General features: G+C 56.5%; 2 protein-coding genes and 2 long non-coding RNA genes across 4 annotated transcripts in view; 2 read left to right on the forward strand and 2 right to left on the reverse strand.

Annotated features, from left to right (window-relative positions):
• The window catches only part of FOXL3 (forkhead box L3), a 4,225-nt gene extending 4,018 nt beyond the window's left edge, over positions 1 to 207 (reverse strand). Inside the window, exon 1 of the mRNA XM_055260883.1 lies at positions 101 to 207. Within this exon, the coding sequence (XP_055116858.1) occupies positions 101 to 207 (107 nt within the window). The remainder of the gene's footprint in view (positions 1 to 100) is intronic.
• A 23,259-nt stretch (positions 208 to 23,466) lies between these two features.
• FAM20C (FAM20C golgi associated secretory pathway kinase) lies at positions 23,467 to 85,825 on the reverse strand. The gene is made up of 10 exons (XM_055260850.1): positions 84,364 to 85,825; positions 82,438 to 82,616; positions 70,562 to 70,640; positions 36,703 to 36,795; positions 34,930 to 35,045; positions 27,399 to 27,579; positions 26,641 to 26,750; positions 26,318 to 26,399; positions 25,458 to 25,517; positions 23,467 to 24,463 (listed from the first exon to the last, which is right to left on the reverse strand). The coding sequence occupies exons 1-10, from the start codon at positions 84,963 to 84,965 to the stop codon at positions 24,214 to 24,216; spliced, it is 1,752 nt and encodes a 583-aa protein (XP_055116825.1). The 5' UTR covers positions 84,966 to 85,825; the 3' UTR covers positions 23,467 to 24,213.
• On the forward strand, positions 27,490 to 34,284 carry LOC134735609 (uncharacterized). The gene is made up of 2 exons (XR_010118871.1): positions 27,490 to 30,226; positions 30,511 to 34,284. It is a non-coding gene; the product is annotated as an uncharacterized lncRNA (long non-coding RNA).
• Positions 85,826 to 129,602: 43,777 nt separating the features above from the next.
• Positions 129,603 to 134,055, forward strand: LOC134735610 (uncharacterized). The gene is made up of 3 exons (XR_010118872.1): positions 129,603 to 129,760; positions 130,426 to 130,512; positions 131,201 to 134,055. It is a non-coding gene; the product is annotated as an uncharacterized lncRNA (long non-coding RNA).
• Positions 134,056 to 141,272: the final 7,217 nt, after the last annotated feature.

Consider the following 141,272-nt stretch of genomic DNA (forward strand, 5'->3'; position numbering starts at 1 on the left):
TCCCCCGCCCTTCCTTCGTCCCAGGCAGGTCCCGGCCACCTGGGACCCCTGCAGGGGGAGTCACTGTCCCCCAAACCCCCACCGCCACCCCCGGAGTCACCTGTAGGCGGGCCGCGTGAGCCTCTTGTCTTCGTCGGAGCTGCCGGCGGGGTAGTCGTCGGCGTCGTAATTGAAGCAGTTGTAGGGATACTGCGAGCTGTCAAACATCCTGGCGCGCCGGGCGCTTGCTGGGGACCCCAGCTGCAGCTGCCGCCTCCTCCGCGCCGCCCGCCGGCTTCGCGCAGAGCCCTCTCCACGCGGCCCAGCAGCGACTGCACTGCGGGCTTCTCTCCGCCGGAGCGGGAACCTGGGCTCCTGGGGTCCCCCGCCTGCCCCCACCCCGTCCTCTCGCATCCAATCCCGGCGCGGGGGAGGCCCCAGCCACCGGTAAAGCGGCCGAGGGGAGCGGTGCGGGGCGTCTGGGTGACCCTCTGACCCCCGGGGGAGGGAGGAGGAGGCGGCGCGCTGGGTGGTCCGACGGGTGGGGCGGCCCCCCGTACCCCGCTCCCTTCCCGGGGCGCTTAGGGCAGGGCTCGCTCCGTCCCCGTCCCTGGAGGCAGCTTGGGGTGTCCTCGCAGGCTCCCTGCACTGGCGGAAGTCTCCTCGGTGCGTCCCGGTCTCGTGCGCCCCGGTCCCGTGCGCCCTGGGCGCGCCTGAGACTCGGTGGTGCTTTCCTGGCGCCGGGATCCCCGGGTGGACACTTGGGTCTCAGCAGAGAGCACAGCCCGGAGTCGGCGTCGGAGACCAGGACTGTGGCCCCCTCCGCCACCTGCACTGTCCGCCGCTCTCCACCCCAGAGCGGCCGGGGGGTCCAGGCCAAATCCGTGGGGCCCCGGCGGGCGTCTCCCGGCCTTGGTCGGCGGGTCAGCTGAGCCAGAGACCCAGGTCCCAGCGCTTTCTGCAGCGCCCTGTGCTCCCGCCCAGCGGCCTCTCAGTGCCTGGAAGTGAGTCTCCGCCAGGGCCCGGAGGGAGGGGGACTTCCCATCCCCAGAGTCGCCGCTTCACGGGTCCCCTCTGGGTCGAAGCTCCGTTTTAGGCGCACGCAGAGGGAAGAGAAGGGAAGCCATCCGGGTTGGGAAATTCTGGAGAAAAGTAGAGAGGTGGGATCTCACGGGAGAAGGGGGGCTTTGTTTCACAGTAGACATGAGACCGAATAGTACTTCCAGGAATAATCTGCAGAATTCTGACCGACAGTCGTGTCTGTGAGTCGGCCTGAGGCCAGAAAGCCCGGGATAGACACGGTCTTCACCCGGAAATGTCGCCTTCGCAGCAGCACCTTCAGCTCTGAAACGGCCCAGACGGCGGGGCGTGGCGGCTCACACCTGAAACCCCAGCGCTCACTTGAAACCAGGAGTTACAGACCAGCCTCAGCAACAGTGAGACCCCTGTCTCTACAAAAAATAAACGAATGAATGAACTTGTTAAAATACGAGGTGACTCACGCTGCTTGCACCCCGCTGGCCCCAGGGGTGCCTGGAGCTGTCGCTGCCCTTGGTAAAATCGCATCTGCAGGGGGGCTCAGCGCCCCTGGGGTCCCCCTTGGAGGAGAAGCCTGGCACACGGGGATGGGCACATGCAACTCCTCCTTCTGCGGTGGGCACTGTGGCTGCCTGGCCTCACTCGGGATCCGAGTCACACTCAGGCTCAAACACACTCAGTGACTCCGTATTGTCCCCTTAATCGGATATCAAAACGAAAAACGCGGCCAGTGCAGTGGCTCACGCCTGTAATCCCAGCACTTTGGGAGGCCAAGGCAGGTGGATCACGAGGTCAGGAGATCGAGACCATCCTGGCTAACATGGTGAAACCCCATCTCTACTAAAAATACAAAAAAAATTAGCCAGGCGTGGTGGCGGGCGCCTGTAGTCCCAACTACTCAGGAGGCTGAGGCAGGAGAATCACTTGATTCCCACACGTGCAAGGGAAATAGAGAGCAGGCGATCAGCCAGTCGGGAGCTGCGGCCTGTTTTGGGGACTTTCACGAAGACCAGCAGTGAATCTCACGAATCCAGCGGCTCTCAGGCACATCCAGCGAAATGCGTGAGTTCTAGACAACACGAGCAATAAGACACCATTAATCAACCCTGAAAATAGAACAGTGACTTAGGTTGTTTCTGACGCATATCTACGTGGCAAAAATATAAAATTGTAATCTTGATAAACACCAAATCTATGCTTGTATTTGGCCTAGAGGGGATAGAGGAGGATGGAACTGGTGGGGAACATGGGGGACTTCAGGGTTATCTCTGTGATATCTGGTTATGTGGTTTTTTTTGTTTTCTTTTTGTTTGTTTTTTTTAGACGGAGTTTTGCTCTTGTCACCCGGGCTGGAGTGCAGTGGCGCAATCTCTGCTCACTGCAGCCTTCGCCTCCCGAGTTCAAGCGATTCTCCTGCCTCAGCCTCCAGAGTAGCTGGGACTACAGGCGTCCACCACCATGCCCAGCTAATTTTTGTATTTTTAGTAGACACAGGGTTTCACCATGTTGGCCAGGCTGATCCTTGAACCCTTGAGTTCAAGCAATCCACCTGCCTTGGCCTCCCAAAGTGCTGGGATTACAGGCGTGAGCCACTGCACCTGGCCAGGTTTATATCTTACTTGTACGTTTTTAATTAAAAGCAGTTTTCGCTGCAGAAAGCTTATAAAATGGAAGAAGGTATAAAACATCTCCTAGAACTCCGTCATTCCGAGCTGGCCGCTGCTCACACTGTGATGTTTGCATCTCTAATTCTGGCGTGGCAGTGCTGTTTGTAAACTGCTGTCATAGAATGTGCTTCAAAAACTTGATTTCTGATGTCTACGGACTGTTGAATGTGTCAGAATTCATTTATCAAACATAATGAAATGTATCTGGGGAGCACGTAACATCAGGAACCTCATGATATGAATAATCACCTGCCAATTTCTAACTATAGATTTATTAGTGCTGAATTTCCTTAGACATCAGACACATTTTGTTTTTTTTTTTGAGACAGAGTCTCGCTCTGTCGCCCAGGCTGGAGTGCAATGTCACGACCTTGGCTCACTGCAAGCTCCACCTCCTGGGTTCACACCATTCTCCTGCTTCAGCCTCCCCAGTAACTGGGACTACAGGTGCCCGCCACCATGCCCGGCTAATTTTTTGTATTTTTAGTACAGACGGGGTTTCACCGTGTTAGCCGGGATGGTCTCGATCTCTTGACCTCGTGATCTGCCCGCCTCGGCCTCCCAAAGTGCTGGGATTACAGGTGTGAGCCACTGTGTCTGGCCATCCACACAATTTTTAAAAAGAATATTAGGAAAATACTTATGAAAAGTACCTGCTTTGCTGGGGTGCTTGATCTTTCTTTAGTATTTTTTGGCCATTGTCTGAACTAGACAGCTACTAGGGAGGCATAAATTCTCAAAAATAAAATCAGCTGATGCTCTGAACCACATAATTCAAAGTGAGGAACTATTTTCTAGGAATTGATTTTTTATTTTATTTTTTCAAGAATAGAAGCCTGGGACACGTATGGTGGCAAATGGCTGTAGTCCCAACTTTTGGGAGGCTGAGGCAGGAGGATGGGGTGAGCCTAGGAAGTCGAGGCTGCAGTGAGCCGTGATCGGGACCCTGCGCTCCAGCCTGGGCAACAGAGCAGGACCCTATCGCTTAAAAAAAAGGTTTTAATGGAAACAATAGAAGCCTTTGGGTTTGCTCATCTGAGTGCCCACCAGCCTCTGACCCTGTGAGCTGCCCTTCTGACCTGACAGCCACACAGCCACCTGGACCTTGGGTCAACCTGGTCTTCTCCCATCGGTTCTGCTGGAACTCCTCATAGCGAGGAAGGAGCATGGTCCTTCTGCTTTTGCCTCACTCGTGTCTGATGCGTGGAGAGTCTCAGGGAGAAACAGAGAAATGAGACACACGTCGCTTTTGCAGCCCTCCTAGCCGGCATCGGAACACGTCCTGCGTCCCCGCCTTAGGAGGGAAAGGGAGCATTATCGTCCTGCGTCTCACAAGGAAGAGGCTTCCATAATGGTTTGGCTTTTGATGATTTCTTTTATTCCATTGCTGCAATCCTGAATTTGGAGGAGAAGGTGTGTGGTCAGGGGAGAGGGCCTGTTCTTGACTCTGACAATGGTGGGACTGTGTCAGGATGTGACGAACAAATTCAACAGCAATAGCTATAGAATAAGAACTGAATTGCTACCTGTCAAATTGGTACAGGAAATAAGTACAAATAGAAATTATTATGTAAAGCAAAGAGACAAAAAGAAAAAAAACTACAAAGAAACACAAAATGTGAAACTATGAAACAATACATATATAAAGGCAAATCTCAGTTTTGATAATAAATAGAAATGTTTTAGATTCCTCATGAAAATGAGAAGAGAAAAGTTATACACATGCACGAAAGACTGAAGTGTTTTTTTTTTGTTTTTTAAGACTGAAGTGTTATTAGGCAAATGTAAAGAAGGAAAAATCAAAGTGCGGATCTTAACATCAGCATAAAATGAAAGTAAAAAATTAAAGGAGTCATTTTATATTCATAAAGTAGATACTCTTCAGTGAAAATATCGCACACATTTTCCTGAATTACTTAGTTCTCAAAAATATAAAGCAAAAATGATTAGAAATAAAGGGAGACATCAACAGAAGGCACGTATGGTGAAGAAATCTTAACGTCTTTCTCAGCCTTTCAGGGATCCACTAAATTAAGACAGGTGGGCTCTATTGTTGAATTATTTGAATAATTAATAAAGTTGAATAAATAAGTATATAGAAAACTTTGTCATCTACAAATAGCACATCTCTTATATAATATTAAATGATGTACTAGGCTAAAATAACCGAAAACAGCAAAACCAAGCAAACCTTGGTTGTCTCAAATGCAAACACAACGCACTCTACCTCTTAAAAGTAGAGTGCAATCAGAGTGGACTTGGTGTGAAAATGCCTCATCCACTAGAAACTAAGAAGCACTTGGCTAAACAACAGTTGGATTAAGGAGCTAATTAAGATGTAACTTTAGGCTTTTTAATGAATATTCTAAGTGTAGCAAAGGTCAATGCAGATTCTTAAATGTTTTCATTATTAAATAAAAATATTACTTTGAATTAATTAAACATGGAACTAACATAAGTGCACAAGCATAGATACATGTTTTTATTTATAATTCAAACACCAACCTTTAGGAAAACAGAAAGGAAGAAAAAAAGGCCAAAGCAAAAACGAATACTTTTTAAAATCCAGAGAACCAATAAATGAATCAAATATCTAATTTGGGGATGAAAAGAAAATCACAACACATAAAATAAAATAAGAGAATTTTGGCAGTGGGGTGGGAGAAGGAACAACACCCATAAAACAATTAATTGATAAATTGAATTTTGTTAAAATTTAAAACTTCTGCTTTCGAAAGACACTGTGAAACGAATGAAAAGACAAGCCGTAAACTGGGATAAAATCTTTGTGAGCATATATCTGATAAGGGACTTGTATGTAGAATGCATAAAGAACTTTCCAAACCCAGCCATAGAGACATCAGTGAAAAAGCTAGAGTAGGGAACCCCACATCCGTCTGTCTACAGAAGCAACGAACAAACCAGCAAAAACGATCAGAACCAACTTTCTTAGAACTCTGCACACTAATCAAAGCTTGCAGCCACCAGAGGAGTGTGCAATCAGGAAAACACAGCTGAATCTCGGTAAGGAAGCTTTGTGGCCTTTTCACTTACCCTGGACCCATCCACCACTCACCAGCTTGAGGCCTTGAAGACAACGGCACACATTCCCAGCACAGGAGTCTAGCACCGGCAGAGGAGGGGACAGACTTTAGGATATGGTTGTGTTGCAGGAAAGGGGTCCCGATCCAGACCCCCACAGAAGGTTCTTGGATCTCATGCAAGAAAGAATTCAGGGCAGGCCCATAGAGTAAACTGAAAACAAGTTTATTAGGAAAGTAAAGTTTATTAAGAAAATAATGGCTACTCCATAGACAGAGCAGGCCCAAGGGCCTCTGGTTGCCCATTTTTATGGTTATTTCTTGGTGGTATGCTGAACAAGGGGTGGATTATTCATGCCTTCCCTTTTTAGACCCTTTAGGGGAACTTCCTGACATTGGCCATGGTATTTATAAACTGTCATAGCGCTGGTAGGAGTGTAGCCATGAGGACGACCAGTCTCTCTCATCGCCATCTTGGTTTTGGTGGGTTTTGGCCAGCTCCTCCACTGCAACTTGTTTTATCAGCAAGGTCTTTATGACCTGTATCTTGTGCCCACCTCCCATGTCTCATCCTGTGACTTAGAATGGCTTAACCATCTAGGAATGCAGCCCAGTAGCTCTCAGCCTCATTTTAGCCAGCTCCTGTTCAAGATGGAGTTGCCCTGGCTCAAATGCCTCTGACAATTGTTGTGGCTCCCAGATGGACAGCCTCAAATGGCTTGCATTTCTTTCACGTAACTTGGAGCTCTTAAGTGTCTCCTTAGGGCATTTGTTGAAACATTTAAAGTCAAATGTATTGGTCACTGCTGCCTGGGGCAAGGGATAACAGTTGGGGCAAACAATAGATTAACCATAAAGCTTGGGAGGAAAGACTGGGGATTGAGATGCTTTGGAGGATACAGATTTTGAGGGTTTTTGCATATTCTTTGGAATCTAGAAGTCCAGGCACATACCCAGGAGTGTGTACAAGTTTAGAAAAGACCTGAGAAGGCTCTACGCACTCACCTCTGTCTGACCTTCAGCTTCTGTGCAAGCAGGAAAATGAAGCCTAAGGTAGAGTTGAAAAATTGCCTCAGTGTTGAAGGGGTCCCCTGAACACACACACAGAGCCCCACCTTCAGAGACTGGGAGGTATTTTGCCCATGTGTGTGCTGTGTTTCAAGTGTTTAAGGAAACCTCTTGTCAACGAAATTTTACAGAAACCTCTGTAAAATATTTGAAGAAATTTATTCTGAGCCAAATATGAGTGACAGTGGCCCATGACACAGTCCTCTGGAGGTCCTGAGAACAGGTACCCAAGGTGATCATGTGCCCAAGGTGAGTGGCTGCTCCATCACACTGGCTGCAGCAGGGAGGCACAGCTGGGCCGCACACCCCACGTAGCTGGTGGCAGCCCTGCCCTCTTGGGTGGGCTACAGCCACCCAAACTGCAGCTGTGATTCCGAGCCTCCCTGTCCTCTTGGAAGGGCCAGGAGCAGGCAGGATCTGCCTGCCTGGGTGCAGTGGGAGGGAGGGAGCCTTCTTGGGCCCCTGAGGATACAGGCTGCAGAGATGCCCAGGGCCTGTGCCTTGGAGGGTGGCTGCAGCTGCACCTGCGGAGCTCCTGCCCCACCCACTCAGAAGGGGCAGGGACCCTGCTAGTCCCTGGCTCCTGCCTGCTCTGTAGAGTGGGAGGCCCAGGTCTGCAGTCATGGTCCCTGCAGGCTCCGGTATCTGCTTCCAGTTCCTGGCCTCTCTCTGCTCTGGGTGCCTGTTCTGATCTTGGAGTGGAGTTGGGGCTGAGTCCCAGGGGCCATGAATGGCAGCAGGAGGCAGATTGATTCCTGGGTGGAAGGGGTGGGTCCCCAGTAAGGCCCCACCTTTAGCCAGGGAGACTCTGAAGGCTGGAGGCTGGGCTGTCAGCCCCCTGGACTGGAGTGGGGACCCATAGTCCTTCCAGGCCCACCCATGGCCACCTGTGGACCAATAAGCATACACTTCCTCCCCTCTGAGGTCCATGAAAGCCCTGGGTTCAGCCAGAGCAGGGCAGAGGATGACCAGAGGACAAAGAGGGCAGAGAGACTATGGAACAACCAGCTGCAGAGAGGAGTTACTGTCTCTCCTGAGGGCTGCAGAGATGACCTGCTGGCAGAGAGGAGTTACTGTCTCTCCTGAGGGCTGCAGAGATGACCTGCTGGCAGAGAGGAGTTACTGTCTCTCCTGAGGGCTGCAGAGATGACCTGCTGGCAGAGAGGAGCCATCCTCTCCAGGGCCTCTTCTCCGCTGAGAGATGCAGACATCGAGATGACCAGCTGCAGAGAGAAACTACCCCAGGGCCTCCTCTCTGCTGAGAACTGAACACTCCATAGATGACCTGCCTACAGAGAGGAGCTACCCTCTCCAGGGCCTTGTCTCTGCTGAGAACTGAACACTCCATGGATGACCTGCCTACAGAGGGGAGCTACCCTCTCCAGGGCCTCGTCTCTGATGAGAGCTGAGCACTTGAGGGGATGACCTGCCTGTGGAGAGGAACTACCCACTGAGGGTCTCCTCTGAGCTGATGTAACACTCAGTAAACCTCCTCTTCATCTTGCTCACCCTCCACTTGTCTGCATACCTCATTCTTCCTGGATGCAGGACAAGACCTCGGGCAAAGGTGCCACCAGCCACAGAGGTTTCTGGGAAGAAAACTGCCACCCCAAAGATTCCCTAACACTCGGTTTTATACATTTTAGGGAGGCATGAGACATCAATTGAATACAGTTGAGAAATACATTGGCCAGAAAGTCAGGACAATTCAAAGGGGGCCCACGGGGGCTTCCAGGCTATAGGTAAATTTAAACATTTTCTGGTTGACAGTTGATTGAGTTTGTCTAAAGACCTGGGATCCATAGAAACGAAATATTCAGGTTAAGATAAAAGATTGTGGAGACTACGGTTCTTTTGGAGTCTCATAATGACTGCCCTTAGAGACAGTCAATGACAAATGTTTCCTGTTCAGACATTTACAAGGTTCTAGACTCTCAGTTAATCTCTTCAGGATTGGGAGGGCCTGGAAGAAAAAGATCTAGCTATGCTACTAGAGATTCTTTACAGATGCAAGTTTTTCTCCCACAAAGGATGGCTTTGCATGGCCATTTCAGAATATGGCAAAGAAACATGTTTTGGGGTAAACTATTTTTATTTTCTTCTTTGTCACGTATCGTTATGCCAGAGTCAGATTGGAAAATAAGTCATGATACACAGGGTTAAATAAAACTCATCTGATGAGAATTTGTGGTTTATAGGGCATGACCTCCCCAGACCCCTTAGATAGAAATACGGGCAAGATAAGAACAAGCCAGAGCTTAGTCCTCGCTCTGTGGAATCATTAGCTGAGAGTGAACTCACAGAACAGAGACTTCACTGACCACAAACAGCATAGAACACAGACTTCATAAAATTCTCTCAGAAAAGTCACTAAATAAACAGACAAATACTAAAAATAAGCATCAACAAAATAAACTGAAACAAAAAAAAAACTACATAAGCAGCAATCAGTTGGTTCCAATTGTTTTTGCCAGTTAATTCATTGCTTTTGTGAACAGATGGATTTTGGAGTTCCCTACTCCAAATCTGGGGAGAGAGGAGATTTTCATAGCTGCTACATTATAATATTCCAAATGTCTACTTTTCAGCAAAAAATTACAAGGCATGCAAAGAAACAAGAAAATATGGCCCATAGATGCTAAAGGAAAAAAAAAAGATCAACTGAACCTCTCTCTGAAGAAGCAGAGACATTAGACAAAGACTTTAATCAACTATTTAAAGTATGTTTAGGAGCTAAAGGAAACAGTGGGTGATAAAAGAAAAACTTCAGCTGAATTAAATTTAAAGAGTTTACTTGAACAATGAATGATTCGCACATCGGGCAGCCCCCAGAATCACAGCAGATTCAAAGAGGTTCCAGTGCAGCCACGTGGTGGAAGAAGATTTATAGACAAAGAAAGGGAAGTGAGGTACAGAAATCAGAGGTGAGGTACAGAATGGCTGGATTAGTTGCAGCTTGGCGTTTGCCTTATTTGAGCACAGTTTGAACTCTCAGCACTGTGTGAGTGGTTGGACTGTGGCTGCTGGGATTGGCCAAGGCTCAGCTATTGTTACAAGTGCAGATTCCTAAATTGGGTTTTCAGTCTTGTCTACCTGTTAAGCTGGGTTCCAGTTCATCCACAAGGACTCAAATATAGAAGTATGGAGTCCTTCTCAGGCACATTTAATTGGGTTTAACATGGGCAACAAAAGAAAACCAGGAGAGTTATGTTTGAACAAACAGAGAATTTCAATAAAGAGATAGAAATTATGAAAATTACCTGGCCGGGTGCAGTGGCTCAACCCTGTAATCCCAGCACTTTGGGAGGCCGAGTTGGGCAGATCACAGAGTCAAGAGATTGAGACCATCCTGGTTAACATGGTGAAACTGTGTCTCTACTAAAAATACAAAAATTAGCTGGGTGTGGTGCTGGCTGCCTGTAGTCCCAGCTACTTGGGAGGCTGAGGCGGGAGAATGGTGTGAACCTGGGAGGCGGAGCTTGCAGTGAGCCCAGATCACACCACTGCACTCCAGCCTGGGTGACAGAGTGAGACTCCATCTCAAAAAAAAAAAAAAAAAAAAGAGAAAGAAAGAAAGAAAGAAAGAAATTATGAAAATTACCCAAACAGAACTTTTAGAGATGAAAACTAAAATAACTGAGATGAAAGTTTCACTAGAGAGGTTCAATGGCAGATTTGAGAAGGCAGAAAAAGAAAATCAGTGACTTGAAGACAAGTCAATTTAGATTATCCAGTTTGAGGATCAGAAAGAAAAATGAAGAAAGAAAAATGAGCAAAGCCGGAGAGATCCGTGGGCCCTGATGAGCCCCTAACTGTGCATAATAGGAGACCCAGAAGGAGAGGAGAGTGAGGAAGAGACAGAGGATACCTGAAGAAATAATGGCCAAAAAGTCACAACTGTGATGAAATACATAACTCTACACATCCGAGAAGCTCAGTGAATTCCAAGTAAGGTCAACTCAGAGATCCTCACGAAGTTGTCAAAGGCCATCGAGTCCTGAAAGCAGAGAGAGAAATGTCGCATGGCCTGAGTGGGTCTGTGGTTTGGTCCCTTCTGACCACATGGTGGCTCTTTCTGTCGTGTTGAGTCATTTTTAGTTTTTATCAAGAGCTTACAATGTGGTTGACGTGGTTGGGCTATGCCAGTGAACAATAATGGTAGTAAAAGACCTGCTCTGTCTTCATCTTCATGAGCTTAGGTTCTATTGGAAGAGACAAATTATTGACCAAAAGGTGACTAAAATGTTAATCTAGGTGAGAAAAGTACTACAGGGAAAGAAAGATAGCAGGGTCAGGGGTCCAGGTTGTGTGTACCTGGGTGTGTGTGTGCATGAGTGTTTGGGTGGTCATGGGCTGGTCACAGTAGGCTCCCTCTGTGCCTGGGTGTGTCTGTGCACCCATGAGTGTGTGGGTGGTCATGAGTTGGTCACAGTAGGCTCCCTCTGTGCCTGGGTGTGTCTGTGCACCCATGAGTGTGTGGATGGTCATGAGTTGGTCACAGTAGGCTCCCTGTGTACCTGGGTGTGTGTGCACCCATGAGTGTGTGGGTGGTCATGGGCTGGTCACAGTAGGCTCCCTCTGTGCCTGGGTGTGTCTGTGCACCCATGAGTGTGTGGGTGGTCATGAGTTGGTCACAGTAGGCTCCCTCTGTGCCTGGGTGTGTGTGTGCACCCATGAGTGTGTGGATGGTCATGAGCTGGTCACAGCAGGCTCCCTCTGTGCCTGGGTGTGTGTGCATGCATGAGTGTGTGGGTGGTCATGAGCTGGTCACAGCAGGCTCCACCGTGAGATGACATCTGTGCACAGACCTGAGAGAGGTGATGCACCAGCCATGCGAGGCTGAGGGAGGTGTCAGGGCAGCGGGGCTGTGCGGGTGAATGCCCACTGACCGAGAAGCACCCAGGCCTGGGCTGAAGGAGAACCGGTGAGAGGAGGAGAAGCATGATGATCTTAGCAAGTGGACCAAGGCCACCTGCAGAGGACCCCCAAGGCCTTTGTGAGGACTCCACCTCGCCCTCGTGTGGGATGGGGATGGTGCCTGAAGCAGAGGGAGGGTGTGATCGGATTGCGAACTGAGAGGGGGCTCTTGTGAGGGTCACTGTGCAGGCCACTGGGATTCAGAACCAGGAGGCGACTTCTGTGTCTGGGAACATGTAGGGTTGGGGCGTGGAGGGAGGGGCTGTTCTTCCATCTCCAGAAGTGGAGCTGAGCACATGAAGGGTGTTGGGGGAGGAGAAGAGTCAGGGGAGTTGTTCCTGGTGACGTGGGGAGGCTGTGTGGGGAGAACTTACTGTGGGGGAAGAGTGCGGGATCAGCTTCGGTGGAATTTGGGATGTCCGGCAGCCATCCCAGGGAGAGGAAATCTGGAATGCAGGCATGTGGACTTGGGAAGTGTTTCTGGAGTGCTCCCTCCCCCCTCCTCGCCGCAGGGGCCTCAGATGCTGCCCCTCCTCCACATCCTCAGCCTCTGCCTGGGAGGAGGGGGGAATGGGTGGGCAGGAGCTGACCCCGTCCCTAAGCAGGGCCCTGAGTTGTGCGTACACATCTTTTCCTCCAGACAATTCATGAAGATGGTGCACACTCTCTTATAACCACCCAAAAGCATAAAGAACAGTGCAGTGAACACCCGCAAATGCTTCAGCTCCTAAATCCACCAGTCGTGAACATCTTGACTCACTTACTTGACAGAAGAGTGGAGTTTGCATAAAATGTATTTTTTTCTAATTATACTCTGTGGGTGAAATTTCATCCCCGAGCCAAATTTAGACATCTTCTTGAACTCCTGGTGAGTATTTTTTGCTGAAACATTTCAAAGTGAGTTGCAGATGCCATTACACTTCATCGTGAAGACCTCAGCCTGCCTCTCCCAAGGACAAGCACACTCTCCTCCATGGACACAGTGCCAAGCCCAGGAAATGGGATGTCAACACAGTCATATCACTGACATAGAGCCCATAGGCAAATCTGTCCAGTTATTTCCAAAATACCCTTTGAAATATCCTTCTGTTTTTATTTTTATTTATTTATTTTTGAGACAGGGTCACCCAGGCTGGAGTGCAGTGGTGCAATCATAGCTCACAGCAGCCTCCAAGTCCCAGGCTCCGGGGCTCCTCCTGCCTCAGCCTCCTGAGTAGCTGGGACCACAGGTGTGCAGTACCATGCATGGCTAATTTTCTAATATTTTGAGGAGATGGGGGTCTTGCTATATTGCCCAGGCTGGTCTCCAAGTCCTGGTCTCAAGCAATCCTCCTGCCTCTGCCTATGGAAGTTATTAGCATATTTTTAGATCCAAGTATTCACAGATCACATATTATACTGATGGTTCTATCAGTTTGTTCTCCTCTAATCTAAACTACTCCTCTAATCTAAAACACTCCTCTAATCTAAAACCCCAAATTTGTGTGTGTGTGTTTTGTTGTAGTTCTTTGTTCTTTAGGCAGGAAACTCAATTTGCAGACTTTCAAACTTTCACTGAGAGGAATTAAAGAATGAATGAATTTCCCCCGGGCTGAGCTAAACTTGAGGAACGGTGGCACAGGTCCCTGGGAATGAGAGTGGCAGCTGACCAGCCTGGGCGGATGTGGGAGGTTCTGCCTCTGGGCCAGAGGGCAGGAGAGGCCGCTGGGGTTGGGGAGGCTGGAGGTGGGGGAAGACGTCCTCGTCCACTCTGCCAGCAACTCGGGGAAGGCAGAGGTGGGCTTGCCTCCTTACAGAAACTCCTGACAGGCCCCAAATTACACAGTGGGAACTTCCTGAGTGCCTGGGAGGCAGACGCCCCAGCCCCACCCCATGCGGAACTCACAGAGGGTATTTAGAAGCAGCTGGAGCTGGAGCTGGCAGGTCTGAGAGAGAGATGGCCTGGGTACCACCGTGGGTGTCCTCGTCCTCACTTCTGGTCCCTGTGGGGATCAGGCCCAGAGGCCCTGACTTACAGCTAAGAAAGGTGGAGGAAGCCGGGCGCAGTGGCTCATGTCTATAATCCCAGCACTTTGGGAGGCTGAGGCAGGTGGATCTCAAGGTCAGGAGTTCGAGACCAGCCTGACCAGCATGATGAAACCCCATCTGTACTAAAGATACAAAAAATTGGCCAGGTGTGGTGGTGGGTGCCTGTAATCCCAGCTACTCGGGAGGCTGAGGCAGGAGAATTGTTTGAACCTGGGAGGTGGAGGTTGCAGTGAGCTGAGATCGTGCCACTGGACTCCAGCCTGGGCGACAGAGTGAGACTCTGTCTTAAAAAAAAATAAAAAATAAAAAAATAAGAAAGAAAGAAAGAAAGAAAAAAAGAAAGAAAGAAAGAAAGACAGAAAAAGGTGGGCGAGGAGAGGGTGGCTTCGCCATGGCTTCCCCTCACAGGCTCCCCGGACAGCTGCTGGACGAGTGTTTCCCCTGGACGTCATGTGGGAGACGAAGGACAGGAGAGGGTCATGAAAGTGACCAGCAGTGGGAGGCCAAGGGTGAGCTCTGGGCTCCCTGGGCTACGACGGGGCTGCCGCGGCCACCAGGAATGGAGGGGGTCTCTGCGAGCCCTTGGGCAGAGGAGAGGTGCAAAGAGCTAGAACATGACCCCAGGAGAAAGGAGGGTCTCCAGAAACCTCCAGAACCAGACCACAGAGGTGATGACCCCAGATGAGAGGAGGGTCACCAAACCCCTCCGGGACCAGACCGAGGAGGAGGTGACCCCATATGAGAGGAGGGGCTTCACGCACTGCTGACCGGACAGTGAAGGCAGCTTCAAGGTTCTACTCAGCGCCCCTGGCCCCCTCCCTGCCTTTCCCACCGGCGAAGCAAGCAGGGGCCAGGGAAGGAGGGCGGAGAATGGAGAAATCTCCTGCAGCCTAAGGCTCGGGAGGGAACCACTGAGTCCAGGGTCAAGGGCAGAGCTTTGAGTCATGTGAGTCACGTCTTGGACTCAGCAGTCTCATGAATTGAGGCCGCGACACGGAAGTCAGTGACCTGCTCTGACTGCGGGGATTCAGGGCCCACTGAGCTGTCCTCCAGCGGCCAGGAAAGTGAAAGGAGACAGGAGGAGAACCTCGGTTTTGTGCACTCCAGAGACTTGCTGAATGTCCCCCAGCGGTCCCAGTTGTCGCCGACAAAGTCTGAAGCCTACGGCCTTTGTGCACTTGCCCTGACCTGCTGGCGTGTCCCAGGATGGCGTCCTCCTAGGACAGAGCCTGTCTTGCTCCCCATTCCATCCCCAGCATCAAGGGCATTTGTAACGTAGTAGGTGCTCAGTAAACACGCGTTGAGTTTATAGACACTCAATGTATCTCTCATTCATCGCAGGATTTCCGCAACGTGGCCAATACATAAACACAGGGTCAGGCGGAACATGCAGGGCCTCAGGACTGTGCAGGTTTCAGCTGCGGCCTTCGGCCTGGGATGTAGGGAGTGAGGCTCTGTTTATGTTCATATTCTTTGAGGTGTGGCTGAGGGAAAGTTGGATGTGTTCTTCAGGACAGGATTCTCAGCCGCCCTGGCTGGTGTGCAGCTTTTCCTCAGAAATAAGGATTTCTGTGCCTCGGAGGACACCAATCATGGCCTTTTACTTCCTGAAAATCTGGAAGGCACCATAGCCATGAGTTATAATAAATGTTTTTTGCCGTTTAGACAGGGCGCGTCTCTTCAGGAAATCTGCCCTGGATGATAGCTGCAATTCGCAGTTAATTTGTGTCTCTGCGACATTCACATCTAAACATCTTTGAGTTTTTGTATCTAATGCACGCGTCTCTTCTAAATGAGATGATGGTTTACTCTGAATGGGGAGTGGCACTTGCTACCCTCCTTAAGACTCACAGCACGCTTAAAAATAAAATGGACTGAGCTATGAAAGAGAGAGAAAATTCATCTGGATTGGAAGGCAGTAGTGAGTTAAATGTGTGCCGCCAACACTCATGTCCTCCCGGAACCTCAGAACGTGATCTTATTTATAAAATGGGGTTGGACACGGTGGCTCACGCTTGTAATCCCAGCACTTTGGGAGGCCGAGGCGGGCGGATCACGAGGTCAGGAGATCGAGACCACGGTGAAACCCCGTCTCTACTAAAAATACAAAAAAAATTAGCCGGGCGTGGTGGCGGGCGCCTGTAGTCCCAGCTACTTGGAGAGGCTGAGGCAGGAGAATGGTGTGAACCCGGGAGGCAGAGCTTGCAGTGAGACGAGATTGCACCACTGCACTCCAGCCTAGGCGACAGAGCGAAACTCCGTCTCAAAAAATAAAAAATAAATAAAAAATAAAATGGACTGAGCTATGAAAGAGAGAGAAAATTCATCTGGATTGGAAGGCAGTAGTGAGTTAAATGTGTGCCGCCAACATTCATGTCCTCCCGGAACCTCAGAACGTGATCTTATTTATAAAACGGGGTTGGACACGGTGGCTTATGTCTGGAATCCCAGCATTTTGGGGAGGCTGAGGCAGGAGGATCGCTTGAAGCCAGGAGTTTGAGACGACCAGCCTGAGCAGCATAGAAAGACCCCATCTCTATAAAAAATTGAAAAGTTGGCTGGGCCTGGTGGTGTGCACCTGAAACCATCCTCCCGGATGAAACGTCTGAGCCGCATCAGGATAGGAATTAACGAAGCAAAGGGGTCGGGCAGGTGCAGAGCTCCAGGGGGCGGCCGTGCAAAGGCCCCAAGGCGCCATGCATGCGGGGGGCTTCGGAGGCTCCGGAAGGCCCGTGAGGGGCCGCAACAGCTCCCGCTGCCCTCCAGGGTAATTCCAGGCTTCCGGTTCCTCGTTTAAGGGAGGGTGTCGTAGGCGTGTTGGTGTGCAGGGTACTGAATTTGCCCAGTGCTCATTCAGAATGGATGTACTGGAGAAGAACCCGGTTACCTGGCAGGAAGTTATGGAGTTGCCAGGGCTGAGCTGGTCCTGGGGAGGCAGGAGGGGGAGACACGCAGGCTCCACGCGGCCTGTGCTCTGGGCCGGGCTGAGGGAGGCGGCGGGGCCACGCTGACCCTGGGCGCTGAGGACAAGGCACCTGCTTCTGGGCTGGGGCCGCCCGTCACGTGGACGCTGGTTCTTGCTTCCCCGGCTGTCCTCTAGATGGAGCACGCGGACCACACATGAGCAGGTGTCCCGGGAGCCTGCGCTCACCTGCGGACCTGCGGGTCCCTCCAGCTCACAGGACGGCCGAGCCCTGGGACCCACAGAGAGGGGCGGGGCAGGCGCTGTGGGAAGGGGCCGGCTGGCCGGAGCCCCCCACGGTAGCCTAGCTGGGTGGCCGACCTGGGCAACCTAGGCTAGGGGCATGGCTGGTATGGGCCCAGCAGGCACCACCACGCCCAGACCCCACACAGCAGCAGCCCTGGGGCTCTCCTAATTCCTCTCCCACTTTTCCCAGGGGCTACTTCAGGGCAAGCTGCGAGGGCAGAGCAAATGCCTCCCCTTCTGGAGGACGCCCTCCCAGCCAGCAGCTGGCTACAAGCCCCTTCTTCCAAATGCAGGCGACCTTCCCCCGTCACTGAAAGGGTCAGCAGAGTCCTCAGTACACAGGAAGATGTCCGCATCCCCACACACTGGGAGCTGGAACTCTGCTCCTCAGACAATCGCTTGGTCTGGGCCCATCCATCTTCCTCGCCCCTCTCAGGCAGAGGCTTCTGGAGCCTTCTCTTGTTGTCTGCCCTGGTGAAGGCCCTCCTGGGGGACAGTGGCTTGGGGGTTCTGTGGAACGGACTGGCTGCAGGCCAGGTGTGCCGAGGGTGTCTGTGCAGTCAGGGTACTCCGGGGAGGTCCCCCCAGGAGGTGGGGAAGCGCTGAGGCGTGAGTCCCAAAAGGACAGCCTGGGAGCCCCTACATCCAGGCCCCCTGGGTAGCTGAAGGCCTCTGCACCCGACCTCTGTACCTGGGTTTGGGGGCCTGGCCGGGGAATCTGCATATGGAACTCACTCCCAGGTGAGGACGGTGCAGGTGCCTCCAGGGAGCTCCCTGGGAGGGCCGGGAACCCTGCCCTTCTGTGACGTGGCCTCGGGCCAGGCAGTGTCCTCTGTGTCCAGAGCAGGCTTCTGCATCCCGGCTGGGCTGTGGGCTGTGGGCTGGGGTGGGTAATGTCCTCTGTGTCCAGAGCAGGCTTCTGCATCCCGGCTGGGCTGTGTCCACCACCTGCATTCCCCAGCAGCCTGTTCTTCAGATCTTGTCCCGTGGCCCTGGAGGGCCAGGCCACACATGAGTCCCCATTCATATATTTATTTCTTCATTCATTTACTTTAATTCAGAGAAAAGTGGTGCCCACCTTCAGCCCCGTGTCTCTGCCAGGTGCAGCCCCGACGGCTCAGAGGGGGGGCTCCCTGCATCAGGCAGGAGCCCCCTTGTGAGCCACTCCCTTCCTGACTCAATTCTATGAAGTGAAATCCCAGGTTTTCCCCTGGTTTGTCAAAAATCATGTTTGAATTTCAACCCCCACGCTTCTCGTCGGCCCCTCTGGCAAGACGCTGTCCTACTTGCGGACAAAGTGGCAGCTTAGTGCTCCGTGGGAAGCAGTCCGCACCAAGGGAAAGAACTTAATTGAAAGCCCTTTTTCTTCATTTTGTTCCTCAGCCCTCTGTCTCATCCCCCCGCCCCCTCTCTGCACCAGCTGATTCTGCGGGTGTGTGGCTCTGCATGTGGAATGGGTGTTACGGGTAGGTGGGAAGAGGGTGGCTGTCAGGGCGGGGTCCACAGGCAGGCACTGTCCGTATTGAGCTCCAGAAAGTCGTCTCACCATCTGAGCCCCGGTTTACACGGCTGTGACGTGGGCACACGGGGCCATGATTCCTACCCTGAGTTAACTGTGATGAGCAAAGATGAACTCAGGTCTCACTGTGGCTGTGCACCCGGGCTGCTGTGGGGCTGGGCTGACCCCTCCCCGGGCTGCCGTGGGGCCCGGCTGGTGGGTGTCAAACTGCATTCTGACTTTGTATCAAACCAGTGAATAGTGCTTAAAAAGTCTGAAATAGCACCAAGCCTGTGGATAATGTTTAAAAAGTCTGAAATGGCACTGCAATCATGAAACCCAGCAGGCCCTGCCCCCCTTGACCCTGGCAAAGACCCAGAGAAAATCACCTTCTTTGTTTTGCCGGGAGTGTTTGGTTTTTGTATTTACCTCCGTGTTTCCAAATAACAGGCTTACGTCACAGCTCAACATCTCCCCACTCAAACACTCCCTTCCCCAATACGGTGATACCGCCTTCTTCTCCTTGATGGAAAAATGACGCCGGGTGCTCCTGTTATGATGTGTCTGTGGCCACGCTCAGCCACATAACACCTGTTATGAGGTGTCCTGGCCGTGCCAGGAGCCTCACCTCTTCCCCTGGCCTGTTCTTCTGGGCTGGTGCCTGCCCCTCTCTGCAGGGTCCTCTTGCTCCTGCCTCCATGTCCCCCTCAGAGGTCCTCTCGTCAGCACCCCGGGGCCTCCACTGCCCTACTATGCCCCATTCCTCCTTCTCCCTGACGCACATCCTGGTTTCGGGTGCATGGGCCATGAGCTCTGTCTAAATCCTGTGCGTGGAAAGTGACTTCATCCCCTCACCCCTGTGCTTCTGCGGGGAGGTCCGTTCGCCCGGCCCTGGAAGGGATGAATCCACCCCGCAGCCCCAGCCCTGCCGTGGGGGAGGCAGAGGTGCTCCAGTTCTGGAGCCGGAACCACGCTCTCCTCACCTGGGAACTCCCACCTCAGAGCACTGAAGTTCCTTCGGGCCATCCTGGCCTTTCTGGGGACCTTCCTTTTATCCTGCTGGAAACCGGGACTATTTATTTACTTTTAACTATCAGCTTTTTCTTTTTTCTTCTTTTGAGACACAGTCTAACCCTGTCGCCCAGGCTGGAGTGCAGTGGTGCAATCGGAGCTCACGGCAGCCTCGACCTCCTGTGCTCCAGTGATCCTCCTGCTTTAGCCTCTGGGGCAGCTGGGACTCCAGGTGTGAGCCACTGTGTCTGGCTAATTTTTGTATTTTTTGTAGAGATGGAGGGGGTGGGTCTCACTGTGTTGCCCAGGCTGGTCTCGAACTCCTGGGCTCAAGGAATCCTCCTGCCTCAGCCTCCCAAAGTGCTGGGATTACATGCGTGCGCCACCGTGCCTGGCCCTGGGACTATTGCACCTGGACGTTCCTGTCCTTCAGCTCAGGACAACCCTCTTCTTCCATTTCCTCACTTCCCCTTCTCTGTCGTGTGCCCCCTGCTGGTCGGCACTGGGGCTGCAGCCACTTCCCCTTCTCTACGTGTGCCCCCTGCTGGTCGGCACTGGGGCTGCAGCCACTTCCTCTTCTCTGCGTGTGCCCCCTGCTGGTCGGCACTGGGGCTGCAGCCACTTCCTCTTCTCTACGTGTGCCCCCTGCTGGTCGGCACTGGGGCTGCAGCCACTTCCTCTTCTCTACGTGTGCCCCCTGCTGGTCGGCACTGGACCTGCTGCCGGGGACTCCGTGGCTTTGTTCTCTCATTTTCCAGCCACTGGTCTCCCTCGCTGGGAGCTTCCTCAGTCTCGTCTCCTGTTTCTTCTGTCGAGGCTTCATCCTGTTTGATTTCTCCACCCACGCTGGTGCACGAGAGCCCCTCCTGTTCCCTGGACCTCAGGCCATCCCCAGCCACTCCATGCCCTCCTCGTTCGTCCACTCTCTGCTGTCTCTGCATCTCTGCGTCTCTGCATCTCTGCTGTCTCTGCTGTCTCCGCATCTCTGCTGTCTCTACATCTCTGCATCTCTGCTGTCTCTGCATCTCTGCATCTCTGTTGTCTCTGCATCTCTGCGTCTCTGCATCTCTGCTGTCTCTGCATCTCTGCTGTCTCTGCATCTCTGCATCTCTGCTGTCTCTGCATCTCTGCTGTCTCTGCATCTCTGCTGTCTCTGCATCTCTGCTGTCTCTGCATCTCTGCGTCTCTGCATCTCTGCATCTCTGCTGTCTCTGCATCTCTGCTGTCTCTGCATCTCTGCGTCTCTGCATCTCTGCTGTCTCTGCATCTCTGCTGTCTCCACATCTCTGCTCTCAGCACAGTCTCCACACCATGTGTTTCCCTGTGGCTTTGTGTCTCTCATGCAAAAGGCTCTCACACGCATGATGGTTCTTGTGTGTCCTTCCATAGTGGACAGCAAGGGCTGTCCGCTTTGTCTGGACCATCAGCCCCACCCTTGCTGCCCCTCCGCTTACCCAGACTCCAGCCGTGCATGAGCTGTCATGGGCCCCGTGTGCACCCTCCTCCCCTTGCTGTGGCTCCACGTTCCAGCTCCTTGCTGGCAGCACCACGTTTTATACCCAGCCCCACTGTCATCTGGTGCCTGCGGGGACACTGCACGCCTCCTCCCTGCCCCTCTGGGTCTTCCTCCAACACCCCACAGTGAAGGGCGCCCCATGCCCTGGCTGAAGTCAGATCCTGAAGGTCAACTTTCTCCTTCTCTTCTCCCCACCTCCAGCCCCGCAGCAGGTCCTGCTGGTCTCTCCCGGGCCCTGGAATCTGCACACTTTCTCTCCCCTGTGGTTGCTACCCTGGCAGCGGTGGCCGGATGATGGCGACAGCTGCTTCTGCACGGAGCACTCCCCTCTATCAGTCCAGACTCCGGGGCAGTTAGTTTAAACACTAACTTAATTCTATCATGGCCGTGGGTCCCAACATTGGCACTGCTGGGCCAGCCCCAAGCGGCAGGGTGGGCACGGCCGCTGCGTTTCTCCACCCGCGCCCCTGGCCCTGCTCCTGGCATCACTGCCTCCCGTCCTTCAGGCCCCTTGAAGCCCCTCCTGGAGGCCGTCTGCGTGAGTCCACACAGGACGCCGTGACAGCACCACGGATGGACGGGGCGGCTTCAACCACAGACAGTCCCGGAGGCTGGAGTCCGAGGTCACTGCGCAGCAGGGCTGGTTCCCCCGGGCCTCTCTGTGGCTCATGGACGTCATCCTCTCCGTGTCCTCATGGGGCCGTCCCTCTGTGTGTGTCCTGGTCTCCTCTCCTCATAAGGGCTCTTGTCAGATTGGACCGGGACCACCCGGACCCTCATGCCACTTAATCACCTCTTTTGGTTCAGTCCCAGAGACACGGTGGGGCCGGCTCCAGCCAGTGGATGATGGGGCCACAGCACCTCCCTGGCTGCCCCACGCGCGATGTCTGCCCGGCTCATCTTCTGCCCTCGCCGACTTCCTTGCCGTGTGCAGGGCCCTGTTTGTGACCCATCTGTGCGTTTACTGTGCGTTGCTCTGCAAGGTGGCAGTGATGAGGACAGAGCCGAGGCTCTCAGGCCTTGCTGCACCCAGCCTGGCACAGCTCGAATGGGTGTCAGGAATGGACAGGTGAGTGGATGCAGAGGCTCTCAGAAGAGGGGGCCACAGTGACCGGCCCCACGGCTGATTTCTTAGGGCTCCTGGGCCGTGTGACCCTGGGCAGGTGGCAGCCAGGATGCTGGCTCCTGCCTCTGCCCCTCACATGGTGCCAGCAGGGGAGACGCTGACCCGGGAGCCCAGCCCCATCTCTGCAGCCCCCATCTCACTCCTCTCAGCTTCTGGGGGTCCTCAGGGCAGGGAGAAGAAGAGGCGAGGGCCGGCTGAGTCCCTCGGCTGGGAGAAAACGGCGAGAGGCCAGAGCTGAGTGTGTGGCGAGGGGAGCTGTGAAGCCTGGGCCAGGTGACGTGTGGGACGAATGTGGAAGTGAGGCCGAGCCCAGGGGAGCGCCGGGCCCTGCACTGAGGCAGGGAGGCCGGGGAGCCTGAGGTGGGGCTTCCTCACCTCGCCCGCTCGTTTCCTTTGAGGAGTCCCCGTGGTCTGCAGTCCTCCGCGAGTCTGGCCATCGAGGGAGCCTGCCCTGCCCTCAGCTCAGCCCCGGGGCGCCCAGGGGTCCAGGTGGGGCCTCTGTACCTCTTCGCAGCTCATGGGGTTTCCAGCACTGGGTGGACTGTTCCAGGAACCTAAATTGACTGAGGGGCTGAGGGACTTTCCCTGTCTGAGCCTCAGTTTCCCCATCTGTAAAACCAGAAAAATAAAACCAACCTTGCAGTTTTGCTTTAGAGACGAATAAGGATTGACCTTGATGGCTTGGTGGGTGAGCAGCACAGAAGACAGTCGCCACGGGGCGAGGAGCGGCCACGAGGAAGCGGCTCGGGAGTGACCGCGAGGAGACGGCTCGGGGGCGGTGGGCCTGTCCCCAGGAGCTGTGACTCCCACACTCTCAGCTCCGGGACTCCCAGTGTTCAGTCTGCGCCGAGCCCTTGGCCCACACGCTCTCCTTGCTCCCTCCAGGGCTGGGCCTTCCCGGGGCTCATTGGAAGGAGCCCGGAGTCTCCCAAGGGGGCTCCCAGGGGCAGGTTTGAGGCCTGAGGCCGGCAGTGGGGAGGGGCTGGCACCCTTCACGTTGCCCCTCACTCGCCGCAGCCCCGAGGCAGCTGCCCCACGCATGGCCGCCCAGTCCTGCTGGGACACCAGGAGCCGCACCATGCCAGGGCTACGGACAGGGGCCGCCCTCAGGGCCGCCACAGCTTCGGGTCGCGCCCCAGCCTCTGAGAGCACCCAGGACGGGCCGCCCTGCCTTGGAGGCGGGGACTCACCTGGCCTGTTTGCACCAGGGCTTGGCAGGCAGCCCCCTCTGGCCCCAGCAGGCCTCAGGTCCAGGCCACCTTGAATGCCGACTCTTGGCCACGCCTGGTTCCAGGACTGGCTTTTTTTTGGAGAGGGGTGGACAGGCAGCCACACAGGGTGTGAGGGACCCACCCCCGTGAGGCCGACACACATCTGCTGTACCTTTATTGCACATTTATCACATTGCAAACTATTCCACAAAACTCTGCAAAGGTCAGCCCACGGCTGCGCACAGCCAGCCCCGCAGGGCACACTTGCGCCAGCCATCCACAGTCAAGTCCGAGATGGGAGCTGCGGGCCGGCGGGCGGACTCGCAGGACGCCTGATCATCGGGTCCTCCAAAACCACGTGGGCACCCGTCCACCAGCGCACAGGCCAGACGTCCAGCGAGAGCCTCCTCCCGTCCTCAGACGTGACCCTCCAGCCCTCCAGGAGCAGAGGCCCCAGGAAGGAGAGTTTTTACTTGAAGTAGGTCCCGAGCGTGAGAGCACTTGAGGGGTGAGCTTGGCCTTGAGGGGCCCCCAGAACCGGGGAGGGCGGTCCTCGTGTTTGGTTTGGTAGGTGATTGGCGTCTGTATACACGTCTCTGTTTATATACTTATTCATCAGCTATAAATACAAAATAGTAAATAAAGGCTCCTTTCCCTACAGAAAGGATGGAATGCCTCTGGCGCCGGCCGCCTCTGTCCGTGAGCACAGACAGCGCTTCCTTCCCAACCTCTTCTGGTCAAACACTGACAAAACGTGTCCTATTAGGCCTGGGGAGCCTCACCTCCCGTGGCAGCAGCTCCCGACTCCGGATGATCCCGTCCTGCCTCTGAATTCACTGAATTCACGACGGGCGCATGCGCTTGCTGGGAGTCCGGCCCCTCTGGCTCCGTCCGGCCGGCGGACACTACCTCGCCGAGGCGGCTGTGTGCTCAGTGTCCAGGTCGTCTTCCACCACGCTGTGGGGCCCGTCCCTCTCCACGCAGTCCCGGACGGCCTTTAGCACCACGCGGAGCCGCCGGTCCAGGGCCTCCAGGTGCGGCTGGTACAGCACAGGCGCCACCTGGTCCCCCCGCAGAGACTCGGCCATCAGCAGGCTCAGCTTGTACTCCTCCTTGGCCAGGAGCTGCAGACGCAGGTAGGTGGACTTCCGGATCCTGGGGAGGAGAGGGGCGTCAGGCCTGGCACGGGACGGGGGAGATGCCTGCCCACAGGAAAGCGAGAGAAAGTGAGAGGGAGATGGAGAGAGTGGGGAGAGACAGAGAGAGAGAAAAAGAGACATACACAGAGAGAGAGAGACACAGAGAGAAAGAGACAGAGAGAGAAAGGGAGAGAGACAGAGACAGACAGACGGAAAGAGACACAGATAAAGAGAGACAGGCAGACCGAGACAGACAGAGAGATAGACAGAGACAGAGAGAGACAGACAGAGAGAGACAGACACACACAGAGACGGCACAGACGAGAGAGACCGCGAGAGAGGGGCCTGTGATCCGACGCCTCGTCAGCCGCTGGGCTGTGTGATCTGCTCCGGTGCAGTCTGCCGCCTCTCATCTGCACAAGGGATGAGGGTGCCCTTGCAGGATGCGGTGGCCGGTGTATTTCCCAGAGGGGCACGGCAGGAGGATGGGGAGGTGAGGAGGGCGGCCCATTCACCCAGGAGACCGACCCCAACTCAGCACATCCGCACAACACGGGCGCTGCGATGCCTCCTTAGAGAAGTACAAAGCGTTTGCCCTGCAAACCTGCATCCCCAGCCGTGAAAGGGGGAAAAGGGGGTCTGAACCCCCACAGAAGGTGGCAGTGGCAGTGGCAGAGACCGGCAGCCGCGCGGGGGAGCAGGGTCTCTGTGTCTCAGCTGGCGTCTGCCCTGGCCTCGAGTTCTCTCTGTAACTGGGGTGGCAGGACGGACACAGAGAGGGGGGCCCAAGAGGGCTCGAGCTGGATGGGCCTGGGGTGGTGGGCAGGTGAGGTCTGCGCCTCCAAGCTGTAGAGTGAGGGTGTGGGTCGAATTTGGGGCTGTGGTTGAATTCGGGGCCTTTCCTCTCCCATGTGATGGCCGGGGTGGGGTAGGGAAGGCTGTGGCCGCCTCTGTCTCCTGCGTAGTAGGGAGGAGGGTGGAGCTGGAGCCGGCTCTGGCAGGGGCTGTACCTGCAGCACTGCTGTAGCGGCACCAGGATGGAGAGCTCGTCGTGTGAATATTTCCCAAACCTTCCAGAAGAAAAGCAGAATTGTCAAGGGCCCCTGTACAAGGTTCCTAACAGGCTGCTGGGCTGGGAGCTGGGCCATGGGTCCACCTGCTGGTCCCCGACACCCCAGGCAGTGGGTCCACCCCCGCCTGTCCCCAGCCGGGTATGTGCGGTCCTGGCCTCTGGCCTGGGGAAGGGTCCTGGGCAGCCGAGTTGAGACGGCTCCAGGGAGCGTCAGCCCACAGTTTAGCTGTGGAGCCATCTTTACAGCCACACACACAAGCTATTGAGGTGCCCAAAGTCCATCTCTCTGAGGCCTCCGAGCCTGGGAATGGACGTCCTCCTGCCCGAGTTAACTCGCCTCCGTGCTTTGCTTATTAGGGGTCACCCTCCCTGGTCACCAGGGTCTCACAGCACCGCCCAAGACCACCCGTGGCAGGCCAGCAGCGGCCGCAGAGGCCGTCTATCCCCGGCAGGCTGGCTCCGGGTCCCCCGTGCGGGCAGAGGCCCATCTATTCTGCACGGTCCTGCTCTTCCTACCAGCAGCCTCTCCCGGCCTCCATTTCCCAGGTAACACCAGCTCTGCCAGGACTTGGTCTGCAGCGTTCCTGTGCCTCGGAGGTCCCGCTCCCGGGGTGGCCCTCCCTCCTGGTTGGGGCCTGGGGCCGCCCCCTGCATCTGGCTCTGAGATGGGCCTTTGTGACATTCCCATCCCTCCACTGGAGGGTCTGCTACCCCCGTCCCCAGGGTCTCAGGTGGGCTGCAGGTAGCTGGGAGGTGGCTGGCCCTTCCCTGGCTGTGCAGGGGCGGGGACAGGCTTACCCTCTTCCATTGTCTAAGTGGATGATGAACGTTTCATTCCCAAACTTCTCAAAAGTCTCGTAGTGGTGACGGTCCATGTTTCCTGCGGAGAGAAGCAGAAAGTGTCCCAGCTCGTGGGCAGCCGAGCCGTGTAGCTCAGAGGCCTCTGTGCTCTGCAGAGCCGCGTCTCCTCCTGCCAGCGTGACCTCTAAGCAATCTGGCCTCTCCCCAGGCCACCGGACTGCAGCTGGGCCATGCCATGGACCATGCCCCGCAGAGCCCTCGGTGCATCTGCTCCACACAAGGCGGGTGACACGGGGACCCCGTGCCCCTGTGGGACGTACCCATGAGGAAGTCGAAGATCGTCATGTCCATGACGTCCAGGATGCGGTGGCTGCTGTCATAGGGCGGCGTCTGCTTCACGTCCTCACAGTAGTCGGGGTCCACTTCCCACCTGCGGGGAGCCAGCATGAGACGGCCGGGCTCTGCTGTACAGACAGGGGGGCCCAGGCCGGATTCTGGGGAGCACGGTGCGCGCCGTGAGGAGCGGAGGAGAAACACCGCAGCAGGGACCTTGGCGTCTGCAGATGGATCCGCCTCAGCCGCGGTGCTGAGGCTGCATCAGCAGGAGCATGGGTGTGGGAGGGGACGGAGTCGCTCTGCCCTGCCCTGGGGTGACCCCACCTGGAGCTGCCTTCAGCTCTGGGTCCCGTGTTTTTTTGCAGAGTCTCTGTGTGGAAACAGGACCTGGACTCCACACTCACGAGGACAATGTGGGGTGGAAAGAACAGGGGCCGTTTCTCCCGCAGGAGTGAGGAGAGGGACGGGGCGAGAGGAGAGCTCAAATGCTGAGAGGCCCCGATTCGAGGGACCTGGGGGGCAGGCCGGCCTAGGTCAGGGAAGCGCATGGGATTACTGGAGTAAGGAAGCCCTTTGCCACCGTCTCGTCAGGAAGCAGTTGTCTCACACAGGCCAGCATCGCACAGCAGGCTCTGCACCCATCTCTGCCACCCCCGTGGGCGCTGACCCTCCCACGCCCGCCCAGGCCCAGCTCCCTCCGCCGTAGGGTGGCCGGACGCCAGCCCCCCGGCCCCGCACTCACTCGGCCTTCTTGCGCTTGTGGTAGGAGCGCCGCCAAGGGTTCCGCCAGGTCTTCCTCTTGGCCAGGGACAGGTCGGGCAGGAAGGCCGCCAGCGAGCCCTCGATCTGGTCTGGCTTCCCGCACAGGGCATGCTCTGTGGAGCAGTAGTAGGAGCACTCGCCGTAGAAGCAGATGTTGTTGGCTGGGGAGGGACAGGCTGCGGGTTACCCGGGCCACATGGGGCTGCGTCGTCACCTGTGGTCTCACGGCCCCCAAGGCCGGGCCGGGCTCTGCTTGGTGCTTCTCATGGGCAGGACTCACCCACAGCTCCCCCATCAATCCCAGCAAACACCTCCACCCCATGGTACAGAAAAGTGAACCCACAGAGCTGACTTCCCGAGGCCACACAGCTCCCCAGAGGCAGAGCCTGGCCTGAATCCTCGAAAATGAGAGGCTGGTCTATGGAAACCCTAGGGCCAATGTTTAGTCGTTTAAAAAATGCATTCGTATTGTCAAGAAAGTGACAAGAAAGTGACAATGCATTCGTATTGTCAAGAAAGACATAAGGCCAGGCACAGTGGCTCACACCTGTAATCCCAGCACTTTAGGAGGCCGAGGCGGGCGGATCACAAGGTCAGGAGATCGAGACCATCCTGGCTAACACGGTGAAACCCCATCTCTACTAAAAATACAAAAAAAAAATTAGCCAGGCGTGGTGGCGGGCGCCTGTAATCCCAGCTACTCAGGAGGCTGAGGCAGGAGAATGGTGTGAACCTGGGAGGCGGAGCTTGCAGTGAGCCGAGATTGCGCCACTGCACTCCAGCCTGGGCGAAAGAGTGAGACTCCGTCTCAAAAAAAAAAAAAAAAAAAAAAAGTGAAGAAAGTGAAGATATAATCCACAGCATGGTAGAAATGTTTGCAAAGCACACAGCTGAGGATCTAGCATTTAGAGTGTGTGAAGGACTCTCATCACTCAGTCACAAAAAGGCAAAAAACCAACTAATAAATGGGCAGAGGGCTTGAACAGATGATTCTCCAAAGACGACACTGATGGCCGACAAGCATGAGAAGAGACAGGCGCCATCGTGAGTCAGTGGGAAGTTGCAAATCAAAGCCACAGTGAGGCACCACCTCCTGTCTGCTGGGATGGCTTCCATCGAAAGAGCAGAGAACAGCAGCTGCCAGCTGGGACGAGGAACCACCACCTCTGTGCGCTGCTGGTGGGGGGTGCGCACGGCGCAGCCGCAGCGGAAACGGTCTGCAACCCCTGATTAAACACAGCGTCTCCATGTGACCCGGGATCTCCCCTCCCACGTAAACCCCTCAGGGAAGAAAAAATACAAAAACTCAGACACGAATGCTCACAGCAGCACTGCTCACCGCAGCCGAAAAAGACAGAATCCACCCAAATGTCCATCAAGAGAGGAGTGGACAGGCCGGGTGAACGTGGTCCATCCGCACGATGACACGAAACGAAATGAAACAAGAAAAGGAATGAAGCCCTCACTGAACCCGAGAACCCTGTGCTCCGCGAAGGAGGCCAGACAGGAGGCCATAGGTCGTACGACCCTCTTAATACGAAACGCCCGGAACAGGCAAATCCAGACAGACTGGGGGTGGGATGCTGGTCGCCGAGGGCTGCGGGGCGAGGAATGGTGACCGCCTGCTCACGGTACGGGGTTCCTTTTTGGGGTCAAGAAGACGTTCTGGATTTAGACAGTGGTGATGGTTGCACACCATTGTGAACATACTAAAAACCACGGAACTGTACGCTTTTAAATGGTAAATTTTGTGGTACATGAATTATACCTTAATAAAGAAAGAATAACTAGAAAAATGCAAGAGCTGTCCAGGCCTGCTAGCAGTGGGGGTTCACAGCTCTGATGCTGGAGGCCCGGCTGATGGTGCTATTCCTGTATTTATTTGCTGATTAAATCCAATTTTTCTGCTTTATTTGTTTGTGGAGAAACTCTGGAAAGCCTGGGGCTGCAGAACTGGTGAGAATGTGGTTTTGTTGGGGCCAGAGCCCCGAACCTCACTCACAGCCCCCTCAGTCACAGCATTTCTGCTATCTGAGCACACGGCTGACATCTCAGCCAAAGGGGCCCCTCCTTGAGCCACGCAGCCAGGCTGAGTGATTCCAAGGGTCTCTCCAGGTGTTCCTGAGCCTCCAGGCTGCAGGGCAGGCTCCCCGTGGGATCAGAAGGCAGGTTCTGAAGGGCGCTTCCCAGTGGAGTGAACAGGAGGGCGGCCGGTCCGGGCTGCCCTTTCTTAGATGAACAAGCTGAGGTTCGGAGAGGAAATGGGGTGGGTGCCAGGCCGACCTGGCCCCCACCACACCCCACGCACCCGGCAGGTCCCGGCTGGTCTGGCTCCAACGCCCCGATCACCTGCCTGCCCCCTCCTTCCCGTGCCCCCTCACCCCAGTGCCAATGCTGGGTCATTATTGTAAGAACAATCAAGGAAAGACCAGCTGCAATCCTGTCTCGTGTTGATACAGATTAATCGGCAGCCCACAGTTGGACAAGGCAGCCCACTCTGTTTCAGGAGGAAAATCTTCATCCGAGTGCTCATTGGCTGGAGGCTTAAAATTCGTCTGCTGTAACAGCCTCCCGTCCTTGCCTAAGCCGGTTTCAGATGGTGTCGTGTTAAAAGAGAAACAGCCTTTCCTCTTTGCAGATCCAAATCGGGTATTAAAGGGGCCTCCCGAGCGGGGTTAGGAGGGCTCTGAGCTGTGTGACCTCAGCTGCTCTGTGCCCAGCCCCTCGCCCGGGAAGCGGGGCCGCCAGCAACGCCCGCATCACGGGCTGGGAATTACACAAGGAAGCCGCGGGAAAGCAGCTGTCAAGGTAACGAAGGCTGCCCTGCACTTGGGGGAGGGGCTTTCTGGGAGGAAGGAGCGTGAGTCCTTTTCCATTTTAGTAATAAGAAAAGACACAAACAGCAAGGAGAAAGCCAGGGTCCCAGAGAAACCCAGGAGAGATCCTGCCTCCTCCAGTCACCGGGAAATGGTCACAGTTGGCCTCCCGGAGAGCGCAGACAGGCAAGAGTGTGGCTCCTGGCAAGGACCAAGATGACTCCTTCACCCTGCGGCTCGCGCGTCTCTGACCATTGCTTTCTCTGACGGTGTCAGGGCTGACCCGGCAGGAGGAGAGTTTTGCAAGGTGGACGTCTGCCATCTGCCACCCTGGACAGCTGTGCCCTGGACAGCTGTGGGCCTGGCGGACACTGTTGTTTAGGGCAGCGGCTCTGGCTGCCTGAAGTGGGTCCATAGCTGGAAACATGTCTCCTTCAATGTGCATTTAAGCTGGACACAGCACTGGAGAGTCCTGAGGACCGCCCTGCCCTGCCCAGGCCACCGTGGCAGGAAAAAAGGCGAAGCGGATGACAGCAAAGCCCTTCTGTCCGGGCTGTGTCGGGCTAAGTGGCTTCTGGAGCTGCTGGGGACCTCGGCCTGGTCCTGGGGGCGCTCACCCTGCGGAAACGCAAAGCTGTGCACGGACGACCTGTGCACCTCTGGGATGTTTGCAACGTGCAGATGGAAACTTGCATAAGAAGTAGGGGGCTGTGTTCCGTGAGCTTTTGGGGCTTAGAAGATGTGGGCTCTGACTGCGGCCCAGCCCCTACACAGCTGTGCGGTGCTGGGGTCCTAATTGCCTTCTCTGAACCTGAACTCCACAATCCCTACGTGGTGCAGGGGGCTGCCTGGGCTCAGCCTCTGCTTCCCCCTCCCAGAGCCCACCTTCCCCAAGCACCGGCCCTGGCCGCCTCTTGCCCCTCACTTTGCTCCCGGCTGGTAGGTTTTTCCCTTTTCTGATCGACCCTACAGGAGGGTCATTCAGGCCATGGGAGGCCGAGGGGGTGTCTGCAGTGGGCTCAGCCCTCTGATGTGCCCTGGGCTCCGGCAGGGCCTCTGATGTCACCTGGCATCTGTGGTCAGGAGACACATGCAAAGCAAAGTGGAGCAGATGAATCTGAACAGATTTTGTTCTCTAGGAGAGGAATCCAGGCTCCTGCACCCCTGCTGCTCTAGAGAAAGTCAAGTGCTCACAGAGGCTTCTGGAAGAAATTGAGCTGACAGGGCAGAGCGGCCGGAGCGGCAGCAGTGGGGTTCTGGGGCTGCGTTCAGGGGCACCTGGCAATGCTGGGCCCGGCTGCTCTGGGAGATTTGATGACTCGCCTGTCCGGGCAGGGAGGTGGAACTGCTGGGTCCTCCGGCGGCCGAGGAAGTCTGGGATTTCAGGGGAGAAACTTGCGCTGCCCTGGAAAACGCAACTAATATCTGGAAACCAGGAGTGGCCAGGGAAGCTGCCAGAATGCTTAATCAAAGTGCTGGCTCCAGGGAGATGTGAGAAGGGATTCCAGCAATGGCACCAAAGGTGGTCGATGGCCGCCTTGCAGCACAGAGCTCGGGGCGCTCCGGTGACCACCGTCCCTGGCCTGCTGAGGACCTACCTGGGGATTCCAAATGTCAGCCAACATGGGACGTAGAGGTGACTTAATTCACCTGCTTGAACTAATAATCAACTCAGTCTTTTTTTTTTGAGACAGGGTCTCACTCTGTCACCCAGGCTGGAGAGCAGTGGTGCGTGATCATAGCTCACTGCAGCTTTGACCTCCTGGGCTCAAGCCATCCTCCTGCCTCAGCCTCCTGAGTTGCTGGACTCACAGTTGCACGCCATCAGACCTGGCTAATTTTTCATTTTTTGTAGAGATGGAGTCTCGCTATGTTGTCCAGGCTGATCTTGAACTCCTGGGCTCAAGTGATCCTCCCAGTGCTGGGATTGCAGGCGTGAGCCACTGTGCCCGGCCACTCAGTAAGACCTTAGAAACGGGGAGGAAAGAACTTGCCCCCACAGGCTCATTTTACAGTGAAATGGGGAGTTCCGGAGATGCTGCTCGGAGCAGAGCCAGGCAGGGCATGTTCTCAGCATGAGTGGGCGTCTTTGACCCCTCCCTGCGTGACCCTGTGACCTTCTCTTTCAATTGGTCCTGAACCGAGAGCCTGGTCTGCAATGCAGAGAATCGAGTCTAAGCTGGAGGAATTCCCGCAGTCGCTGCAGGGGGCGCTGGCACCTGAGGATGGGGAATGTCAGTCTTTGCAACCTTTGAAATACATCACCGTAAAAGTTGCAATAAAAATTGTAAAAAGACGTGGATAAGAAGCAGCCGGGCATCCAGGCATCACCGGGGCGAAGCCCAGCCTCCGTGGGCACCAGGGTGTGCATGGCGGGCTGCAGGGCGGTCAGTCCTGTGGACGGTGGGGCAGGAGGCGGTGGCTGGATGGTGCGTTCAGGGTCGGCCCAAGGGCTGACAGCAGCCAGAGCTCAGGCGTGCTTAGGAAGCCCTGGACTCCCAGTGTGGGCAGGTGAGTTTCAGCCCCTTAAAAAAGATGGACAGCTCAAGCCATCCAAACAGGGACTGAATTGTTTGTGAGCCAATGCGTTCCCCATCACTGGAGGTGTGCCTGGCTCAGGCACAGCGGACCGGGGAGCCCTCAAAGACCCCCACGCTCAGGTTCTGCCCGATTCCCGGTGTGTAGGGCCAGGCACCAGTGGGCCAGGGAAGGGAGCCCTTCTTCCTGCCTCTGTGGAGCTTTCTGTCCTATTTTTCTCTTATTAATGGGCTTTGAGAGGAAGAGAGCAAATGAGGATCTCGGTGAGCCCTGGCTGACGGAACGGAGCTTAATTAAATCACGGATTCGGGGACCTGGTTCTGACAAATTCATGAACGCGGTTAGGAGAAAGCACAGAGTCTGTACATTGATGTGAAACATCTGCAGGAAATGAGCTTTCAGGTCAAAGTTGTATGTGCCAGCAAATCTGAAGACGCAGCTAATCAGGGGCCCTAACTGGATTTTATCTGCATGAATTAAACAGACGGGCCAGGAGAGTGGCTGAGGCCCCCTACAGCGAGAGCCTCCAATCTGGACGGCCCCTCCCCAGTGGGGTCCTTGCTCTGCAGGGTTTCCTGGGGTGACCACCGGGTCCCTTCATTCTGTGGTGCCCACCATCGCTGGGACCACTCTTGACCTTCAAGATGGAAATGTAGGGGACCAGGTCCAGGACAGGTAGGAGAGCATCCCCAGAGCTCAGCCAGGTGAGCAGCGGAAATGGGAACAGCCTGTGCAGCAGGGGCCTGGCGAAAGGGAGAGGAGGACTGAACCCTCGGCAGAGCGACGAATACCAGTTTCTTTTCTTTTCTTTTCTTTTTTTTTTTTTTGAGACAGGGTCTCACTCTGTTGCCCAGGCTGGAGTGCAGTGGTGCAATTCCCCACTCACTGCAGCCTCCTGGGCTCAAGCAATCCTCCTGCCTCAGCCTCCTGAGCAGCTGGGACCACAGATAAGCACCACTATGGCTGGCTAATTTTTTTATTTTCTGTAGACAGGGGTCTCACCACGTTGCCCAGTCTGGTCTCAAACTCCTGAAATCAAGTGATCCTCCCGCCTTGGCTTCCCAAAATGCTGAGATTACAGGCGTGAGCCACCACGCCCAGCCCAAATGTCAGGTTTAAAGCAACCTGGGTAGATAATTAAGTAGAAAATCATGTGTTTATGTGTGCACTGTACTTACCACGTAGAGTCTTGAAGGTTTTATAAACCTCAGCACCAACAGAGACATCTATTCCCGCCTAACATTCAGGCCATCCTGTATCCCCTCAAGGGCACCAGGGACTGGGGCCCGGGGCCAGCCCTGCTCACAGTGCAGCCACTTCGCTGAGGCGGGGGAGGCCGCCCGCCCTGTTGCTATACAACGGGGGTCCTGCTGGGTGTGTTTGAATCTGGGTGGGGAGGTCCCACGGAGGTCTGCTGGCTGGGCCACCTGGAGAAGGCTTCCTGGAGAGGCTAGGACCTCTCAAAAGTGAATCGCTTCACCAGTTAAAATAAAGAAACAGATGGAAGAAACAGCCTCTCTGTGCACGGTAGGACATCGGTTAAACGCTGATGGTGGCACCTTGAAGCTGTCTGTGGGTCGGCACTCTGGGTGTGGAAGGGGGCACAGGGCACCCTATGTGGGAGGTGGGTTTTGGGAACAGCACTGCACGTGATTTCTTTTTGTTAGAGGTACTCAAGCCCCGTCACTGTGGGATCAGTGCGGGCCCCCCATGCCAGGCTACCTGGAGAGATGAATGTGGGCCCCCATGCCAGGCTACCTGGAGAGATGAATGTGGGCCCCCGTGCCAGGCTACCTGGGGAGGTGAATGTGGGCTCCCCATGCCAGGCTACCTGGAGAGATGAATGCGGGCCCCCATGCCAGGCTACCTGGGGAGGTGAATGTGGGCCCCTGTGCCAGGCTACCTGGGGAGGTGAACGTGGGCTCCCCATGCCAGGCTACCTGGAGAGATGAATGTGGGCCCCCGTGCCAGGCTACCTGGAGAGATGAATGCGGGCCCCCATGCCAGGCTACCTGGGGAGGTGAATGTGGGCCCCTGTGCCAGGCTACCTGGGGAGGTGAACGTGGGCTCCCCATGCCAGGCTACCTGGAGAGATGAATGCGGGCCCCCATGCCAGGCTACCTGGAGAGATGAATGCGGGCCCCCGTGCCAGGCTACCTGGAGAGATGAAGAAGGTCCTCCAGAGCTTCTTGTCCCTTGTGACGTCCCGGATCTCCTTGGTCATGTTGACCATCCTGCCAGCCACGGGAGGAACCCGGCGGAAGTCCAGGATCCTGGCAAGAAACAGGCAGGGGAGGGTCTGTGCTCTGTGGGGCTGAGCGGGCCTCTGTCTCCCTGCCTCTGAATAAACCCAGCCCTGGATCCTGTGGCTCTGCCTGGCCCCGCGGTGATGGGGGCGGGAGAGGCCCCTGAGGGAGTGGGGCTGGCGACGCCTCGCTGATGGGCACACAGCACCAACTGCCTGCATAGCTAAAGCCTGCCCTCATTCCAGGGCTAAATTTAAAACAAAATTAAATTAAAGGAACCACTTTTAATGGAACTCTTTCTGAACCACACCGCAGGCTCCCACTCGCTTAATTAAATGGAGAATGCAGGGTGAGAGCTTTTCTTGCTGACGGAGGACATGGTGATTGTCCTGTGAGGTGAGGTGACCAGGTGTGGAGGGATGTGGGCCGTCTGCCGGGGCCGACCCGGGACCCAAGGCCCAACCACGCCTCTGCGTGGAGCACCCGCCCCTCCACCTGTCAGACGGCTCGCCTGGGTGCCCGGCTCTGTGTCCTGTTTTATAAACAGGTAGACACGAGGGGTCTGTTTCCGAATGACCCTCCCCGGCTTTCCTTTCATCGAAAAGCCCTTTTTTGGGTTCAGGCTGTTCTAGAAATGGTGGAAAATCTGGCTTCTGGCGATTTCTGTAGGTCACCACAGAAGACTTTGATCTTAAAAAAGCCCTTTAAACTCCAATGTACGCCTGCGTCACTAGGGATCTTGTTAAAATGCGGATTCTGTCCCAGGTCTGGGTGGAGCCCAGGACTCTGCATTCCAACTAGCCCAGGGCAACGCCAATGCTGCCGGCCCTGGGGCCGCACCCCGGGCTGGGACGTGTCAGGGCCCTGCAGGGCAGGCAGGGAGGCTCCAGGGGGCTGAGGGTGGCGCCTCCTCCCTCCACTGCACCAGGGCAAGGTCCTTCAATCCACTGGGCCCCTCTGGACCCAGGGCCAGGCCCGTGAACTGCCCCTGGAGGGCACTGAACACGGACCCCCCACTTTCCCAGCAGCAGGGCCAAGCTGACCCTCACAACGGGTTCACTTTCTCCTGGGCTGGGGCGGCCCCTCTGGAGACAGGCGACTGCAGGGCCTCCCAGGGCCCCTTATCGCGAACTTCGCTTCCTCCTCCTTAGGAAGCTGCTTTGGTCTCCCAGGGAAGTCTGTGCCCCGTAAGTCTCTGTGTTAAGACTTGCGGCACTTAATGCTCCCCCTTCCCTCCCTGCCTCCTTCCCTCTTTCCTTTTCCTCTATTACCGACCGCACAGCAGCTTCTGTGCCTCCCGTCTGCCCGAACTGTGGGGGTGCAGGAGGGGTCCATCCAGATTAAGGTGCCCCGAGGGCAGGCACCCTCTCCCTTGGTGACAGAGGCATGGTTAGGAGCGTGGGAACCTGGGAACCTGGGCAAATCACCGCTCACAGTGCCTCAGTTTCTCATCTGTAAGAGGGGGATATGAAAGGCTCTCCCTACCGCGTGTTGTGTGGGCTACGATGACACAGAGGGCCCTGGTCAGGGCAGCACTCGGGGTGGGGGGAGAGCAGGCACCGGCGCTGCCTGACGGTGACGAAGGTGACGATGACGTCCTGCTGTGTCCAGCGCAGGACGGCCCGGCGCACCGGTGGCTCTGAGCACACGGGAGCACGGACGGAGGGAGGAAGGAAGGGCTCACCTGTCCAGGTGGAAGGCGGCAATCTCCGCGTTGTGCCTCTCGTAGTCAGAGAAATAAAAAAAGTCAGGGGGCGTCTCCTGCTCCCTCGTTTGTCTGAGAAAACAAGACAGAAACAGAAACAGTTTGTCACTGAGAAACCCTCCAGGGGCCGCAGGCAGGCGGGACGTGCTGGGCCCGGCTCTCCAGAGCCGACTGTTCCCTTTCCAAGGGTTTCGCTAACTCAAGAAACACAATCATCATTAAAATTAAATGATATCAACCTACAGTTAAATACGTTCATCTCGGAAGCAACAGGCACTAGGTCTCATCCCTTCCTGTTTAGGGGTTTCCGTCTCTTCCAACCTAGGGTGAAAGTCCCCTCGAGCAGTGAATCCACGCGTGCTCCCAACTCCACGCTGGTGACTCAAAATCAGCCCGGGGGGCAGTTTTCATACCACGGAAACGGGCAAACTCTGCAAATCAGGCTGCTTCTGCCTGGGGAGCTGGTTATTAAATATTTACAGCCCACCCCAGGTCCACGCCGCCAGCCAAATGGATTCTCCAGAGAAGCTGCTCTTGTCTGGAGCCCAGAGATTCAGGCAGAGCGTGGGCCACGAGGGCACACACATGGGGAGGGGGCAGGCCCTGGTGCCAGAGGAGCCCCCTCAACGAACAAGACGGAATTCTCCAGGTGTGGGCCTGGAGGCCAGGGTCAGGTTGGACCAGCTGCCCCTCACACCTGCCCTCAGCTGCCCGCCAGCTCCCTGGAGGAGCCTTCCCCGGAAGGGACGTGAGGGAGGCTGCCCATGGGTCCTCTTTCTGAAGCCTAGGAGAGGCGACCTGACCCATTTTCCAATGCCTCCCTCCTTCCCGCCCAGCAGGGCACCCTGGCCTGCAGGACCCGCCGGTCGGCCTCAGTTCCCGCTAAGCTGCTTCTCGTCTCTCGAGCTGGGGTCACGGCTGTCCACTGCTTCCCACATGTCTCCTGGCCCTCCACACTCCTGTCTTTGTGCACGCTGTTCCACCCTCCTGGAACGACCTTCCCTTCACATCTGCAGATGGCTGTCAGCATTTCCTAATGTGTGTCTTACAGAAGGCCTGGCCTCAACTTCTCAGCACTCAAGAAGTCACCAGTCAGAGAAGTCTGGAGTTTGAGCAGTAGTTCCTCCCGGGCCCCTCCTAACGGTTCCTCCTGGGTCCCCCACAACGGTTCCTCCCGGGCCCCCTCCCAATAGTTCCTCCCGGGCCCCTCCCAACGGTTCCTCCCGGGTCCCCTCCCAACGGGTCCTCCCGGGCCCCCTCCTAGGTCTTTGCTGTCCACACTTGCGTCATAAAGGCTCTGACAAGGCCCGCAGACAGGCGGTTGGACACATGGTTTCCGGCCCTGCACCGACTGTGGAATTCATTCTGTGTGTACACAGCATGTTCCCATGCCCAGCACTTTTGAGATCTGTTGGTTGAAGCTTCAAATGCAAGTCATTTTCAAGCCCCGGCTCAAAGGCAAACTCTACAAACCTTCCCAGATGCTGCAGCAAAGATGAGCCTCTGCCCCCTGCAAACCCCCAGCCCAGTGAGCAGAGGCAAACGCTGCTGGAACATCAGGTGCTCCACCTGTGACACCTGACACAAAGCCCCAGCTGGGCCACCAGCCGCCGCCAGCCACCTCGTCTGCAGTGGACGCTGGTCGGCAGCTGCCCCCTCGCTGTTCCCGTTTCTCTGCATGGAAAGTGAGGGGCTGGTGGACGCTGACTTTGGGGGTTTAATGCTGCCTGGGTGCCCCAGGACAGGATGCTCTGAGCCCGCCCCTAAAGCTCAGAGGAGCAGGGTGGGTAAAGAACGCCTGGGCGGCCCAGCACCAGGTCCACCCACCTCCCAGCCTGGCTTCTCCAGGACCCAGTGGACGTCGGGGCTGTCAGGGGCCCTCCCAGCAGCACGAGGCCTGGGTCTAGGTGTCCCTAAGTTGAGGGGCAGGCAGACGCCCTGAGGGGAACAGGGACCCCGTTAGCTGCTCTCAGGGGTGCTGGCTCCCCACGGGACCTGGCTGCCGCTCGGCCACCTGCTGCTCAGTGGGACTCCCTTGCTGCTGTCACCGAGGCCTGAAATCCACGGGGCTCTCCTGTGATGAGGGAGACCTGGAGGTCACACGCTCACCCACTTACGGATGGGCACACGGAGGCCAGAGAGGGGGTGACTTCCTTAGGGGCCCCAGCGTCAGTGGCTCAGCCCAGGGCTCCTGGGTCCTGTCCATTTGCTTGTTGACTCATTCATTAATTCATGCAGCAGAGCGAGCACACTTACTACGCGAAAGCACTGTCCTGGCCTTGGGGAGAGAGAGGGCCCAGGCCGGGGGCAGGAGGTCCACTCTCCATGTGAACAGCCCCGGTCGAAAGAGCCACCTGGGCTCCATGAACTCCCCATTCCTGTCCCAGTGCCAGGGGCTCTGCTCTGCGCTTGGTGGGAGGCTGGGGCTGGGGGAGCCAGGACACCTGAGACCAAGCTTGGGGCTGGGCCCCTGACCACTGCCCAGCCCTCCCTGGCCCCTGGGAGAACCAGGGCAGAGGCTCCAGAGCACAGCAGGACGCAGGCTGGGGGTGTTGAGGCGGCCCGTGGCTGTCCGTGAGGGTGAGCAGGGCGGCGGCCGGCCCAGCACCCAGGGAGCGCGATACCAGTTTTTAAGCAGGAAACGAGGTCAGCGGGGGCAGTCTCAGGGCGCGCTTCCTCACCAAATGCCTCAGGACACTCACGTGCCCATCCACAGACTTGGGTCCAGTCGGCCCCAGGTGGACTCTTATTTGGGTCTTACTCAGATTCACAGGCCGCTCTTCAACCTACTGCCGTGACCCGAGACTGCGTGCGCCTCCCCTACAGCGATGCAAACGCCGTCTGCTGCAGGTTCCTCATATGAAAAATGCGGTGAAGCTCCAGCCTCCTCAGGGCCACCCTGAGCCTTCAGGACCCTGGGGACCCAGCCGCAGACGGGCCCGCAGAGCAGTGCAGGCCTGTGTGATGGAGGCCGGGGGTCCCAGTTCCCTGTGGCCCTGACCCAGCCGCAGACGGGCCCGCAGAGCAGTGCAGGCCTGTGCGACAGAGGCCGGGGATCCCAGCTCCCCGTGGCCCCTTCTCAGGTAAGCAGCTCAAAGGCCTCTCCTGCACTGGCTGGGGGCCCCGGCACGTCCACCCTGAGACCCACAGTCACACTGCAGGGGAGAGGCTGGGCTTGGTGTCCCAGGCCTGGCTCAGCCCCGGTTTGCTGTGTGCACCCTGGCACCGCCCACCCTCTGGTTTCCAAGTCTCCCCCACGGCCTCCAGGACCCCTTGGCTCTGCCGTCGACGCCTCCCACAGTAAGAGCCCAAGAAGGGCAACGCGGGCACCACCCTGTCCCTCCACCCTGGCCAAGGGACATGAGGCCACAGGTGGGGCTGTTTATGAAAGGTCAGTGCCATTCTATAAACACCACAGGGTTCCTGTATCTCAGGCCAACACTCCAGAGGAAGGGCTCCCTAGCCGCAGGGCCCTGGGCAGTGCCGGTCCACGCAAGTGCTTGACCGATGTGGTCATGGTGGAAATGTGGACAAATTGTCAAGGTCATGTCTGAGCATAAGCGTGTAAGGGTGTAAGCGTGTGAGCGTGTGAGCGTGTAAGCGTGTGAGCGTGTGAGGGTGTGAGCGTGTAAGCGTGTAAGCGTGCTTCCCCCACCAAGGCCGGCCCCTGCCATGCTTCCCCCACCAAGGCCGGCCCCTGCCTCCACTGGAGGGACAGCCTGTCCCAGGGCGTCTTCCCAGGCCAGGCCCAGGGAGGGAACTCAGCCCCCAGCCCAGGAAGAATTTACCAGAATCAAACGCTGGTGACCTTTCCAGGTGCTGGAAACAGAGCTGGCAGGAATCCCCAGCTCGCACGCCCTGCAGCCCACACCTCCCACTCAGTGCAGACAGTGTTCCGTCTGGGCTCCAACACTCCAGCAATGCAAACTCCAGACGCCGCCCTGGTCACCTTCCCAGCCCTCGGCTTCCCCGGCCAGGTCCTTCCTTCCATATACGCAGCGGAGGTCCGCCCGACTCCTGGGAGCATCCTGGCCCTGCCGCGGGCCGACATCATTGCCACGCGAACAGCGGGGCGGGGCACAGGTCCTGCGTGGCATGTCCACGTCCCTTCGGGGGGACCACGTCTGGGTCACAGGCCGTCAATTACACACCAGCGCGTGGCTCCCGTCCTCCCACACTGTTCTGAGAAAGCTGTGGCCACAATTCTCCGTGTTCCCTGAACGTTTCTTGCTGGGGGTGAAAGATGTGTACCACCCACGGCCGTTTTAAGAACTAGTCTCGGCTGCTAGAAACTCTGGGAACAGACCACTTTCCATGATCCCACATAACATTCTTCTTGACAGGGCCTTGGGTAGGCGCGAGGCCAGATGAGGATTCCAGGAGCTAATTAAAAATAAAATGCGGATGGTGGGCTGGTGCCTGCAGGTCACAGTTGCTTCATGACCCCACTGGGTCTGTGGCTGTCGCCGTCTCTGTGCACTTTTGAAACCAGCAGCAAAGGAGGGTCGGGGTGCAGGGCACGGCAGTGGCAGGTGCGGCGGCAAACTGAATGTGCTGCCCGCCAGGGTCGCCCTGCAGAGCTGAGGCCCAGACAGGCTGGGATCCTGAGGTTCAAGAGAAAGAGTCTAGACCTTGTGGAATCCCCCAGTTTTTAAGTGCTGGCAAATGGATTTCATTTTTCTAAAACACTGAAGGTCAAACCAAACGGTCCGCTGCTGTCAGCCCGCAGTTCCAGGGGTGGTAAATTCTGGAGTGTTGGATATTTTTGAGGTTAAAAAGCCATCATTGTTTTCAACTGGGAAGGGCTGGCTTTGAGCAAAACTCATTCCACACAACACTAGTTCTACCAGATTTTAGTAACTTTTAGCTGGAAAAAGGGAACTCCAGACGGAGGCAAGCTTTCTTTTCTGTAAACTTCGAGCCTTACGTCTGCACAGTGACTCCCCAGAACGGCCCAGCATGAGTCCAGGGGTTCAAGGCCAGCCTGGGCAGCATAGTCAGATGCCGGCTCTACGAAAAATAAAAAACTTAGCTGGGTGTGGTGGCACACAGCTGTGGCCCCAGCTACGCCAGAGGCTGAGATGGAAGGATCACTTAAGCCCAGGAGGCCAAGGCTGCAGTGACCACTGCAATCCAGCCTGGATGACACAGTGAGACTCTGTCTCCAAATAATAATAATAATTATTATTATTATTATTTTCTTTAGAAAATCCTCAGCCACTCATTAGTTGGGCAGTCAGAATTCACTGTAGGCCCCTGGGGCAAAGCTCTGCACCACTGGGTGCCCGATAAAGCCGTTAGGAAACTGTGAGCTCCCGGAATATCCACTGAAGAGGTGGCACAGGTCTCCCGGATGGCACAGGTCTCCCAGGTGGCACAGGTCTCCCAGATGGCACAGGTCTCCCAGTGGCACAGGTCTCCTAGGTGGCACAGGTCTCCCGGATGGCACAGGTCTCCCAGTGGCACAGGTTTCTTGTAGGTACTGTCTTGGGGGGCAGCTGTTCTCACCCTGGCCAGGTCCTCTGGACACACAGCCACTCCACGTCCCTCTGAGCCTGCCCCTTGGTGTGGGCACCTGGGGTCACCTCACCCCCAGCCCGGCCTGTCCATTGGTGCTTCCTCCGTGATGGACATGACTTTCTGCACTGTCCAACTCGGCAGCCACTGGCCACACGTGGCTGTGGGACACTCGAAATGTGACGAGAGCCTCCAGAAGCTGAGTTTTAAATCTGATTTTATCTTAAATCTAATGGGCACACCTGGCTAGCGGTGTGCAGTGCAGCTCTGAGAATGGGGCCTTCTGAGGCCTCTGGTGTCTGCCCACTGTCTGTCCCGCCCCCCGGCCAGGATGGAGGGGGCCGAGTCCACCCCCTCCCCCAGCTCACTGGCCCTGCCCCCAGTGCACTGAACAGCGCTGTCTCTCCGGCCCACGGCCCCGCCTGCCCTCCTTTCCCACCCTCCTCCTTCTGCTTCCTCAGTCAGGACTGTCCTGGCCACCACCTCCAGGAAGACCCTCTGGAATCGTTCCGTCCTGCGGACGCCCCTTGCCCTGTACACACAAAGCCTGCAGAAGGGCATTTGTCAGATCGGCATCCCCAGACCCACAGACAGCATATCTCCAGGTCTGGGTGTTCATCTTGCTGCTGCCACTGACCCTCGCCAGCCCGGGTTCCAAACCCCAGAGGGAGAAAAAGAGCAGCTGCCTCCCAGAGCTGTTGCAGGACAGGCACATGCAGGGCACTGCAGGAGCTCACTGCGTGGTGATGTGGACGTCTCAGTAGCAGATGAAGTACAATGGGCCGTCCACGCAGAGCTTTCCAGGCCCCCCAGAGCTCAGGGGGCCTCTGGGGAAACGGAGGCCCAGGGAGGGGCAGGCCAGGCAATGTCCACTGAGCGTCAGCATGGGGCTGGGCCTGGATGCTGGCTGGTTTAGTTCTGATCACCCACTACAGTATGCACACACATGCACACACACAGATGCACATTAACACGTGTGCACATGCACACACAAACATGCACACACACACCTGCACACTCACACATGGGCACTCACAGTGGATGCACATTAACACGTGTGCACACACACATGTGCACAGATACATGTGCGTACACACATTCATGCACACATGCATCCATACACTCACACACTCACAAATGCACACATGTGCACTCACATATATGCACACTCACTGGAGTGCACACACACACACACACAACCCCCACAGAACAGCGCTGTCGGAGGCCTCTTGGTGAGAAGGGGATTAAGACCTGGCTCCATCGATCTTTCCCTGGCACAGCCTTTCAGAGGGGCTGGGAAAGCGCATTTAGTGGCCCTGAAAAGGCAGAGTCTGATTTCCTCACTGCAAAGAGACTCAGAGCTCATGCAGAAGATGAATGACTTGCTGACTTGAGTCACCTGCACAAATCCGGTCATTAAAGCACATCCCATCTGGCAGCTCCCACCTGACCCTGTGTTCTGCTCCCAGGCAGAGGGCAGCGGGCAGTGAATTCTACTCTGGGCTCTGCTCCCGAGGACCTCGGGCCACTTCCTGCCACAGCTGGGCTGGAAGCCCCAGGGAAGGGGCCAGACCCAGGTGCCCCCAGCAGGAGGAAGCAGGGAGGGGGCAGCTGCAGGGGCAAGGAAGAAAGCAGCTTCCAACAAACCACCCCTTCAGGACAATTCACCCCTGAAGCTCACCCCAGCCCGTAAGCCCTGGCCCCACTTGGGGCTCTTCGAATCAGTGGAGAAACCTCACCAGTTCCCTCCAGAATACGAGTCAGCTCTCCAGCACCTGCCCCTCTTCTACCTCACCCCCGCCCCCTGCTCAGGGAGGACGTGCTCAGGAAGCCAGACTCAAGCCCACAGCCCCCTGCCCGCTGCCTTTACACGTGCCCCCTGCCAGCCCTGCCATGGTCTGTCTCAGCCCCTCTGTGGGGCTTTCCTGGAGCCTGAGGCAGAATGTGGCTCTTCCCTAAGGAGCGCTTGGCCTGGGCCACAATGGGTGGCATTGTTCACTGGACTCAAGGGGGGAGGGCCCCAGGGCAAGAGTGTTCAGTTTTCTGGATCACATGCCCGGCCAAGGGCTTGCTTCCGAACAGGTGTTTCATCAACAAATGAATGAAGGAGGACTCAGTCAAAGAATTGTCCAGAGAAGTCTAGATCTGTCTGCAGCCTTGAGCTCTTGCCACCTCATTCCTTCCATTTCTATCAATGTCACCTCTACCACCATCACCATCACCACCATCACCTCTATCATCATCATCACCACCATGGTCATCACCTCCATCACCATCATCATCCTTATCGTCATCATCACCATCATCATTATCACCACCATCATCATCACCATCATCATCATCACCATCATCATCCTTATCGTCATCATCACCATCATCATCACCACCATGGTCATCACCTCCATCACCATCATCATCCTTATCGTCATCATCACCATCATCATTATCATCACCACCATCATCATCATCCTTATCATCATCACCACCATCATCATCACCACCATCATCATCATCATCACCATCATCATCATCACCATCATCATCACCATCATCATCACCATCATCATCATCACCATCATCATCATCACCATCATCATCACCATCATCATCATCACCATCATCATCATCACCATCATCATCATCACCATCATCATCACCATCATCATCATCACCATCACCATCATCACCACCATCATCATCATCATCACCATCATCATCATCACCACCATCATCATCATTATCATCATCATCACCATCACCACCATCATCATCATTATCATCATCATCTACCATCATTACCATCCTTCATCACCATCACCATCATCACCTCCACCATCATCATCACTATCACCCTCAGTATCACCTCCACCATCATTACCATCATTACTACCATCATCAGCACCATCACCGTTACCTCCATCATCATCACTATCACCACCACTTCTACCGTGTCATCACCACCATCATAACCGTCATCATTTTTACCACCGTTATCATCAGCACCATCACCATTACCTCCATCATCACCATCATTATCATCCTTATCACCGTCAGCACCGTCATCACCATCATCTCCACCGCTGTTGCTGTGAATGCATCCTGAGCTATTATCACCTGAGGTACAGTGACAACGTGTGTGATGCTAAAATGTGAGCTTTCCTATCTGCCAATGACTTTGTCCCTTTCTCCTTCCCCTGCCTACTCCTCTGAGCAGTTCATGCACATGGAATCCAGGTGGCTCCAAGACCTGCTGCACTGAGAAGGGACCAGGCCCTGCCTCGAGGCCAATCTGGTTCTAGCACAGTTCCTGATCCCTGCATTTCATACCTGGGGCTTTCCAATGACTCTGGCTGTTCACAGAACAAGCAGCTCTATTCCCAGCCCCGAGGCAGCCTGCTCTGGGATCCTCACAGCTTTGACATCCAGGCCAAGCCAATCTGCCTCACAGGCCACCTGCGGGCTGTCCCTGGCTTCTGGATGCCCCTTTTCCTAAAACAGTCCAGGAAGTTCAGAGACGTGGTGATGACACGCTTTCTGTCCATGTCCCACTCCTGGAAGAGGCTCTGAAATGCTTCTGGAGTCTTCTGCCCTCTGGCCACACATTCAGATGAGCCCGACAGCCACTGGGACCCCAGATTCCAGGGCACCCCGCCTCACCTCCATATGAAACTCCGACCGTCAACCATCCTCATCATCATCATCACCACCATCAAGTGCTCTGCTGTGCCCTGGGTGAGACGTCCCCTGACCCATGAGGGGAGCAGAAAGAGTGCTCGCTGGGTGGCCCTAGGCCTCAGTTTCCCTTTCTGCAGAGTAAGAAGTGGGAGCAAGATGATCCCGGGGGTCCCCAGGTGAGCGCGAGGGGAAGGGGGGATGTTTTTGCAGCCAATAAACGCCTGAGAAGATCGGGTCTACTGGTGACAGCAGGAGGCATCTGTGGCTTCAATCCCCTGGCCTCGCCACGCAGGCTTCTCAGAGCCAGGTGGCTCACAGGGGCTGCAAGGGACCCCTCAAGGGTTGCCAGAAGCCAGCAGTGCTGGGCAGCCTGGGAAGACTAGGATTTTTCTCCCCACACCTGCAAGGTTGAGAGGAGAGGGGCGTCCTCCGCGGAGACCAGCAGGCCAGGTCTCACCTCGGCCAGAGCCGCTCAGCCTCCCTTCTGCACAGGGATCAGGAGGAGATGCTGCTAATTCAGCCCCCGGGAAAAAGGCTTTGGAAAAGTACTGAACCCTCTGCACGGAAGGGGACGAACTCGGCCGAAGCGGTCACCTGGCAGCCTCTCCTTCCTGGGCGCCCGGACAGAAGGTGTGCCAGGCGAGGAGGGCAGGTGACAGGCATGGTCTCCTTTTCCAGAAGTCAGGGTTTGAAATGTGGAAAGATGTTATCAGATCCCGCGGGGTTGGCCGAGCAGCAGAGCATGCCGTGGCTGGGGGAGACGGGGCAGTCGCCCGAATGTTTCCTGGAACAGGAATGGTCAGTCCAAAGCATGCTGGGAGCCCTGGACCCAGGCCCAGAAGCCCTCACCAGCATGGTCAGCCTGCCAGGAGATTACCAGCGAGTGGGACAGGTGGGCAGCCCCGTCCGCCACTGACCCTCCATGCAACCTAGGCCAGACAGAGTGTCCCTCCCAGCAGCAAGCTGAGCTGACCGGCTGCTCCAGCAACTCCAATGCTCTGGCCCCACCCGAGCCGGAGGAGGCGGGGATGCCACTCAGGGAAGGGCCAGCTACCCAGGACCTCCTCGGCAGGGCTCAGGGAGGGGGTCTGGTTTTGCTTTTTACGTGACGATAAACAAAACATCACATTCGAAGAAGGAAATTATTAAAACAAACAAGCCGACTATGTGCAGGGTGGAACAGAACTTCCCCTGCCCGGCGGCTGGGGGAGGTGCGTCTGTCCTGAGACTCACACCCGCAGCCCCTCACATGGACGTAGGTCCGGTTACCGCAGCCCACACTCACGTCACGGGCTCCACTGGGCTGCAGGGCTGAGCTCACAGATCGGCAGTCCACGTGTGTCTGGCATTTGAGAAGGCGCCGGATACCCTGGACCGTGGGGACAGAAGACGCCAGCATGCTCAGTGTAAACAGTTTGAAAATGCCGCAGCCTGGGCTCAGTGTAAACAGTTTGAAAATGCCACAGCCTGGGCTAACGTGATGTGACATTTCTCTCATTTTCAACACACAGGGAACTTCCGAGAAGCAAGTGGCCCGTGGCCCATTCCTGGCATGACTGTGGCCCATTCCCTGCCTAGCCCCACCCTGTCTGCCTAGCCGCAGCGTTGCAATGCAGCTGAGAGGGGTGCTGGTGTGGGGGCTCCTGGAAAGGGGGTGCCGAGGTCCCCGTGAGACATGCAGCGCTGTGGGCTTCTCGGAACTCATCTCGGAGAAACGGCAGGGACGGGAGTTGCTGGGCCACAGAGGGAGGGCCTGGGCCGGGCTGTCCGTCCCAAACCTTCCACATGACTCTGCCAGGATAGCCTCAGTGCAGGAAGGACAGGGCAGATTTTCAACACCTGCCTTTCTGTTCTTCCTAAGTCACTTACTGAACTGTGCACGAAGGAGCCACATGCTGAGGGCAGACACCGGGCCCGGGGATGCCCTGACGGTGCCGGGGGCCGCAGGCCCCATGCAGCAGCTCCTCCTCCCCAAGAACCTTCTCAGCAAAGCCGCCTGCGTCAGACACGGGAGACGCCCACAGCCTGAGGCCCCAGAAGACCGGGGTTCAGGAGGAGTCCGGGTCCTGCCACGCCGGCCCTGCCCTCGGCCTGCCACCCCCGATACAGGGAGTGGTCAGGGCCTGGGACCCCCGACCACTGCCTGTGAGGCCAGATCAAGCTGCACCTGGCCACACCCAGCCTCAGTCCTGGGCAGCAGTGAAAAGTTTTAAAGGCTGACTTCAAAATTCCCGACGGGGCTTGTCGCCCTTGTAAAAGCCCAGCTGAGGAAACAGGCCCAGGCCGCAGCTCTGAGGTCAGCGTCCCATTGAGGGCATGAAGAGGGGGACTCGGCAGAACCGGGTGAAATCCTGGCAGCCGAGCCCAGGAAGAGGCTCTCGTGTACCCCTCCTTGCTAAGGAAGGCCCCACAAATGTCACGCCTCCACCTGCCGGGACGGCCTCCCTGGGCCTCAAAGGGCACCAGAAAGGCAGGCGCAGGAAGGCAGCCCCCAGGGAGGCAATGAGCAGCTGTGATGCCCGCACCTTCCAGGGTCTGCTCAGCACCAGTTCCCAGGAGCTGCCTGCAGCCCCCCACACTGTGCATCCTTCTCTCCCTCCCACCAGAGCTGGCCACACCCAAACCCCTTCCCTTAGAAGGACTTCCCTCAGCTCTGAAAAACAACACAGGAGGTGTACTAATTGTGATTATTCATACTAAAGTGAGAATGACTGAGCTGACCTCTCCTGGGCCTTTCGTGGCTGGCAGAATAACGGTCCCCCAAAGTTGTCCGCATCTGAACCCCAGGACCTGTGACTGCTGCCTGGCGTGGCGGGAGGCACTGACTGCAGCAGACGCTGAGCGGCCGGCTCTCAGGGTGGAGGAAGGGCCCCAGGCGCCTCCAGGAGCTGGAAGGGCCAGGACACGGCTCCTCCCTCAGCCTCCCCGGGGAGCTCAGCCTGCACGTCCTTTTAGACCCCTGCACTCTGGGCTGGGAAGAGGGCGCTTGTGTTGTCTGAAGACACTACGTTTGTGGTGAGTTGTTCCAGCAGCCAAGGAGGGGAATATAGGATCCCCAGCCACACGAAGGCAGGGCAGATGGACATGGTGATTTAGCCCCAGCTGGGAAAGGCTGCGAAATTACGACCTGTTTCCTCCAAATCCGGTCAGGCCATCAATGCTGAGGCTCATGACACTTAGGAAATGACACAGAATGATCGAGAGAAGGCGCTGCTGTTCACCAAGGAGCCAGAGAAAGGGTGACAAACACCACTCGTGCATCCTTGGGCCGGGCGACATGTCCTCACGGCTGCCCCCATTTTAAAGACAAGGAAACCGAGGTCTGGAAGGAGACGGGAGCATCTGCAGAATCGCACGGCTAGAACATGGCATGGCTTGGACGGGAACCAGGGGTCTGACTCAGGCCTGTGCTCTGTTCTTCAAGGCCCTCCAAAAACCACACAGCGGCTCCTGCTGTTCCCAACGTCCCTGTTTCCTCCCGGATCTGGGCCCCTCTCAGGAAGGCTGGGGCTGCGGGCTGAGGTCTGGCACCATGACCCATCCCTGGAGAGGTCCTGGCTCCGAGAGGATCCTTGTTTCTCCCAAATCCAGGGCTGCTTAACAACTGTGGCTTCAGCGGGAGGGACACCACGCCGGGTGCCCCATCCTGCAGCGCGCATGATCCCAGCATGGTCGAGGGTCTGGTCAGCCGAGGCGCGAGGCCTTCCCGGAGCTGGCCCCTCCAACCGCTGTTAGGACCACATGTCACTTCCTCATAGAACGGTTCCCACTGTTGCTGCTAACAAACATTTCAACGCTCTTCAGTTTGTGGGAAAACAGAAAACGTTTGCTTTGGTTAAAAATAGAGGAAACTGGCAGCTTATTACCAACGCCTATGAGGGACTAGAAGCCAACAGTTATGTGGCTCTCACTCTGCACTGAGCGCTGTGCTAAGCAGTTTCAGTGAATTGATTTGCAAAACCTTCGGGACACCCTACTCTACAGTCACGGAGACGGCCAGTGCAGGCAGTGACCCAGGAGCACCGTGGCCCCGACCCAGGGCCACGTGTGCAGGCGTGAGGGTTGCTCTGTCCAGGAAGGAGACGGCTCTGTGGGCCACGGGATGTCCCTGGACGGGGTCTGAGAGGTGGGGGCCTGGGCCGCGTTCTCTCCACTGGACACATGGGAGAACAGACGGGGCAGGCAAAGTATCCCTGTACAGGGCCCCCAACTCCCACCCTCTCCAGGTAGATGGGGAGTGGGGTGTGCCCCGGGGTTTTTCCAAGAAGCATTGCAGAGGAGGCAGCTCAGGGCGTCAGCAAAGAGCCACTGTCCTTCCTTGCTCCCGCTGCTACCCAGCCGGGCCGGCGGCCGAGCAGGGAAAGGGGCGTCCAGTCTGATGGGGGAGCCAGATGCCTTCCCCGGGTCAGCGTGTTCCACAAAGCAGGGACAGCCTGACGAGGCTGATGGAACGGATGCCGGGTCAGTGGCGGAGACCAACAGCAAACCATCAGGCAGAACCCTGGGCAGGGGCCGCCCCAGGCCCCTGGGCACAGATGGGAAACTGAGGCCCAAAGAGGGGTGGGCCAAACACCAACCATATGGAAAACCACCACCTCCCAAACCCTGCCAGACAGGCAGAAAAAGACCCGGTGCCTGAGAGGCCGTAAGAGCCGGGAAGCCTGCACACACCGCCAGGCGCCCACTCAGCCAGATGCACGCGCCCCTCACAGATGCTCCTCTGTGCCTGAGGCCTCCTGCTCACCCTCCTGGAAACAGGCAGGCAGCCTCCTGACCACACTGGGCTTACCAAGAACACCATCCCCAGCCCAGGCCACACAGTGCGGCTGCTGGATCACCTCAGCCGGGACCCTCCTCCCACGGGACCCTCCACGCCGGGACCCTCCTCCCACGGGACCCTCCACACCGGGACCCTCCTCCCACGGGACCCTCCATGCCGGGACCCTCCTCCCACGGGAACCTCGATGCTGGGACCCTCCTCCCACAGGACCCTCCTCCCACAGGACCCTCGGTGCCGGGACCCTCCTCCCACGGGACCCTCGATGCCGGGACCCTCCTCCCACAGGACCCTCCACACCGGGACCCTCCTCCCACGGGACCCTCCATGCCGGGACCCTCCTCCCACGGGAACCTCGATGCTGGGACCCTCCTCCCACAGGACCCTCCTCCCACAGGACCCTCGGTGCCGGGACCCTCCTCCCACGGGACCCTCGATGCCGGGACCCTCCTCCCACAGGACCCTCCACACCGGGACCCTCCTCCCACGGGACCCCCATGCCGGGACCCTCCTCCCACGGGAACCTCGATGCTGGGACCCTCCTCCCACAGGACCCTCCTCCCACAGGACCCTCGGTGCCGGGACCCTCCTCCCACAGGGCCCCACTGATGCGTGTCATTCACCACACGCAAGTGTCAGATGACGTCTCCAGCCCCGGCCACCCCAGGCTCCCCGAACATGCTGCTGCTCCTGCTCTGCCCTCCAGGGGTCCTCGCTGCCCCGGAACAGACCCCCTCAGTGCACCCACTCCTGTCTCCCGACTGCATGATGGTTGGGGTCGGCCACGCCAGCCTTCCTGATGCTTGGATGGGAGGGTCCTGCTGGGGCTGCTGCTCCTGCCTCTGCACTCGCTGCCCTGGCCTGGACCACCCTAGCCTGTGTCTTCCAGCATCATCTCCCTGGCTGTCTTTTCTTTCATAGCTCACTGCATCCTCAACCTCCCGGGCTCAAGCGAACCTCCCGCCTCAGCCTCCCAAGTAGCTGCAGCTATAGGACCCACCGGGGTCCAGCAGCGGGTCCACACTGAAGCCAGGTTGATGTGGCACTTTTCCCTTCATTTACCGGTAGGTATTATTCAGTATATTATTGAGAGCAGTAAACAGACAGGACGTTCCACATGCCAGGCTCTATCCTCAGAGCTTTCTGTATCACGACTCATCTAATACCAGGCTCTATGGGGCAGGTGTTTTTCCACCCATTTTACAGATGGGAACATTGAATCGGGGAGACACCAAGGACCTGTCTGAGGTCACCGGCCAGGATGAGGCATGCGGACCAGACGGCCCGGCCACCCTCCGTCCACCCACGGCCCCACAGGAGCCTCGTGAAGGGCTCCTGGTGTTCTGAACGCCGGGACACAGAGGTCCAGCCACGAGGCTCCGCTGTAATAAATAACCACAGACAGGGGCACTTTAAGCCATGGGGATCTGTTCCCCGCCCCTCGTCCTGGGGACAAGAAATGCAAGGCTGAGGTGTGGGTGGGGCCGAGCTCCCTGTGGAGACTCCGGGGAGGATCCTTTCTGCCTCTCCCAGCTCGGGGGCTCCAGCAGCTCCTGGCTTGTGACCGCATCCCTGCAACCCCTTCCCTTGGCCTCCTCCTCTGCATTTAATCTCCCTCCACCTCCCTCTTATAAGGACAGGGGATTGCATTTCGGGCCCAGGGAAAGTCCTCATCTCGAAGTCTTTAATTTAATCACATCTCCAAAGACCCCTCTTCCAGAGAAGGTGACGTTTACAGGTTCCACGGCTAGGGCCTGAGGTACTCGGGGCACCTTCCAGACAGTCCCGGAAGCGGCGAGCTGGTCCTTCCCCATCCCCCCACCCCATCTTTCTATCCCATTTCCTTGGATTCCCTTCTCCAGAGCCAAACTCAGGGAGGCCAAAAACTAGATAAGACAGACACTTTCTTATTCCCCCAAACACACTAGATCCTGACTCACTAAATGAAGGCACGGAGGCAGAAATTAGCCTTTCTATCTTGGGTAATCTTCTCATCACTCACACAGCAGAAAACCACCACCTGTCATTAGCGAGATATATTAAGCTGTTTAGTGCCAGGCTTTCAGCCGGCAGAGCTCGGGAAGGTGAGGGGCTCTCCCTGGCAGTGACTGTGGCACTACCTTTCGGCTCCCGAGGTCGTGGTCCACACTTCCTGCCCATTTCGGCGTCACTTGTTCCAGCCCCGTGGGGGAGATGTTTGGCAAAACGCGGCCGTCTTATTTAAAACCCCTGGCACCCGCTCATCCCCCATCTGTCATTCTCACGATGTGCCACCGCTGTGGTCTGGACTGCTTGCGTGAGGACGGCGAGCTCTCCAGCCACAGGGCTGCAGGCAGGAGGGGCCCCACTGGGCTCGGCCACGACCCGGACCAGCTGCAGCCAAGGCCGTCCCGCTCAACACAGGAGCTCTTTATCAGCAGCCGTGTGGGAGTCAGGAGAACTGGGAATGAGAATGGCACAGGGCCCAGGAAGGACCGGAGGGCGGCGATGTGCGGAATTATTTCTACACCAGCCAGAACACATTGCAGCAAAGTTCCCAGAAAATGCATTCCTCACAGCAAAGGGGGCTGCCTCATGTGCACGCGGAAGGGAACTCACTTCCCACACGTCGGAGCCCAGACAATCTGCCTATCTCACACACACCCAGAGGTGCTGAAGGTTGTGATGAGACCTCGCCCGGATGTGAAGAGCCCCTCCTGGGTGCGACATTTCCCTGCTTCTGGTCCTAGAGTGGCCCCCGTGGGGCTGAAGGGGAGGCATCTTGGTGGTGGGGGGGTGGGGTGCGTGAGGGGGCAGGGTGTGGCCCGACTACGGGTCCTGGTGTTGCTACTTGCCCTGGCTGTGATCCCCATCCATGGACGAGATGCCTGGTGGGCGGTCTTGGAAGTGGCTCCCAGGGCTGAGTTTCCGAGCAGGAACCCCCAGCGTGGGACCCTGGAGCCAGCATGCAGTTGTTCTAGATCAGGATCACAAACACGCTGAGGAGGCTGCCCGGGACCCCACTCACGCCGTCAGCGGGGGCCGTATGAGTCGTGGCGGCTGTTCAGTCAGGTCGCTCTTGGTGGAGGACGTGGGATGGATCCACAGGTGCCGCGGAGGCTGGCAGCTGTGCTGAGACGCTAAGGACCTCAGCTCCAGGCACCAGTCGTCCAAACCTGAGCTTCTTGTTGGGACACGTCATTCCCTGGCTCACACTGGCTCTGTGGAAACCCTGCCCTCAGAGGAGAGCTGGGGGTAAAGGCAGCGGGTGTCTCCCCTTCCACCCTCCACGGCCCCCATGGCGGTGTCAGCCCCTCACAGGGGAGGGACACGGACCTGGCTTGTTGACCCCACACTGAGCCATGACACCAGCCCCCTGGGTGGCCAGTCTTGGGGTCTCCCCAACCCAGCAGAGGGGCCTGAGTCCTCACAGTCTGAGACAGCCACACCGACGAGATCCCCTACCATCTAAGGACCAGAGATTTCCGAGCTTTTCCAATGAAACCGCCTTCTTCAGAACCCACGGGGGCAGGCAGCACCGAGCCAAGACCCTGCCCAGGGCAGCGGTCGCCTACTGACCTTTTATTTTCTCAGAATTTCTCTGACTGGCCGCGGGCCTCACCACCATGCCAGGTGGATGGATTTCCTCCCGGTGTTTCGTTACACAGGCACAGGCCTGCGCACCTGACCGTGCCCGCCGTCCCCCACCAGCTCTCACGGGTCGGTGTGGCGCTGCGAGGGCTTTAGAACCATTCAGGTGAACCCTAGGACCCTCCTAACTGGCCCCATGTACCCCTCCCGGGTCTGCAGGAATCCTCTGCACCAGCTCTTCAACGTGAGACACGGAAGAAGGAGAAAATCATTTCTTTGGCTGGAAAATCATCTCAGCAGAGGCTCTTCAACCTCTTACAGTCAATTTAATGAAAATCCATTTTAAAATGATTCAATGATTTGCAACTGTAAAGAAAGTCTAAAGTCATTTCCACTTAAAAATAATTGTGATGGTTTAGACTTTATTTCAAAAGCAAACAGGGAGAAAGAATCGCTTGAAAGTTTCAGACCCACCGTATTGTTAAACACGTTTCTGCCGGCTCATCCAGTATTCATGGATAGGACTCAGGGCAGTACGAGTAGAGAGGAAATGAACGCGGGCTCCCCAGTAGCCTGAAAACACAGGTGCACACGTCTTTCTTACTGAAACCCTTGTGATTCTTCCTTTCATTTCAAAGTAATAAAAGGGTAAGCTGCTACTAACTACTAAACCAGGATTAAATATTTAGCACCAAGGTTACTGTTACAATCTTGTTTTTCCTCCATGGAGCCCTAGATGTTTAAAAAAACATCAGTAAGAAAAATAAACTAAATCCATACTTAGGGGCTTGTGTTTGAGCCCGTTCTCTGTTTGTTTAAGATCTTAAATCTGCAGTTTCCTTTTGTGGCATGAAAAACAACCAGACCTGATCAAACTGCTTTTGAATGAAATACCCTGGCTTCCATTTTCGTCCCCAGTACAAGGAAAATGAAGGCCATATTTTCTTCCCCATCCTTTTAATCTTCCCTCCCTTTCATGACAATTAGAACGACGGCCCACACACTAGCAGCACACCAGTGACCATGATAACTGGAGAACATACAAAAAGACCCTCAATATTGCCGTTCAGGGAAATGTTTTTGGGAAAAAAAAATGACTCTTTGATTTTCAACAAACGGGATAATCTTTTCCAGGCGCCCCCACAGAAACACACACCCTCAGTCGGCCAGTGTCAGACGGCCTGGGGAGGTTGAGAAGGTCTAATCGGAACAGCCGAGGGGCGGCTGCCAGCGTGGGCTTGGACAGCTGGAGGAACAGGCCTCAGCTTCCCCATCTGCAAAGTGGGTGCAGGGCCCAGAACCGCACTCTCTGAGGGTTTTGCTGTTTTTACCATTTATTCATTTCCCTGTCAGATTCTCTGCAATGGTTATGTAATTGTTAATAATTTCCTTTTACTTATTAAGCAAAGAAACGTCTAGCTGCCAGGTGTGGGTAGGAGAAGACAGCCACCTTCTGTGGCCAGCCTCAGTTGATGTAACTTTCGCCACCAGTAAATCACTGGGGCGTCTGGACAAGCCAGAGTGACCTCAGCGGCCAGAGGCTCCAGCCCCAGCCGATTCGGGCCTGTCGTGGGCAATGGGGTGGAACGGCCGCCTGTGCCGGTCCCCACAGACCTGCGAGAGGGTGGAGTCTCTTAACACCACCTGGTGTGGGGGCCACGACCGGGGGGCACACGGGGCCACCTGAGAGGCCCAGCCGGGCGGCCGTGTGGCTGCGGGACAGCGACTCCCTCCTCCCTGAGCCTTGGGCCCTCGTCCTTGGCTGGTCAGCACCGGGACTCTTGTGAGGGTGACTAGGCCTTGTGGCACGCCCCTCTGAGTCAGCCCACGCAGGAGACACGCTGTTAACGTTGATTTTGTCTTCAAACCTTCCACCCCCAGCACTGTGACCCTCCAGGGCCCCTCCTAGCCAGCCTTCTCCGGGGACTCAGAGAGCTCCCCCGGTCGCGAGGCAGAGGAAGGGAATCCGTCCTCTGTGGGGGGACATGGGGCACGTGGACTCCAAGAGGGCGGCCTGCAGTGGGCCCAGGCTGAACCCAGCGGGTCTGGGAGGTGCAGCTCCTTCTCCAAAGGCCTCCATCGCACTCCAGGCCACAGACGCCAGCAGGTCAGGTGAGCCCTGGCATCTGCCCCCAAGATCACCCCTGCTTCTTCTCCCATCCGGTCTCATGGAGCTCAGTGAAACCCAGGTTGTTCTGCGCAATGAGAGAAGGCTCAGGGGACAGTTGCCGTGCGACCCCGTGACGGTGCCGTTCTGCGTAATGAGAGAAGGCTCAGGGGACAGCCACCGTGTGACCCCCGTGATGGTGCTGGCGGGCTGGGAGCCCGGGGAAGACACAGGATGGTCCTGGGGTGGAGGGCCGGGTAGGCTCAGGGGTCCCAGGTGCCCCTCAGGGCAGCGCCCATTCAGCCTCCTCGTCCTTCCGTGCTTCTGAGATGCCTGGGGCGGGGGACCCCGAAGAGTCTCTCGAAAGCTCATTTCCGGGCTATTCTTTAAATGAAAAAAGTTCGCTTTTCTTCTGACTATAAAAATAAGCCAGGAAACCGGAAGCGACACGAACATCCTCTACCTGGGACCGGCAAGGCCAACGCCAGGACCACCTGCGGCGCCACGTAAGGGCCCCTCCCTGCGACGGCGGCTGCAGGCTGAACGATCTGCAGGCACCAGGTGCCGTCCCCACGGGGCTCGCTGCAGCAGCCGGGACGCCCCCACACAGACAAGCCGACTGCAGACGTCACTTGCAGGGACACGTCCGTCCGCCCCACGGCATCTGCCCCAACACGCGCCCGCCTGCCCCTCTGCTCCTCCTGCATCGTTTGCAGTGGTTGCCTCTGCCGGGCCCACAGCCACCAGGACAGCCCTGGAGGGCGAGACAGACGGGCTCCTTGGCCTCTACCCCAGCAGGCTCTGTGTTCATTCACTTGCCCAGAACCACGTACTGAGCCCCTACTATGTGGCTAGTGCTGTGGACACATGTTGAGCTAAGTTAAGACTCAGCGCCCACCCCCCGTGGAGCCTGCAGCCCGGCGGACGATCCGACAGCACTGAAATCCCCAAGTCTCTGTCTCTGTGAGGCTGGGACAAGTTACACACCCACACTTCAGGCTTCAGACAGAAGGGAGCTTGCCCCAGGCCCTCTTGCTGAGAACTGGGGACCAGCCCTGGTCCCAACTGCCCTTCATAGGAACACACACGGGTTCCATTCATACACACGTGCACACTCCCCCACATTCACATAAGCCTACACACACGTGCATGGGTGTGCACATTATGCACATGCACACGTGTGCACACACACATGCCCTCACATACACATGCACAGGCACACACACGTACAGATGCCCACACATGCGCCCACACAGCACCTGCATGACAGCAGATGCACACCCTTACACACACATGCACACGTGGGTACACAAGCCCACACATGCACGCCCACATGCACACCCTTACACATACGTTACACATGTACACATGCCACACATGCACACCCACATGTGCACCCACACAAGCACATGCACACACACACATGTGTACACATATACACATGCATGCCCAAACGTGCACCCACACAGCACATGCATGCACACACACACCCTTACACATGCATACACAGGCATGCACACCCGCACGCCCACCTACTCATACACATGAGCACACGCTCACGCCCACCCCCAGCACCAAGCAGCACTCCAGGCACGCCGCCTGCCATGGTGCTGCTTCCCCTGTGCTGGGCTGCTCTCCAGCCTTTGGTTGGCACCTCGGGGCCCCTCACTTCACCTCTTGCTGTGATCCTGGCCCCAGGGTCTCAGAGCCCCCGGGAGGGGCAGGGCCTCTGTGGACACCTGTGCACTCCCCTCTCAGTGCCAGCCCTGGGCCTGGGGGTTTCAGGCTGTTCCTCACCAGGCATCTGCTTCCTGCGCCTGTGCCAGGGCAATCCACTCCCTTACTGAGGACCTGCAAGACTTGGGACCACAGTGGAGGCTGGCGGTGTCCCCGGCTGCTCTCAGTACCCATCTGCAGCACTGGGCTGCTCTGGACACCCGAGTCCCTCCATCCTCACTGCCGGGGGCTGGACCAGGCCTGCCCCGACTCTCACAGGGCGTTCACTCCCGGCTGACCCATCACATCCACTGAGAGGCTTTCTAAGAAACAAAACACAACAGCGCAGCTGCCCTGGACCTTCTGACATCCCCGCGTGGCCCCCAGCCCTGCCCTGTCTCCCAACTTGCAAAGTTCTGGCTCCGCACAGGCCCCTCCCTCCCGAGTGCCCAGATGCTGAGAAGGGCTCCCGCAGCTCCCTGCCCTGCTGGAGATGAGGCTGTGCCCTGTGCCCTGGGCCCACCATCCGGGCTCTCATTTCTCAGGCATGGGAGGCCTCCTGTCCTTGCTCCCCAGGACGTGACGGCCGGGTGCCCAGGGAAAGTGCAGCCGACCACCCCAGGCCTCCTACGCTCCAGCACCAGATGACCTGCACACCACGTGGAGTTTCTTGTGTGCACGGGTCCCGCCCTCCCTCCGGCCTCTCTCCCCCGCACATGTGGCCAGCGCAGGCCCTTGCAGGAATGTTCCACTCCAGACCTCCCCCTGCCGTCGACCATGCCGTTCAGGTCTCAGCTCCAGCGCCGCCTCCCAGGACTTCCCCAGGCAGAGACGCCAGAAGGTCAGTGGAACAACACTCCCTTCGCCAAGCCCGTCTCCGCCACGCTCCGTTTCAGTCCCTCCACGCGTCACCCCTCTCTGAAACGTTCCTGCGTATTTGTTCACATGTGCGTTGACCACGCCCCCTGGGAATTTAAGCTCCACTTGAGGTGGGAACCGGCTTGAGCAGCGTCCCCAGCCACAGCAGGTGCCCGGTGGGCCCAGCGGCCCTGCTGGGCAGGGCAGGGGTGAGAGGAGAATGGACTTGACCTCCGCTCAAGGGCCTAATTGCCTGAGTTTATAAGGGACAGGCTCTCAGGCAGGACCCAGGAGGCCACAGGCACGCCAGGAGCCAGCAGCTCTGGGCACAGGGTCCCCACCACAGCGAGGGAGGCATGTGGGGGTCCCGGCAGCTTCCGATGAGGTGGATCAACCTTCCTGCAATGGGCCTCGGCTTGGCTTCCCCCAGGGAGTCAGCAGGAGCTCCTGAGAGCCAGGCAGCTTTGCCCGGCCAGACCCAGGGTGAGGAGCGGCTTGGAGGCCGGCCCACACCGAGCGTGGACACACAAAGGGGTCCTTGTCCAGGTCTGGTCAGGCCCAGGCCTCTGCTGGGTCCACACCCACCCAGCCCATTGGGCAATCTGTTTGCCTTTGGAACCGGTGAGGCCACAGTGGAGAGAAACATGAATTTTTATCAGCAGAACAGAAAATCCTTCGAAATTCCAAACTGATCCCTCACTGGTCCTCAAAACCATTTTGTTTCCCCGAGCCTTAGATCGTGGGGCGTGTGCCTAGAAGGTTTCCCAAGACTGATGCCCCTGGAGAACTCCTGTCCACCCCACACACACTCAAGTGTCTTCCCCAGAGTTTGCTCAGGAGCAGAGACCCCCTTCCTTCCTTCCCACTACCTTGCACAGCCCTTGCAAAGGTCCTGATGTCTGCAGGGGTTGCAGACCCACCAGCCTGAGCTCTCACTCCCAGGGCTGTGTCTGCCCAATCCCCAGGGCCCAGCCCGGTGAGCACAGAGCAGGCACCGTCCCCGGGTTCTCCTGACAATCAGGGGACCATCCCCTGGCAAGGTTGGTCTCCAGGAGTCCCCCCCACCCCGAGGGCTCATTCACACTCTCCAGTGCTCACCCTCGGGGTCTCAGCTCCTGTTTCTCTGGGGCCCTTGTGGGCCACCAAGGGGCTCCATGCCAGCGGGTCTCGGCCACGCTCCGTCAGCGCCCACCAATGCTCTCTAGGTTTGCATCTGGTCCAGGACAACAAAGCCCACAGACAACAGTGAGGCCCCCGTCAGTCTCCCACCCCTGTTTCCCAAGTCCGTGGCCGGCTTTGTCCCTGCCAGGCAGATTTATTCTCCACGGCTTTGGCAGGCTGCGCAATTTCTTGGCGTTCTCCACTCCCCTGGATGCACTTGGAGCAGGAGGCCTTGTGGAAATACAGACCTCTTTGTCCCTCTGCCTCTCCAGACCCCACTGGAGCCCCAGGGAGGAGAGACACCAGCTGCCCAGAGGCCTCCCGGGGTCTCCGGCTATTCACAGGCGCTGCCCTGCATCTCTGCCAGAGGTAGTGGTATTTGGGGATCTGGGCCACGCCAGGCTGGGCCCTGCACAGGCTCTGACCTCTGATCCATGCCATGTCCATCCCGGTCCTCCTGAGGGGAACTGGCCAGTGCGGGGCAGGGCCTGACATTGGCCACCTTGTGCTCCATACCCAACTCCTCGGACAGCCCTGCAGGAGCTAAGCGTTCCCACGCTGCCTGTCCTCGGCCTGTCCACCCCGTCCACGCCTGGGCTGGACGCCTACATCAGTCACCGAGGGTGGGGCAGGGAGGGCCAGCAAAGGCTGCAGCGTGGCACCCGGTGATCAGACCTCTCCCCTGCGGCACCCGGCGCTCAGCCCCCTCCCCTGGGGCTGCTACCTCCCCGTTCATGGAGCCTGGCGTCTGAGGCTGGCTGGCCAGAAGTGTCCATCTTGAATTCTGGGGTTCCCTTCAGCTCCAGGCTGGCTAGCAGCCCTCTTTTGGGGATGGGAAACTCAAGCACTGGGACTCCCGAGGGGACTGAGGAGCTGCAGAGCCCGACAGGAACCACCTGTGTCTCCCTCGGGCCCTCAGTGGGTTACATCAGCCCAAGCCCTCTGCTCGCAGGAGCTCCCAGCTCAGAGGCAGCCCCACTGCCCACCCCACGTCAGGCACAGGCGTGGCCCAGCCTTGGCAGCCCAAGCTCCTGCGGACTCTAGGAGAAGAGCCAGTGAGAGCCCGGCTCCCCTGCCCTCCCCGTCCTTACCCTGGCCCTGGAGGCCAGGTCCCTGCCTGGCAGATTCACCCGAGTCTCTGCAGGACACCCCGGGCTGACTGCCGGACAGTCCTCTTGGCCAGAATTGCTTTTCCTGTGGGTCCCAAGGCCTTCGGCCAAGGTCCCAGGAGGGGTCTGCACAGCCACGGCCCAAGCACCTCCTGCTGCTTCAGGTACGGGATTCCAAGCCCCTACTCTGAGAGGGAACGCGCCTCCCTCAGACCCCGCTGACAGTCCCGGCTGCCGTTGCTGCCCTGGGCTGGGCGTCCTTCACTTTTCATCCACGCACTCAGCAAGCACGGACTGTGCACATTCACGACAGGGTCCGTGCAGTGACCCCAGCCCCTCCCCCATTCTCCACCTGTTCACCTGCCCAGCCCTGGACAATGAAGTCACATGCTCCACTCAAACCTTGCCCCAGGTGGAGCCTGGCTTCCTGCATCACGGAGAGAGGACAAGAACCGCAGAGAGGCAACCGTGCGTCCAACACCACCACCACCCATGATGCCCAGAGACATGTCCCCTGTAGCCGCTGTGCGGTGGGGAGCACTGGGGAACCCTCACTGTGTGTCCTGCCTGAGCTGCTAACAGGTTCTGAGCAAGTCCCATCCATGCCACTGGGTTTGGGCTAGACCAGAGTGATCTGTCCGTCCTGGGCCCGTGTCAGCTCCCGGCTGGGCTGGAGTGATCTGTCCGTCCTGGGCCAGTGTCAGCTCCTGTCACCTCTCCCACCTCAGTTTCCCAATCTATACCAATCAATAAGCATTGGCTGGGTGAGCTGTGGGATGGAGGAGTGACCAGCCCTGTCCTCGGCTGGGCCACGTGGTGGACACGGGTCATGTCCAGAGAGCCAGGAGGGGTCAGAGCGGCCGTGAGACCGCACGACGCCGCCCACACACTGGTCGCTCAGACCTTGCCCTGCCTTCCCTCTGACCAGGCTTGGAGCTTGGCGTCCCGGCCTCCCTTCAGCTCCGGCTGGGCCACGAGCTTACTGGGACGTCGAGCAGGTCGTGCACTCGCATCAGAGGGGCCGCACCCGAGGGTCAGTGCGGGTGAACTGAGGTGGCAGCACGCGGCGTGGCACTGGACGGAGGCCCCACAGGGCACACGGAGGGACCCTCCAGGATGGAAGCACCGGAAAGGGGCCCTGGCTGCCTGGAAGTGCTGAAGGCCCGCGGGGTGAGGAGCTGCCAGAAAGATCCCAGCCACGTCGTGGACACCTAAATACCTGCTTCATCGAGAAAAGCAGCCAGTGTGGTTGTGGCTGGGCTTGAGCTGCCCGGTGAACGCTGTGGCCTGCCTGCCAGCTCCTGTGACCCCATTTCACAGATGAGGAGGCTGAGGCCTGGGGAAGTTCGAGAGCCAGCCCACAGGCAGCAGGCCTGAGCGTCCAACCCCTACCCCACCGCTCCTGGCCTCACACGTCCTGCTAACAAAGCATCCCGGGGCCGATGGGGACGGGCAGCCCTCGGCCCACTGTACAGGACCCCAGGTGGCTTATCGAACAGGAATATTGATAGAACATCAATTAAAGAGCAGCTGCACCTCCTCTCCCAGCCGACGTGCACCACCATCGGCCAGGCCCCTCTTCCTCTGAGGGTGGCCACTGTGGCCAGCCCCAGCCAGGTGATCATCGAATCTCTCAGTCCTCTCCTCGTACAAATGGAAAGCTTTGCAGTGACGCGCGGACCCCGGGTCATTGTTCTCCCATCTTTCTTATTAATATTGCATCTGTTTTGCCCTCTCTAGACGTGGCTATGTGGGACTGCAGAGAACCCTCCGGGCGCCTCTGCCTGGCCCTAGACACGGCTGCGAGGGAGGCCTCAGAAGCTGCTTCAGAGAAAGCCGCACCTCTCTAGGGCCGCCCTGTGCCGGGCAGCTGTCTGCCATCCAGTGCATTCCAGTGACACACCTAACCACAAGCCGAGCCTGAGGCCACCATGTCAGCACCCCCTCCCAGGACGGCCCTGAAATTCCCCCAGGTCCAGGTGCACGTTACCCCCTTGATGCACAAACAACCAAATGCAGCTCCACCCTAAAAAGGGGCATCCAGGAGGGGCTGGAGCTCACCCACAGCCAGTCTGTGACCACCATGTCACAACCTAGAGAAAGTGACAGGAGCCAGGGATGACGACCCCAGGAGGGGCCTGGGCAAGCCTCTGACCCCAATAACACCCCCACTGCACACAGGTCCCACAGAATGCCCCACACAGCTGCAAGGCCGAGACCAAAGCTGTGTCTGCCTCCCCCACAGGCCTCGGGTGGTCAGCAGCCCCAGGGCACCTGTGAAAGCTTTGTCTGAGCTGCACCTGCTCACCCCTGGGGGGCCGCTGGCTGTGGCCCCGGAGCTGTGCCTGGGTCATGGGGCGCCAGTCAGACAGGACACAGGGCCTCTTCACACCAGTACGATGCTGCTTGGGATGAGGCCGTTCAGGGTGGGCCCCTGCTCCTGCCTGTAATTCCTCGTCACTGCTCAAGCTCTGCTGCCCGGAGACAGGCCCCAGCGGGCCATGTTTTGTCAGAGTCCGGAAGGAGGGCTAAAGTTTCTGCATCTAGAAATACCGTCTCAGCCCACAAGCCTTTCTGCAACTGCCTCTGTTCATATATCTTGGCTGGGAGGAATTCCTGGGCCTTGGGACAGCTGTTCGCAGACAGTCTCTTTGGGAGACACAGACGCACACACACACACACACACACGCACACACACACGTGCACACACACACACACGCATACGTGTTTCTATTCTTTGCAAAAGGAAAGAAAAGCAGATTATAACAGAGAAGGGCTGCAGGTCCTGAGACCCACCATGGAGCATCGGCCCCAGACGCTGAGCCAAGGCCGGAAAGCAGGACCGGGACATGAAGGGAGACGGACGCAGGGGGCGGGAACCCCGCCCCAGACACTTTAAACCCAGCCTGGCAAACACGAGACAAATCTGAATTCCTAAGCCCCATCACCAGGGGGCAGATGGCCAGAAACCCCCAGGCTGGAAGGTGCAGGGAGGGCAGGAGTCTCTGGGGAAAGACCCCCCGGCCAGCATCAAGGACCCGGCTCCCAGCTGGCCTTTCCTCAGTGAGATGTCACCCCACAAGCTGGGAATCTACCACCACGAGCCCTGCTCCCCCCCAGCCCCATCCTCTCCATACGCCACGGGCCCTGCTGCCCCCACAGCTAGAGTCTCTGAACTATATGGTACTGTGCTCACTAGCTCACTCCGCCTCTTTTGTACATTTCTCCGTTCACTCTGTACATGGCTCCCACTGTTAACCACGCCCTGTCCTCCTGGGCCACTTTGGGAGACTGGACACACGTAGGTGCCTGTCTCCGGTGAAGCACAGGAGAGTGTAGTGATGAGGAGTGTTTAGGCAGCACCTGTGGCTGGGCCTCCCCACGTCCAGAGGTCAGACACCCCGCAGGCTTCGAGTCTGAGTCACGTCTGTGTTCCCAGTGCTTGGCAGGGGGCCAGGCCCGGCAGTCCGTGTTTGTGGAATGACTAAATGAATATTTCTACCTGGAGGCAGTCACAGCCAGCGTCATGGGCAGCCGCCGCATGCCTGGAAGGTTCTTTCCAGGACGCAAGATGGAATTTGCAGCCAACAGCCTGCTTGGTGTGTCCACCGGACTCAAACCCATGCTCAGTCCCCCACTTCTCCAAGCTGGAAAGCCGGTGCCCGGTGTCCTAGGCCAGGTCAAAAGGGTTCAGCCCTGCAAGCACCTGAGACCTCTTCTTCCAGCGCCCTTGTTCTCGGATGGGTACGCTGCGTTCCAGGAGGCGAGGACACTCAGGTCAAACAGCAACAGTGGCTACGCCAGGCCCATCGCTCTGGGGCTACGTGGTGTTTCCTAAAGCCGCACCTGTTCCGCTGACCGTGCCAAGTCCAGGTACCGCCTCCTGCACCACTCTTTACCTAACATACATATTTTCAACATTAAAACATAATTACAGCTTTTTTTAAAGCTGACTTAAAAAAAAGAACGTAAATATCTTAATGTAACCCTAAAGCACAAGCAATAGCAAAAGTAACTAAATTGGACTTCCTAAAATTAAGTTTGTCCTTCAAAGGATACCACATATGTGGTAAGGGTCTTGTATTCAGAACATGTAAAGATTTTTTTTTTTTGCGACCGAGTTTCACTCTTGTTGTCCAGGCTGGAGTGCAGTGGTGTGATCTCGGCTCACCACAGCCTCCGCCTCCCGGGTTCAAGCGATCCTCCTGCCTCAGCCTCCCAAGTAGCTGGGACTACAGGCACCTGCATCACCACGCCTGGCTAATTTTGTACTTTTAGTAGAGACGGGGTTTCACCATGTGGGTCAGGCTGGTCTCGAGCTCCCAACCTCAGATGATCCACCCACCTCGGCCTCCCAAAGTGCTGGGATTACAGGCGTGAGCCACCGTGTCTGGCCAAGACGTCTTAAAACTTAGTAACAAAAAGACAAATAACCCAACTGAACAAAACGGCAAAAGCTCTGAATAGACATTTCTTTAAAAGAAGACACGTAAATGGCCCTGGGCCCACATGGAAAGACGCTCCAGTATTAGTCACTGGGACGTGCAAGTCAAAACCACCACAAAACCCCTCCACCCCCACCAGGATGGCCGCCATCCAAAAAACAGACGACAGCACACACTGAGGAGCAGCTGGAGAAACTGGAGCCCCGGCACGAGCTCGCAGGGTTACAAGACGGTGCAGTCACTGCAGAAAACGGACAGTCAGCTCCTCCAACAGTTCAACGCAGGTGTCATGTGATCCGGCAACTGCTCCCCGGAATATATCCAAGAGAGCTGAAAATACCCGCCCTGCAAAAACTCATACACAGTTGAGCCTCGGAAACGTGTCACTCACAAAGCATTACACACTGCAGATTCCAGGGCCCTCCATGTCACTCACAAAGGACTACACACTGCAGATTCCAGGGCCCTCCGCGTCACTCACAAAGGACTACACACTGCAGATTCCAGGGCCCTCCATGTCACTCACAAAGGACTACACACTGCAGATTCCAGGGCCCTCCATGTCACTCACAAAGGACTACACACTGCACGACTCCAGGGCCCTCCGCGTCACTCACAAAGGACCACACACTGCAGATTCCAGGGCCCTCCACGTCACTCACAAAGGACCACACACTGCAGATTCCAGGGCCCTCCACGTCACTCACAAAGGACCACACACTGCAGATTCCAGGGCCCTCCGCGTCACTCACAAAGGACCACACACTGCAGATTCCAGGGCCCTTCATGTCACTCACAAAGGACTACACACTGCAGATTCCAGGGCCCTCCATGTCACTCACAAAGGACTACACACTGCAGATTCCAGGGCCTTGGAAACGTGTCAGTCACGAAGGACTACACAGTGCGTGATTCCATTTGCATGAAAATCCAGAATAAGTAACTTTTTAATATCAAGAAGCAGAAAGTAGGCTAGTGCTTGACAGGGGCTGGAGGGGGACAAGGAGGTTGAGGAGTGATGACAGAATGGTGAAGGATTTCTTTGTGGAGTCATGGAAAATGGGCTAAAATCAACTGTGGTGCTGAACGCACAGTTCTGAGCTGAAAGCCCCCGGGCGGCAGACTTTAAGTGGGTGAATCACATGGCATGTGAATTATATCTCAATAAAGCTGACTTTAAAAAAAGAACGTAAATATTTTAATGTAACCCTAAAGCAAAAGCACCCAGGAGCTCTTGGGCTAATGTGCCGGCTACGTGTGCTTTTCAGCGTCTATTAGAAACGGAGACCCTAAAATTTCCACTGGTTACCCCGCCCCACATACACCGTGCAGCACCCCAGGCCTGGCCCCCACCTCACGGCCGGCCCCTCGTCTACACCCTCTCGCCGTACATCTAGCACCTCAGAGGAGAAACACTGTGCCCATCTACCTAATTCACGATGTTGTACTAAGAACTCACCAAGCCATGGTGAGTGCATAGCGCAAAGTCCTTTATTAAAAAAACTTTTTTTTTTGAGACGGAGTCTTGTTCTGTCCCTCAGGCTGGAGTGCAGTGACGGCGTGATCTTGGCCCACTGCAACCTCCACCTCCCAGGTTCAAGCGAATCTCCTGCTTCACCCTCCTGAGTGGCTGGGATCACAGGCACAAACCACCACACCTGGCTAATTTTTACATTTTTAGTAGAGATGGGGTTTCACCATGTTGGCCAGGCTGGTCTCGAATTCCTGGATTCAAATGACCCGCCAGCCTCGGCCTCCCGAAGCGCTGGGATTACAGCTGCGAGCCGCTGTGCCTGGCCTCTAAAGAGAATTATCGATCATGGATTTTAAATCATTAACGGATGGTCATGAACCACAGCTCTCGTATGCAAACCACAGCCTCTGCAGAAGAGACGACCATCCCCCAGGCCCTGCACACAGTCCCCACAGGTCACCAGGGGCGCGACTGGCTGCAGGACCTCGATCAACGACAGACCCAGGCCCTGGTCGGCAAAGGAGGGTCAGGCACCAGGCAACGCCCTGACCTGACCCGGGGGGCGGCGGTGAGAAGACGGAGCTGGGAGGATTGGGAAAGGATCACACACACCCGCCCGCCTGAGGTGTGGGGTCCCTGCCTCCTCCCGCCTCTGCCCTGTGGGAAGACCGAGTCCCAGAGCAGCCTCTGGACGCCACGGCCTTGGACGCATCCTTTCCCTCTCCGGGCCTCAGTTTCCCCAACTGCAGCAGGCTTCTCAGGCCTGTTTCCTGGCTATGCTCTAACCCGGCCCCACCTCCCCGCTCAGCCCACGCGTCACACCGGCCTCCCCGGGTGACAGCACAGCCCTGCCCAGCCCGTCCGTCAGCAGCCTCGGCCTTCAGGCAAGCTGGGAGGGCAGAGCCCTGACAAACAGGTCCTAGGGAGGGGGCTCTGGAGCCTGGTCCAGGAGGCTCTCTACTTTCCTTCTCTAAACCCCAGTTCCCTCATCTTTACGCAGCGGTAAACGCCACCTCCTATAACTCACAGGGCCACGTGAGGATGGACAAACATAAAAGCTTGTGTACATAAACCCCAAGCACAGGCCGGGCCCACAGCTACCGAGGGCCCACGAGACGCTGGTTACTGCAGGGCTTGGCGCAGAGCGGCGGCTCCGTAAATGTCACTGTTCTCCAACCACAGCTGCACTTTCCACCTCCTCAGAGATGAGAAACGGGGCCTCAGGATTCACGCGGACCATGAAATAGGGGCCGGACAAGCTGGCGCCCAGGAACACTCTGCTCTCTGCGGACGGGACACAGCACTCGAGGTCCCATAGCTCAGTGTGACGGGGCCACCCCTCCAGGGGACGCTCCTGAATGAACCTGGAAACATTTGCGAGACTGAAAAATGTTCCCACAGGTGGGAGGCAGGAGTCTGCCTGCCCCAGCCGTGCCCGCGGCTCGAAGCCAGGTCAAGGGAGATCAAGACACCGCCATTCGGCGACTATTCCGCTCCCGTTACTGCCAGGGGAAGGGTCCACCCAGCACCAGGGGAAGGGCCCACCCAGCACCAGGGGAAGGGCCCACCCAGCACCAGGGGAAGGGCCCACCCAGCACCAGGGGAAGGGCCCACCCAGCACCAGGGGAAGGGTCCACCCAGCAGCAGGGGAAGGGCCCACCCAGCACCAGGGGAAGGGTCCACCCAGCACCAGGGGAAGGGCCCACCCAGCACCAGGGGAAGGGCCCACCCAGCACCAGGGGAAGGGCCCACCCAGCAGCAGGGGAAGGGTCCACCCAGCAGCAGCTGCCCAGGCTCATTTGTCTCCTGCCCACCCCCGGCTCCACACCACAGCATCCTAAAAGAGGGGTCTTCAAACAGCTCCTTCACGTAAGCCAGGAGACCCTCAGGTCTCCAGGCGATGCCATCTCTCCTGGCTGAGCCTGCTCAACTGGAGCAGAGGCCACGAGAGGCCCAAGGAGGCTGAGTTTCACATCCATGCACAGAAACGGGGAAGGGAGTGCTGGTGATCTCAGGCCCCACGCAGGACTGGCCGTGAGACCCGTGGGGGCAGCGGATCAGCTCCTGTGCGTTCATCCCACCCTGGCCGCAGCCCTTAGCTCCATGCCCTGAGCTCTGATGGCCTCTGTGTAATTTTGGTGAACAGCTGCTCCTCGGCCCTGTGTGAGCGTGTGAGCAGGGATGCCCTCGGCTCCGGGCTCGGGCACGGGGCTGTGACTCATCCACCGGCTCCCGGCAGCCCTGGGTCTGAGGCAGGACTCGTGGGTCTTGGGGGAAGACGAGGGCAGGGCTACCTCCCTCTGTCGAGTCCCTCCAGGACATCTGTCCAGAGAAATAAGAGGCCCAGAAACCAAGCCCAGCTGCAAACATCTGCCTCCAGCCACAACTTGCAAGCAGGCAGCTATATTTTGTTTGATCTGCAAAGTATATTAAGAGCTTCTGAATTAGTTACCACCAAGATTAAAACAGGAAAAAAAAATCCCTATTTCTAGCTTCTCTAGAAAGTTAGAAATCAGGCAAGATGGCCAAGATCTAGTGAGCCGACAGGCCGCTGGCCCCTTCCTGTGGGATGCACACCCCTCGGCCTGCCACAGGCCCCACCCAGCCCAGCAGCCTCCCTGGCATGACCTGCGTGTCCCTCAAGGCATTCTGGGTTTACGCCCGTGCTTGGAACACGGCAAATCTCTCTTGCCAGTGCATAAATGGCCTTGTTTGGGACTAACAGAAGATGGCAGGACCACCTTGGCCCACTGGAGGTAGCAAGCCCAAGACCCACACTGCCGCCACTCCACCGAACTTCCCAGGGTGGCCAGGTGTCCAAACACCCGTCACCACGTGCTGTTGCGTGCCACGGAGTGCTGTGGTATCGGTTTTGGTGACACGGTTTCTATTTTATCCAGAACAGGGTGCACTGTCCACTGGACCACGTCCAGCCCATTTTGTTGCATAAATGAAGACTTATCAGAATTCGGCCTGCCCCATCGCCACGTACTGCATCTGGCTGCTTTGGAGCTACGACCACCCGCTGAATACTGGGGAGAGACCATGCACCTGCAAAGCCTGAAATAGCTGCGTCCGGCCCTTTGTAGCAAAGGTGTGCGGGCTCCGGAGCCCTGCTGGGAAGGTGCGGACGGCACCTCTTTTAGGGAGGCATTCTGTTGTGTTCACATTCCAGGTTACTTGTTTAAAATACAAATGCTTATTCTCACAGGATAAGAATAACCAGCAGTAGGTTTTCAGTCCTATAAAATGGAGGAGGTGGGGAGGCCGTGGGAGAGGAAAGAAAATGGGGCCACCTCTGTTGCTCGTTTGCTGTGATGGGGAGAGTTGAGAGTGGTCACCCACACGGCCCTCCCCAGCAGAAGCCCGGCGCCTGCTCCCCTGCAGCTCCGGCTCCTCACGCCCCAGCCCACAGGCCTCGGCACTTACTTCATGGGTTTGAACAGCGCTTGCCCGTAATTCTGGAAGGTCATGATGAGCTTCAGCTGCGTGCCCCCCGACTTCATGGCTGCAGGAAGGAGGGAGAGAAACAGGGTCACTCTCTGGCCTCACGCCCCTTCTCCTCCTGGGCGGACGAGGGCTCTTGGCTGCAATCCGGGTCCTCTGGGCATGGTCCAGGGGTCCCATTCTGCCTGGGAAGTTTGAGTTTTCTGCAGTGAAGCTCTCACGTGGCTGATGGATTCCCTGCCTGATATTCAGGGTTGAGCCCTGGGGCAGATCTCTCCATGCCGACCACAGACCCAAGGGCCTGACCCCTAGAAGGGACGGCCAGGTGTGCTCACCTGGACACACATGTATACACCCACACACATCAGCACACATCCACACACCAACATACATTTACACACCCACAGACACCCCCGACACACCCCTACATACACCTGCACACCCACACACACCCACACACCCCCCTGCACCTGCCTAAGAACGGGGAGTGGCACCTCCAGCCCGTGTTTCTGGGGAGCTACAAGCAGCCTGAGCTGGGTGACTCTGGGGAGACCTGGGGCTGAAAGCACCTGAATCGTGGGAGGCAGCTCCCACGGCTCTGCAAGGACTCGCTGGGGTGTGGAAGCCTCCAGAAGGCTCCCTCCAGCTTTGGCCACCAGGAGGCTCAAGAACCCCCAATGGGACCCTCCTTCCACCACCTCGGGACTTCCTTTTTGCTGGTGGAGAAGGAAGGGGGCTACTGGGGGCTTCCCACAGCAGGGAAGGGGCTGGCCTCAGCCTGGGGCAGCCCCGGGAGCTAAGCTGGCCACAGCGAGGGCCTCCAGGCCCCCTGAGATGGGAGGTCATCATGCGGTGTGGACTGGTAGGTCCGGGCCACACGGGGGATTGTCCGGTGTGAGGGGCCTCACGGGGCCACACCAGGTACTGGTCGCACGCGAACATCACGGGCGTGAACAAGAGCCGGACATCCCTGCTGGGACAGAAGTAAATGGAATGTGGTGGGGTGGCAGGCGCCTGCTCGGGTGCAAAGGGGAAGAGGGAAGCGGGGTGGGGTCCTTGGGCGCAGCTCAGGAGCAGCCTCCCTCAGGAGCTAACATTTGAGCTGCTCTCAAACGAGGGGCAGGGCTGGCCCCGGATCCACAGAGGACGGCACGACCCAGCAGAGGAGGCAGAGCAAGCGCAGGCCCTGAGGGAGACAGTGAGCACGTGTGCAGGGCTGAGGGGGCCATGACTGACGCATCACAGTGGACGGGAGGGTGCAAAGGTGGGACGGGGGCTGGTGAGCCAGCAGGTCTCAGGGGGTTCCACAGAAAGGGAAGGGCGGCCAGCGCGGGGCAGCAGGGCGTGAGGGGCCCACACAGATTCTGTCCCTGGCTGCTGTTGCTGCCCTGGAGCCAACGGCGGATGCTAGAGGTGGGAGAGGCTGGGGCTGTGGCAGCTGCAGGAGATGGTGGTGGTTTGGCTGAAGATGGATAAATGGAAAAATCCAAGAAATATCTGAGGATCTGAGAGGTATTGGTGGAGTGATGTGGGATGTGGAGCAGTGGGATGGCCAGACAAAGAATGGCATGGAAAGAAGACTGAACCCAGCCAGCCTGGGACGATGGAGACGCTCCAGGGACCTCACGGTTCCTCCACGTGGCTGGAGGGCACGCGCGTGTGCTGAGGGCGTGGAGCTCAGGGGGGGCCCAGCCCTGCAGGAGATGGCGGGATGGGGGAGCCGCCTGCAGATGGGTTTGTAGGTTTGGTGGAAGAAAGCTCAGGACACTCCCTTCAGACGGGAACTGCCCCAGAGGAACCGAGGTCTCAGGTGGTGGCTGGCTGGGAAGGAGGGTCAGCGTGAGGACATCAGGCTTCACGGAGGGCCTGGGGCTGCCGTGGATGCTTCCCGAGGACACTGAATCCTCCAGGAAGGCCAGGTGCACGGGCGAGAGCACAGACTAGAAAGCAGAGTCCCCCCCATCCACAGGGCGTCACTTGGGCACAAGGGAGGAGCTGGCACTGGCCCCAGGCAGGAGGGAGACGGAGCCCGAGCCTGGCGCAGCCACAGAAACAGTCGACAGCCTCCGATGCGACCTCAGGGCAGTGTGTTCAGTTTCCTGTGGCCAGGCGTCTCTGAGGGGTCTGCACCTCCCTCCCCTCCCCTCCTGTTAAATGGGGCCCAGTATCCGAGTGCGGCGGCTCACGCCTGAAATCCCAGCACTTTTGGAGGCTGAGGCAGGAGGCTTGCTTGAGGCCGAGAGTTTGAGACCAGCCTGGGCAACATAGCAAGACTCCATCTCTACCAAAAAATTAACTGGTGCGGTGGTGCGTGTCCGTGGTCCCAGCTACTCGGAGACTGATGTTGTGGTGGTGCGTGTCCGTGGTCCCAGCTACTGGGAGGCTGACCTTGTGATGGTGCGTGTCCGTGGTCCCAGCTACTCGGAGACTGATGTTGTGGTGGTGCCTGTCTGTGGTCCCAGCTACTGGGAGGCTGTGGGAAGATTGCTTGAGGCCAAGGGCTCAAGACCAGCCTGGGCAACAGAGACCCCATTTCTACAAAACAATGGGGCTCAGGACGTGGACACCTGTCCCACCTCCTTTCCAGGGTCCTGGTGAGTAGGGTGGTGCCTCATGTGACCTGCCAGAACCTCGGCTGCTCCTGTAGAATGGGGGTGACATGCCTCATCTAGGACCACCCTTAGGACTACGTGGGGGCAATGCTGTGAGTGCTCAGGGCAGCAGTGGCGTGGGGACTCACCACAGCAAGGGCCACACGAGTGCCACGTCCCCTCCCCAAGCACTGAGAACAGTGACAATGTGGGCGCTCACCATGGCAAAGGCCACGAGTGCCATGTGCCCTCCCTGAGCATTGAGAACAACAGCAGTGTGGGGACACAGTGAAGGCCACACGAGTGCCACATTCCCTCCCTGAGCACAGAGAACAGTGAGGATGTGGGCGCTCACCACGGCAAAGGCCACGAGTGCCACGGCCCCTCCCGGAGCACCGAGAACAGCGACGGCGTGGGTGCTCACCACGGCAAAGGCCACGTGAGTGCCATGTCTCTTCCCTGAGTGCTGAGAACAGCCACGGTGTGGGGGCTCACCACAGCGATGGCCACTCAAGCGCCATGTGCCCTCCCCATTTCTGACGGCTCGTGCTGCCCCTGAGCTCGCAGCTCACACCCCGGGTCACGTGCCCATTCCCTCCAGGCAGCGTCTGCTCCAGCCACTACTCTGTCAGGAACCACGTTTGACAGGCCATGGTCAAGACTGGGGCTGGGCTCAGCGCCCTGGACCACTGTGCAGTCAGGTCTGTCGGTGAAACTCTCAGACGCCGTGACCCGCTCAGGTGAAGGAAGCAGCAACGAATCTCATTGCTCTTCAAAACACTGCACAGAACCTGAATGCCAGCCTCAGGCGGGCCAGCAGCTCGAGGCTCCATAAACGGGTTCCACCCGGGCTTCTCACCCGGCACGGGGACGGGCTCCACCCCGGCTTCTCACCCGGCACCGGGGGGTTTTTGATGACAGCAAACAGCGTACGATTTTACCAATAAGCAAGGCGGCCTATTAAAAACTTTGACTCCAGGTTACGGAGTATGTATTCTTCTGAATGCAGTGCACGGAGTTTTAAACTGGGACGCGTGGATGGGCGCCCGAAGCTTGGTAGTTTTCTCCCAAAGGTAAAACTGTGGTTGACTTTACTTTTCTGTTTTTCCCTTAACTGTGCTTTCTAAGTTCCCGCGATGAATCGTGACTACACTTTTTAGCAAGATAAAGAGAAGTGATGACGAGAAAATCCGTGGCCGGATTAAGCCCCATTTGATGCCCCCGTTTCCATTTAGTAACTGGGGTCACAGGATTTAATGGTTCCTTCCTGGCTCAGGTGTGACAGCTCATCAGCTCCTTCCAGGGCTTGTAATCCCAGTTTGTGAAATAACAACGTATTTTCCAAATCCGGTCAGTCCGTCCTTCTTCTGGAAGCAGGTCCTGTCTCCCTGGCCCTTGGGCTCAGCTGTGAAGCCAGCGCCTCCCCATGGAGCAAATAAACAATTAGAAATTAATTGTTTATTTGAAGATCTCACAGCGACTGAGGATCCGGCTTCCTGTGGACCGTGGGCCGTGCCGCCCACCTGGGCCCACCATTCAGTCTACCAAGTGGGTCTTCTGCTGAAAGACATTGGAATTCTGCTCTAAAATCGGATACGGTCTCCCAGCAAAGACCAACACACAAGCTGCCCTGCGTCTCAGGCCTTCGGTGCTCATCGGAATGGGTGGGAGGTGCAGACGCCCACCCTCCTGTCACTGAATGGGTGACCTCTGCCCTCCCACCCAGGAAGGGGCTAGCAGGTGGCAGAGCCAGGACACAGCCCAGGCCTTGAAAAAAATGTGCAATTTTGGGTTTTCTTAAAGATAGACCAAAGTTCATGACGCTTGGAAAGCTCACCTGATTGGTGGGAGAAGCCCAGGCGTGTGGGCACAGGCCCTGGGGACGCAACTGACGGAGATGCCCTCCCACTGCAGCCTCCCGTGCCCCCAGTGGACAGGGGTCAGTCAGAGCCTGCCCAACCCCAGCCTGGGGAGGGACCCACTGAGAGCTGAACCCTCTGATGCCCATGCAGCCGGCTGAGGTGGGGGTGTCCTGGCACAGACCCCGAAGTCACCCCACACCATGGACAAGTCTCAGAGACTCACCTGCTAAGCCCTCTCCCACCTACCACCTTCTCTCCATCTCCCTCTGTAGCTGCCCCTCCCCCGAAATCCAGGCCATCATCAAACCAACAGCACAACCGAACCCCAGTGGGCCTTCAGGCCCCAATTCCCAGTGCAATAAAAACCTATTATGCAAATCTGGTCAATCAGTCCTTCTTCTGGAAGCAGGTCCCGTCTGCACTGCTCCAATGGCCACCCGTCCTCTCTATGCACACGGGAAGATGTCCACGGGCCCCCGCATTCCCCCACTTCCCACCCAGCGGCCACCCGTCCTCTCTATACACACGGGAAGATGTCCATGGGCCCTCCCATTCCCCAGTACATTCCCACCCAGCGGCCACCCATCCTCTCTATGCACACGGGAAGATGTCCATGGGCCCCCGCATTCCCCCACTTCCCACCCAGCGGCCACCCGTCCTCTCTATGCACACGGGAAGATGTGCATGGCCCCTCCCATTCCCCCATTTCCCACCCAGCGGCCACCCGTCCTCTCTATACACACGGGAAGATGTGCATGGCCCCTCCCATTCCCCCAATTCCCACCCAGCGGCCACCCGTCCTCTCTATACACACGGGAAGATGTCCACTGCCTTTCGAACAGGTTCTCCCCATCTGGAACGCTCTCCCCTTCTGGCCCACCTGCCCTGAGCACCTCCCACCACTTAACTCACCACCTTTAGACCAAAGGTGATGACAGTCTGCTTCTTCCCCGGCCTCCCTGAAGAATCCTGTCGCCCAGATATCCGTCAGTATACATGACTCATTCATACTGATTAATCATTATTAATCTACATCACTAGTTAACATGGCTAGTTAATGTGATTGACGTGCACTAGTTACACAAGTTAACATACACAAACAGAGTGCCCTGTGCTTTCACTATTTCATGTTGCTGTCAGCATTAAGACCTCGGGGCCACACAGACCCTCAGATGCCACTGGGTTTTGCCTGCAGTCTCTCCCCGGGTCACAGCACGGGACAGAGGTGACGTTAGTGTGCAGTCACCTCCTCAGAAGGACTCCAAGATATGCTGGCATTTCTTATGAAATAGGCGTCTTATATAGAAAGACGGCTGCTGTCACAGAAATACTAATGGACTTCGGGGCCTGGCCCCAATCAGTGTGGCCCTGGGCAAGCCACATAACCCTAGACAGCTCTGGCAACCCACCGGGAAGTTCTAGAAGGAAGAACCCAGAGCAAGTCTGGAGAGACAGGAAGAGACGACCCTGAAAGAAAGAGGTGTGTGGCCTGGGGCTGGTCTCCCAACACCCCGCAGGGTGCTTATGAGGATGGAGACTGGGTGCAGCCACCACTCAGCCTTCGTTTCCGGTGGGAGCTGGAACCCTTTCTAACAAGAACCCCAACCTGACTTTAAATTAACCAGTTCCACCTCCTGCAGACCTGTGGGCCACCCAAACACATCCAGGCGTGAGACGCTGCAGTCAGTGTGGGCCCTCATGCTGCCGCCTTTGGCCCTGGTTATCTCGTCGGTGAAGAGGGCTGGCATCTGTCCTTGGGGTTCACGGTCAGGCGGTCCCCCTGCTCTTCACAGCCACTGTCTGGCCTCAAGGGTCAGAGTGAAGCACAGTTATTCCTGAAGATGAATGGGGACAGCTGTGTGTACTGGAAGTAGGGCCTCACCCAAGGAGGGCTCAGATGTGGAGAATGTGACACCAGGAGGGCTCAGGTCACCCTGTTCTTCCCACCCCACACATCTCCAAGCCAGAGAGGTCTGCTGGGTGTCCCCGACCCTAGGTGCCCACACACAGGCTCATATACCCACTCACCTTGGGCACCGAGGGACCTGGTTCTGAGGAAAAGGGCTTAGTTGGCCAGCAGTGGGCACCCTGGGGCTGGCATCAAGGAGGCTATAATGGTGGGCCCCTACTGCGAGGTAAGGGACTGGAAGAGCTGGGAGCCTGCACCTGCTCCGGACCTGGGTCTGCCAGTCCTCAACTCTCCTGGAGGCCTCAAGTGACAGGCAAGGCCACATCGGCACTGCCCAAAGTCCCGTCCAGCACACATCACCCTCGGGACACTTTCACCAGAACCGCCTCCACCCCAGACTGTTATTTATGTCACGATTTTCTTCAAGGCCCCTTTTATTTTGAAAGATCTGTTTTTTAAAAGAAAACTGCAGCCTTGTCCCAGTGGGGACCCCGTCTGCATTAAAAGGAAAGTCTGCAGGTGTGCGTCGGGCACACTCCTGCAGCTCGGGGGCTGCTGTCTCTCCTCAGCATGGGGAGGCCGGGCCTGGGTGACTCCAGGCCTCAGCAGCATGAGCTTTTGCTCCTCACCTTGCACCAGATGGCTGGGAAGGGAGTTGAGTGCGGACTGAGCTATTTGCAGCCTCCTCCAGGCTCCACCTGAAATCGCCCTTTGCAGGTGGTCATTGTCCTTCTTTCCGGATGACCCGAGGTCCCCCAGCCCTGGGGCCATGGACATCCAGCTAACTGGGCATCTTCCCTTTTCTCTCTCTAGGTCGGCCGAGCCAGGCCCTGGGACCGTGACCTGCAGGGGCAGCTGCCACCTGGGGTGGGCGGGAGGGGGAACAGTGGCCTTTCTGGAGCTGGCGCTGCCTTCCAAGGAGTCCTGCTCCCAAGGAACAGACACGGTGGCCGTGCCCTCCCGGGTACCGGCAGGCAGCTCCCTCTCGTGGGCTGACCCAGCGGAGGCCCTTTGTTCCTTGAAGCTCACCGGCTGCTTAGTCCTGGATTCTAGCTAGACTCATTCTTCCCCTTTTGGCAGATCAATTAGTGTCAAGGACTTTGGTCGTGCAGTCATTTTTCTTTGTTCAGGCATGTTCTCCCAACCACAGGCTTTGTCCCCATCTGGATGGAGCAATTATGAAGTCTGTATTTCAGTCCAGAAGCTGTCCAAATCCTCACATGCCAGTGGGATGACTATTTTTTAAAGTAATTCCAGGTACAGAGTAGTTAATTATGTCATTTATTCTTTGCATCCATAATTCTGCATGATAGAAATTTAATTATCACCAGCCCCAGCCGAAGGCACTGCATGCCTGATTTCAAGCTGAATAGAGGTAGATAATATCCCAAGATTCTTTAAAGGTGGCAATGCCGGTTACCAGGCAGCCAGGAGCCCAGCTATAAATAAACCTCCACTGGCCCTAACCAGCTGTGCTGTAGAGCACGTGGAGCTCCATGAATTGGACTGGGTGGTTCTGAGCAGGGGAGATTTAACAGAACCATTCTGAGGGAAGGCTCTGGAGACTTGCAGGCATCATTCTCCATTACAACAATACTTCTGGGCTCACGTTTGACAGTAAAAGATGAATGACTTGAAGTTAAAGTGAGCACCCAGGGGCCAGACAGCTGAGGGGACAGAACTCGGAGGCTGGAGCACGCAGGTGCCGATCTTAGACAAGCCGACTGCTCTCGGAGCCTTGGTTTCCCTTGCTATGGAGCACGGTGGGAAGGCAGGGCTGGCCTTTGGAGGCTCCCCCTGTTCTTGGTTGCAGGACCTGTCTAGGGGCACCAGGCTCTAAAGCTGCCCGATTGGCTTGGCCACGCCAAGGGCCTAGCCAGAGGCTGCTATCTCAAGCAGCTGGGTCTTCACCCACATCCTCCAACTGGAAGTTCACACTCAGAAGGGCCCTCAGAACAGCCGTGGCTGAGTCAGGTCAGCCAGGAAGCAGCAAGCAGGGTCAGCAAGCAGGTCAGCCCCCTTCTAGGACAGAGTACATCCTCCAGGGACACTGTGGCCTGACCTAGGCCAGCCCCCTTGTGCCGTTCCCTGCAGACCAGGAGACCTGGACCTGGACATGGAGCAACTCCCATGGCACTCCTCTTGGTTCACAGGTGAGGGTTCCCTGCTTCCTCAGGAAGACAGACCTCTTCACAAATGAGAACTCGCCTGTGAGCATCTCCAAGCCCAAGGCAGCAGGGAGAATAGGGCCCAGCATCCAGGCTGAGACCCTCATGAGGCTCAGGCACCTGCCCAGCCCTGGCTTCCCCAGATGAGAAGGATCAGCCCACCTTGAAATGCTGCTGCTGTACAAAGACCCCACCCAGCCGGTGCGCTGCCCCCAGGATGCTGCAGTGTTGGAGACCCCACCCAGCAGATGCACTGCCCCCAGGATGCTGCAGTGTTGGAGACCCCACCCAGCAGGTGCGCTGTTGGGCTCTGCTCTCACCTCTTTACTCGTATTTGCACATTTAAGCCCCAACAACCCTGTGAGGCCGGCACCCCAGGTCCATGCTCTTCTTCAACATCTTTGGGGGCAGACGTATTTGGGGACTGCAGGTATTTCGATGACAAAGGCACACGTGGTGCATGCTGTGGATCATGGCATGCCCACATGGGTCTGGGGCAGAACCCCATAATTAAACCCACTCCTGTTCCTCAGAAGAACACGTGAATATTCACTGGAACAGAGAAAAATCGGGACTTTTAACTAGCCTCGACAATTTAGGTTTTGCCCCTAAATACGTTCAGCCTGAGTAAGTTTTTGCTGGTGAATGGGTTTTACTTGGCATTCGGATTTGTAAGTCAGAGTCCAGATTATACCGGGTCCAGATTATAACCTTCTCTGTGTTCTCGGTGAGAAACCAGGTGCTGGAGGGGTTAATCCATTTGCCCACATCCACTCTGGCTAGTGGCTAGCAGAGCCAGGATTCACCCCCAGATCTCCTGGGCCAGATCCTGCTGTCCTGCCTGGGTGATGGGGCTGTGTCTGCCCATCATCCTTGCAGGCCCTGCTTGGCCCTGCAGAATGACTCTGAGCAACCAGCCTGTCCTCGGATGGGCCCCCACTCCTAGACCAATGTGGCCAGCATGGTCTAGGAGGCGAGCGAGCGAGATCAGCTGGGGCAGCCCTTCGGTAGGCACAGGACTTAACCAGGGCAACCCAGGCGGAGGCCACACCAGAACCCTGGGGTAGGGATTCCCTGGCAAGGGCTCTGTCCACACCACTGCAATGTCAGGCAGCCTGGGCACCACTGCCCTGGGACGGCTGGACCAAAGCGGGGTGGCAGTGAGCCAAGCCTCCCTGTCCAGATGGACAAAGGACTCCTGAGGTGGGTGAAGCTGCCCCAGGTCCCAGGAGGCCCCACACTCTCCCTGAAGCTGCTCTAGGAGCTCCTGGCACAGAACTCCCACACCTCTGCAGTATTGGTGCTGTAAAGCTGACCGGTCCCTGAGGGAGGGGGTGAGCTACATTTGCCTGCCAAGGACCCTGGTGGCCTTTGGAATCCACAAAGCCCTCCCTCTGCTCAGACCCTGCCAGTGCACACGAGGGGACTGTTGTGGAAGGCCATGCACAAAGTACTAGTTAATATTTTACAAGCTTGCTCACATGCACCATCTCATCATCTCCTTGCATCGATCCCACGCGGCGAGACCCTGCTGGACAGACGGGGAAAATGAGCTGGAGAAAAGCTCACACGGACAGCGGCACGGGAGACTTTCTAACTCGAGTGCTGCTCCTCCCGAACGCCCCTGGCTGCTGTGCAAGGCTCTCTCATTCCTCTCCCTGCCAAGACGGACCCCACCTGTAAGGTGAGCTGCCCGACGGACCCCGTGGAAGGTCCTCAGCCCCTCCCAGTGGAGCCCCCTCCTCTCCACACGCCCTGGCTGGTGTGCACGGCTCTGAAGTGCTCGTTCCTCCTCAGGATCGGGCACTGTGCGTGTGTGTCTCTTCCTGGGGCTGTCAGGTCCATAGAGGCAGCAGATCTCGTTGAGGCTGAACTCATCCTCAACTCCCCACCACCCAGAAAGGGGGCCTGACATGCAGGAGGCGCCAGTAAAATCTGCTGAATAGACCAACATGTTCATCAAGTATCAGATATTTCCTTAATGGTCACGCTCACTCTCAGGGGCAGAAGGGATGTTCTGGCTGTGGGTCTGCAGGACTGTTCCCCAGCACAGCTGAAAGCCCTCAGACCCCTGCAGGGGCAGGAGAAAGGCAGAGCTTTCACGGAGGGGGGCCTGGAGGGGGGCAGCTGCTCAGGTTCCTCCCAGGCAGCGTGGAGGGAGGAAGACCCCCAGCTTGTCCAGCTGATCTCTGTTATGAGGTGAGCTGATCACAGGGTGGGGAGAGCTGCAAGTTCTGTCTTCCCATGACCAGGTGAGTGCCCAGCAAACAACTCAGCACCTGGCAGAGAGAGCCAGAAACAGCCCCGAAGAGCTCTGGAGAGCCTACCTGCCGGCCTGAAAGGGGACACCTAAGTCCTGTGTCAGCAACTGGACAGAACCCCAGGCTGCTGGGACCCTTTCAGCACCAGAGTTGCTTCTGAGACACACATGAAGCTAATGCCTGGGACTGCTGGCCTCATCACACAGTGCAAAGAAAGCCCTGCTTCAGGCTCTCATGGCCTCTGCACCTGCCCACAGCTGTGCGCACCCAGGCCCACTCCCTGCAATCCCTGGGGAGCAGCTGCTCCCATCAAAGGGCCTCAGCCCTGCCCTCACTGCCTCTCCAAGCATTGGTGACAAATGGGACCTTCACACACAATCGCCTACAAGCTGAGAACAATGGCACCAAACCTCCACGCTCAGAAGCTGCAGTGGCATATTTTCCTGAAATCAGCAACTGGATGCCCTTTTTTGTCCGATTCAGCAGATCCCAAAGTACCTGGAGATGTTGCCTTCAAACTCCTCCATCCAGAGGCCCAGGCCTCCATCCTGAGCCCTGCCTACATCTCCTCAGTATGAAACTGCACAGCGCCTTGCTGAGCTCTGACGAAGGACGGCTTCAAAACCACAAGAAGCAGGCTCATGGCTGTCTTCCCACCCAGCCAGGGCCGTGTGCAGAAAAGCAGGAGAGTTCCATGCACACGCTCCCAGTGGAGGGGTCACCGCCACCAAGGATACCCCTGTATTCCTCTACCCCAGGGGGGAAGGACTCTGTCGTCCAGTTGGCACCCCCAGGACCACCCAGTGAGGAGGCAGAGCGCAGTGGACGGGCTGTCCAGGCGTCTCCCAGGTCATCGTGCGGCAGATCAGGAGCAAGTCCAGTGTGAGAGCACACGAGACGCGAGCCCTCTGTCCCTCCTCGCTGCCCGCGCAGATCGCTGCAGGAGGTAACGCTGCCGTAATGAGCAACGGCCTCCCAGACCTCTCTAACGCGTAGCCTGCCCCGGCAGCCCTGACGCCACACAGCCGGCACACAGACGGCCCTCGAGTGCACCCAAGGACACCTACCCACGCTGGTGATCCTCTGGGAGCTGAGGTCGTGCAGCAGGGCCTCGATGGCTGGGTTGTGTCTGGAGTACAGCTCGTACCGGTTGATGCCAATGTGGAACTTGAGCCAGTTGGGATAGGAGTCCACGGCCGCCTCCCCGGTGGAGAGGAATTCTGCACCTTCAGCACCCGCATGCGGCCTGCAGGGAGCAGCGAAGACGAACATCAGCACGGAAAGAACAGGCCCGTGAGCCGGATGACGGGGAGAGGCCACCGACGCCAAGGTTTTTAACTGTGGGTTCAAGCAAGTGCAGATGTATCAAAGGTGCCTCTGCTTAAAGAGGGCCCTGCAACGTCTGCGCTTTCTTCTGTGGCTGCTCTGCTGCCAACTAATAACACGGTGAAAAGCCTGTAATTCTTATTCACCCTCTGGAGATGCCACAGACAGCTCTAACTACAGCAAAACTAATCCCAGGACATCAGCGCTGCCCTGCTGTCCCGCCACGTCTATCCCGGGGTCACCGAAATGGCCCAGCCATGACGTCAGCTGGGGGTGCTAGGGGCTGTGGCCCTCCCCTTGGAGTAGAGGGGAGAACCCACCATTGACCACAGGCTGCATGAAAATCAAATCACAGACACGCCCAGTCTGTCAGGCACCTTCCCCAGCTCTCTGCTTTTGTTCCAACAACCAGGGGCAGAATGATGCAAGAGGCTAAATTTGATTTTAACGAGAGCAGCCTTGGGTGGGGAGAGAGGAAAGAGGCAGCACTCTCTCCAGCCCAGGCTCCCATGGAGGACCCGCCGCCCACGCGGCCTGTCCTCACATCTCTGGGGTCAAGGGACCGTTCTGGAGGAAGGACAGACCCTCTGTCTGCCTGCTGGGCTGGAGGGAAACGCAGAACTTGTCCTAGCTCGAATTCACCTAAAGCTGAGGTGCTTTCTGCCCAAGCTCTGTCCTGCGGTGGACATGGGAGGCGGGCTAGGATCCACTTCCTGGCCACTCACTGCTCTGGGCGGCCGTCTTTCCCTGCCGAGAGCCACAGCCCAGGCTGCTGCTCTGGTTCTCAAATTTCCATGCATTTCCTTGAACCTGACCAGCACGCAAGGCTCAGAGGCTTCCAAACAGCCAGTGTGTTTAGACAGAAGACACTGGGCCTGGCCACATTTCGGGGAAGAAGGGACTTTCCACCAGATCTTTGGGAAGGCTGGTCTCCCCCTCTGCTGCTGGGGTAACCTTCTGCAGGTAGTTACTTATTCTGGCCTTGCCGTGGTTAATGTTCCACTGCTTGGGGTTGTAGCATCTGCTTGTTTTGATCTGTGTGGTGGAGGGAGGGGCCGGGGGGTGGGGAAAGGGCTTAGCCAGGACAGTTTAAAGAGATGTTCCTGACGTGGCTTCTCACCCTTTATGGAGCCATCATCTCTCTGCAGCCAGCACACCCACCGCCCTTGCTGGGTGGGCCCCCTCGTTGCACCTCAGGGCTACCAGCAAGCCCCTCTGATAATTCTGCTCCAGCCACTGGGTTGAAAAGACTCAATAGGCACATCCAGACCTTCTCCAAGGTGCCCACCCAGAGCACCCTCGCCAAGTGTCTGAAAGCCCAGCGGCAGCCTGGCTCCTTCCCTCACCAACTCATTCATTCATTGCCTGACCCCATTTCCCAAGCTGGCGGCCAGGGCTGGCCAGGACTCGCTTCTAAAGGGTGCAGGGTCTGGCTTCCTCACCAGCAGCCACAGGGCACAGCTCCCGGACCAGCCGGCAGCCCCTCCCAAGGAGGTTATTCTGGAGACAAAGGCAGTGCCCTGAGGTAGGCGGCTGCCTCCTCCCGCACCACACTCCCTGCCCGGCCTCTTCCATGGGGGCAGCCCTTCGGGGCCCCTGAACCTCTCTACCCCATGCCTTGGGCTCACGGCTCCCTTGGGGGCGGGCACCTGCCAGCCCCCACTCACCAGTCCGGGTTCTCCGCCGCTTTGGGGCTGAGCCTGGTGTCGCTGTTCACACTGAACAGGACGTCGTCCTCCGTGAGCCGCGGAGCCACCCGGTAAAGCGGGTGCTCGAACAGCCTGGCCAAGAGGGAGGCGTCTCCGCCGGGGCCGGGGGGCGGCTCGGACCGGCGCGGGCCGGGGTCTCGCAGCAGCGGCCGGTGCGCGGGGTCGTGGGGTCTCTGGGCGCCGGGATCCCGGCCCCGCAAGGCGCGCTCGGCAGGCTCGGCCGCCGGCGGCAGTTTCTCCAGCGAGTGGGACGACAGGTTGGAGGAGGGGTCGGAGCTGAAGTCCTGCAGGATGCGGAGCGTGTGCTTGTTGGGCCAGCCCGCGTCGCCGGCGGCGGAGGAGGCGGCCGGGGGCTCCCCGGGGCGGCCCCGAACCTGGGCCCAGCCGGGCGCGGCCACCTCTGCGGCGGGCTGCGCGCACGAACAGCCGGGCTCCCCTGAGGGCCGCGCGCCGCGTCGCTCCAGCCTGGGCAGCAGGTCCAGGGCGATGTGCAGCGCGCAGGCCACCAGGAACACCATCAGGATGAGCACGCGGAACCGGCGCACCAGGACCATCTTCATGGCCGCGCGGGCCGGCCCGGGCCTGGAGCGCGTTCTGCCCGCGCCCCTCTAGCTGCAGCTGGGCAGGAGCGCGGCGCCGCCTCGCGGGTCAAGGTCCATCGGTGCCGGGCGGCTACCAGCTCCGGGGCTGTCCCCGGGCCCGGACCGCGTGCAGGGCGCCCGCCGCCAAAGCGCTGGGTCCCCGCGCCATCTCGGGGCCGTCCCCGCTCGGCCTCTCCGGAGCGGCCGCGCCCTCAGCCGGGGAGCCCAGGGGTCCTGGTCCGTGGAGCCGGGCGCGCGGGGGGCGGCGGGGGCCGCAGCAGGGGGAGGCTCGGCGCTCGCAGTCGCCGGCGCGGGGATCATCGGGCGTGTGGGTCCATTCCGGCCCGGGGGCGCGACGGGCCTGGGCGGTGGCGGCGGCCGCAGGCGACCCGATCCTCAGCGCGCTCCTCTCCAGGCGCCGGGCGGGCGGGCGGGCGGGGAAGGGGCGGCTCCTCCGGGCCGGGCTCTGCTCTCACGCCGCGCCCGGGAGACCGGGGCTGGGGGGAAGGGGGGGCGAAGGGCGGAAGGGGTGGGCGCGGGGAGCGGCCGGCGGGGTCCCGGGCAGGTGCAGCGGCCGCCCCGAGCGCAGCTCCCGCCTGGCCGAGCCTCTCGGCGCCCCGCGCCCCGGGCGGGCAGATATCGAGCGCCGCGGAGCCGCCCCCCGCGTCAGCGCCCACAGATTGGCGGAGCCGCCGCCCCACGAGTCACGGCTGGGCCCGGGCCGGCTACGCTCCTGCTCTCCTTCCTCCTCCCCTTGGCCGCGCCCCGCGACGCCTCTGCAGCTCCGGTCCCGCTAAGGAGAGGGCGCCTCCTGCCCGCGGTTTGCAGAGGGAAGCGGCGGAGACCCGGAGGGCGCGCTCGGTTCTGGCCAGTGGGGGGCCAGAGTGGGGGGCTCCGGCCTGGCCGCTTCCTGGGATCCCCGCCCGGGGCCGCCGCCGCCGCCAGCTGCAGCCTCTCGGCTCCTCCCCAGAGGAGCCCGGGGCCGGGGCCCAGGCCAAGTCCCTCCCCGGAGCCGCGGGGCGTCTGCGCCGCCGGATGAGCTCCCCGCCGGGCGGCGACCCCGTGCCCCACGCCCGTCTCTGCAAGGAGGAGGCGGAGGCGGCCCCGCGAGAGAGGCCCAAGGAGCGACTGGGCCTGGACCCAGGGGACGCCAGGGCAGCGGAGCTCCCGGTCCCACCCCCCCTGCCCACCCGCGGGACTCGCCTGCCTTAACCTTCCCGGCGCCGGGCCCGCTGGGGGCGCTGAGAGGGGCTGGTGTGCTGGGGGCGCCTTCCTGCTTGGGGCCGACGGGGGTGCGTGAGTGCAGGCGTGTGCGTGTGCGTGTGTGTGCGCATGTGTCTGGATGTGTAACTGTGTGTGTGTGCATGTGTGTCTGGATGTGTAACTGTGTGTGTGTGTGCATGTGTGTGCGTGTGTGTATGCATGTATGCGTGTGTGTGTGCACGTGTGTGTGTGTTCACGTGAGTGTGTCTCATCTGTCACTCACACCCAGGGGAGCAGTGCTTGTACAACCAGCTGGTGGCTTCTGGCTGTGCAGCCCCCAGTAGGGAATATGAGTTAATGTGGATGTCAGCCTAAGATGTAGTCAGGGAGGTAAGTGTGTGGGAGGAGGCCACATCCCCTGGCCCTCAAGCCAGCTGCTTCCCCAGTGCCCAGACTGCCTGGGCCAGCAGCCTCTCCAGCAAGCCCAGGCGGGTGGGCTGGGAGCAGGGCCTGGGCGGCCGCTCTTACTTTCACGGCTGGCTGTGTTACCAGGGCCCTCCCTGCCCTCTCTGGGCCTCAGTTTCCTCTTATGTGAATTAAGGGCGTTGAGCCCATTGTTCCTGAGGAATCACTCATCTCTGAGCCTGGCCCAACGCGTGGCATTCCGTAGCACCCACTAGATACTTATAAGGGGAGAAGTTGTTCCAGTCCGGCTGGTCAGTGGAATCCATGCGTCTTGGGCCATTTGAAGTGAGTGAAGGGCTGGGTGCGGCCCCCCTGGAGCTGGACTGCAGGCTGTGTTGGGTGGGGCGGTGTGACCTGGAGGTGGGCTGCCCCCTCAGGAGACAGCTTCACCCCTGTGAGTGGACCTCATCCTTCCTTCCTTCCACTCACATGGACAGCACATCTGTGTGTAGACAGGGTCACCGAGAGAGGCCAAGGGGGGTGAGGAGGAAGATCCCAGGTGTGGGGGGAGTCCTGGGGGAGCAGACAGCAGGGACAGAACCCTGTGGCAGGAAGGAAGGTCTTGGCCTGTGTTCTCCCAGCAAGGGTCCCCTTGGACTTGGAGTTCTATAGGCTCCTGGCCCCCCCATCTCTCCCGTAGCCTACAGGATCTCGACCCAGAGCTGTGCCTACTGTCTCAGGGCAGATGTGGGGCTGGGCAGACCCCATGGAACACTGTTATCCAGTGTGGGGGGCCTCATGGAGGTTCCCTGGGCACTTACTTTCACTTGCCTCCTGCCCCCCGTTCCTCTCCCCTCCCATCCTCACCCCCAGAGTGGTTTTCGGGAACCTGGCTGCTATCTGGACCCCACTCCTCTCCCCTCCCACCACCACCCCCAGAGCAGGTTCTTTGGGAGCCCGGCTGCTATCTGGAACCTGTGCAGCACTGGACGCCTCCCTCCCTCGCACAGGGTCCTGGTTCATCCCGTCTGTTGTCCCTTAGAACAGTGGCCTTTACCTTACCAGGTCCTTCAGAAGCCCCCCCCCCCCACCACCACCACTGCCCGCCACTGTTTTCCGGACAGCACCTGCTGTGGTCTGAAGACACTTTCTTCTGCTCCCGTTTGTTGTTTATCTCCCTGAAGCACAAGCACTCGAGGAAGACAGGAGCCTCGTTCAACGTTCCGCCCAGGGCCAGGCACAGCGCAGGCTCTCAGAGGAGGGACCAGGAGTCCACAGGCTGTGGCAGCGCGAGACGAAAGTCGGAAGACAGGACCCCGCTGAGGAGTGAGGAGAGAGCGGCCAGCCCTCGGCCGGACCCTTCTGCCTGGTGCCTTTACTGGGCTCTGATGAGGAATTTGGTGGTTCAGTCGGCCCATCCGTGGACACCATGCAAACAGAGAAAACAGACACACACAGATACACACATAGATACACACACGTGGACACACAGATACACACATAGATACACACAGAAACACACAGATACACACATGTGGACACACAGATGATACACACATAGACACAGATATATAGACACACACAGATACACACATGTGGACACACAGAAACACACAGACACACACAGACATACCCATAGATACAGATATATGCATGGACACACAATACACAGACACAAGATGATACATGCATAGACAGATATATGGACACACACGGACATACAGATGCATACATAGACACATATGGACAGACACAGATACATAGACACAGACACACACGTAGACACACATGGACATACAATACTCAGATGGACACACAGATAATATACACATAGACACAGATCTACAGATACACAAAGACATACACGCAGATATATATAGATGCACAATAGACACAGATACACATGTCAACACACATGGACAGACACAGACACACACCAATACACACATAGATATTCAAAGACACAGGTACACAGACACATATACATACAGACACATACACACAGACATGTATACACACATACACACATATATACACACAGACACAGATATACACACAGACACAGACATACACACACACACACACAGACACACACACAGCCACACAGGTCCTGAGCCTCCCTGGGCCCTCCCTTGTGCAGAGGCGGAGGGGCCGGCTGTCGGGGAGGGCACCTGTAGAGGACACAGGCCCCATCAGAGACCAGGGAGTGGCTCTGGGAGCCTTTTTCTTCCCAAGGGGCTGGAGCTCCAATTAGCCAAGGTGAGCGCCAGGTGGTGACAGGAATGACGTAGGAAAGTAAGACTGGGGCCAGGCAGGGAGGGCCGCCTGCTCTGGGTGTGAGGGGGTTGCTATCTTAGACCTTGGTCTGGGAAGGCCTCCAGGCATGGCTTTGCACAGAAGCTTGTACCTGAGGGCTCAGCCCCTTGGAGGCCTGCGGGGCTGGAAATGGCAAGGCTGGAGCAGGGCCATGTCTGACCCTCTGCGGGGAGAGAAGGCCTGTGAGGTGGGCATTGTGTGAGGGGCCAAGTGGCCTCTGTAAGGTCCGCAGCTGGGGCCAGCCTATGGGCTGTGTCCTGAGTGAGGGGGCCGTGGGAGGGCTGGGGACAGAGGGACGACCCTGGGTCTTGGGTCAGGAGAGGCTCACTAGGGGCCGGGCGGATGGGTCTAAGGAGGGCTGAGGGCGGGGCGGGGAGAGCAGCTGTGTGGTGAGGACGTAGGGAGGTCCAGCCAGAGCCCCCGGGGAAGGGCGGTTGTCATGTGGATGTGCTGGGAATTAGGAAAGCTTGTGGATTGCGAGGCCTCAGTATGCAAAGCCCTGGGACAGATGGACCCTCCAGGAATGAGGGGGACAGACGGGCCCCCCAGGAATGAGGGGGACAGATGGCCCCCCAGGAATGAGGAGGACAGACAGGCCCCCCAGGAATGAGGGGTATAGACGGGCTCCCTAGGAATGAGGGGGGCAGATGGGCCCCCCAGGAATGAGGGGGACAGATGGGCTCCCTAGGAATGAGGGGGGCAGATGGGCCCCCCAGGAATGAGGGGGACAGACGGGTTCCCCAGGAATGAGGGGGGACAGAAGACCCCAGAGCTGAGGACCAGGCCTGCCCCCTGGCACCACCAGACAACAGGAGGGCACTGCTGCTCTTAATTGAAAGTCTTGGTGCAGCTGGGGGCGTGGAGGATTCCTGGGGGAAGCTTCATGCTGCAAGGTGGAAAAGTCGTTCCCTCTGCACCCTTCATAGACCTTAAAGTTGAGACAGACCCCGTAAGGAAAGACAGATAACAAGAGAAAAACAAACAGAAGCTTAATAGCATGTATACCTTGGTCTGCACGGACGGACTCAGGGGACAGACTATATGTCAAAGACGTGGCTTGGAGCTCAGCCTTGAAGACCATGTTTGACGGAAACAAAGAGAAAGGGTGTGTGGGGAGGGGCCCAAGAAATTACCCCAAACTGGGGTCAGGCTTCTCCGTGGATGAGCGTCTCTGGTGACTTACAGCCGGCCTTCCGGCCCAGAGAGGGGGGCACCCTGGTGAGTGCAGATTCCTGTACGGATGTGACTTTCTCTTACAGAAGAGCAGCTTCCACTCTTGCTTTCAGAATTTCTCCTGTGGTTGCAGTTTCTCAAAATAAGCAGCTCAAAATAATGCTTATGCCAAAGAGGCATATTTTGGGGTGGCATATTCTGGTCGGCTCTTCATGGAATCGGACAGAAAAATGGGGCAGAGGCCGGGGAGGGGAGCGGGACCGACTTCCAGTTCCCAGACCCGAGTGAGGGAAGCTGAGGCTGAGCTCTGGACCTTGGGGTCTGAAAGGGGTTCCCTGAGGACACTCTGGGAGTGGGGGGAACAGCTGCCTCCTCAGGTTTCTCCCAAGGGTTCTTGCCTGGGGAGACCTGGACTGGGCAAGGCTTGGCAGCTGCCCTGCCAGGAGGAGGGAGACAGGGCTGCAGTGGGGGGGTGCAGGGTCGCTGGGGTCCCACCCGGGGGTGCTGGGACTGGCCAGAGGACACACTGCGATTTCCCAATGGGCCGGGAAGGAAGGAGGGGCTTTCCAGGCAGAGCACGACCCCGCACAGGAGGCAGAGACAGTCTCTGAGTGTCCCCGTCAGGTCCCTGGGACTGTGGCAGGGGAAGAAGCCACAGTACCTCCTGCCCTTTAGGACAGGAGAGGTTGTCGCCCCAGCGTCGCTGGAGCCCAGTGCTCCTCCGATGAGCCAGCGCCTGAGCCCTGAGCTGCCAGCTGGCCTGGCTGGAGCCTCCACTGATCTTCCCGGGAGAAAGAGGCCGCCGTGCGTAAGTAGCGAGGGGTAAGAGGAAGCGCAGAGCCGTGTTGCTCGTGTACGAAGGGGAAAGAAGGAAGCCCGTCTGCGTGGCTGTGCAGGGGATATTGGAGCAGAGCTGAAGGAGCTCATGCAACGCTCATCTGTGAAGGGGGCACCGCGATGCATAGGTGGGAAAGAGATGCTGGGCCATAAAGTTTGGGGTGCATGATGGCGTGGAGGAGAAAGCCCTCCTGGGAGCTGTGGCCAGAGGGGTGTGCAGTTCACGAGCAGATGGAGCTTTATGTGCCTCCCACCTCCTCCCAGGGGCCCCCCACGACTCGCTGAGGCCCCATCAGCAACAGGATGACGGGTTTTCCTTCCCACACAGATCGGGGACGTCCCAGCCTCCTGGATGCCCTCCTGGGGTGGGACAGAGGCGGGCACCACAGCCCAAGAGCTGGCGTTCCCCCTGCGCCTCCACCCATGCCTTGGCCTGGAGTGGCCCAGTGGAGGGTCCAGGTGGGGGTGCTGGAGGGTCCCACACAGCTCAGGCCTGGCACCTGCACCTTTCTGGATCCCACGATGTTTTGCTAAGGATTACTCATCCGAGACCTACCCGGAGGCTCCGGAGCTGTTTACCACAGGCCAGCTCTGGCCGCGGGCTATTCTGGGAGCCTGGGGGGAGGCTGGGAGGAGGCTGGGGCTCTGGGTGGCAGGAGGGGGAGAGCCGTCTTGTCCTTACTGAGCATCCAGCGAGCGCCAGATGCTGCGCCGCGGGCAATTCTAATCCTGGCCTGGCGAAGCCAGAACAGGACAATATTCCTTCCTCCCCAGGCCTCCCGCTTGGCTGCAGGTGCTGACGGTTAATGGGCCTGGCTATCGGGGCTCACGGGAGCTGAGAGAGCCACTAGCGGGAGAAAATGTGAGCTCTGCATCTCCTGGGCTGGGTTCGGGGGACGCGGGGTGGCTGGGGAGGGTTGTGCTGGTTCCTCCGGCTGCTGTCGCTGGCCGGCCGGCCAGTCCGCCCCAACGCTGGACTCCTGGGCTACCCATTTCCCACCCACCATCTGAGGGTCTTTGAAAATAGAACTCATTTGTTTTCATTAAAAGCAACAGATCAAGAAGCTCAAAACACAAGAATAAAACAATGTAAAAGCTTGACTTTATTTTGTATCCCTCAAATACAGGATTCACATCCTATTGCACATGGAGTATCCACAAAACTGACCATATTTTGATGGTCATAAAAATGTCAAGAAATTCCAAAAGGCAGATAATATACAGTCCGTTCACGGCGTCTACCCACACACACACCTGTGCACACAAGCACACCTTCTACAGCTTGTTCACAGACACAGTGTCGTATAATGAAAGAGAAGCTGGCTTTAAAAATATTTTTACCTGGGCGGGGCGCGGTGGCTCACGCCTGTAATCCCAGCACTTTGGGAGGCAAAGGTGGGTGGATCACGAGGTCAGGAGTTCGAGACCAGCCTGACCAACCTGGTGAAACCCCGTCTCTACTAAAAATACAAAAAATTAGCCAGGCACGGCGGCACACACCTATAATCCCAGCTACTCGGGAGGCTGAGGCAGGAGAATTGCTTGAACCCGGGAGGCAGAGGTTGCAGTGAGCCGAGATCACGCCACTGCACTCCAGCCTGGGCGACAAGAGCGAAACTCCATCTCAAAAAAAAAAAAAAATTCTACCTGGAAATTAATATCACAAATAAAACACTCATATGTAATTTCTGGGTTATGAAGGAGAGCAAAAGGGGCATCACAGTCTGCGTTAAATGAACACGGATGGGACAGCACCTGCTGAAATCTGTAGGACGCCCCGCGGCGGTGCTCGGAGGAGTGGCAACCACATTCATGGAAAATGATGACTGAAAATAAATGAGGCCAGCACGATGGCTCACGCCTGTCATCCCAGCACTTTGGGAGGCCGAGGTGGGCGGATCACCTGAGGTCAGGAGTTTGAGAACAGCCTGGGCAACATGGTGAAACCCCATCTCTACTAAAAGTACAAAAATTAGCGGGATGTGATGGCAGGTGCCTGTAATCCCAGATACTTGGGAGGCTGAGGCAGGAGAATTGTTTGAGCTCAGGAGGCAAAGGTTGCAGCAAGCCGAGATCACACCACTGCACTCTAGCCTGGGCGACAGTGTGAGACTCTGCCTCAAAAAAAAGAAAAGAGCCAAGCTTTTAGTTAAAGAAACTGGAAAAAAACAATAAAACAGGCCAAATAAGGAAGGAACAAATTCATACAGAACAAACCAAAAACCAGGGCAAAGGAGAACCAAATGAAGCTGATGAAGAAACAAAGACGCTTCTTCAAAAGACACAGAAGCTAGTTGGTGAGATTAAGGAGAGAAAAGAGAAAATTAGTGCCATTAGGGGCGACAGGGGACATGGAGTAAGACTTTGTTGGAGTCCCAGAGAAAGGTGCCACCCAACACCCTCATATTCAATCAACACCCTCATATTCGATAATGCAAATGGAATGGTTATTTTTAGAGAAAAATTCAAATTGCCAAAATGGACCCAAGAAATACAGGAGCATCTCTAATCCGAAAATCCAGGATTCAAAATACTCCAAAACGGGAAAGCTTTTGAGCGCCACGAGACCCCTAAGCTGCAAACTCCTCAGGCGGGTCACAGTCTCAGGCATGAAATCTTTAAACATAGTGAACAAGGTACCTTCTCTGTGTATAAGGTGTGAATGGGACATAAATAAGTTTCATGTTCAGACTTGGGTCCCATCCCCCAGATACCTCATTATGTATGTGCCAATACTGCAAAATCTGAAAAATCTGAAATTTGAAACACTTCTGGTCCCAGTACTTTCTGTACTAGAAAATGGAGCTAGGCCAGGCACAGAGGCTCACGCCTATAATCCCAGCGCTTTGGGAGGCCGAAGTGGGAGGATCACTTGAGGCTGGGAGTTCAAGACCAGCCTGAGCAACATAGCAAGACCCCATCTCTATAAAAATTTTTTTTAAAAAAAGCTGTGTGCGGTGATCTACACCTGCAGTCCCAGCTACTTGGGCGGCTGAAGGAGGAGGGTCACTTGAGGCCGGCAGTTTGAGGCTGCAGTGAGCTACAATTGTGCCACTGCACTCCAGCCTGGGTGACAGAGTGGGACCCTAATTCAAAAAAAAAAAAGAAAAAAAAACCACTAAGCTAAGGGTACACCAATCACCATCAGAGAAGCAGGGTGGTCCAATATTTACCCCTAAAACAGAAGCCAGGCCAGACAGTTTCACCTGACATTTACCAGACATTCAAGAAACAGCTATTTCCATGTTACAGAAATCACTCCAAAGTAGAGGAGAGAATGGCAAGTTGCCCGCGGTTTCTAGAGATTTCTGTACTGTCGGCCGCAGAGGGGGCGTCTCACCTGCACCCCGAGATCACTTCATTGCCTGTTGAAGGTCCTAGCCAACCACGAGCAGCAGAAACTCGCCTTTCTCTACTGGGTGCATCCGCTAAAACTTGCCGTCCCCAGCAGTCTTCTGCCACGATGAGGACACGCTTCTAAAATCAAAAGCCCGTCATGCCTCACTCACCTTGAAAAGTTTCAGGCCCCTTTTCCCTTCACAATAAGCCCCTGGCCCCAGCCGTGGCCTTGCCGCCTGGCCTGCCTGGCCCTGTTGTCCAGCCGAGTTGGAGGACCAGCCCCCACCCCTGACCTCCCTGGCTGCTCCTCTCAGCCTCCTTTGCAGGGTCTTTGCGGCTCCTTTCCCATCTCCCAGCTCCTGCCACTGGAGCTCTCGGCATAGTCCCAGGCCCCTCTCTCCACCCCTCCCTGGCTGAGCTCCCACAGACCCAGAAATTATGAGCCGTGCACTGGCAACCCCACATTTATGTCCTGAGGCCAGATCTCTCTGCTGAGCTCCAGGACTCTTTGCTTGGACGACTGATAAGAATCTCAAACCAGCATGTTCCAGACGGAATCCCTCCCAACACCATTCCCTTGTGGACCCTCCTGTTCTAATATTTGCTGAGGCCTTGAATCATGGAGTCGCCCCTGACGTGCCTCCTGTTAATGCGGTTTCAGAAATGCATCCCCTAACCAGTCCGTCTCGTCGCCTGCACTGCCGACTGAAGTCACCGCCCCGTCACCTGGATTCTGCAGTAGCCCCTTCCCACACAGCACCAGAGAGATCCCGGCGGGATGAACAGAACAGTCCGATGTTCCATTCAGAGCTCTGACTGCCCCCGGCTCAGCGCGAAACCCAAAGTGAAGGACGTGGCTGCAGGTCCACCCCTGCAGGACCACCCCGTACCTCCCTGCCTGCCGCTCACCAGGCCACAGTTCCTCATCGGGGCCTCGCACCGGCTGCCCCATGATGCTCTCCTGGACTCCCACCTCCATGCAGAGGCCACGCTGCAGCAGCAAGGACCTCCCTGGAGCATCCCCGCCCACCAGGGTCCTGTCTGTCCTCACCCAGCCTCGTTTTCCTCACAGCCTCACCGCCTGACACCACTTCTGTGATTTTCAGTTTCATCTCTATGCTACGAATTTTCCCGTGTTATTTTATAGTTATTTTCACCAAATCCCACCAGGCAGGAGCTGGAGGAGGGGGCTGTGTGCATTTGCCTCCTACTCTGGGCCACCCACCCCATCCTGCACAGAAAAACTCAATACCCGCCAAGCGTCCGAGGCAAAATAGCTTGTTTTTGTCCTTTATCGTCCAGCTGTTGCTGGACCCTGTCTCAAAAAAAAAAAAAACCCAAAAAACAAAACAGCCAGACCTCTGCTTTCTGACCCTCGTGGGCCCTGTGAGGCTGCAGCCTGAGGGAGAAGATGCCCGGGGCTGGGACAGCTGCACCAAGTTCCTGCCGGAGTCGGGGAGGCCGACCCTGCCGGGGGACCCCAGAGAAGGCAGAGCAGAGGGCACAGCACCCAGGGATACAGCCGGCCCCGCGTCCTGGGGATGCTACTCAATGGGGCGCTCTGTGCCCTAAGGGGCCCTTGAAGGCAAGGGGATGGGCCGCGGGGATGGGCCGCGGGGATGGGCTACAGGCCACCAAGCCCCAAAGCCACATCCCCAGACCAGACAGCCCGAGGAGCTGGAGGAGGAGGGAGGAGCTGGCCCTGCAGCAGACGGCACTTGGCATGGCCACAAGCTGGGCCGGCCTCAGCACTTTGCACACAGGGCCTCAGTGAGTCTTTGCTACAAAGCACACGTTGCTATTATTGTGGTCACTATTTTTACAGAGAAACTTGACCTCTTCACCAGCCTCACCCACTCAGCCCTATGCTGGGTCTAAGCTGCTGGAATTCTGGACACTTAGGAACAAGAAGCCCACATCTGCTTCCTGGGGTCCTGCCCTTCCCTGGGGCTCTCCGGTGCTGGAGGCAGCCGGTGGGGTTTGGGAGGGACAGGCCAGCGCTGTGGGAGGGGTGGGGCTGAGGGTGGACTTGGAGCCAGCACATGGGGGCTAGGTCCGGCTTGTCCCTCACCAGCCAGACGGCACTGGGCATGTCAGGGAATCTCTCAGAGCTCAGTTTCCTGCTGCGGGAGGGAGCGGCTGGCTCTCACCTTGTCGTGAGGACTAAACCAGCGGCCGTCTGTGGCCAGGTCATGGGGCTCTGAGCCCTCTCATCACTGGGGCTTGGCCCTGACCTCCCCTTCCGTCTCATGAAGCTGTCGGCTGCGTGGAGACACAGCCACTTCAGCCCTCTCATAAGCCTATGTCCAGCATCTGCCAGGGGCCAAGTCCCGGGCTAGAAACCCGGCACAGGGAGCCCAGCCCCGCTCTCGTCCTGGGGAAGCTCCAGCCTTGGGAAAAGCAGGTGGGAGCCGCAGATTCTAAGTGCCTGACCGAGGGACGCCTCGGGGACGTGAGGGAGGCCGGGCACCGTCCGTGGAGGGGCCCTGTGGGCGGGCCCAGCAGATAGACAGGGAGCACCTCCATGGAGGAGGCGGAGACCCCTGTGAGGGCCCTGCGGCTTCTGCGGCTCCCGTGCTGGCTGTGGGTGGTTTGCCGGTGGGCCTGGCTGTGGTTCTCAGCGGCTGCTTGGAAGCCCGTCCTTTCTTATGAAGACACAGGCGTCACAGCCAAGTTGAAAGGAATCTGAAGAGGATTTGGGTGCTGCTCCATCACGGCCTAGATCATCAAGAGGCCACGGCCCCCCAGTACAGAGGGACCTGGGGAGGATGGGGACAGGAATTGAAGATGTTATCAATTAAATCGTCTCCTTCCTCTATCAGGTAGAGTATGATCCTGTGTCCATCAACACTTCCTAACGTGCATGTAGAAAGCCAAAATTGTTAAGATTTGCGAAATACTTTTACCTCCAAGTTGGCAGTGACGTCATTCTGTTTTTCCCTGGGTGCGTAGGAGTAATTTCAGAAAGGGACATTTTGTAAAATTAAAAGGTATTCACCAAATATTTCACGCATGAGTGTAATCTACAGGTTTGGTGATTAGAGATGAAAACGCATATATTAGACAAATAAGATTGGATATTTAGAAGCAAATTTGAGATTCAAGTGAGAATACATTACATGGAACTTCTTTTTTTTTTTTTTTTTGAGACAGAGTCTCGCTCTGTCGCCCAGGCTGGAGTGCAGTGGTGCGATCTGGGCTCACTGCAAGCTCTGCCTCCTGGGTTCACGCCATTCTCCTGGCTCAGCCTCCCGAGTAGCTGGCAGGACTACAGGTGCCTGCCACCACGCCCGGCTAATTTTTTTGTATTTTTTTTTTTTTTAGTAGACATGGAGTTTCACCGTGTTAGCCAGGATGGTCTCGATCTCCTGACCTCGTGATCCACCCGCCTCGGCCTCCCAAAGTGCTGGGATTACAGGCGTGAGCCACCGCGCCCGGCCTACAGGGAACTTCTTATCAGAGCCTGTACATGTCTGGGTCTGGAGCGAAAGCCTCGGGCTATGGCCTCAGGTGTGGAGGGCGTGGGGTTCTCTCTCCTATTCAGCCTCCCCTTCCCCCTGGGGGAGAGGCTGTGCTGTCGCTGGGGCTGGGGCCACTGACTCCCTGTACCCCACCACCCCCACCGCCAAAGGGGTCAGTTCAGGCTCCAGCTCCCCCTCCCTCCCCAGCTGTCGGTGCGAGCCCAGCTGTGCCTGCCCTTGGTCCCACAGGTTCTGTCCTCGGAACACCAGGCTCTGTGTGGGCCCTGGGAGTCCTGGCCCGAGGGGTCTCCCCTGGGGAGCGCTCAGGAGGGTAATTCCTGCTCTCAGGGCCTCTGAGTCCAACCAAGACGAAACCTGCGCTTCTCAAAGAGGCATGAGCTCCTCCTTCCTGGCAACCTGGAGGATCACAACAACAGACGGCACCTCCCCAGGCACCTGTGCTTGTGTCCGACGGCAAAGCCATTGGCAGGCGAGCCTGATGCTGTCACTTGTCACCCAGAGCCCATCAGCACGTTGACCCAGGACCCATCAGCATGTTGAAGGCGTTTTCTCAGCAAAGCCATTGGCAGGCGAACCTGATACCGTCTCTTGTCACCCAGAGCCCCTCAGCATGTTGAAGGCACTTTCTTGCTGTTACAGGGGAGGAACTGCTAAAGAGGCCACCAGACATGGAACACAGTGATAGTTTTAGGTGTAAAATTATTGCACACAGATAAATTCTGGAAACAGCTGCCTAGAAAATTCTTTATATTGGAAAGTGTGCTTTGAGGTCTTTATGCCGGATTTTATAGCCATTTCTTGGCTGAGCCCCGGGATGGCTTATGGCTTTGCAGAAAGGCATCATCACATTTTATGAATGACAGATGGCTTTTACCACACCTTTGCATTATCACTTATGGTAATAGGACTGCAGTGCCCTGACACGCGGGGATCTGCGTGAGTGCCCCGGGCAAAGTCTGCTCTTTGGGCCTTGAATCTGGATCCCAGGTGAGGCCTGAGGATTTTATTTCTTCCTCTGATCTCCCTGCCGGCCGGGCCACTGTGGCAGAACAATTCGGGGCCCCCGCCCTCCGGATGTGCAGGTGCAGGCCAGTCTCGGGGGGATCGGCGGCTCCCGGGAGGCTGTGTCGGGGGGATCGGCGGCTCCCGGGAGGCTGTGTCGGGGGGATCGGCGGCTCCCAGGGGGCTGTGTCGGGGGGATCGGCGGCTCCCGGGGGGCTGTGTCGGGGGGATCGGCGGCTCCCGGGGGGCTGTGTCGGGGGGATCTGCGGCTCCCGGGAGGCTGTGTCGGGGGATCGGCGGCTCCCGGGAGGCTGTGTCGGGGGGATTGGTGGCTCCCGGGGGACTGTGGGATGATGCCCCCCGCCCAGGGCTCCCGCATGGGAGGGCTTTGCACTTCCACCCCTCCTTTCCTTGGCTAAAGCCTGTTCTCCTTACCAGAAGGTGAAATGAAGACGACTCCTTTTGTTCAGTCCCCTCCGCTCCTAAACTCTGTCTAGAGCATGGGTGGGCTCCCTCCTTGTCTGTGTCACCCACTCACCTCCTCACCTCCTCCTGTCCCCTCCACTCCTGACCCCCATCTAGAGTGTGGGATGCTGTGTTGCCCATGACCATGGGGAGCCCAGGGTGAGGGAACCCAGCCGGAGACCAGGGCCTGTAGCCAAATCGTGAGCCTGTTTTTGAAGCTACTGAATGGGTGGAACACGGCTGTTCAGACGACCCTAGAGGACTCACTCCTTTCCACCTGTGTCTCTGCTGGGCCTCATCCCGGTGCCCCTGGCGATACCCGGCTCTGCAGTGGAGCAGTCACCACCGCACCCTCCCCGTAGCTCCATCCCCACGCGTCCAGGATAGTGTGGCTGCTGGTCAGCTTTCGGCAGCACACATAAGAAGTTATGGATGGGTCCAAGCGGCTTCCAGGACTCAGCACCAAAAGCAGCCTCGTCCCGACGGTAACAAGCCTGCCCCATGGGGCGAGGCCCTCTCCCCTGTTCCTCAGATTTACCCACTTCTCTCTGTCAAGACCAAGCTTGAGGAACAGTCAAGCTTGAGTTCTCTTGGCCTTTCCTGGACTTCTGTCCTGAGGCTGCTATCATTTAAGCCTGACGTAGGAAACCCAGGTTTCTGCAGCAGCAGAGGGGCGTGACCCCAGGGACAGCCAGAGAAGACGGTGTAGGACCAGCCGTCACGGAGCCTGATGTCCAGCCCGGAGCATCAGCCCATCACCTTCAGAGTGGGCCCCGAGGGCCGCACCTGCCACCTGGCGGACAGGTGAGAGGCAGCCAAGGACCCCAGACGACGAGGGGCAGCGTGTCTGCACTTGTCACCAAAGGCTTCCAGGGAAAAGCGGGGATGTGTGGACAGGAAGGGGCTGGTGGGTGGGATCAGGGCACTGGGCAAGCCGGCTTCCGGTTATGGGGGCTGTGGGCAGGGGAAACTCCAGCCCCTTGGGGCTCCAGCATTGCCAAGGAGCCTGAAGCTGGGCTGGCATGCCGCTCTGTGAAGGGCTGGACGGTGTGTTTCAGGCCTTGAGGTCACTCTGCCTCCGGTGCAAACGCTCACCTCTGCCGCTGTGGCCCAGAGCAGCCTTCGACCCACGTGATGAGTGTGTGTGGCTGTGTCCCCACATCTTCTTGTTTATGGATGCTAAAATTTGAATTTCCTGTAAGTTTCACATGTCACAAAATAGTCGCTTGATTTTCCAACTATTTAAAGATATAAAAATCATTTTTAGCCCTCTGTTTGACAAAAACAGGGCTGACTTGGGCCCTAGAGCTGTAGCTTCTACCTCTGTGCGCCTTAGATGATTTTTTTAAAGCATTCTAGCTGGGCCTGGTGGTTCCCACCTGTGGTCCCAGCTACTCAGGAGGCTGAGGCACGAGGAGCCCTGGGTCTGAGAGTTCGAGGCTGTAGTCAGCCGTGACTGCACCCAGCCTGGGTGACAGAGCGAGACCCTCTCTCGATAACTAAATAAATTTTAAAACAGAGGTAATTCTGTATGGATATTGTAAATATAGACTATTTTATGAAGTTTCAATTTATTCACACTTTTGAAACACCACCATGTTGCAGCAGGAATCATACCCGCTGTGTAGCTCAGAGTTTGTGAGTTTCCTCCTGGACTTGGAGCCAGCCCACGTCAGTCCAGCCGCGGCCAGGAGATGGGCAACACCGGCTCTCCTAGGTGGCCCTAATATCCGACTCTCTAGCTCACTCCACTCAAAGCACCCGGGACAGCCCCTCTTGTGGTGGCGGAGCCCCCAGGGAGGCTGAGGCCGAGGGCGGTGGGTGCTAGCTGTCGCCCAGCTCCGTGTGTGAGAGGCATGGATTCTCCAGGTCAGGTCCACCCCATCAGACCATTCCACAAGGAGCTGGTGTGACCTCGGGAGCAGGGTCCTGGCAGGAAGGGTGTACACGCAGGGCCGGCCCTCCCTGGGGTCCCCCGATGTGGGCACTCCTGGGTCTGGGGAAGTGGGTTTGCTTCCCCCAAGGGATCTGTTCTGCCTCTTCCCCCTGCACCAGGGACCTGGGACTCCGGGGCCCACTAGGCACAGAGGCTCTCCGGCCTGGGCGTGGCCCCGCCCCCTCCTCCAGTGTGGACCCTCCATTTAGAGGCCCAGGCTGCTCTCTGCAGGGGCACTGGTCTGTGACGCCAGTTTTAAAGTACAGGATTACAGAAAGCCTAAAATGTGGATTATTTCTGACCGTCAGAAACCACACAAGCTACATTTGCTGAAATCCTATTGCTCTCAAGGGCTGTGGAAAAGAGACATAACCCAAACCTTAACCCCAACCTGGGAAGACCCAGCTCCGACCCACACAGGGCTCTGGGGACCCGGGGCCTTGGTTCGTGCCAGCCACTCGCCTAGTGCTCCCTCCAACCACCCTTCCTGGAAAACTCTTACACACCCTTCAGGAGCCTCTTCAGATATCACCGCGCCTGTGTGCCCTCCTTGATGCCTTTGCTTCCCCTCCTCCTCCCGGGTGGCCCCATGGCAGCTTGGCCATCTCACACCCTATCCTGGGCCAGAGGCCTTGAGAGCTGGGACTGCCGCACCCTCCCCTGTTGTCCCAGCCCACAGCCGCGTTGCAGAGGGCCTGGCTCTCCCTCCCGCTGTTCCCCGCTGCCTCTGGACCGTGTTCTCCATGTCTCCTGCCCTGTCTTTCCCTCCGCTCCCCAAGGCACACATCAGCTCCGCCTAAGCTCCTTCCCAAGGACAGCTTTGGGACCTCTTGTCCCAACCAAATAAACCCTGGGAGCAGCCAGCTACCACTTCCTGCCGCTGCGGCTTCATCAGGGACAGAAGTCCGCGGAGGCAGCTTCTCTTTTCTTGGACTCCGGCAAAGGGGTCACATGAGGCTGCAGCCCGCGCCGGTGTCCCCGAGGAGTCACAGGGGAAGGTGCTTCCTGGCAGATCTTGGGATCACTGTCAGGAGTTTGAGGGGAGCCAACAGCGGCTAAAACAGTGATTTCTACAAACGTAGCAATTCAGCAACAGGCCTGCTTCTGCCAACACTCGGGCGGCCGCTGGTGTTCCTGCCTGGGTCTGTTTTCCTTTAGACGCATCGTCCGGTCCGCATGAATCTAACAACCCTGACGGTTGCTATCTGCCGTGGGAGATGTAGCTTTTTACCTGTAAAATATTAGTGCTTAAAACCGCAGTTGCCAGGCGAGGTGGCTCATGCCTGTAATCCCAGCACTCTGGGAGGCCGAGGTGGGTGGATCACAAGGTCAGGAGATCGAGACCATCCTGGCTGACACGGTGAAACCCCGTCTCTACTAAAAATACAAAAAATTAGCCGGGTGTGGTGGTGGGCGCCTGTAGTCCCAGCTACTCGGAGAGGCTGAGGCAGGAGAATGACGAGAACCTGGGAGGTGGAGCTTGCAGTGAGCGGAGATTGCGCCACTGCCCTCCAGCCTGGGCGATTGAGCAAGACTCTGTCTTAAAAAAACAAACAAACAAAAAACAAAGAAAAAAACTGCAGCTGTGGGACTAGTGTGTAATTCCAGCTGCCGCTGCCCGCCTGTGATCACGGAATTTGGAGATCCTGTCTCTCCCTCCGCATCTGGACTCCACCTCCTGCTGCCTCTGGTCTGGGGACCCTCACGAGGGATCCAGACACGGGCAGAGGCGACATCAGAGCGGCTGCCCCGAAGGCGTCCCCTGGAGGCCTGAACCTGCGGTTCTTCGGGTGCACGGGGACCCAGAGTGAGCGTTTGCTGAGCGCCTGCTGTGGGCCTGTGCGCAGCCTCTACTCACTGTCACGCAGCAGCAAGACACCCCGCAGGTGGTGATCGCGTCCCACCTACGGCGAGGAGACAGGCTGGAGGACACGAATCCGGGGTGCGATGTGGCCCCAGAGCCGCCATCCCCCCGACGAGGCCTTGCAGAGCCCACCCATCTGCATGCAGAGACCGCACCGTGGCCGAGGCCGCATTGGGGCCCAGCTGCGCCATCCTCCTGTGCTGCCTCCTCTTCAGTCTGGGCTTCGGGAGGGAGGGCAGTGGATACCAGGCCTCAGCATCTTCTCGGTTAAACCAAGGAGAGACCACGTGGGGGTTTCTGCCCGTTTCTACAATCTGAGCAGGACGCTGCCTTCCCGACCTCACTCTGAAGTGCACAGTCCCCTCCTCATCACCGTGGCTTCAGGGACATGGTCGGCGTTCCCTCCGTGTGGCCTGCTTGTCCTGGCTCTGCGTGCGGGTTCCATCCCTGAGCCTGGTACTGCAGGATGCCCCAAGCAGAGGAAAGGCCAGTGGTCCTGGCCCACAGGGAGCCTGGGGTCTCTGCCTTTGCGAGCTCCAGGCCTGGGAGCCTTGGCGTCCTCCTCCGTGCACAGGAGGAGATGCAGATGGTGCAAGATGGGCAACCATCTCCGCAACTGCGGAGTGGCTGCCTCTAAGGTGCTCGGTATCGGGGACCGGCTGAGAGAGGGACGTGGTCGGTGTGGAGGGCAAGAGCCAAGACGCTTCGTGCAGGAGGAGCTCCCGGGAAGTGGAGAGAAGGTTTAGAAAGTGAGGAAAAGGGCAGAGGCAGCAGGTTGAGGGTGTCCAGTAACCACAGGGCCTTGGGCAGGACACCTCGTGATGTCAGCCAGGCCTCGGCGGTGCCCTGGGGAGGGAAGGAGCTGGGGGAGGCGGTCACAGACCTCCGCTGAAGGGGGAGGGCTCTGCTCACCGTGAGCTCACGCACATGCGCGTTTGGGTTGGCCTGTCCGGCTTATGGAGAACAGCCAAGCCAGGGGCAGCAGTTCCCACCCCTCAGGTCACCTGATCCGGCGCAAGGGTTAGGCACTGGTTTCCTACCACAGGCACCAGTGGACTTCTTTTCCCAACAGAGATTGGATGTGGCCAACCAACTGCTCAGCCCACACGAAGGCTGCTGTTGGGGATGGACCAGATCTGGGGCAATAGCTGGAGCCAACCTACGTGTCAGATGCACCCCTGAGCCCACGCCCCATCCACCCTGAACAGCTGAAGTCAGTTCTCAAAGCAGGATTCACTGCCTCCCACCACTAACCCTGCATCTCAGGGAACTGTTTCAGCCCCTGGTGGGACCTACCCCGAGGGCCACAGCCTCACACCTGTCCTGGGGCTGGGAGCTGGCAGCATCTCCTGGACACCGAGGAGCCCCCTGACGTGGATGTGGATGAGCTTCAGCTGAATGAGGCGTCCTCCCAGGGCCGGCCAGGTCACCCAGCTGACTAAAGTGTGGGGCGGTGGCTGACTTCGTGGTGCTGGCTGTGCTGCTGAGTTGCTGTGGAACCCTTTAACTTTTCTGTGCTACTGTTTTCAACATTTTGAGTGACATGAACGATTATGCAATGTAAGGTATCATTATTGTAAGAAATTGCATCATTATTGCCCTCCTCCAGGCCGACGGAGGAAACCTGGAGAAGGCCCAGACAGGCTGTTCCGACTCCCGCCCACCTGAGCAGCAGGACATGCCCGCCAGCCTGGGCCTTTCAAGACCTATCAGCCAGCAGCAATGATGGAGAGCCCAAAGGCAGGGTGGAGGGCAGGGAGGTGTGCAGTTGTGTGTCTGGGCAAGTGTGCATGCACAGGTGTGCACATACCTGTATCCATGTGTGTGGCCATATGCATGTACATATATAGACACACCAAACACACATACGTCCACACGTGCCTGTACATGCATGCACATGTGTGTTCATATAATACACATGCACACACAAACGTGCATGTGTGCCTGTACATATATGTGCCCATATACATATGCATACATGCACACATGCCAATCGCACGTGTGTAGACGTGCACACATGCACATGTAAGTGAATGTGCACATGCATGTACCTCACATGCACACACGTGTTTGTGTGTATACACATACACTGTATTCATATGTGTTCATGTAAACACAGGTGTGTGCATGCCTGTGCACACACACACGCACACACAGCCACACACTCCCTTCTTCAGCAGGAACCACGATGCAGATCTTCCGCGTACCCAAAAGCTAAGTGGGCAGCAGTGGCAGAATCAGATGCCGCAGGCAGCTCTGGGGACTGGTGCAGAGCCTGCCACGGGAATAACACGTAAGGGACAAAATCTAAACACACCCCCGTCTCTAAAGCACCCCACACACTCACAGAGGCCGGGTCTTCCTGCTGGCTCCACTGCTCGGACTGGAGCTGACGCCAGGCTCCCCGGGCTCCCGGCCTCACCCACGTGTCCTTCTTTACGACTGTAGCTTGCAACAAAGTCCTTTAGTCTGTTTCTTCGTGATTCTCTCCCTGAAACACGGAACTCAAGAAGAAAATGCAGTTTTAGCACCCGAAGACAGAAGTGCGACCGCAAGCCTTGAGCTGCATCTTGCATTAAAAACTCAAGGCCCAGATGCAAGGAGACTTCAGCTCAGGGGATGGGGGTAGTTGGCAGCTCCATCCCATGTGCCGAAGGCGGTGGCCCTTAGCCACACTGAAGACCCCTGCCCCTCTCTATGGTCCTGGGGGCTGGGACTGCCTCTTGGCGGAGAGGGGCTATAGCAGGAAGCAGCGGGGAAAATGAGAGATGCCGAGGTCTTTGCCAGGGCAAACCTCTCTGCATCTTCAAGGCCTGTTCCTCCGAGACCTGGGACTCGTGGCCACCAAGCGCTGGGGTCCTGTTCACCCTGTCCCGGCCCCGCCCTGCCGTGCCTTTCTTGCTGACACTCACGGCCTCCCAGGGGTGCTTCTTGGCCCCTCTGCAGTGGAAGGACAGCTCAGGGAAGCAGCGAGGTGGGGTCGTGCTGGGCACACCCAGACATCTGATCGCCACGCTGGCTCCAGCCAGCACAGGTGGCACGAGGCCCACAGAGTGCCTGGAACAAGTCCCACACAGCATTGCCAGGTGGAAAATGCAGGCCCCAGTGCCCAATAAAGACCAAGCAAAGATATCAGGCCTCAAGCACCTTTCCAGCTTTCCTCTAAAAAAAAAAAAAAAAAAAAGGCAGAAACTTTCTCTCTAGGCCAAGGATAAATTAGCTAAGGACAAACGCAGGCCAATGATCATTTATCATCACGAGCCCGGAGAGGATCCTGGGAGCCCTGTCCTGGCCTCAGGACTCAAGGGCAGAAGCTGCTGCTTTCCCTCATTATTTCTATTTTTAACAACTGCATTCAGGCTTCCTGCAAAAATAGCAAGAGGTGAGGCCATTTCAAGCACTAACATGCTCCCCTTTTGTCAGAAAACCCCAGGATGCGGGAAAAAGCAGCCAGGACTTCAGCAATGTGGCACCAGCAGAGCTGAAATGGTCCTTTGTTGTGCCCTGAACAGTCGCCCAGCAGTACAGGGGGTAAACTGAGGCCAGAGAGGGCAGGCAGGTGCCCAGGCTCATTCAGTAACTAAGACCCCAGAGCACTCGGTGCTGACCCCTCTGAAATGCAGGGCAGGGTGGCCAGGGCCTGGCTTCCCTTAGTTGATAGCAGGACCTGGTCCCTGCCTGGCAGAGGAGCTGTGAGGGCAGAGCCCCTGCCGCTAGGCATCCCACTTCTCTGCTGTTTAAGCAGACCCTGAGTTCGTGTGCATCACCTGGCCCCGCAGAAGCTGGGCATGCTCCGGGTCCCACCACAGGGAAATCAGGACCTGTCCCTTTGGAAGGCAGCTAAGGGGTGCAGAAAGGGCTTGGGAGCCTCCTTCGTGCATACCTGTGTGCATGTGCATGTGTGTATGTGTACATGTGGATGTATGCACACATGTATGTACAAATATGCATGTGTGAGTGTGCATAAACGTGTGCGTGTGTGTGCCTACATGGGTTAACGCATGCATGCATGTGCACAGCCACTCCCTCACGGCCCAGGGAATGGGGCCTCTTTTAAAAGGGTCAGAGGCTCCAGCTAGCTGCCTGCTCCTCCCCACCCATGGTGCTAGGCGTGGGCCTCCCATTTGAGGGGCTGCATTGAGACTGAGACAACCCTGGACCCAGGCCCTGCCTCTCTACACTGGAGTGACTCAGAGAGGGTGACAGCCAAAATTCACTCCTGGTCTGCCAGGCACCAGGAGGCCCTCATACACCGCTGCCTCTCCCTGGCACACATGGAGGCTGGGGTCCCTAACCCTAACCCTAACCCTAAGGGTCTTGTTGCAGGTCACCTGCGAGTGTGGCTCAGAAGTGCGGGTCTCAGAGCAGGAGGGGCCCTCTTTGGAATTCACCCTCTGCAATGCTTCCACGCCGGCCGGCCTCCTCTTGGTGGCTTGCTGTGTCTGGGCCCTGGCCTGGCCCCGTGGTGACCTTGGGCTGGGAGTACAGAGCCTCCCTCAGAGCCCCTGGAGAACCTGCTGCTCCTCAGTGATGGGTCCTGGAGAGTCCACAGCTCCACTCAGAAACCAGAACCCAGAATCTGAAATCAAGCTCATCGGACCAGTGTGTCCAAACTGCCCCTAAATCCCATGGCCATGCCCCTTCCCGACAGACGCCCCGTTAGCTCCGGCTGCAGGCAGGCAGCCAGCGTTCCTGAGGCCTCAGGCTGTCCTCTCTCTGTTCACAGCAGACTCTCCACTCCCTTCCTCGCCCCTCTGTGGGCAAACCAGGCGGCTCTACTCAGCCTGTGTTCATTAACTCCCTCGTCCACAGCCCCTGGGGTGGGGCTGCCCCAGCTGAGAGAAGGTTCCCTGGGGAGGTCCCTGCCCCATCTGTGGTCACGGTGCGAGACCCCCTCACAGTCCTCAGACAACCCAAGCTTCAGCGCTGGCAGCGCGGGGCGGGTCCCGTCCTCCAAGAGCCCCAGCTGAATTGGGCTGACTGGGCCCTCTCCCTCTGGACTGGGCTGACCTGGGTCCTCTCCCTCTGGACTGGGCTGACCTGGGCCTTCCCAGCTCCTCTGACCCTCTCTTGTCAATAGGTGTTTTTCAGGCTTGCTGGTTTCCTAACAGCCTGCATCCCTCTCCTCACTCCTCTCGAGAAGCCAGTGTCACAGATGGGCTGGAGTGGGTTGCCTGAGAGGAGCTGCCCTCCTCCGCAGGTACCTCCAGCTTGCCCCAGGGGCCCTCATGGCAGCTGGACGTTCCCGTGAACATGAGGTGCCCCCCACTCTCCAGGAAGGGCCCAAGTACCCTCTGTTCTCCAAATCTCACTGGCTCTGCTCCCTCCAGAGCAAGCTTACAGAGAGCAGAGTCTGAGGCCCTTGATGCCAAGATGGTGGGGGTCCCGGGTGGCTGCGGCTCCTCCAGCCCCAGAGCTGCGTCTGGTGTGGTGTTCCACTGAGCAGGGTTTGCAGGCCAGTATGGAATTCCAGGAGCAAGCCCTTGGCCTCCTAGCCCCTGTGCCCCGCCCAATACCTCCCACTTGTCCCCAAGTGCGTCTCAACCTTGCAACCAGGCTAGACCCTCATGCGGGAGCTGAGCCCTCCAGGGGCCCTCCCCGGTCTGCACGTGCAGGTGCTGTGCCCGGCTCTCTACTCTCCGCAGTGTCCAATACAAAATTGAAGCGTGCCCCAGCAGAAGACGCAGATGACTGCATATTGAGATTTTTTAAATGTCTGTGAATGTAATTTTTTAAAATCACCTGAAAGTAAAGTGATCATTTCTCAACAGAATATTACTCAAAGGAGTTACTAAGTACTTTCTTGGAACTTGAATTATCCGCCTGAAGACAGGAGGCCAGAGGCAGGAGAGGAGGTGCGAGCTGTGGGGCTCTGGCCAACACCCCCTGGACCTGAGACAGCTTCCCCTGGAAAGCAGTGAGAGAAGGGTGCAGGCTTTCAGTGAGAAAAGGGCTGCCCTGCAGTGCCGTGGCCCTGGGCTTGTGCGTCCACACACAGGCGCTCTGGGCGCCCTTTGCGGGGAGGGGACACGGCCTTCCTTGTGGGTGTCGGGGAGGAGGCCGGGGTGGCCATGGGTGGGCGTGCGCTGCTGCAATGAGACCAGCCGTGTTGAGTGGCTACACTGGAGAAAGCTGCTTCCCAGACAAGGGGAGCCGGGAGGGGGGTCGGGGAGCCGGGAGGGGGGTCTGGAGTCGACGCAGTTCCATTTCGGCTTTCCGTGCTAAGGGGCAGCCTCAGGACGGCCAACCCCTAACTGTGAAGGAGGTGGTTGTGTAGGCCCTTGATGGGGACAGCTTTAGACGCTGCTGTCCCACGCACAGAGCTGAGACTTTATGTACATTGCAAGATGGCAGAGGTGCCCGTAACGGCGGTATTCCTTGTCTGTTGCTGCTCAGCAGATTTCCCTGGCCTGGTGTCCTGAACAACAGGGCGACTTGTTTCTGTATTTTCTGTGGCTGGGCGGCCTCTCCCGGCTGCGTGGTCTCCAAGCTCACTCGCGTGGCTGCTGGTGGGATTCTCTCCTGGGGCTGCCAGGCACTGCCCGGGGTTCCTGCCATGTGCGCCTCTCTGTGGGGCCCCTCACTTATGGATACTCCCCAGAGGACGCCAGCAAGAGGGTGAGACAGGCCACAGGTGTCCCAGCCTCAGCCCAGGGGATGCAAGGTATCCTCAGGCCATCCCCGGGACAGGGGGCACGGGGCGGACACCAGGACATGGGCTCACATGGCCGACATGCACGTGGTTTACCATACGCCCCAGATGCCCACTGATGGCAGAGCGGGTGCACAGCCTGTGGGGTACGCACGGGAGAATCTGGACAGCAGTGAGAAGTGAGGATCCCGCCACTCTGACCTAGCTATGACTGGACTCATCTCAGCCATAATGCTGAGACCAAAGGGCGCAGCCAAACAGGATCTGTCCATGTTCCGTTTATGGAAAACCCTACGGCAGCAGAACCAATCCACGGTGTTAGAGTCAGAGCAGTGTCAGCGAGGGGAAGGGGGTGGTGGATACTGACGAAGAAGAGACGATCAAATGAAGAACCAACCCTCGCGGGTCCTGTCAGCGCCCAGCGAGTCACCGGCTCTGTCTCTCGCCCCTCCTGAGAGACCCCAAAGGTCTTGCCTGAAGCAGGTGTTGTGGCCTTGTCAATGTGCTCAGCCTCTTTGGAAATCAAGACCCACAAGTGATTCACTCTCACCAACCCGACAAGGCCGTTATTCGATGGAAGAAACAAGAGACAAAAATAACAACAAGAAGAAGAGAAACTTCCATTTCTAAAGGCATTTGTGGTATTGCCTATAAAAGTATTTAAATTGGGAACCAAGAGAGTGTTTTCAGCATTTGAAGGATGGACAGTGAATCATGATTTGGGAAATTAACGCAATATGAACAGTTATTGGCAATGATGTTTTCAAAGTGACAGATCTTGAGAAGACAGTGCCGATTATAAGTTAAAACCGTGTTCTATGTGCACTAAGACGGAAACCACGTGGAATACGTCCCGGTGAATACTTCAAGGGATGCAGATCTGTGTGAAGTAAAAAGAGTGTGTCAAAATAACAGACTATGGGTGTGTGGCTTCTGCAAGTCTCTTTAACAACAAGAGAGCTTTTGCTCACAGAGGAGACGTAGGGCGTCAGGACTCTGCTGAGTGGCCAGGAGCCACCGGGCCGGGTGTGCAGGATCCAGGTGGACCGTGGTGCAGGGGCGCAGGGCCCAGTCTGGGAGGAAAACGGAGAGTCCAGGGCTGGAGGGAGCCGAGGTTGGGTGCCCGGGCTGAGGATATATCTATAGGATATGAAAATATATATATTCATTTTGAGGACCTGCAAATAAAATTGAACAAAACCTCAAAATGCAGCTGCTGAGAGGGTTTTGAGGTGGGGGTTGGCAGAATCCTCCATCAAGCCTCTCAGCAGACCTCGGGCAGCAGGGACATCCCTGCAGCTGTGGGGGTTGGCAGGCTCCACTCCAGCCCCGTCCAGATTCATCACTACCCGAGAAACCAAGATCAGTGACACCAACATTCTCCCAAGATGATGCTGGAAAAACTAATTATGGAGAAAAAAATGTTAAGAGAATAGAAAACCAGGTGTGTGCACGAACATGATTTTACCTGTGAATCAATTGTGATCAGAGAGCCTGTCTCCTTCCGCTGTCCTGGCCGTTACTTAACCAGGGTCCTGACAGCAAGAAACAAATCACCCACCGGCTCATTTTACAGCTCGTTAGGCAGGCACAGCAGACACCCATTACTGCCTTTTGGCATTAAGGAGATTTTGAGACGTAGGCACTGCTAATGACGCTGGAATTAGCAAAGGTCAGAGCGAACATTAATGGAATTCTCATCCGCACAGAGTAAGTGGATCCATTTCCTGGTAATGGTGTGGGAGCTATTAAAGCAGGGCTGGAACCCACACAACGAGGAGATGGCAGATCCGGGCAGGACCCAGGCCTCTGCCTAATGCACTGGTCTCTACCGCCTGGGCCAGGCCCTCTGGGAGGGGAGGGAGGGGAGGGGTGCCTGTGTTCCCTGGGCGCTGGGGCACAGGCGGACCTGACCGCGCTGTTTCCAGCAAAGCTCCACCTAATGACTTCCCCAGCAGGTCTTGAGCTGAGGCAGAGCGTAGCTCAGGTCCAGTTTCGCTTTGAAATGACCCTTGTGACTTTTAACGTGGAAGTGTTTTAGATTCACTGGATTATATATATATAGAGAGAGAGAGAGAAACGGACTCAGTCTGTCACCCAGGCTGGAGTGCAGTGGTGCGATCAAGTCTCACTGAGGCCTTGACCTCCCAGGTGCAAGCAATCCTGCCACGGCGCCTCACTACGTTTTAATTTTTTGTAGAGATGAGGTCTCACTGTGTTGCCCAGGCTGGCCATAAAGACCTGGGGTCAACAGTCTGCCCACCTTGACCTCCAAAACTGCCGGGATTACAGGCATGAGCCACCACACCTGGCCTGGTATAGATATAGATATATTCATTTTGAGGACCTGCAAATAAAATTGAACAAAACCTCAAAATGCAGCTGCTGTGAGGGTTTTGAGGTGGGGGTTGGCAGAATCCTCCATCAAGCCTCTCACCAGACCTTGGGCAGCAGGGACATCCCTGCAGCTGTGTGGGATCTGAGGGGCCCTGGTGAGACCTTGGACTGTGGGAGTTCCAGCTGTCCCTTTAGACGGAGACACCCAGACAACAAGGGGACTCACACATGCGTTTCCTCAAAGTGGACGCCCACCTGGGGAGGGTGGCTTGGCTACCAGCACCTCCTTCCATGGTGAAGAGCACGTGAGGTCAGAGACGGATCCGCCAGGGACATGGATTCGCCAGGGACCCGACCCTCCAGGGGACGGATCCACCAGGGACACGGACCCTCCAGGAGACGGATCCACCAGGGACCTGACCCTCCAGGGACACCCCAACCCCAGCCGGACTAAGGATGCCCATGGGGCTCTGTCCAGGGCCTCTGCAGCAGCTGCCCAAGGTCAGGAGTTGGCCCACACTGCCAGTGTCTCTGATTTTTTACCACCACCCTCCCCACATCACTCCCACCTCAGGCCCAGCCAGAGAAGCTGGCTCCCCTAGCCTGACGTGTAGGACGGCCGGCTGCCGGCAGCCTGGAGCTCCCCCACCCCTGGACACAGTGACGTTCTGCCCTGAGGCCACCAGAGGCTCCTGTGCAGAGCGTGTGTTTGCTCCCATTGCAGGCCTTTGTGTATCTCTGCGTGCCCCGTACAGCTGGTCATAGATGACAGAGACTCCATACATCAGAGAAGGCACCACCCTCAGACTTAGGCGACGTGCTCAGGGAGGGCAGAGCTGATGTTCCCTTTCTGTTTGTTTGTGTTCTCCTTTCTCAGGGGCTATCCTGGAGTCACAGTAGAACTGGACACAATACAATCGAGAGGTGGGTCCTGGAGCTCGCTGTCCTTGTGGGGACACTGTAAAAGCATCTGGCTGCTGATCAGACGAAAGTGCACAGCGGGCAAGGAAGCTCCTAGCACCGTAGGAAGCTCATTCTCCACGTTGTGAGACGTGAATACAGCCTGTTCCTTACACAGGTGCTGACTTGGAGCTTGTGACGCGTGTGGTCAGGACACAGCACCTCCCGCTGGGCCGACCCAAACGTTTACCCAGCAGATCTGCCGCCCGCTGCCGGCCAGCGCAGCCCTCACGAGGTCCCTCTCGGGATGAGCTTCCTATCTGCCTTGGGGGATCGGGGGCTCTGACACGGGGGCAGGAGGGCTAGGGGACAACTTCGGGGGGAGCTGGGAGAAGAAAAGGGCTCTGGGGCTGGCCTGAGGGTCCTGCCTGCGCAAGAAGAGGAAGAAGGGGACGCTGATGTGATGCCAGGAACACAAGCTTCCACTGGGGAGGAGCCCAGCCTGCGGGCAGAGCCTCCAACTGGCACCAAAGGGGATGCCAGCTGGCCAGGTCTCAGGAGGAAGGGAGGGTGGGTGAGCACCAGGATCCTCCATCCAGGGGCCTCGGCTAAGCCCTTTTCTCAGGGGACACCCTCACTCCAAGATGTCTCAGCACAGGGGCCTCCCCAGGGCAACTGCAGCCTCAGGAAGGGCTGTGAGCCCCACACCCCACTTCCTTCCAAGCCCACGCCCTCCCACAGTCCAGCTCCTGGGTCAGGTCCTGGCCAATTGGGAAGGGCTGGGCCTTGTGGGCTCACCAGAGACACTGTGGGGTAAGCAGCCAGCGGAAGGGGTTAATTTTATAGCCGCAAGGAACATGGCTCCTTTTGGGTCGCTGGTAGGGCTGGGAGTGAGGGGCTGTGTCTACACAGACATCCCCATCGTGGGGTTGATTCAGGGAATTGATTCAGAGGCCACACTGGGACGTGCATCTGCACAGAACTAGGGCACCCACCTGTGTGGAGCACTCGCCCTCCTGTCGTGAGCCTGGGGGGCAGCGGTGGCCTGGCATGGACCCGGGCACACGGACCCTGCCCCGCACCCCCCTGACATGTGCTTGTGACTGGACAGGCCAGTCACTCAGGATGGGGCCCTGTGCCCTGCTCACATGGGCTGTGCTGGTCTTCAAACAGGCCTGAGGGTCAGCAGAACATTCGCAGGTGGAGATGGAAGGAGAAACAGTGTCCGGTCAGCACAGACTGTAAACAGCAGGTGCAGGGGTGTGGAGCTGGAGCCACATGCCTGTGTGGGGGGAACAGGGGTTTGAGGGAACATGGGGAGTGGGGCTCAAGGCACCTGGATTTAATCTTAGAGACGAAGGGGTGGGGAGGGAGTGCCCACGTGGGATCTGTGCCCACGAGCACCGCCGTGGCTCTGTGCATGTGGACAGGGCCTGCACCGAGAGGAGACTCGCTGGCAGAGACTGGGCAGACGTGAGCCCTCCCCGCGATGGTCAGCTCTGCTCCTGATGCCCATGGAAGGAACATTTTTCTCTACCCCACTAAGGTGGCTTTGACCACGTGGACACTGATGGATGCCCGCAGGCCCTGCAATGTGTTCCAGGGAATCGGCTTCAGGAAGAACAAGCCTGGAGCTCAGCACAGTGAGGGGCACACAGAGCAGACCCGACCCAGCCGCAGCCTGGACCCCCACCTGACACTCAGAGCCCTGGGGGCAGAGGCCGTGGAACTGCCTGGCAGCGTCACTGCCTCAGCACCTGCCAAGACGGAAATGGGCACATTCAGGTCAGACAGGAGGCTGGAGCACACTCCTCCCTCACCCCCAACCACCCACCCTCCAAGCCTCAGTTTAGACGTTCCCTCCTCAGACCAGCATTCTCTGCCCTGAGCCACGGTGGTGCCTCACTCCGGGGCCTGTGTGCCTCCTGCCTGTCTGAGTCCAACCTCAGCTTCCCAGCCAGCAGCTCGGGAACCCCCAAGGTCATGCAGCTGCCGAGCCGAAAAACGAATGAGCAGCTCTGGCGTGCAGGTCGGCTGGTGGGTTGTACGGCTGCACGGCAAGGCATCTAGGGTGAGGGAGGCCTGCTTCTCCTGCGGGGCCCTTGCTTTGTGTGGCTGGACAGGCGCCATCCTCATGGCCGCCTGGGACTGGGGCCTCTCTCCACCATCACAGTCCAGGAAGAGGGGTGGCCAGTCCTAGAGCTCGAGCTGAGCTGCCCTTGGTGGCTGTGGGGACGAGGAACTGACGTTGATGGTGCAGTCGGGAAGGGAGATGTGACGGATGAAAAGGAGACCCTGATTTAGCAGGAAGTGTGGAATTCTGTGACCCTGTGCTGCTCGTCCCTGCAGAGGTTTTGGCAGTCCCCAGACGCTGCTGTCTTGAGAGGAAGAGGAGTCCTGGTAGCCGCAGCAGAGTGCTGACCACAAAGCACGGCCTTGGTCTCCAGGCTGGCCCCCTAGAGTCCTCAAGCAGCCCCAAAGGGAAAGGAGGTTTGCCAGAGGGACCTTGGAGCCACACGTGTGGCCCCAGGATGGCAAGGACAAGGCCCCTGGCGAGGTGGTGCTCATTCCATAAGGACTGGTTAGAGTCGCTCAGCAACCCCACCCCACGCCTGCCACGGGCTTCCCCCTCCCCTGGGCACCACCGGCCACCCTAAGCTCAGAGACGTGGTGGGACCTCTCCCATGTGGCATGGTGCCGAGACTGAGGGATGTGCAAACTGTGAGGAGTATGTGGCCACAGCCAGGTCTGAAAAACAGCACTCCGAACCAGGCAGATGGTGTGAAACTGGTGGCCGATGCGATACGGAGACCAGGGTACAGAACTGTCGTAAACAATGGCTGCTGTGTTTGCAGGATCACACGGGAACTCTGCCGTAAATATTTCTGGGCCAAGGCAGCACAGTGTCGCACGGGGGCCTGAGGGCCTGTGGGTTTGATTCGTCCTTTCTAGGATGTTTGCAACACTTCTTGGATGTGAAAGTTTGTTCTGAGCACGATAGTTGGAAAACCACTGTCTGTGTTCTGTGAGCTAGGACCCACCTGCTGCAGGAAAGGAGCTTTGCTTAGCAGACCATGTCACACTCCCAGGATGATGAAGGGGGTATCTCCTGCAGGGTCCTGGGGACAAACCCTGCTGGCATCTGGCCATGGGGGAAAGACAGCATCCGGCGTGAAGGGGACGATAATAGTCACCACGGTGGCTGGAGATGAGCCCACACAGTCCTCTTCCCCAGCGGGGACGTTCCCTCCCGCAGGAGGGTGGGTCAGAGGATACAGAAGGCGCCGGCAGCGACCAGAAGCGATGTCCAGCCTCGTCTCCCCCAGCTCCTGGAAGCAGATTCTGCCCGGGCACAGGAAGCTTTCCCGGTAATTGGCTAAAGCGCCACATGAATGCCGTCTGCCAGGCTCTAGGAGGTGAGAATTCCTCCACAAATTAACCTCACACCCAGAAACCCATCATCGCCACTTACCAGGATGGGGAAGCGCAGTTTCCTCTAAAGAAACTTATATTCAAGCTGATGATTATATTCAGACGGCTAATTAAGAACTAATTATTCAACCGACTGATCCAAGAACCGTGCATGCACCCAGCTTTCCCCGGAGACTCGGGTCCCCTGCCACTTGCATCTTGAGTCCAGGAAGAATCCTCAGCCACATAAGTGAGGACACACGTTTGCCAAGAAACCCCAAGTCTCCATTCACAGCGGTGTCTACTCAGAGGACACAGGAACACACACACCCACACACACACACAGGAACACACACACACACAGGAACACACACAGGAACACACACACAGGAACACACACGCACACACACACAGGAACACACACAGGAACACACACGCACACACACAGGAACACACAAGGAACACACACACAGGAACACACACACACAGGAACACGCATACACACACAGGAACACACACAGGAACACGCACACACAGGAATACACACACACACACACACACCCGGGAGTCCTTGCAAACGGTCCCAGGCTTCATGAGAAGTCCGTGCTGGTGACAGTTGGAACGTGTTACTCTGGGGATAGCCCAGTCACTACGAAATTAATTGTCTGAGCTCCTGAGAAACTTGCCTTCCTAAAAACCAAGATGGATGCAAATGAACAAGGGCTGGGCAGCCTGGACCGGGTCCGTGGGGTGGCAGCGGCACCCCTAGCTCTGGCCGGGCGAGGGGCCCTGTCCAGCAGCCTCGGTCCAGGCTCTAAGCAAACGCCGTGGCCCACAGGTGCTGCTTTTGGGATGGCGTCGGGACACTCCTGCAGGGGTAGCAGAGAGCTCGGCCCACCGACGAGCCGCTCCGCCCGCCCGCCCAAGTGCTTCTCCGGCCTCCGCAGTGGACGTTCACCTCTGGACCTTCCTTCGTGTGAATGTTCCGTTCCCGTGCAAGAAGTCAACGAAAACACTAGCTGAGTAAAATGCCCTTGAAAATGCTTCCATCAGGAAACATTCAGACACCTAAATATATACTTTGTATCAAGTTTAATGAACACTTTGCTACTTTTGATGACTGTGATTTCTTTATCTACCTGGTAAACAGAGACCAGGAGCATTTTAGTTTTATTTCACAGAAAACACGTTGCTCATGGCCGCTCTCCGGCTGCTTCCCGTGCAGTGTGGGCTGTAGGGAGGGGCCACGCACCACCCTCCTGGGAGGTCTCTGCCTCTCCACTCAGGTGTCCGCCCCCCGCCCCAGCTGGGATGGAAGCCCCTGAGGAGCTGGTAGAATCGGGTGTGAATGGGAACACTTTTGCTCCAGCACCTCCTGCCCAGGTCTCTGGGTCCTGGAAGTAGCCAGGGCCGTGCAGTCCTATGAATGTGGCACCAGGACCTGTCCTCCGGGGCCTGGAGGGCCTAGAGGGAAGGGCCCTGAAAAGCCCTTGTTCTCAGAAACGCAGGCTGTTTCCCATGTGCACAGACTCCTCGAACTCACCTTGTGGAGGGGACAGGGCTGCACTGGTTGATGCCCAGGGGATGTGCCCCTCACGGGTGTGACCTGCGGCACCATCCTCAGAGCACCCGGTCCCTCAGAGGTGTGATCAGTCCAGGTGAGCACACTGCCTGCCTTGGAACCGCCTCTGGAAGGCTATGAACTCAAGTTTGATGAACAGAGAGAGAGCTGTTTGTCCAGGACCATCAGCTCTGAGGGCAGATGAGCTCAAGCTGATGGCGGCCACCCTGCTGCTCCTTGCAGAGGAGGTGCCTGTGAGTGAAGCCGCACAGAGGGGAGACTTCTGAGCGACAGGCAGGGTGGGGGCCCTGTGTGGATCTCTAGATCCACCGTCAGCTACAATCCGGTCTTTATTATGTTTTAAATGTCATTTTGTCTGATTTAGTCTGGCCTTGGTTTTTATTACCTGGAACTCAAAGAATCTTTAGTTCTGTGCCGTGTAAAGGAGATATTATTCCAGTTTACACCAAAGAAGTTCCAGGCATAGACGGGCAAAGCGCCCAAGCGCACCCAGACAGGAACAGGTGCAGCCTTGTGAGCTCCAGTGACCCTAATCCCTGATCAAATGTGGGGCTCAGGCTCCACCCGGCATGGGACTCGCTATGCCAGCTTGCCAAATGCAGACTGCAGGGCCCCCGCCAGCAACGATACTGTTCAGTAGGTTAGGGCAGGTTCCGGAAATCTCCATCTTTATCGAATGTTCCTGGTGATTCTGAGGCAGCCCACATCTTACTGAACACAAGTCCACTGTGCAAGCCTGGCTGCATCTGGCCGCCCAGTTTAACATCCACACCCAGGATTCTTGCCAGCCGGGCGCGGTGGCTCACGCCTGTAATCCCAGCACTTTGGGAGGCCGAGGTGGGTGGATCACGAGGTCAGGAGACCGAGACCATCCTGGCTAACACAGTGAAACCCCGTCTCTACTAAAAATACAAAAAATTAGCCGGGCATGGTGGCGGGCGCCTGTAGTCCCAGCTACTCGGGAGCCTGAGGCAGGAGAATGGTGTGAACCTGGGAGGCGGAGCTTGCAGTGAGCCGAGATTGTGCCACTGCACTCCAGCCTGGGCGACAGAGCGAGACTCCATCTCAAAAAAAAAAAAAAAAAAAGATTCTTGCCAAGGATCAAAGCCTCAAATGTTCCCGTGGACTCTACTGACCACGGAGGAGCTGGGGAGATGGTGGAGGAGACACTGTCCCTCCCTGAGTCTCTTCACTGGCTCCAGGCAGGTGTGCATAGGGCAGTGGGTCAGCCTTGGTGTTTGAGCCCCGTCCAGCCTCGTGAGGGTCAGTGTTAGAACCGATGTTTGAGCCTCATTCAGCCCCACGAGGGTCAGTGTTAGAATCGGTGTTTGAGCCTCGCCGGCCCCGTGAGGGTCAGTGTTAGAATCGGTGTTTGAGTCCCGTTGGCCCCGCGAGGGTCAGTGTTAGAACCGGTGTTTGAGCCTCATTCGGCCCCTCGAGGGTCAGTGTTAGAACCGGTGTTTGAGCCCTGTTGGCCCCGTGAGGGTCAGTGTTAGAACCGGTGTTTGAGCCTCATTGGCCCCACGAGGGTCAGTGTTAGAATCGGTGTTTGAGCCCCGTTGGCCCCACGAGGGTCAGCGTTAGAATCGGTGTTCGAGCCCCGTTGGCCCCGCGAGGGTCAGTGTTTGTTAGAAGGGATGTGTGTGCAGTGGACAGGTAGCACCCATGCCTTCCTCAAGGTCCTCTTCCTTGGTGGCAGGGGGCTCAGGCCCGAGTGTCCCCTGCACTCTGTCACGTTCACTCTGGGACATCACAGACCTCAGTCGCCTTTTTGTGCTGGTCGCTAGAAGCTACTGGCAAACGTGTGGCCGCTCTGGTGCCTGAATGGGAACTAACAGACTTCATTCTGTAGCTGTTTCCTCGGACCGCGTGGCTGTTCTACCTCCATCTCCCTCACTCTGATTCCCGCAGGTTTCTGCAGCTTTGCTTCGTATCATGTGCCTTTCTCTCAGGGATGGACCCCATTTGGAACAAGGTGGGGCATCCGACAGACCAGCTCAGTTCCCACCCCAGAAAGAAGGGCTGCTGCTGAGACCTGAAAGGTCTGCTGGAAAGGAACAGCTCTGATGATAAAAACTTTGCCACCAAAACTCATATTTCATAGGCTCTTTCTGAAGAGAAGTGAAACAAATAATGTAGGTTTAATTGGATCCACGCCTGCTGGATCCAATACACACAGCAGCTGTATTTATGTTACCAAAAGGGGGCTGGGGAGGGAAGGTGGTCTAGTGGGAGGAGGGAAGCAGTTATGACCAGGAATGTCAATGAATCCACCATGTCTCAGAATTTTCTAAGAGACGTGGACCAATTTGGTGGCTGGGCTCGGAAATGGCAAAAGGCGACAGCCATTAACTGCCTCCCCTCAGCACCGCACCTCCCTGCCGCAGCCACAGCTGCCCTGTCCAGAAATCCTGGGGCCTCTGCACCGCCAGGCCCTTCCCCACCTGCTCCAACTTTGCTTGATGCATGTAGGTAAGTGCGTTATGGTCGATGCCATGCACAGAAGAATACTGACCCAGAGCTTCTGGAAGCCTCCCTGTACGCGTTGTGATGAGAAGGCTGGAGCTCCAGCAGCCACGCTGGCAGAGAGCATGGAAGCCGTGAGCAGGGATGTGCGGCCCAGAAGCAGAGAGCTCCTGGCTCTGGAGCCCCTGGGAGCTTCACGCTGGCTGCAGGTGCCAGCTGCCATGCTTCCTGTGCATGGAAGAAAACGCGCTCCGTCTTGTTTTACCCACCGTGATTTGGGGTTCTGTTTAGGCGGCTGAACGTAATCACAGGGAATGCCAAACACCACTGCCCAGTGTGCAATGATTACACAGCAGCTCCTACAGTACAGCCCACGTCAGCACCCTCTGTGATGTACCAGGGTTCACCGTGGCTGCCTGGTCCCCAGGCCGCTGTTTCAGAAGAGAGTGGCTGACTACGTCGACCCTGCACGTCCAAGAGGCAGCTCTCATGGCCCAGTAAATCCACAGCAGGTGTCTTCGGCCTCTCAATATTCCCTGGCTTGTCCAGCTCTCACTCACTATTGCCCCCGACCCTGTGAACTGAAATGGAATATTATTCCCATCGTATCAGTTGCAGAAAAGTCAATGGCATAGCATAGCGCGACATCTGTCCCTCCCCCGTTGGTGTCTGGGAAGCCGCAGTCTGTGCTCACCAGGTAGGAGCTCCTGGCCCAAGCCTTTTGAGTGTGGCCCTTCCAGGCGGCTTGTCACACTGAGATGTGAACACAAACAGAGCTGGGTAGGCAAGCGTCTCCAGGGACACCTGGCAGAGGGACGGTGCAGCTGCCATCTGGCCAGGTTTGCAAGATGCTCTTCCCACACAGCGTCTCACATGTGCCGCACAGGAGCCCGTGGAGGTGGGCATCTTTGCCACAGCTTTGCAGATAAAAAGGAGGCAACCTGCCATGGTCACCCAACGGGTGCTCCGCCCATCGGAAGTGAATTCGTGTCTGTCTGAGCCTAAGCCCCTGCGTGTTCTCTGGGGCGCCACTCGGTGTGGACAGGCTGTGATCATGAGCCACTAGAGCCCGGCCCAGGTGTGCCGTAAACCCAGCCGGGCCTTCCATTTCCACGCCCTCTGAGGGATGCGCCATTGGCCTCTGAGGCCCTGAGCTCCACGTGGGGAGAGCTCAGCCCCAGGCTGGCACCTGTCATGGCTCCTGCAGAAGCAGCCACGGCCCCGAAAGACAAGACGCCCTGCACAGAAGGCAGGTCCACAGGCCCTGAGCGCTGGCCACACACATGAAGGAAAAAGAAACGGAATGCTGCCCAGAAAATTCATGCTGTTGGGCCAACCTTCACTGGAAAAAGCCAGACAACCTTTCTAGACCTTTTGTGTCACAACAGTTAAGCAGTGGGCTTACAAAGCTTTAAGCCAGCAAGCTCAGTGATAGCCTAACGAGTCTTTCCTCATGTTTACGGCTTCAGAAGGAGAAGGTGGCAAGTGACAGATCTTGGTAATGTCTCCAGTCACGTTTATTTCTTTCATTGTGCCCGGAAAGCGACGCTGTCCCTGCGGAGGGTGCAGAGTCAGAGGGGAAGAGGGGAAGAGCTCCTTCAGCTGATGACGGACGTGAATGGGAGCCCGTAGAGGCTGTTTTCTCATTTCAAAGGAAAAGGAAAAAGAAGAATCAGAAAGGTCCCCTGTCCCCTCCCTCCAGGCCCGACCGTGTCCCAAAAGGAGGCTGGCCACGGCCCCGTGGCTCGTGGGACTGCCACTGGTTGCCCAGCCGCCCGGGAGGTCTTCATCTGTGTTCTCCCCCTCTGGTGTCTCTAGGTGTTCCAGGACCCTGCAAGCCAAATCCACCGCCATAAAACAGCTCCTGTGTCTGCAGGGGGCTCTGTGCAGAGGCAGCTCCAGCAAATCCCTCCTGCGCCACGAAGCTCTTCCAGGCTGCTTTCTCCACCTCTGCTCTGGGGAAGGAGGCCTCTGAGGCAGGAACAGCCCAGCCCAGGCATTTGCAGAGATGACCACTGGGTCCCGTGTGGGGCCAACCTTCTGCCACCTTCAGGAGTGCCCCCAAATCCGTGTCCTCCAGCCCAGACAACCCCACATGTCCCATGAAAAAAAGCGCCCCACTGAGGTGCGGGCTGGAAGCCTGTTCAACACTGTTCAGCTCCTGCTGCAGAAACCTCTCAGATCCCGCAGAGCACAGCGCAGAGCAGAGCAGGTGAGGACCAGGGCAGGGCAGAGCGTAGAGATGTTCTGGAAAATTATCAGGATGATGACAGACCAGGGTCGGTGGTCACGGTTGAGGACCAGTCCCCGGAGACTGCGAGGAGAAAGGAACTGTGAAGTCGACCTTAATTTACTCAGTCACTGAAGTTTCTGGGCCGTTAAAGGGGGATGGCAGAAAAACAGGCTGAGTCCCTCCAACCCCACGGAAAACCTATCCTGACAGGAGAGACCCCCAACAGGAGCCAGGAGGGCCTCGGCGGACACAGGGGCCGGCGTCCCCATGTCCCTGCAGCTGGAAGCCTGGGGCCTACCAACGGGTCCTGAGGTCCGGGCGAGAGGAGGGCCTGTCGCACGGGAGCTGGGCAGTCACCCTCACACCTGAGGCAGCACCTCCAGACAGGGGCAAGCCCTTGAAACTCCAGCCGCTGGTGAGCGGGAGCCACTGCCTGAGGGGGCTTGGGAAGAGGAGTCCTCTCCTCACTGGCTACAGCGGGAAGAGGGCTTGGTCTTCGTGAGCTCAGCTGAGAGAAGCCTAGACACGCTTTGCTGTCGTTTCCTCACTTAATAAAGACAGCAAATCGGCCTCACACAGCAGCCTCCTGGATTCTTTCCATTTCAACGACCTTATTAACTGGTTAATTCCCAGGTTAAGCCAAGTAATCCGGCAGGTGACTGGGAAAGCCGAAGGGTCCAAGCCTGCTCCAATTAATGTCTTCTTAGGACAGACTGGAGGGTTCAGATTCACTCTCTAAAATGACTCGGGGAAATAAAATTCACTGATTTATGAAGAGGTCAGTCTCCATTACTGACAGCTTCATATCACAAAGAAAGGCATTTTCAGAGCAGAGACACTTGATCACTGGGAATTACTGACTCCCAAGCCCAGAAAATGCCAGTTGATACCCCGGCAAAAGACCTCCATTAGAGCAGAGGGAATCAGACAGCACTGGTGGGATTAGCAGCTCCAATGGCTTCCAGAGCTCAGAGCTCCCAGCCAGGGCAGCCACGCGTGAGGGACTTCTCACCAAAGCAGGTGAGCTTTGAGCTAAGGCTTCAGAAACAAACTGGTTTTACAAGCAGGCTTTAGGTTAAAGGTACACTTTTTTAAATGAAATAAAAAATGAAACTACTTTTTATTGGCTTATATAAGGGATCTGGGGTCATCAACCTCTTGCATTGGTTTTATGCATGCAAACATAAAATGGCATTGTTATCTCAGGGTCAAGCTTATATTGATAATTCTGGGTCAGTCCCTCTGGCCTTTCTGTAAGTATTTGAAAATACTGACGTGATCCTCACAGGACTTCTCAAATCTCCAGAGGGCAGCGTCCTTGGCCAGGATCTGCTCAGGAAAGACCACAGGAGCATCTGTCGAATAAATCAGTGACTTCCCACAATTAGCATAAGAGTTAAATATAATCAAACTATGCAAACTAGGTGTACCACGAGGTAAGTAAACCTTCTTAGAAACCAACTGAACATGATGATCCATATCTGAAATTGTGGTATCTGTATAATCGCAATAATACTGCAATAATCAATATCTGCATAATTGCAAGACAAAAACTACAAGAATTTGATGTAATAATTGAAGATTTTATCTAGTGGGTTAACAAAAAACAGCATGTGCTGGGAATATATGTGCTGGTAAACATTTCACAGCTGGATCTCAGGAACAAAAATGCATGCATGAGTTTATTAGAAATTTCAGTGATATAAAGCATCTGCAGCATACAGTTTACAAATGTAGTATACGGTATTCATTTTTGTAAATTGTATATGACCAATTGATTCTCGCAGAAAACATCTGTTCATTTCTGGAAAACTTGTATCTGCAGGGAGCCTATAGCTGTATTTGACCAGGGACGGTAGGCCCTACACAAATGTTGGTGAATGTTCTTATCTGCATTAATGAGTAAGACAAAACCAAAACAACAAAGCAGTCAGTGTGATCTCTTGTTTGTCAGTGACTTCTCTGCTGAATTGAATAATTGTTTTTAAATGCCAGAAGATTTCATTTTTTTTGCTGCTCACAGTGTAATGGCTTCAACACTTTTAAGTCTAATCTGCCTTATTAACACCTTCTCCATCACTTTGAGTTAAAGGCCAGCTCTGGTTTGTAGCACTTGCTGATGTCTGCAGTGTCAATGCACCCACCGTGACCCACTCCAAGCTTCCACCTCGGCAGGGCTGGCACAGGAGCACGTGGCGTGGGACGCCTAAGACAGGAGATGTCTCCTGTGGACCGTCCGGGCTGCTCTTGGGGACGCTGGCCTGTGGACTTCATCCATGGGCTTCCATGGCCTCTGGCTTCCAGTCCTGTTTTGCCATTGGCGACCCCTGGTAGGGACTGGCAGGAGGCAGGAGGATGAGGTCTACATCTTATTCTCCTGTGGGGTCATCTTAGTCTCTCTCTGGCCCTCGGTGAAGGTCATGGCATCTTTCAAGGTGACTCTGTGCAACCTGACTTCCAGATTCCATTAACTGCTCCTCCCCTCCTGCCTTCAGACCAGGGTGAGAATAGCTCTGCTATTATTAGGCCCAGAACACTGTGCTTTTTTGGTAGTTTTCCAGCACTCTGCCTATGTCTCTGCAAACAGTCCCCTTACCAAGCCCTCTGGGGATGACGCTAATGTGCCCTGCGTTCCCGCTGGGACACGGATACAGACAGAACCCACAGAACAGCAGAATTCCCCAGAGGACAGCCTCACAGCGTGCACAGTGAATGGCCTGTGCAGGTGCTCCAAGACATCAGAGGGGTCGCAGAGTTCTCCAGAAAAAAATAACTATTCCACGTAGCTGCTAGCGTGAGACGCTGGGTCAACCCGAGCACGTGGGGGAAGCCACCTTATACTCTGTCATGGTGTAGTTGTTTGCAGCCCCCAAATTCCTATGTGGAAATCCTCACCCACAAGGTGATGGTCTTAGGGGGTGGGGGCTTTCCGAGGTGAGTAAGTCATGAGGACCCATCGTCGTGGATGGGAAGAGCGCCCTTATAAATGAGGCCCGAGCTGGAAGGCGCTGTGAGGAACGGGCCCTCCCCAGGTGGCAACTTGGTCTTGGACTTCCCGGTCCCGATAAATGTGAGAGATGACTGTCTGCTATTTTAAGCTTCCCAGTCAGTTACGGCAGCCAAACTTCTATCAAAAATAATAAAAGAACAGCAATTAGAAGTTTAAGAAATAAAAGGTCTTAGTTTAAATATAAAGAAACTTAAATGTGGCAGGATTTTAAAGAAATAGTGGAGGACAAGGAAAAAGCACATCTGACCTTAAGGCTGGGAACGATTCCTTTGAGTGACTCAGGGGTCGTGGTCCTGGGCCTCAGGGAGGGACATATTCACCCAGCAGACAGCTCAGCCCTGGTGCACACCCTTCATACAGACGTGCACTGGGGGAAATTCAGTTACGGTTACAGGGCTAAATGCATACTTCATCAGCTCATCAGCTATAAAAGTAATCCTCTGATAGGCTCCAGGAGATGAAAGAGGGAGTAGGGAGGGAAGGGTGGGGTTGGAACCTCCTGGCATTACAGGGTAGGGACCACTGGACACTGTCAGAAATGATGTGACAAGAAATCGCCTTGAGTACATTCATTTAAAGCAACAAAGGCAACCACAGACAAGCCAGGCCTACTCCCACCACTGCCACTGCTGGCGGCAAGGGAGGAGGCCAGCAGAGCCCAAGTCCCTGGTGCGTCAGTGCCGCTGTCCTGCTGGTCCCCGCTCACCTCTGCCTCGTTTTCGGGCTGTCTGTCTGTCCTGACACCTGTGCCTGTCACTTGGTGGTCTTTCCTCCATCCCTTCATGTTTGCCAAGCCCCTCTTACAATGTAGCACTCTAAAACAGCTTTTCTTTATGGAACTCTGTTTATTCCAAAGCTCTGAGGCAGTGTTATAAATATCGGTTTAAAACATTGGCCAGGGGATTATTGATAAAATATAAAATAGAAGCTATTTCCAAAGGAAACTTCATCTAAAAATACACCAGTTTCCCCTCTCACCTCACTTGAGTAGAGGGACCAGAGGGTGTGTCAGGACCTGTCTCAGGGTGAAGGTCACTTCCTCACGCCTCTCCCCCATGGTTCCCAGGAATCCCCCAGGAATGGCTTGGAAAAAAAAAAAATCTGTGACAATGGAGAAGAGTTGCCCCCAAAGAAACGTGCGTGCAAACAGCTCTTCCAGCTAGAGGAAAAAAAACTCTGCGTAAATAATTCAGATTGCTGAGCTTGGTCGCTCACGCCTGTAATCCCAGCACCTTGGGAGGCTGAGGCAGCAGTTTGAACCAACCCGGGCAACATAGTGAGAGCTGGTCTCTACAAAAAATAAAAAATAAAAAATAGCCAGGCATGGTGGTGCCTGCCTGTGGTCCCAGCTATGCAGGAGGCTGAGCTGGGAGGATCGCCTGAGCCTGGGAGGTTGAGTGAGCCAGGATCACACCACTGCACTCCAGTCTTGGCGATGGACTGAGACCCTGTCTCAATGATCAATAATAATAATAATTCAGACAAACCAGGTCGAAAAATGTCCTGAGATGGTGAACTCAGGACCCGGCTACCTGGGGTGGATGCTGTGGCTGATGGACCGGAAAGGGTAACACCAAAGGGCTCTAGGAGGTGTCTCATTTCTGGCTGTTGTCACTCCCCTTCACCGCTGAAAGCCTTTCTGTTCCCCAGAATTGAGTAAGGAGCTCCTGGACAGAAGTGGGGAAGGAGTCTTCCTTCCCAGGGCTGTGCTACTTAACTCTGTTTAAGTGACAGAGCATGAACAGGTCACATTAGTGTCACATGCACCTGATTTCATTCTCCATTTGCAACACTGAAGACTATATAACGACATTGTTAAATACCCCAGAATTATAATTAATTCTTATTAGCCAACAGAATCTGAGTGCGCTAAAATATTAGCCGGGACCGATGTAGCCACAATGGCCAGGCTATAGAGGCTGGGTGCGGTGGCTCACACCTGTAATCTCAGCATTTTGGGAGGCCGAGGTGGGCGGATCACGACGTCAGGAGTTTGAGACTAGCCTGGCCAATGTGATGAAACCCCGTCTCTACCAAAAATACAAAAATTAGCTGGGTGTGGTGGCACGCACCAGTAATCCCAGCTATTTGGAAGGCTGAGGCAGGAGAACTGTTTGACCCAGGAGGTGGAGGTTGCAGTGAGCCGAGATCGTGCCACCACACTCCAGCCTGGGCGACAAAGCCAGACTCCATCTTGGGTGGGGGCGGGGAGGAAGAGGAGAGAGACCAAGCAGCAATATCATCGATAACAACAAATTACAATCCAAATTCTAGGCGGTGTTCTGGGACTGGTTCACATCTAGCTTGGTCTGGCCTTGCTGCTCCCACAGGGCAGGACACACTGAGGTCTGCCCGGGGGTGCCTGCTCTGGGGGCTGGGCTCCCCGCTTTCTGCAGGCCTAGGTGCCCCCTATTCCTGCAGCCTCTCCTGGACCCAGCCTGTCCTCATCTCAAACTTGGGGCTGCTGGCCTGAGCATGATCCCTTCACCGTTCCTCACTAATATGTCACTCTCGCCTCTTAAAAGATGGCAAAGACTCTCTCCTTTGACCACACTCGAGTCAGGCTCCTCTGAGCCCTTCCTGTGACCAGTCCCTGACCTTGGCCGGTTTAGGCCGATTTAGCAAGAGTCCTGCTGAGTCGGTTTAGTGAAAATCCTCTACCCTTGGTCCCTGATCAAAGTCCTCGACTCCCACCCTCGGTCTGTGACCACACTGCCTGCCTTTTCAGCAAAAATCCTGTCTATGCAGCCAGAACCCGCCTTGCCTCTTAGTAATTTTCTCTCCACTCCCGACCCTACGCCTGGACTGTCAGTTCCCACTTTTTCTGTCTGGAGTTGAGCTGGATCTGCCTCCCCTAACCCAACATCTCGCTTTAGCAGCCCCCCTTGAATAAAGGCAGCCTTGCCCTCTTTAACAAGCACAGACCGGGACAGGACATCCCCCTCCATCCCAGCGCCCATGCACCCTCAGACACAGTCCTCAGACCTCAAGAAACCCAGCGGGTGACAGGCGTGGGTGTCACCGGGGCCGGGACTGCTGTTGGGGGCACAGGAGCTCGGGAGCACTTTGCAGGTGAGCAGGGCCTGGACAGGGGCTTCTCTGAAGCCCATCCCTGGGGAGGACTCCGGGCCCTCGCCCTGGACCGCAGAGCTCGTTTTGCTGTTGCCCTGCTGTCTCCGCGACCTTGCGGGTTCACTTAGCACCCCCAGGCCAACACCTGGCCTCTCCTTCCCTGGCCTGCCGCCCTGCCGGTGTCTGGACTGTGGTTCACCGAGTGTGCACGTGGTCCTCGGAGGCTGCCCTGTGGAGCCCAAAGTCCCAGGAAGGAGTGATGGGGACCAAGTGCACACTCACCCAGCTTCCTCTGCCCTGCAGCGTCCCTGCCCCCTTCTCCCCTCCACGGCCACCAGGGCCTGAGTCCCCATCCGCAAGGGGACAGGGTGCCCACGCCTTCTGAAGCACGCGCTCTCCAGGCGGCTCTCCAGGCGTCACCCCGCCCTGCTCCCCTCGCCCCTGCACAGCCCGAGTCCAGCCTGGTCGCTGCCATCAGGACGGTCAGGACCGACCGCCACCACCAGTGGGGACCGGCCGGGGCGGTGAGGCCCGGTCCGGGGCCGCAGGTCCCGCGTTCCCGCCGAGGCCAGGCAGGGAGGCCTGGCTGCCCCGGGCTTCAGAACCAAAACAAGCCCCGAAATGATCGGCGGCGCCCACGCGCCAGGAGAAAACCTAAAGGACGAACGTTCCCGAGTACATAGAAGGACGGTTAGTCTTTATTTCACAACTTTTTTTTTTTTACTTCCTTGTTAAAGAGGAAAACCTTACGCTAAAAATAAAACGACTAGGAGCCCTTGTGCCTGCGTGGGTGGCGCTCGCGCCTTTAAACCTGAAGCCACCAGCGCTGAGCCCCGAACCCGCGCAGGGCAGCTCCTGCGCATGCGCAGACAGAGGGGGCCGGGCGCGGCCCAAGACGACGCCAAGGGAGCAAACGGGCGGGGGAGGAGGTGGCCTCTGCGCAGGCGCAGCGAGGGGAGGCGCGAGCGAGTCCTGCGCAAGCGCAGAGCGAAGGGCCGGGCACAGCGGAGGGTGTGAGGAAGACAATGGGGAGGACCCCGAGGCGGCCTCTGAGCCGACAGGAACACGTAGTCCATCAGAGAGAGACTCGTAAGTGCACGGAGCGGATGAGGTGACTAGGGCGTTGCGCAGGCGTCCTGTAGAGGCGGGTTGTCGTCGGCGCAGGCGCGGTGGGGAGGACGCTCCGGCGCAGGCGCAGACGCAGGCCGGGCAATGGCCGCTGGGGTGTCTCGGGCATCCTTGCCTTCCTCGCTCGTGTCTCCTGGGCTTGGCCTGCGGGTCTCTTTCTGGCAGGTGCCCCCGCGTCTCCTGCGGGCCTGACCGTGTCCTCCCGCCTAGCCAGGCTCTTCTGCGCTCCTTTTCTGTTGAGATTTTCCATCCCCTGCACAGGAAGTGTCCTTCAATTACTCCAGTGTTTTTTTAGTTACTTTTTAAGAAACATTTTGGACTTTTCGATACAGAATAGTGTCAAAAAAAAAAGTTTGACCTTCTTCAGGTCATATTTTAGTGAATGATATTAATATATGTTCCAAGTTGTATGGGATTGATAAAATTCTAATTTTTCTGAGTATATGCTACCAATAATAATTATGGTTATTATGTTGTTATTGTGAACCACAGAAATAACCAAATTTCCTTGTCAATTGTGTCTTTGTGAGTATTTAAAGTCATTTCCGCAGTTAATTGCTTCATGCTGATGTAGTTTCTGAAAACTTAACAAGCACACAAAAATCCTAGAACATGGTGTCTTTTAGGAGGTTCGTGAAAGGATGGGGAGGACCCTGAAAAGCACTGTGGAATACAGGTTTCTAGTAACTTCAAAATCACATCATTTGGACTGGGTAAGAATTGCAGAAACTTTAATGAAAAGACTGACTGGCTGATAAAACTGCTAACTCAAATAGAATAAAAATTAATTGAATGCCGAGGAAATACCTCACCAGGTTTGCATGCTTAATCAGCCAGTGCTGAAATTGTTTAGATATACAGTTTGAATGAACTCCATGGTCTAAGTTAAATTACCTGTGGGAACCCATCAGTTGTCCATGCTATGCGCCCAATTTGGAGAAACAACTGGCACCCAAGAGGACGTAAGTCCGATGTTAAGCATGGACTCATGGAGAACCAAGATGGCTGCCTTGTCCTTCGTGAGTCCTTAAAGCTTTTGTTATTAAAAGTTATGCATTCCATGACTAATCCTGGAAAAGATAAAATGATCCAAATTAAATATGTTGGTGTGGTGACTTACAAATTGTTAAAATGGTTTATAAACAATGTTTAGTTTGTCAAACCCATACTCCTGGGAAGACAAAGCTTCATGTACATTTGGTTACCTGATAAGCCATTTAAACATTTATAAAGAGATTTCATTCAGTTGTCATTTTCAGTGTATGTGTTCTGGTTGTATAAAAGCTTTCCCATGCAGGAGGGCTAATGTTATAACAGTAGATTACTATGCTTCAGTGTATTTTCACCAGGTAAAGAGCTTTTTATGGTTCACTGAGTATAATCAACCCCTTCACAATCTAGAACCCAAAGATGGGATCTTCTGAGAACATCAGAGAAAAACTGCCCTTGGCATCCTCACTGCAACAAAACATCAGGATCTTGAACCTTGGGGTCATAATCTCACAACTGAGCAGGGTCACTCCACACTCTTGGAACTGTACATCCATTGAAACCCTTAAGGTAAAGCTAACCAGGGAAGTTTCTCCCCAGAAGAAGGTGGCATCCTTGATGTGAGTAGCTCTTTCTGAAGATCATGGATCAAGACTTCTTACTATCATGAGACTCTTATCTTTAAATGTTTTTCCCTTGCTTCTGCCTCTATGAACAATAGAAGTGAGAAGGGGGTCTGTTTTGTGCACTTATGGGGTATACTTTTATTTGTGAAGGGTTTTGCAGCCAGCTTTATACATGGATAATCTTATAACTTGATAGATAAAAGATGAAGGCCCAATGTATCATAGGTGAGAAACTTAAATGGTACATACGGTGCCTCATAATCATTCAGAAACCAAACATTGGTTCACTCCTCTTAACCCACAGCATGGGTTAAAGAGAACATTGCCAGGAGGCCTTCCCTTTTCTAGAAGGGCATCATTTGTTAGGTCCTTTTTCCATGGTTTGGAATAAAAATGGCAATGACTAGAAACGTATCCCTCATGGTAGACTCTATAGCATATTCTACTGTAAAGGCTACACAACAAATGTTAAATTCTCTTGTGAAAGTTATGCTAAAAAATAGAATTGGCTAAACAGGAAAGTACCTGTGCAGACGCTGGCACTTAAGGCCTATGGAGAAAACATCAGGTGTTATAGAGATTCTGTTGTAGGGAATTAACGAAAAGATCACTGAGTTAAGTAAAAGAATGAGCTTTATCTAGCTCATTCTTTGGTCTACTTGAGTTTAGGTGGTTTGGTTTATGGGGACCCTGGGTAAGGAGCATACTTCAAATTCTTGGTGTTACCCTCTCAGTAGTCATAAGAATAGTCTCCCTGGTGCACTGTATTCTCTCAAAGGTTTTAAATGTTTGCACGAAGCCATCTTTAGAACGTCAGATGGTCTCTCTTCAACTGGAATGACAAGAGCTGAAAGAAATGTGTGACCACGAGGACACCGTAACCTATGAGTGACATGTTGAGGCTGGAAATCCAAAATGATAGTAATGGAGAGTGGCGCTGACACCTTAAGTTTTGGTCACACTCTTGCCTAAGTGAGAAGCTGACCAAAAAGGGGGATTTTTTAAACAAAATGATGGGAGGCCATTGTTTTGGACTGAGCACTAGGTCCCAACAGACCAAACTGAACCAAAATGGCATCATTCGTGCTAAATGTGACATAATCGAATTAAGACTTTCAGGAAACACATGGATCCTAGAATAGACCAGGTTTTGTTTTTCTCTTGCAAACAGGACTTTCCAGCGTGAGGTGGTACCGTCAACTCAGCCCTTCTTCCTACCTTTGCAAAACTCACTGTTCTGCTTCCTAGTGGGTTTCAAGACCAATGGTGATAGTGACATCAGTAACTCAAGTTTTGGTCAATCTCTCAAAACTGAGAAAATGACCAAAAGGGGGAATTGTTAAAGCGAACTAAATATGGCCTGAGAAGGACTCCATGCTTCTGCATTGGAGTCCTTGTGGACAAACTGAGCCAAACTTAATAGGTAGACAAGACTGAAAACCTAAATTAGGAGTATGCGCCTGTTACAACTGCTGAGTCTCGGCCAGTCCCAGCAGCCGTACTTCAATCACTCATACACTGCGGAATGTTCAAACTGTGTTTAAATAAGGCAAATGCCAACCTGTAACTGATCCAGGTGTTTCTCTACCTCACTTCCCTTTTTTTGTCTATAAATCTTCCACCACGTGGCTGCACTGGAGTCTCTCTGAATCTGCTGTAATTCTGGGGGCTGCCCGATTTGTAAATCATTCATTACTCAATTAAACTCCTTCAAATTTAATTCAGCTGAAGTTTTAACAAGGGTAAGATAAGAACTTGTGTTCTTATCGCCCAGAATGGACAAATCAGTAGTGTTCCTTGTCGTTCGTTTGTGGCTGGTTTCAGGTAAATATTTTGTGTGTATGATAATATAATTTGATTTTAATGAATATACTTTAAAAGCAACTTTTTTTTTTTTATTCTTCCTCACCATCAAAGATGGAGAAAAGTAAGAAGTGCTGTCTTGCGGTTGCATTTCTTCTGTGGATGGTAAGAAGGGCTGTCTTCCGGTTCCGCTTCTTTTCTGGATAGTAAGGATGTTTATCTTACTCTGTCTTCATTGTCCTCAAACCTCAAGTAGTCACTAATACCCTGGCTATGACAGCTTTTATCGTAGTGTTAAATGTTAGATTTATTTACTTGGCAAACATTGTCAAGTCTCAGAAAAATTACCCCATGGTCTTGCCTTCTTTCCTGTGAATTGCCTTCCACTGGTAGAGAAGATTTGATCTGTTCCCTGCTCATCAATTCTTCTAGCTTCTTTGGGATGTCGACTCTGCATATCTACTAGGGAATTAAGAAATAATGGCTTCAGCAAGAAACAAGGCAGGAAAGTGCAGTGACATGAGAACCATACAGGGAAGGAGCTGTCCCCAAAGGTGAGAATGGCACTGGACAAGGGTTCTCACTGTGATGTTGCTCAGACCGGACTACCTGGACCTTTTCATCACCGTGCCTCAGCGAAATCAGTCGTTGATTCTCTGATCCGTTACTGAGATCATCATGAAATCTCCCTTGTACGAGAGTTGCAGAACTCTGCAGTATCAATCATAGTGTTTGGGAGAGAGGACTTTCTACCTCCATCCTTTTTCTGTACCTAAATGGAATGAAAATTAGAACTGTTGCTTATTCTTTAAGGTAAATTAAAATTCCCTTATCCAAGCCAGTGTTACAAAAGGACTCCAGTTTGCCCCCCAAGTTGGTCTATTAAGAATGTAATGATGGGCCGGGCGCGGTGGCTCACGCTTGTAATCCCAGCACTTTGGGAGGCCGAGGCGGGCGGATCACGAGGTCAGGAGATCGAGACCACGGTGAAACCCCGTCTCTACTAAAAATACAAAAAATTAGCCGGGCGCAGTGGCGGGCGCCTGTAGTCCCAGCTACTCGGAGAGGCTGAGGCAGGAGAATGGCGTGAACCCGGGAGGCGGAGCTTGCAGTGAGCCGAGATCGCGCCACTGCACTCTAGCCTGGGTGACAGAGCGAGACTCCGTCTCAAAAAAAAAAAAAAAAAAGAATGTAATGATGAATTTTCATCCAAATCCCACAATATGAGCTTTTCTAAAATAACTCTAGAAACAAATATGACAATATTCCAAAATTCCTGCCCTCGGACTTTATTTTGTATTAGAGTTATTTGTGTATCCATTTTGTATCCCTGAAGCATGATGAGCCACCGGAGGCCAGGTACAGCCATGGCGTGTATGCCAGAGCACCTGCGAGAATGTCTCACAGGCAGTCCGTCTCTCCTGAATGTGAAGGGATGGGCACCAGCCGGAGCCACCATCCGTGTGACTGGCCTGTGACCGCCTCCAGCTCACACAGAACCTCTGCACGCAACGGAAAAAGGCCTCCCCTGGGTGAATGGGGTGGGAAACGTATGCCTCTCCAGGTGGCTGGTGAGCAGAGTGCCCCCCTCGGCAGGGTGTGACTTGTACAGCTCCGCCAGGGGCCCTGTGACAAGGCAGGCTTCGCCCCTGCCCTCTTGCAGCTCGTATGTATGAGGGGCAGCCCAATAAATAAAGAAGCGAATCCATGCTGTCATTTCAGATACCAGCTAGAGCTTTGGAGGAAAAGCAGGCTGAGACGAGGGAATGACGAGCAGGAGCGACGCAGACAGCAGGCCAGGGAGGGGCCAAGTCAGGGCCTAGGTAACAGGCAGTGCCGTGTATGAAACATCAAAAAGTGTGAAAACCAGTTTTACATACCGAGTAGTTACTATTGCCATTTTTCCCCATTTTGGTTTTAGTTCATCTAGGTTTCTTTTGATTTTCTGTGTTTCTTTGACACTATAGTTTTGTGCTGGGTCAGGCCAGCCCAGGGCGAGTCCCACTGAGCAGTTGCTTTGGGTGAAGATTGAAGCCTCCCCTCCACAGGCTGCAGCGCCGGTCTCTGCGTGTGGCCTGGTCACAGCACTCAGGCGTCTCCGACCAGCAAGTGTGTCTCGGGGACACTGGTTCTCCCCTCAGGCCTCCGACTTGCAGGGCCTGCCTGGGCGGCCGAGGGGATGCCTGTGTGTCCACATACAGCGTGAACACGTGTCTGAGGGCGCTCCAGGTTCCTCTACAGACTTCAGGAGAAGATTCTCTAAGCAAAGCTCACAAAGAGGCAATAGGACTGAGGCAGGGTAGGGGAAACAGGTTGATACCGAAGAACAGGGAGAAGTGCCCTAATGTGTGCTGAGGGTGCTTTGGAAAGATTTCAGGTGATTCAGCCACGGTCAGGCATCTTGTGAAGAAGACAGGGTAACTGTGGGCCTTTCTGCAGCATGGACAGCAGGTTCCCTCTCCTGGGTGTTCCCTTGCCTTCGGATTTGGGGGGTTTCCCCTGGCAGGGCTGGGACCCCGCAGATAACAGGGACCTTCCAAAGTCTGGGAAGAGAAACCAGACCAGGTACTGGGACGCAGGTCACCAGGAGCCTGCAGCATGGGGCCCAATAGTGAGGCCCTTCCTGGGCCTGTGGCCTCCTCAGTACTGTGAGGCTGCCAGGCTGAGGGTTTCTTTCCAATCTGAAGTCCTCCATAGACAACTGAGGAAAACCTGCACCTGTGTGAGGTCTCCTGGTCTCCTTGGGTGTGACGAGGGCAGAGACCCCCCTACAGGCTGCAGAGGATTCCACCAAGGCTCACCCAGGCCTGTTGCTCCAAGGACCCACCCAGTCCCTAGGATTTGTGCTTGAAGCAGCCACTGCCCACGCGTGCATCCTGCCCACGCTCTGCTCACATGTGTCACACGCCTGGCCTGCCTTCCACACACAAGTGCTCCCACGTGCTGAGAATTAGCCTGTCCTATGAAGGGTCACGAGTTCTCATCCATCCTCCTGCAGTTGGACATTTGATGCAATTAGGGTTTGGAGAGATGATTGATAAGGCTGATAAACATTCTTTTACAGACACGATTTTTATTTCTCTTGGGTAAACACCCAGGAGCGTGGTCGCTGGGCACTGTTGGGAGAGTGGCTGTTCATTTTGCACTCCCAGCAGCAGGGAGCGAGAGTTCGGTCCCTCCGCGTCCTTCCCAACGTGCTGTTGCCAGCCTCTCCCTGCATATTGCTCGTGGGTGTGAAATATACTCAATTTCTTTTTATTTTAAGCTCAATTCCTTTAAAGGTTTTCTTCCTAGTCCCCACAGTGGCTTCTGTCTCCGAACGTAAGTATGAATGGTGCTGAGCACTGGACCACGGTGAGCTCCGGTGGGAGGGTTTTGGCAGGCCATGGAGATGAGTATTTGAATTCGGCCCAGATTGCAGAGTCAGGAATTGCTGGGTACAGCCTGTCTGCATTTTGTTTTGGCTTCAAACTTTACAACATTCATTTTAAGTTCTGAGGCCTTAGGTCCTAAGAAAATGTGTTATCTGGAACAAATGCAATTGCCAAAGTCTACAGTGACTTTGCTTTGCGCCAGACCTCCTGGAATGCCCATTCCTGGTTCACAGATGTCCGTCGGGCCTGCCCAGGGACCAGGTCCCGTGCTGTGGACTCTGACCCCACGCAGGAAGCAGTGGAGCCTGCCTGCTCCGCCTGGCTGGCGTCTGCCCCAGAACCGTATCTGAGGCCTGCTGTACCTGCAAACACAGCGCCCCTGGCTCTTAGCAGGCTGGTCTCCACTAATCACAGACAAACCTCTAGTCCAGATTGAGGAACATGTGGTACCACCCTCATCTTCCACACCCAGCGCAGGCCTCGGTACTGATCGTGGCTGGTGCTGCTGTGAGCGTGGACGCAAGCTATGCTTCCCACAGCAAACTTCAGAAACCCGCTTCCAACGGGGAAGGGTCACCCCAGACAGCAACACAACCTCAGAAACCCACTTCCAATGGGGACGGCTCACCCCCGGCAGCGACACAACCTCAGAAACCCACTTCCAATGGGGAAGGCTCACCCCCGACAGCAACAGAACCTTAGAAACTTCCAATGGGGAAGGCTCACCCCCAACAGCGACACAACCTCAGAAACCCACTTCCAATGGGGAAGGCTCACTCCCGACAGCAACACAACCTCAGAAACCCACTTCAACGGGGAAGGGTCACCCCCGACAGGAACACAACCTCAGAAACCCACTTCCAATGGGGAAGGCTCACCCCCGACAGGAACACAACCTCAGAAACCCACTTCCAACGGGGAAGGCTCACCCCCGACAGCAACACAACCTCAGAAACCCACTTCCAATGGGGAAGGCTCACCCCCGACAGGAACACCTTTCTAATCCAGGCTGATGAGTGCTGAGACAAAATGCACCACAGTCCTCCACACGTCCCTTTTGCTTTGGAGGCGGTGGAGTGACGTCCTTAATAACCAGCCTGTGCTGCCTGAGTGGCCCTTTGAGTTTGGGTCACAGTGTCAGGCACCACCTCCTTCCACTCAGCTGCGCAGACTTGCAGTGGGTGCATCTGTGACAAGCATTCTGCCCACCACCTGAAATTGATCAAGTTTTTCCTGCATATTCCAAGTCTTTTCTCTGTTGATGGAAAAACTAAACTCTGTAAAATATTTTAAAGAGGTTTCTTCTGAGCCAGTGTGTGACACAGCCAGACAGACACAGTCCCAGTGAGTCCTGAGAACGTGTGCCTGAGGAGATCGGATTGCAGTTTGGTTTTGACATGTCAGGGAGGCAGGAGTTACAGGTAAAGACATACAACCATGCATGGCAGGTCCACACTGGCTCGGCCTTTGGAGGTGGGACACCTCGAAGGGGGTTTACAGGTGGATCCAGAGATTCTTTGAGTTCCTATTGGTGAGAGGAGCAAGGCTCTGTCTGAAACTTGGAACGTGTAAGTGAAGATAAGGGTGTTGTCTAGCAGGATCTCTAGCCTGCAGGTGGGACCCACCCCTGCCTTGTGTAATTCGGTACCCTATTGCCACCAAGAGTCTGCTTTGTCAGTCTTAAGATCTCCGTTTTCACATTACTGCTGGTTATTTGTGTCTAAACTCCGAAAGGGAGGGAGTATGACGAGGCATGTCTGACCCCTCTTCCTGTCAGGGCCTGGAACTCAGCTTTTCAGGTTTCTCTGGGTCCCCTTGACCAAGAAGGGTCCGTTCAGTCAGTGGGGGGGGGGTTATATTTTTAGTTCACACCTCCAAAACAAGAGGCTACCTTTTAAAACAAAGTAATCACCAGTGACGTGAAAATCAGAGTTGACTTGAAAACCAGATGATGGGTGCTTCCAAAAGGCTCAGACCGTGGCCCCCCGCCTGCCTCCCATGCTCAGCACTCAAAGACCTTGGCCCCCGCCTGCCTCCCATGCTCAGCACTCAAAGAGAAGGAGTGCAGGAGGAGCCTGGCCACTCCTGGGCAGCGCGGGAGGCCTCAACGAGCTGCACGGGGCGGGTGGGGGCCTCGGCCTTTCTCTAGGAGAAAGGCATGCATGGCGGGGCATGGGGACACCTGGGGAGGAAACCCGCGCAGGCCATGCCCGAGACGCACTGAGGGATGGGGACAGGGCTGCCTGTCAGCCCACCAGGCAGCCAGAGTGCCAGGGTTTGTGAAGGGCTTTCTGCCTTGCCTGGGGCTGGGCACTCCCTCCAGGCTGCAGCTGAGTCGGGGGCACAGCCACAGTGAGTGCTCAGAATCCCCCTCCTCATGGACAGGGCTGGGCTCTCAGTCTCCTGCAGGAGTGCTCCAGCCTCAACTCACGCAGCAGGCTGTCCGTCAGATTCCCGATCCCCCAGTCATGCCCGAATCCCTGCAGGATGGAAGACCCATGGGAGACCAGCTGTGGTAAGTCAAGGCCAGCTAGGGCCGTGAGGGCCCCGCCGGCCAGTGTCCTGGCCGAGGCCCCCAGACACCAAGGCCACCCAGGCCTCCAGAGCAGCAGCCAACTGCCCCTCATTCCCCGGCCTCACTCACAAATAGCCTTCACCCGGACAGCCTTCGCCCTGTGCACCACGGCTGGGGCGGGAGGGGAGGCAATGGCCGTCTCCCGTGCGTGCACTGGACGCCTAGAATTTCAACAGCACTCACACTGGAACTTGAAGGTGCCCCAGGGAAACCCACGGAAGCACAGTAGTGCCTCTGGCTGCCTGGAGCCTGCCCCAGTTCCTCCCTGGCAGTGAGAGAAAGCTGCAATCACCCATCAGCAGGCTTTATTATGGAAAAGGAAAGGCAAATTGGGCCTCCCCTCCCACTGGGAAGCATGGGAACATAAGGTGGGAGGAAGATGGAAGGGGGAACAAAGAGAAATGCTGCAGACCGGCTGCAGCCAGAGGCTGCAGGTGCAGGGCTGAAATGGAATCATCGCCATGCCAACAGGAGTGGCCTGCCTGGAGTAACCCACCCTTCCAGGGAGCACAGGCTGGGTGCTCTCCCCAGGGCCCAGGCAGGCCCCTCCTCTGGGGTCCTGGGGACCCCGTAAGAGCAGGAGTTGGAGAGGGTGGGCTCCTCACCTCCGCTTTCTCTGTCCTGTTCAAATTCTAAAGGGTGGGGCATTTTCTGTATATTAGGGAATGTTCCAGAAGACTTATGTGACCTCAACTTCAGCTGAATTTCTAATAGGAAAAGTTGGTAAGCTAACAAAATCCTAAGCCCCCTAAACGACTGAAAGGGGCCCCAGAGAAACCTGAAAAGCTGAGTTCCCAGCCTCGATGGGAAGGGAGGTCCACCAGTCTTCATTATACTCCTTCCGTTTTGCAGTTTAGATGCAACCACGGACCAGCATTAGAGGTCATGGAGGTCTTAAGACTGACAGATGGACTCTTTGTGGCAATAAGATACCAAATTATAAACAGGACCCATGCGGGCAAGGGTTAAGTCACACCTGCAGGTCATCATCTTGCTACACAGCTTCCAAGTTTTAGACAGAACCTTCCTCCTCCAACCAAATGCAAATTAAAGAATCTCTGAATCCACCGATGTCCCGTGAGCCCCGGCTTTGAGATGTCACACCCTTTCAGTTCAAACCAATGCCGACCTTCTATGCACGGCTGTATGTCTTTGCCTGTAACTCCTGCCTCCCTGAAATGTTAAAACCAAACTGCTGCCGGGCGCGCTGGCTCACACCTGTCATCCCAGCACTTTGGGAGGCCGAGGCAGGTGGATCACGAGGTCAAGAGATCGAGACCATCCTGGCCAACACGGTGAAACCCCGTCTCTACTCAAAATACCAAAATTAGCCGGGCGTGGTGGCGGGCACCTGTAGTCCCAGCTACTCGGGAGGCTGAGGCAGGAGAATCGCTTGAACCTGGGAGGCGGAGGTTGCAGTGAGCCGAGATCGCACCACTGCACTCCAGCCTGGTGACAGAGCAAGACTCCATCTCAAAACAACAACAACAACAAAAAAAAACAAAACTGCAACCCGACCTCAGTTCCTTTCTCAGGACTCCTTGGACCCTGTCTCCCAGGCTGTGGTTGCCCCTATTGGCTCAGAAATAACCTCTTTAAAATATTCTACGGAGTCTGATTTTTCCATCAGCAAGTTTTTACTCTAAAGTGCACATTGTTTTCGTTTCATAAAGGGCTGGGACTTCCCAGATGATAATGAAAAAATTAAATTTAAATGTTATTTAAAATACATTTCTTCTTTCATTATGAAAGTAACAAATGGAAGAATACGTTTCCAAAGCCATCATGGTTTGTTAGTTAATTTTTAAAACCAGTGAAAATAGGTTAAAAGAGGGAGCAAACATATTTTACATATATTTTTAACTTGAAAACTTATACATATTTACTCATTAATTTCTGAAGTAAACTTGTTGAGGTATAATTTTCATACAATTGAGAAAAGGAAAGAAATTGTGTGGAGGGATGCAAGTCCTTTTAAACCATCAGGCCCAGGGAGGCATCAAGTGAGGCGGCAGTGACTTCCCACTCCCCGCCTTGGAGCTGTGTATTCATCTCTTGAAACCACTGGCTATTGCCTCAGGTTAGCCTCCTAGTGCAGCAGCAGA

Source organism: Symphalangus syndactylus, chromosome 22 (assembly GCF_028878055.3).
Source record: "Symphalangus syndactylus isolate Jambi chromosome 22, NHGRI_mSymSyn1-v2.1_pri, whole genome shotgun sequence".
NCBI lineage: Eukaryota > Metazoa > Chordata > Mammalia > Primates > Hylobatidae > Symphalangus > Symphalangus syndactylus.

What these genes read in the sequence shown, in the direction of transcription:
- FAM20C (XM_055260850.1), bottom strand. Translation starts at nt 84,965, where the DNA reads ATGAAGATGGTCCTGGTGCGCCGGTTCCGCGTGCTCATCCTGATGGTG. An exon ending in CCAGAGGATCACCAGCGTGG is followed by an intron (nt 70,641 to 82,437) that starts GTAGGTGTCCTT and finishes TCCTTCCTGCAG; the next exon opens with CCATGAAGTCGGGGGGCACG. An exon ending in GCCGCCTTCCACCTGGACAG is followed by an intron (nt 35,046 to 36,702) that starts GTGAGCCCTTCC and finishes GTTTCTTGCCAG; the next exon opens with GATCCTGGACTTCCGCCGGG.